Raw genomic sequence first — 121,896 nt, 5'->3', positions numbered from 1 at the left:
CCAAGTCATGAATTTAGATTTATATCTCATTGTATTTAAAATATTGTACATTTTTACTCGCTGTTTCTTTTCTATCTCTGTACCCTAATAAAAATATAGTAAAAGTGTGTTTATTTTTGTTTGTTTGTAATTCAGAAAATATATTCAGAATGTAATGGAACTGTTTCCATAATAAATACAAGTGGTAGTGCTAATGATAGGTTTTGTAAAAAGGCATCACAAATGTTTTAGTTTAGTTTCTATTAGTTACAAAATAAAGCTGACGCTCGTACTCCATGGTTTCACTCTATAAATGAAGGTATATAATATGTAGGCATAGAATTTTTATTCATTAGTTCGAAAAATAATCAAAAGAGATTCAATTATAAGTTTTAATAAAAAGGATGGTATTTTAATTTATATTTGCAAAATGTACAATATTATTTTTACAAAGAAAGTAACTGAATTACATTTTATGTCGCTCTAAAAGCGCTTTGCATTTCGTGTCGTCAAAGGACTATTATTTACAATAATCCAGCTCGCACTTCACTCCACCGTGCTGAATACATCCGGTCACGTAATCATGGTATTTATTTCGTAAATTAAACGCGATATATTACATGCACGCCGCAATTGTATTGTTATATTATTTTAAGTTTACTATTGACTTGGTAAAGAATTCATTATGCAACATTCTTGTAAGAAGACTTCGCGTCAAAGATTTTTTGTCAAATCACAGAAACACACATTTAAACTTTATTTCTATGATCTACAAACTGATAATGATAAAGAACTTGTAACATAAAATATTACGCAGTATATATTTTGCAATAAAAATAGTTTTTGCTCATTTCGGATCCTCCTGATCCACAGCCCACTGAGTTTCTCTCTGGATCTTCTCAGTGAGTCGCGATTCCGATCCGGTGGTAGATTCAGCAAAGCACTGCTCTTACTAGTGTTAGCAAAGTCACCAGGCTGAGTCCCGTGAGCTCAACTACACGTCCGGTAAAGTTAGCATAGCCCCTCGAGATTTGCTAGCAATAGGTAGACAAGAAAAGCAATGGTTTTCCTGAGAATCTCCGAGCATAGTCCTGTCCATTGCTCTTTGGGTGACCTTGAGTATCCTGATAAGGCCCATTATGAGCTACCATATCGCAGTGTCATACGTCATCACTGGCAATATACACTGGTCAAAGGCTTTTGACACTGCGGTGTTTGTGATGAGAAGATTCTACGTAGCTTTCCGAACGCTGCCCATCTGAGTTTGATTCGACGATTCACCTCTTTATCGAAGTTGGACCTACCTAGCTGGACACTTTGCCCCGTGTTTATTTATTTAATGATATTTATCGTCACGGATTACATTTTTCCAAAGATATTAAATGCAAACATTAAACATAATGCTATTTTATAAAAAGATATGTGTTGTAATTTGTAAAATTTTGTAATTTCATTGAACAAAAATAGGAATAAAATATCTAGTTTTCATTTAACCCAGTGTACAGTAGGCTTCAGTTGGCGCGTATCGTTCATTCAATCATTTCAAAGCGGAATGTAATCGGGGTGCACGGGAAAACCAGGATTTACGAGCATTGCTGACAACTTCCGCTCTATGCGCCCTTTGCAAGGGCTAATCCTGTCTTGAGGGTCGATTTTAGTTTAGGGCCTTAACATAATAAGCAGAAAGTATTGATTATTACTCTTCGGCTCATACATTTCACTTGTAAGCATTCACCGATGCTCGTGGATAGCGTTAATACAAGAAATATAGCTGAACTACCACTTGGTACTGTTGTTAAACCTAGCTTGAAGAAGAAGAAGAGCTAGTAAAAAAGAATGAACTGCTTGAATTTTTTTGAAATTTAACTCGTTCGATTTTCAGCAATTTTTGGCTGAGGAACCATAAACTACTATCTATATTTAAAAAGAAAACACTGACAAATGAAAACCGTTGAATGATGAAAATTTTCATGAAATTCATCTGTCCCCAACTTTTTAAGCTGAAATGACAAAAATAATTTGTTTCGATTATCAGTTTCTAAAATGACATATTTTCAATTTGTTGTTCTAAATTCAAACATTTTTTTTTTTATGATTGAATGATTACTTGTGGCCCGAAGGCCTTTCCAGTTTCACCAGGACAGGTGGGCGAGCAAAGGCTCAGCCAGGAGGGGACTAAACATATAATGATCCAGCTCTCTATACCAAACATCGTTTTGTTGCTATCGATGCCAAAGAAAAGTTAGCCGAAGAAGTTTACAGTCCAATTTATGCAAACGGCTAAGAGCAAAACAGAAGTCAACAAAAAATTATTCGCCGCAGTGAGCTGAGCGGCACTCTTTGTTCTTCTAATCCCGACTTTCCTTTCAGATAGCGTTCAGTCAGCTCTTAAATTAAGAATTTATTTCTGAACTCCATACTTTCTTGTTCTCCTTTGTGCTGCATCACAATGGGAATTATTATCAATTGGAAAACTTTCCGTTTCCGCAACTTTCATAAAGGCTCACGTTTTATTTCCCACTTTTGGCTTTCTTTTGTTTTGCAAGACGATCTCCGGAAAGGAAATCTCTACGCCCCCTTGATTATCTTCAGTTAATTACCAAATTTAATTTAGTTTACATTTAACAAGGTTGAAAACGAGAACGATCGTCGGCTATCTGCTGTGATAACGAATAACATAATTTTTTTTTGGTGTATTATTAAATATTTACAAAATATTATTAAAAGCGGTTCGCAGAACGTTATCTCTTAAAAGGGTTTTGCAATGGAATATTCATGATTACCCTGAGTAACATTAATGGTTGTTTTGAATTCCCTCGTGTGAAAAGAAACATAGCACTCGTGATATGTTTTCCACGGGTTTATATCTCAAATAACGGGTTCGAATGTTCCTCGATGATTTGCATTTTATACACGTTATAAATAAAACATAAATTTTAATAACACTAACAGACATGTTTTATGTAAGGTTTTTGACGGCCGCTTATATGAAATGTATAGTTTTTATTTATTGAATAGCTGGGTAAACGAGTTGTCGGCTCACCCGATGTTGAATGGTTACCGAAGCCAATTGATATCACATCGTGAATGCCACTACCCGCCTTAAAATATGAGATTGAATTCTCAATTATATTGTATTATGCCTCGCTCACACTTTAAGCCAAAACGCATGACTACCTCGCATCAGAAATAGGATAGTAGCCTATATAGTAGATAGCACGATGGGAGGCTACTATATTGTTAAATATGTTTTATTTGAAATCATCCTATTACTGCATAAATTTTGATCCAATTGGACGAAAACAACCCATCCGTCTTTTTCTTTTCTTTTTGGAGCTAAAAAAATTAGGAATGGTTGTGAAGGAAGATTTATAACAAAGATCACTGAATTGCTCGGTTCTAAGACTTTTGTATTTATCTCGCAGAATCAAAGCACATTAGGTCTCTCAGTTTACGACGACGAAAGCCTACGAGCCACTTCGGTTGAATTTAATCCACAGCGGTTAAAGTTCCCTTCACAAACAATAACAATTCGTTCAGCGATATATTGTGACCGCAGTTTTACCCCGGAGAAAGTTTTAAGTGCAAAAGGCCTCGCAAGTTTATGTGTTGAATGAATCTAGGAACCGACATAATGTAAAAGTTGTAATTTGATTTGCAACGCAACCACTAGCAGCTATTGTTTTCATTTAGCAGCGCTATAGCGGCATTTGTTTCCTTGTGTAAAACGAGTTATGACTTAAGAGTTCTGTATAACTTTTTATTACGTGAATACCCAGCTCTGTCTACCCGACGTTTCAAGTAAATGCTTGTATTGCAATTATGAAAATTGAAAACAAACTTGGTTCTCCTTGCTCTTGTTTCTCTACTTAATATTTGCATGTTAATATTTTCTTTGTGGATTTTATACAATGGAATACTCCATTCCTCAACAAAGTGCTTATGTCTAATTTACTTGTTCAATGTTTATAAATCTTTGCTTTAAGGATTCAAAAGGAAAAAAAGCTAACAAGATATGTTTCGTACTTATCAAATGTTAATTACTTTATCACAAAAACGATTTTGTAAATAGTTTACATTATTCATTCGGTCGAATTTCAATTTATCAACATAATAAAATATTATTCTTATTTCATTTGCTGTCGACCTTGTAGTATGAATTGTTGTATGATTTGAAATATTAACCCAATGATTTTATACAATATTTTTTTTGTCTTGCGAAGCACAATCTTTATTTGGAACAGAAGAAACCTCCAAGTTCCGAGAAGTCATCGTGGCCTAAAGGATAAGATGTCCGGTGCATTCGTGTTGAACGATGCAATAGTGTTCGAATCTTAGGCGGGTACCAATTTTTGTAATGAAATACGTACTCTACAAATGTTCACGATTGACTTCCACGGTGAAGGAATAACATCGTGTAATAAAAATCAAACCCGTAAAAATTATAATTTGCGTCATTACTGGTGGTAGGACCTCTTGCGAGTCCGCGCGGGTAGGTACCACCACCCTGCCTATTTCTACCGTGAAGCAGTAATGCGTTTCGGTTTGAAGGGTGGGGCAGCCGTTGTAATTATACTTGAGACCTTAGAACTTATATCTCAAGTTGGGTGGCGCATTTACGTTGTAAATGTCTATGGGCTCCAGTAACCACTTAACACCAGGTGGGCTGTGAGCTCGTCCACCCAACTGAGCAATAAAAAAAAAAGTTTCTTTGTCGATTCTTTGGTGGTGAAAGTTCATCGCGAATCGGTGGTAAGTCTGATAGATAGGTCCTACTTATATGTATTGTATAATATTACGACGATAATTACTAAATTTGTGATTAGTTTGTAGTAAGCTTAAGATTGTTAATAAAAAAAAAGAATCGAATGAGTCGTACCTACAACTAATAATTTATTTTCGTATCTTTCTGACGAGTTCGCCGTAAACAACAAACGGATTTTGTAACTTGTGTTTTTTTTAAATATAGGTCGCACGAAATTCATCAACGTCGGAGTTTCATCATAATCTAACATATTTAATACGAAATTTTGGTGTTTTCACTATAGTCACATACATTTTTATAGACGAAATCGAATGTCTGGTACATTGTGACTCAGAATAAAATAAATTCAGAACAGATTTTCCACAAAATACTGAATAACCGCTCGATTGCCCATATTTGATGTTACATACAAAAAAAAAAAAAGTAGAAATAGGTATATCGGGGTCTAAAAATTACAGAAGTGTCGATGTTTTATGAAACTCGTATTTTTCTATGTAGAGGTTTCGTCGGTCCTATCAAAATAGGAGTAAGGGAGAAACGCTTCAAATAAACACTTGTTATAATTGGCAAGTAGGAAGTGTCTATTATTATTTTCCACGATACGAGTATAGGTCGACGTCCGCGTTGTCATGGGTTCTCCGGTGTGACCAGTGCTCCATCACCGATTCTATAATATCAATATCATAATAGACTAAAATTATCAATGTAATGCGAGCAACTGGATTTATTTTGAACATTCTATTAAATTAATAATCGGAGCGACAGATTATGATTTTTTTTTATTGCTTAGATTGGTGGACGAGCTCACAGCCCACCTGGTGTTAAGTGGTTACTGGAGCCCATCGACATTTGCAACGTAAATGCGCTACCCACCCTGAGATATAAGCTGTAAAGACTCAGTATAGTTGCAACGGCTGCCCCACCCTGCAAACCGAAACGCATTACTGCTTCACGGCAGAAATAGGCAGGGTGGTGGTACCTACCCATGCGGACTCACAAGAGGTCCTACCGCCAGTGTTTTTTTCTTACGTATAGCGTTTTTTATTCGATCAATAGTCTGTCCGGTTTTTTATTACTTAAGAGTATGCAGCAGTCCTTAACGAGCTACTTTTAAGACATCGACCACCGTAATAGCATTGGCATCTTATTTTCCTTTTTAACTTCCCATAGTACTTATCGTAAATACATACGACGAAGTATTAACGCAGTTTCGGTTTGAAAGATGGGATATGCATCATTCCAATGTAAGTCATCGATCTGATGTTTTTAAGAGGCAGGACTCCACTGTGTGCTTGACTGTTTATACATAGTTTTTTAATGTACGTATTAATAAGTTTCAAGCCTCTATCCCTACCCAGTTTAACTGATACCATATGTCATGGACAACAAAGATATAGACATCGAGAATTTCCTAAAAATCGGTATATGTATACTGTTTCATAGTTAATTTAACGTACTCACTTGATGTAGACAAACATCCTGAGATTCTATTTTTGCGTTCATCGACACTGTTGCAGTCACGACTCTCTTAAGATCACACGTTATAAATGTTAGCCGCATAATATGCATTTACGTTATAGATGGAATTAAAAAAAGAACATTATATTTCAGTAACAAAAAAATATTGGCAAACTTTGAAAAGTTGAGATTGTGCTGTGATTTTTTATTTATTAGTTCTTGTATCTGGAAAAAGTTGCAGAGCAAGTACATATTTTACAGTAAGTATGAAAAGTTTGGGAGTGCTACTAAATAATAAAATATAAGATAAATATAGAAGGTGTTAAAACGCGTATTAGAGAAAATGTATCGGAAAAATAATGGTTTATCAGTCCAATTGTTTATGTATAGTAAAAAAAAAACAATGAAAAAATACGCTTTTTGAAATTGTAAGCCTCATTGAGTCTTTTTTGCGAGTATTTCAGGTTATCTTATCTGTTTTTAATAACTGTTCTGCTTTGGCTCGAAGTCAATTTAGCTCTTTTGAGGACTCGCCTGATTTAAAATTAAAATCAAAACTTTGAGGTTATGCCGTACTACTCAATTTCCAACTTTTAAACAGGGTTAATATATTTTCGGTCAACGATTTTTCAAGCTTCCCACATTATTAGCCATGTCGTGTTCCAGAAACCGTCACAACTCCATCAACAGCTTATTCATTTTACGAACTTGCTCTGTGTTCTGTGTTGTGTAAATTCAACTGTAGACATTATCTTTGCCAGGGAAGAGTTGTCCCGAAATTCTTGGAGTAAAGCTGGTCGAAGCGATAGCGTAATAGAAAAATTGAAACTAGCTTTTGCCCGCGATTTCGTTCGCATGGAATAGTTACTTTGTGATAACCCTAAATTTTACCCGCGACTCCATTTACGTAGAAGGTGAAAATATTTTTGAATAATAGAATGCTAAGGAGCTGTTTAAGGTACCATAATCACGCTTTTTTACGGACTTCAAAAAAGGAGGCTATCAATTCGACTACTATTTTTTATTTACATTTGTTCACCGGTTTTTCTGGTAATTCTTTTTTCTTTTTTTTATTCGAAAAGGTAGGATTCCCGAATGGTCCTGTAATCATCAGGATCAGGATTTGATGATAGGATCCTGGAGAAATCGAGAAAAATCTACAACTTTCAAAGCTTATCTTGAAGTGATTTGGGTGTTTCTTGTTATTTATTATTCATATACTGTGCCGCCGCGTGCCACCCGGCCGACGGCTTGTACATCATTATTACACGCTTGATCATTATTTTGCTGCGATGTTATTTTCAAACTGCGATATCTTCAAAGATACTCATTGAAATCAAATGATGTAAAGGGCAAATTCTTTTCAATTAAATACCTGTAATAAAATATTTTAGCGTATTCTATAATATTACCGTCGAATAATTTATTATAAATTTAATAATAATAAAAAAAAAAGGATTTTATTTTATTTTATATAATATTTGATGATATATCGATTTTGAAACATTATTTATTAGTGCTCCACTCGTATTGGTCTTAGCGTAATGTTATATGCTCTATAGGCTTCCTCACTAAATGAGCTATCTAGCATTGAAAGATTTTTTTGAATTGGGCCAGTAGTTCCTGAGATTAGCGCATCCAACCAAACAAACGAACAAACTCTTTAGCTTTATAATATTAAGTATAGATTTACAAGAAATTTGTCATACAAAATTTGTAAAGTTTCAAACAACAAGATTAGGAAGGGGATTTGGAGCAATTGGATTATTTTAAAATTATGCATTTAAATAAAAAAAAGTAAGTTTACTTTATAAACGCTCTAAAAATAGCAAATAGTATCTCATAATGATCTGAAAAATAATTTAATATATTATAAATATATCGCGTGACCTTGTTGTTGTTGACCTTTATGTAATCATAATACATATCATCTTTTCATCAGTACATCGAGGATCACTTAAAAAGTGCTTATTTGGTTGTGGTCTTTTGTTTGTTTGACAGTCAGCAGACATTAATTGCGTGAATACTAACTAATAGCCGTTGGAGCTCCGTGGTTCGTGAGGAACGTTGATCTACACGACGACCTGGGCCTCGAATCTATCCAGAAATACATGAAGTCAGCGTCGGAACGGTACTTCGATAAGGCTATGCGTCATGATAATCGCCTTATCGTTGCCGCCGCTGACTACTCCCCGAATCCTGATCACGCAGGAGCCAGTCACCGTCGACGCTCTAGACACGTCCTTACGGATCCATCAGATCCAATAACCTTTGCATTAGACGCCTTCAGCTCTAACACTAGGAGCAGGCCTAGGGACCTCGGTAACCGTACTCGTCGAACTCGACAAAGAGTTCACCGTGCAACCTAACCCATGAATCAGCTCGCTGAGTTTCTCGCCAGATCTTCTCAGTGGGTCGCCATTCCGATCCGGTAGTAGATTCATTCGCGAAGCAGCTACTCTTGAGCTGTTAGGTCTCCTTCGGAGGCGCTCGGGTAGCTGTTAGCAAATCCCACCCATCCTGGCTGAGCCTTTGCTCGCCCACCTGTCCTGGTGAAACTGGAAAGGCCTCCGGGCCACCAGTAATCCTTTAATCATTAAAAAAAAAAACTACAAATTCGTTCCAAATGCGGAAACCAAAAAGAGATAATAATAAACCTATATGAATTTACAAAGAATAACAAATTTAAGGTGACCTCTCATTTAAAGTACACTGACCTATTTCTTCAAACTAACTATAATATGTTTATTTAAATATACGTGTATCGACGAAGTGTTAAAAATACATCGCCACGTGGCCAGTTCGGTTACGAGCTTCGCACGGAATAGATTATACCTTTTAAACCCATAAACAACAACAGTAAACACGATGTCTGAAAGCAGAGAATAAAAATGTTTTCAGATCACACGTGAATGCTCTTTATCCGGCCAGAGCATCTGGGTGCAAATGTCAGTGTTACGTTTAGCTCGCAATCGGAGTAATAGCAGTCCGTGCTAATGGATTGTACCTCACTACTTAACCACGTACTTCGCATTGAATTATCTATAAGTAACCATTTGATTTTTAAATGGAAATAGACGTAAATTATGATCAGTGCAAAAGTCAGATTTTGTTAGTCTTAACAGTCTGAACAGCTTTCCACTCACAATTTTGTCTATCGTTTAATTAATTTGTTTAGTGCAGTAGATATTATCACAAGTAATCGGTAAGTAATATTCGCAATTTATGTAATTACAAGCGGCCCGCTCCGGCTCCGCTCGGGTCTTTAACAAAAATTTCAACGATATTTGACGTTTTTTAATTTTTTTAAAATAAAATAACACTTATTGCGGCATAACTATAATAGTTAGACAAATGCTGTCGCGACACTTTTTGTAACTAATAATGTGTTCTACAAAGTCGTAGTACATTATTTTATTCTATCATCAATAGTTTTCGCAGGGCACGCGATGTAAGGAATATTTTATGTAATTTTTTTACACCTTGGGTTACATTATTGGAATTTGAGTAAGGATTCCAAATTTTTTACAAAAAAGATTGTAGCCTATGTCACTCGGGAATAGTGAAATCTTTCCTCTTTATAATATTAGTATAGATTAGTAAAGAAAACGTGTCCGATTATTTAAATACTAGCGACCCGCCCTCGCTTCGCTTCGGAAACATTAAAACACACATGAAACCAAAAAAATAAAATATTTTTTTTTTTTAAAAGTATCCTATGTTCATCAGGGAAAATGTCGGCTTCTAATGGAACAATAATTTTTCAAATCGATCCAGTAGTTTCGGAGCCTATTCGAAACAAACAAACAAACAAATGTTTCCTCTTTATAATATTAGTATAGATATGCTTAATTCTTATTAATTCCTTCTTTCATTTAAGACTCACATCTAAGATTTATTTAACTAGAGATTATAAATGTATTTTATGAATTGAATCTTATGATTCTGGATTGCATTTCCATAAGCTCTCTCTTTTCATAGGGTGTACTTTTGTTACCCTTGTTCCTTTCTTCGTACGGGTGGTTGAGGTCTACATTAAATTAAGTAGCATTATTAATGAAATTGTGTTTTTCCAAAGATTTATGTATTTCTTTACTTTATATGTCATTTGATTTTAACATATTCGTTATTATAAATAAAATAAATTAGTTTTATCAAATGTGATTGTCACGTCAGTTCAGCCGTCTGTCTTGGGTTGTACATTATTTATTGACTTCGATATCGATTTAATATGATTGCTTATATAAAATTTCTTATTTTATCATGCTACCTCGCTTAAAACATACAAAATTAAAACATATTTTATAGGATCCCAAAACAAGTCGATGCCCCAAAACTATTATCTATATATATTTAAATTCATTATGGAGCACTATTCTGAAAAATCGGACACCATTTTTCGGTCGGAATCTATTGATCATGACACTAATCTTAAATACCTCTTAATAAAATGTGTCATCAAAACCTAATTAGACATTCTGTTTAGATATTTCGGGAAAAAGGTTACCGACAAAATCTCTCTTCGGAACTATTTAAATAAAATAGTTTTATTCCGTAGCAAGTAAAAAACTGTTGTAAACTCGTTAAATTTGTAATAATTAAGTGATTTTAGAGAGGAAGTCATAAGGAATGACGTTTGTATTTGAATAAATATTCTGAAGGTGTTTTTTTTTATCACGCGGTCCCTTGATAAGTTTAAAATTTGAAGAGTGATTCAAATGGTGCGGCGCACCTACCTTGAGGTGCGTTGCGGTAGTGTGTTACGGACTTTAGAGTCAGCAACACAATTAAAATAGATTGTAATAGAGAGGTTAGTAGTCTAAGAAAAACACGTACTCTTATTTTGATATCCAAAACAGCATAGCTATAGCATGCTAACGTTTTATCGCCGACATAAAGCTTTCATCCCTTTCCGGCATATAAGCAAGTGCGAGGAAGACGGCAACATACGAAACGATGGTAAAATTTAGCATGCTAGAAATGGACAGATGGCACTGTATTAGGTACGCCATATGTAAAAAATCGGTGTAGCAACTTTTAAAAATATCGTTTACTTGGCAAATTTGAAGCACGACCTGTCTTAGATTTCACACATCTAAATCACATCATCTTTGCACATAACAATATACTTACTTCCTATTAAAGTATTAAATTCTACCAATGATTAATACTCAAGTATATTTATAATAAAACTAGCTGACCCGGCAGACTTCGTAGTACCTCAATCGATAAATAAAAGACCTAAACTTTTGTATAAAATAAACATCAAAGGAAAAACAAAATTGTTATTTTTATTTAATTCCGAGCATTTTCATATTTTTTCACCTTTTAAACCTTTTTTGGACTTCCACGAATAATTTAATACTAAAATTAGCGAAATCGGTCCAGCCGTTCTCGAGTTTTAGCGAGACTAACGAACAGCAATTCATTTTTATATATAGAGATGAGCCAAGAACGTTTATCGATAAAACCTAATAACATTAAAATCTTCTGGGCAACACTAGAACCGCCATGTTTAGCGGCCAGATGACGTCACAGTGGCACGCATTTTTTGTTGACGTTTCATTTCCATAGGTTTCATACTTCAGTGATTCGAACACGAAATTCCATCAAATTGACGATGCCAAATTATGACAACTTTCTTTTCGATTTTTTGTGCATTATGAAATTCGCAATATTGACTAGATATGATATAATTAAAAACAACACTGTATTTAATAGTGCCATTCTCGCTTATTCCCCAAATCATCCATTCCTGATACTTTTCTACTGAATGTAAATACATATAATATTGGTTTCAGAACTGAGATGTAGCAGCTCCTTATATTTATTATGTCATAATGACGACACCTTAAATGTCAATCGTGCCAATTAATTATACATATATGTACATATATTCGCTCGGAAATAGATACCCTCCTTCGGCAGTCGGGTAAAAATAACTGGAATGCTGTCAACCAGTCTTGGGCATGGCGTAGATACTTAATACGTAATAGCGGATTCTCCTTTCAACTAGAGTACACGAATGCTTCGCAGTACAAATGACCAGGATTTTGTATATACTCATAATACCTAGTGTCACGGACTATTACCAAAATGTTACAATATCTCGAGTTTGATTTCATTTTATGGTATATTTTTATAGTTCTGTTTTCGCTTAAGTAACTTTTCATATGCAACGTTTCCAACCAATTCTGTCATGGTTATATTAAGCAGATATACGAGATAAGGACATAAGCTATTAACTTCAAGGGTACAGAATTTAAGTATCGGACTTTGATTTCGTAGTAGAAAAAATAATTAGCATTTTAGCACCTTGGCACCATTTTCGGCTTCTAAGATAGTATAGTCCTTATTACATTGGAAACGTGATTTGGACTTCAGGTAGCAGAGTCTGAGCCCGTTACGAGATCACTACATGGGTTATGTATTTATCTGCCCATCGAAAAAAAAAAAACCAACAATCTCAAGTAGTTAACCAATATGATAATGCGCTTTATTTTTATTGGAGTAATGGATATGCTACCTTGAATATTAGGAGTATAATTCAAATTTCTGCGTTCAAAATGCGTTGAGGAAACCAAATATGGTGCGTGGTACTAACAGTGGGAGATGCTACAATGCTCCACAATACTATCAGTTACCCTTTAGTCACTTTTTGCCCCTCGGCAATGAATCCACGTTATTTCAAACAAGATTTGCTAGCGGCATATAATTGTATATGTAGCATTTAAAACATTCCGCCTAAGTTTCAAGACGATCTCACTAAATTATGAAAATCACACACAAAGTAAATACACAGTTTGAACTATATTCAAATTAAACGCTCTAAGTAAACATACCAAAAATTCATTTGTTAACATTAAAATTAGAATTCCCGTCGATTCGAGTACCGAATACGCTTTACTTATTTCACAAATTCACAATGAATTAGGTTTATTAATAAAACAGTTCAGTTCTTGAGTACCTGACTCACGACGCAATACAACAGTGACAAAGAACCCCTAACGAGGCCGAATTTATCGTGAACTTTCCACTAATACCGTCATTAAACAACCCTTTGTTTTCTTCTTTGATAAAAACGCCTCGAACCACCTCCGACTTGGTAATTTTTATCTTTCGCTGCTTGAATAGACACCTCAAGAACAAAAGGGGATAGTCGTCTTGTCGCCGTCAAGGAATGTCTTTGTCGCATGCCGAATTTTCTTACTAAAATTTAGACGTTTACGTGGGTTTTTAACGATTTTTCATTACTGCTTCTAAAGATAAAAGGCGTTTAATTAAGTTATTGAGAAAGTTACTGATAGTGAAGTATCAAACATATACATATGTTTGCTTCATCACTTTGCTTTTTATATACACATTGATAGTAATAATAAGTTCATTTAATATTTATTAGCGTTAATGGGCTGAAGAGCTAGCGATTTACCTAATATTAAACGGTCACTGGAGCCACAAATACTGCGACATTAATGCCGCCTTCTGAATCATACCATCTTATCTATCTATCTATCCTATCTTACGGTGGTACATACTCGCGTGAGCTTACCTAAAAACCTGTAATACTTAGCTAAAGACCAAGAAAAGTTTTGTATTAATGACTTAGGATCATTTCAATGAGTCGCGATTCCGGTCCGGTGGGCTATCACAATTGTTTCAACGAATCTTTCCTCCCATCCACGTGTAGTTGGAATAACCCGTTAGGCCACTAACAATTAGGTAGCGGAAAAAATAGTAATGAAAAATCAAACAAAACTTAAAGTAGTGATTACGTCTTATGAATCTGTGCTATGTTTAGGGAACTTATCATCAAAGTTTGACAGTAAATTTTGGAACAGCGACATAAAACATACTACAACAAACAATGTTAAAATTAAAACACTAAAAGCTTTGCAATTTACGAATATGGAGCTCCAAATTATGTTATGTTCAGTGCGAAATCCGTCCGCTTTTGTTCCCGGCGGAGTGCATACAATTGAATTATTTAAGGGATCATACTATTAAATTGCCTAGTAAGAGTCAGTCTGTTGAAACAACGCTTGAATTTAGGTATAGTATTTTATCATTCAAATAATGTGAAAGTAAAAGGATTGTAATCTGGAACATTTCTGGCGAATATAAAATTGGTTGCAGTTTGATTTTCGTATTTCTCTGTCACCGTCACAGAGTCACATATAATATTATTACATTTAAAAATCGAATACCTACTGAATACATTGATTGCGCTATGAAATAACTTAGACAAGTTTTCCTACGTTACTCTCACCTTTTAAATGTAAATTAAGGCATTTAATGAGAATGTATGAATAATTGGTATGAATATTACTTTAAGATAAGTCTTGTTTTTAACACTCGACCATCTCAGAGCAGTATTAGCTTACTTGAATATGCTTAATAATTATTAACATTGAACTTTATCGGACAATTTCGATCTTTGAACATTGCGTGTCAAAAAACCATTTTATTGGAAGTTTTCATTAATGTGATGCTGTAAAATATTTAAGGATTCAATAAATAACCGTAACGAGTAAAGAAACCCTATATTTGTTTTATATATATATTACTGGCCTCTGGGGATACGACGGTCAATAAGTTATTAGGGGTAACTTTACAAAACACTTTCGTATGAAAATATCGTGCATAGGTAAACATGGGTAGGTAAAGTTTACAGAACGTATATTTCTCGGGAGAATGTGTCAGACATTATGTCAAGGGTTTTCCCGACGGCCAAAACTTTTAGTTTAACTGTTCGAACTCATTGATAGGCACTTGCCTGATCTATCAACCAGCCTTACTGTCAAACACAATGGTTGTGTGTTTCGCTCGTGCTAACTTTGTACAGATTATAAACGTCAAATTTTCAAAGTTGTACCTAAAATTTAATATGTTATGAAACTTATAGTACATATTTCATTTCGTTTATTTTATTGTTATCATCTATCATCTATCTATCCTATATGCGTTCGTACGTGTGCGCGCACATAATTTGTGCTTATTATGTTTTCGATGGTAATAAAAAACAAAGAAGTAACAAATATTTCAAGACATTTCCAAATTAAACAGAATTAAAAAAAAAACAAAAAAAATCTTTACTTTTTAACCTAAAGGTCACTAAGCAAATATCCACTTTAATAAAGCACGCGACCCGTTGAAAAAGTTTAGCTAAGGAGTTTAAGAAGACTGGTATTTGTAACATCTCAATAAAGCTGCATTTCCGAATCGTAGTAGTTGCATCTCGGTAGTCGAGACACGTTTTGCAGACAGTTTCTTCCAGACCGGGCGCTGAGTTGGCAAACATGAATACGTAAGGGATGTAACAGCGATTTTGTCTTCGGAAACTGTAGCATTCATAATTAAGTGAACATTTTATCTATCTCAAGCTGAAATTCATTGAATTAAATTCGCAACGTACAACGTATTACCGAATGTTTTCGATTTAGTTTTTTGTATTTGTATTCATTTTCACACGTTCCTAAGATAACAAATGGCAGACATAAACAAAAACAGTATTGATGCTAATCTCTTCTTCTTCTTTTTCTCCACCTTATCCCACTAGGTGGGGTCGGCACAGCTAATTTTTCTCTTCCATTCTCTTCTATCAGCCGTCATCTCAACACTCACTCCTCTCTCTCTCATATCGTCATTCACACACTCCATCCATGTCTTCTTCGGTCGACCTCTTCCCCTCTACCTTGCACTACCATTTCCATACATCTCCTAGTCACATGCATTGATGCTAATCTAATTTCAATAAAATTTAATCACTTTCTTTACCTTAAACTTAATACAATTTTTTGTTCTTAGGTGGGTGGACGAGCTCACAGCCCACCTGGTGTTAAGTGGTTACTGGAGCCAATAGACTTCTACAACGTAAATGCGCCACCCACCTTGAGATATAAGTTGTAAGGTCTCAGGTATAGTTACAACGGCTGCCCCACCCTTCAAACCGAAACGCATTACTGCTTCACGGCAGAAATAGGCAGGGTGGTGGTACCTACCCGCGCGGACTCACTATAGGGTCCTGCCACCAGTAATAAATTTGTCAATTCAGAGCAGCAGGATGAAGTTTTTTATGATCAATCAATAACAAATAAAAATTTCGTCTCCTAATAATGTGGTTCAACGAAGTTTAGTCGAGTATAAATGAGTACAAGAATATTTTTGCAATGAAAACCGAAAAAGTTAGAGAAAAAAGGGGGAACATTTTTAAAATTATTTTTATCTAATTTATTTATTATTTGCGAACTGAGGCGTAAATAGTAATTGTTGAGTGTAACGGATGCTCACGGTGCAGGCTTGCCTAGTGTAAGCTCCATAGTTGTTCAAATTGTAATTTGTTTTGGTAATAAATTATTTTGTATTGTATATGTCATCCGACCTCATGTCTCAAGGTTGGTGGCAGCGGTTTCGCAATGCTGTTAATGAGCTTCAGTCTACTATCGGGATGTTAACATCGTTTCCACCTAGTGATATAGAATCGGGTCGGTTTAAAATAGTGAAATGAAAACCAAAGTTTAGTAAACTAAATTGCCTTGAAAGTTTTGTTTTTTGCTTTTGTAGGCAGACGAGCATACGGCCCACCTGAAGGTAAGTGGTTACCGTTGCTCATGGACGTCAGCAATGCCAGGGGCAGAGCCACGCCTACCTTTTTATTTAGTTTTTACAGATTATTTCTGTAATTTAAAGCTTTCCCTTGGGCTCATTGCTGAAAGGTAGACTACCTGTTTAGCGGCGAAAATCTCACCGGCCTGTATTTTCTAAACCTTCTTAGCATTTACCTTCGTAATTACATCTCTTCAGTGTCGGTAGTCTGCGAGAACTGTTTTGAGCATTAAGGGTCCCATTCTCTTCCTTATGAATTAGAAACTCCTTTTTTGTTATTTTAATAAATTTATTAAAACTCAACAGGGTTTTTTGTTTGAAATAAAATCGGATTCTAATTTTTTATTTATTTTACATTTACTTTCGCGCTCTAACGCAATTTTTACCTTTACGAAGGCAACGTTTTTTTAATCACAGGAAGATTGATTCACGAAATACGTTTCCTCGGAACAATTACAACCATTTCAAAAATGCTTCTAAAGCTACTTAGGCGTACATAAGCAGAACTTATTTTATTGAATATTTATGATTTAATAAGCCGCACTTATCCGAGTTAAACTTGCTTGTAATTAACCGTCTTTCAAAACTTGAACTCTGAGGCCTGGCTCTGGCCTAAACGATAAGTCGTCCGTTGTACTGATATCGGGCGATACGACTATACCGGTGAACAAATTCCATAGACACTTTAAAATTTTACTAATGAAATATATAAAACACAAAAGAAGAAACATAATTAGGAGTTTCTATCTAACAGTATTTTTGTCTCGAATCACTAACTCAAGCCTTTGCATTGAACTGTTTTTACTGCTGCAATTAGCGATGGATTGTTTACAACGTGTCTGCTTGTGGCAAGTTGTAAGCTCATTAAATATGTCTAAACAAAAAGTTTTCCCATAAATCAATCTAACAAACTTAAAATAAATATTGTACAAGTAAGGGGTTCCTGAATTTCACAAATAATTTTATCCACATGAAAAGTTCAATGAACCGATCCTTTAATTTTTTTTACATTGATTGCATAACATTTAAATTGGGTTGCGGAAACATAACGGTACTTGAGAGACAGGCAGTCTCTCATACGGAAAATATTAGCTTTGTTAACTGCTTAACTTTCGTCTAATTAACTCTCTAACTTGCTATCAAGTGCTATCTACGTGTCTGTGATTCGTAAGAGATTTGTCTTTCTACAATTGCTTTGTCTTCCAACAGCGACTAATTAATTATGCACTTTCAAATAATTATATATTTTTTTTATATTTGGATTGGCATACGGGAAGTTTTGGGGATGGGCACATGGATGTATCCCACATTGGCGACTGGAGAGGTACCGTCTCCGAATCTCGTTACGCAATCTCGTCGTCTTTATGTGTCCAAAGGGGGCATTTTGGGCAAATGGGTTTTCGAATCGACATTGAGAGAGCACAAACAGGGTACAAAATCTCTGTTCCTGTCCCCCTACAATCGCAGCGGATCAGCGCTAAGATGAGTTGTCTCTTTCTGGACACGCTACCTTATACCTACCAGCTTCAAACATTGCGAGTTCCTATTCGAAGATAGGCAGCCGGCAATGTATGGTATAATCGATCGTTGTGCTTACTTAAATTGTGGGTTACTTACAATGAAAATTAATGAAAACTGTATTTTTTACTGTCCTTGTTATCATCCTTACTTGACGAGCATACAGCCCACCTTATGGTGAGTGGATACGGTCGCCCCTGGACGTCAGCAATGTAGGGGCACAGTCAAGCCGCTGCCTACCTAACATTACTAACGATGCGTGCTTTATGAACGATGAAGTTATAAATATGGTAATAGAAAAATTATCCAGCAATCTTTTTGCGTTAGCACATAAGTTACATTGTTTTATTAAGAATTGTATAAAAATACTACAAAAAGTATAAAACTGACGTTCTAACAATTTATAACCTACAATTTATTTACAGTCTAAGTTAAATCTACACGGATGTTTAATGTATTGGGCTGAGTTCGTGGAATAAAAAAAAAGCAAAGCCTGCAGAGTTTCTACCGCGGTTGCACAGTGCTGTGGCATTTTATTTCCGATCCGGTAATAACTTTGATTTTCAGAAAACTTTATATTTATATCATAAGAATTTAAAGGAATTGTTACAGAGTGATGAGATCTTAAACAAAAGTGAATAGTATTTTTTTTATTACTATTATATATGTTCTTTGATACGAACCAGTTGTATATTTAAATTTTCTGAAATCAAGTATGTATATGCAGCATCCAGTTACTGTGTAACGGCATAAAAATTTATGGGCCCCCGTACTTATTTGCCTTTTTATACTCACATGAACGATGGCTAAGTCTTGCTTGTATTATATAATAGCTATTTCTCCCTACAAATTGAAATACATGACTGATTCGTTGTAGAAATAGGTAGGACAGTTACCCGTACATGCTTACTAGCAGTATTCAGATTGAATTGATTAATTTTGTAGGTTTGACAGATAGAGGCTGGTTCCATGGTGTTTTTAAAATGATGACGTCAGCGTCGCTGACGCCATTCTCTTCATCATTATCATTGTTTTCCATAGTGACAGTAATTAAGAGTCACTTTTCCAATGAATTCCATTTATTACATTTCAGGTGTACAATGATAACAATAAGGAGCTCCGCCTCGTTCGGCTGTTCGAGTCGGAATGTTTTGTGCGACAATAGCTACTCGTGTTGATAGTAAAGTAGTGGGGGTAGCTTAGTCATGAATTCCGTCTTAAGCAGTTATTTACATGCGTAGCATTAATGAAACAGTTAATTTTAACTAATTTTAGTTAACCAAATAGTGACGATACACCGACTTATACGTGCGTATATCCGGCGAAAACTTAATGTGAAAATAAAAAAATCAGTAATAAGTAAGTAAATAAATAAATAAGTTCGTCCGTAGATCACTGATAATGAAACGTATGCAATTTGAGAAGAACCAGGCAGCGTAGTTTAATTAAAAGAAGATTCGTAGAACAGCCAGCAATGTAATTGGTTTATGTTAGGTGTTCTCAGAAATGAGAAATATCTGCTCCAATTAGAAATGTTTGCGATTGATTATAATCTATTTTGAAACTGAGTACTACAGAATTGTGTGTAATAAAATTGAAAAACTAATTAATCTACGTTGATATCTTGACAAGCTATAAATTTAGTGCCGAAGTTTGTGGATACAGCAAAAGAATACTTCAATTCTTGGCCAAGCAAGAATATTCCCTCTAGATATGATCTAGTTAATTAAAATGTCGATCGTGTTTTCACAATTACTGACATATACATACTAAACAACAGTTTTATTTATTCATTTATTTATTTATTCTTTATTTGTACACACAGTTAATATAATACAGTTATTGCGATAAGATATAAAAAAATGGCGAGCTTAACTCAACAATTGAGTTATCTACCAGCTAACCGTTCTTAAGGAAGGAAAGCTTTACATGAGTAGGTAGATGAGTACAATCTAAACAATTTACTTATTTATACAATACACAATAACAATAATAAAAAGAAACACTAATACATAATATATCAGACTATATACATACACAATTACACACATAAATAACATAAACATATAGATACACGTACATATATAATGAAATACATAAAATAAATACATATAAGTAATAATAATTTTTTTATTTTTTTTATTTTAGTTTAGAAGTTTCATAATTAATATATTTATTATAAAAAAAAGAACACAATATTCCTAACCTAAAAGTACATGTTATTATCCGCAACATGCTTCGTCAGATTACAGAAATAAAGTTATCAGCAACATGCTTCGTCAAAAAGTACACTTACTTTCAGCTGCAAGCGTCGTCATACTAAATTGATAGATAGTGCTCCTTTAATAGTTTATTTGATATTAAACGAATGTATTACCAAATTACATCGTTTGTGGCAAACGGGTAGCACAGCGCAACACAAATTCGTTACTGCAATCACGGACTTGGACGTTCGAAATCTGATTTACGTTTGATTTGTGGTCGAGTCTGGTCTACGTGTAGTGACACACGTCCCACCTATGAATACGATAAAACTTCGAACGTTTGCTATGTTTTACTACTTTGTAATTGAACTAGTAAAAACTGTGTGTTTTGTTTTTAAGTAAACCGTTTATTCTAATATTGAATTCTAGCTAGATTACAATAATCAAGTTTGCAAACATTTAAGACGATTTATTTATTTGAAAGACACGAAAAGATACGGAAATGTATCTGTTGTTTTATTGTCTTTTTCTATTTGTGGAAGGAGAGGGTGCTCACTACCCTCCTTGGTTAATGGAAGGCATATAGATAAGTTGTCGTGGCCAAAAGGATAAGACGTCCGGTGCATTCGTATCTAGCGATGCAACGGTGTTCGCATCTCGCAGGCAAGTACTAATTTTTGTAATGAAATACGTACTTAATAAATGTTCACGATTGACTTCCACGTTAAAGGAATAACATCGTGTAATAAAAATCAAACCCGCAAAATTATAATTTACGTGATTACTAGTGGTAGGACCTCTTGTCAGTCCGCACGGGAAGGTACCACCACCCTGCCTATTTCTGCCGTGATGCAATAGCGCGTTTCGGTTTGAAGGGTGGGGCAGCCGTTATAACTATACTGAGACAAACATTTACGTTGTAGATGTCTATGGGCTCCGGTAACCACTTAATACCAGGTGGGCTTTGAGCTCGTCCACCCATACATACAAAAAAATTTTTTTATATAGACAAAGCCAATAACGTCTCTCGCCTTCAGACATAAAGTCGAAGTTTTAATTATATTATTAAACGGCTGTTCCAACTTTCAAACCGAAACGCATGCTTGCTTTACAGCAGTAAGAGGTAGGATGGTGGTACTTACCCTAATTCTTGTTTTATCTGTAGAATGAAGAATTGCAATTACGTCATTAATTGTTATATTGTGTTATTAAATACAAAAATACGCAGCAAAAATATGCACGCATTAAAAAGTTGTCAAAACCTTGCGAGTGTATAATAAACAAAATCTTTTCTTAGATTATAACGAAATTGAGAACATTTATAACGGAAATAATTTATTTTTAAGCATCGAATGTACCAATCCAAATAATGATCTAACTTTAAGAAATCATTTGCTGGAGAGATATTCGGCAATCATTATCGGGGGAAACTTTGTTTGTATCAAAACAACATCTGAAGAACTATGAATATATATATTACTCGTACATATTTCAGCGAAAAAAAATGTTTGTTTTATAGTCTTGGAGATTCCTTTTAAGTGCGACACGTGTAGTGCCACGGGAATATCTTTAGGAATTTAAAATTCCCGTCAAAACTTTCCTGGTACATAACAAAGCCATTAGGAGTAGACGCAAGTCCCGATGTTATTTTCTAAGTTTAGGAATCGAAAAGCTCTACTTTATCAAGTATCAGTGTCGAACTTTTGGGTGCTTAAGTCCTCAAATCGCATGTGATTTATGTTTTTTACTTTTATATAGTTTATTGCAGTTTTATTATTGTTAGAGTTAGTTTTTAATTATTTTACTTGACTATTTTTGTTACTTCATATTAATTTAATCAGTAATTAAGTAGCAGTTCTGTTTATGGTATTTCTGCGCAGAAGTTTATAGTTGACCTTATAAAAAATAGGTAAATATCTATATCTATATCTATACTAATAATATAAAGAGGAAAGATTTGTTTGTTTGTTTGTTTCGAATAGGCTCCGAAACTACTGGACCGATTTGAAAAATTCTTTTTCCATTAGAAGCCGACATTGTCCCTAATGAACATAGGCTACTTTTTTCATTTTTTTTTATTTATTAATTTTTTTTGTTTCATGTGTATTTTAATGTTTCCGAAGCGAAGCGAGGGCGGGTCGCTAGTATTATATATATATAATATATTAAATTTCATGTATTAAGTTGTTTTCGAGATTATTTTAGGTTAAAATAATTTGTTTCGAAATAAGAAGCCTCCATGACACATATTAAATTTACTGATATAAAGCAATTACATATATATATATTCACATCGCAGAGTCACAAGCGGCATTTTGATTGCGATCACAAATGTATTATTAATGGATGCCCAAATCTGATTTACCACTGATTTGCGGTTGTCGGGCGGTTCGCAAACATTCACGTCACCAGCGCTTTACTTCGCATTCGTGCCTGTCCGATAATGCACTTATTTCTGAATTCGTTACAGCCATTCAGGCTAAAGAGAATGTGTGTGCAACGCTTATTTACTAGAATTTTAATTATGATTGATGAGTCGTTTTATGTTGACATTTTCTTGTACGGGTAAAACATATGTTTATTAGAATTAGTGGTCCACCGGTAGTCGAAATTCGTCTATAATTAATTGAAATTATAAATACACTATTACGATTCAATTGTCAAAGACTATTTATACTTCTATAAATCAGAGACATTTATGCAAAAAGAAAAGTTTGACAATAAACAAATAGTATGCATGCGTGTGTGTGTTAAACACATGGTAGTGTGTGTAATGTTTTTTATTATTGATTTAATGTATTTTTTATGCATAATTTAAAAAAAATATTAACATTCTGTAGTCCCTCTCTATATTCTCTATAAGTTTGGGAAATTTCATACTCCTCCGTCCGGGTAATTTTCGTAAAAAGCGATACAAAGTTTTTCCTTCACGTATTAATATATAGATATTGACGAAGTTATTTTTAGGTTTATCTATAAAGTAATTAATTTAAAGTTCATTTTGATGTAGCCTTGATCTATACTCTATACTAATATTATAAAGAGGAAAGATTTGTTTGTTTGTTTGTTTCGAATAGGCTCCGAAACTACTGGACCGATTTGAAAAATTCTTTTTCCATTAGAAGCCGACATTGTCCCTGATGAACATAGGCTACTTTTTTTAATTTTTTTTTAATTTTTTTTTTTTGGTTTCATGTGTGTTTTAATGTTTCCGAAGCGAAGCGAGGGCGGGTCGCTAGTAATTAATAATACGATTTTCGTTGTAAAGAGAGAATTGATGCAGTTAGAACATCATACCTAGTCAGGTCATAAATTCTGCCACATGTTTAATGTAAAATAATTGAAACAAGTTTATTCATTATGTAACCATTCATACACCAAAATGAACTTAACAAAACATAGATTCTTATGACACTAAAGTTTATTCAAAATGACCTCCGTGATTTTGAATACAGGCCTTCAATCTGCGCGGCCAGTCGTCTATCGCAGCACGAACGAGGTCCATGTCAATATCTTCGGCTGCCTTAATCAAGGATGTCTTGAGTGACTCCAAATTGGGATGAGGCTTTGAGCACGCCTTTTCCTCCAAGTGTTGCCATATCTTGTAATCTAACGGATTCAAATCTGGACTGGAGGAGGGCCAGTCTTCGTGCCGGATGAAGTCGATTTCACGCGCCGCCAGCCAGTCTTGTGTGCTCTTCGCTCTATGAGCTGGCGCCGAATCTTGTTGGAACACCCAGTGCCTGTTATTGTACATGGTATGAGAAACAGGTTCCACAAGGTTCGTCAGGACTGTATTTTGATACAAAATTGCATTCGTTTTTACACCTTTCTCACAAAAATGTACCTCTGTTAAGCCCCAATAAGAAACTCCCAACCATACCATGAGCAAGGATGGAAAATGACCTCGTTGGACACGTGGAATACGGTTGCTCGCTTCTTCACTACTGTGTGCGTACACCTTATCATTTTGTTTGTTGTAGCTCTCTTCTACGGTAAAAATTTTTTCATCCGAAAAAAGAATTTCCCGATATTTTTTTCCCGCGTACCGCTTCAACAAAGCGCGGTATCTCTTCAGTCTCAGGTCCATTAGACGAGCATTCAAACGATGTCCTGTTTTTCTTCGATATGCCCGAAGCCCTAAGTCTTCATTTAACACCCTTTTCACCGTGGTTCTGCTTAACCCCATCTGAAGGGCCAACAATTTCTGCTTACGTTTGGGATTTCTTTGAATTCGCGCCTTCACAGCTTTTATCACTGCTGGAGTCCTAACAGACCGAGGGCGACCACTTCTTGACCTGTCATCTACACTAGAGTCTTCATTGTATCGTTTGATGGTACGATAAACGAATCTTTTGGTTATATTCAAATTTTTCAGTATGTTAAAAATTTGAATTGGCGCGTAACCGCAACGATGCAACGCAATAACTGCAACACGGTCTTCTTTAAGCGTCCACTCCATATTTAAAAATGAGTAAAATTCTTAAAGTATACATTTTTATTTTCATAAACAATTCGAAATTCGAATTCAATAAACTTTTTTGTGGCCAGCATTCTAAAAGAAAAGTTTTTACTGTGTGACAATACTTATGACCTGACTAGTTATATTAATATATTCCATAATCGGTTGGCATGATATGTGTTGTAGTGTTGTTGTAGAGAATTTAACCAGAAATTGAGCGTAAGATTAAAAGAGCGCTTTCTGGATTGATTGCTGAAAAAAAATTAGCAGTGGGGTAGTTATAGCTTAGTTGAGACACTATCAACGAACATCGTCGACTATCGCCTCGACGACCCGTCGCGTCGGTCGGGCGTCCTCGGGGTGGCGCCGCGTGTTTGGTTGTAGTGTTGACCGCGGGAACCCCCCTACTCTGACCGGGTTTTGGCCCCGGACGGAGATCGGACGTCGGGTGTAAGAGTGCAGGGAAGTCGTTTAGTGGGTGGGCCCTAAAATTCCTTGGGCCTGCGGTCTGCTCTCAACACCTGCAGATCGTTGAGTCCCACATACCCCGCGCGCCCCCCTAGGCGCGGGGACCTCGTAAGAGGTTAGGCCCCCGGCCCGAAAAAAAAACTATCAACGACCATGATGTCTGAAGTGTGATTATAACAAAGTACATATTTTAATTTCCTGATTGTACGTGCGTATTTAGATTAATTTGTGATTTTTTTTTCTAAACACGTTCTCGTATTGTTGCTTTTGTATAAGGCACTTTTTTTTTTCTAAATTGTTTACATTCCACTTCTCTGGTATTAAAAATTCAAAATGAAATGGAATTCATTCAATCAGAGCTTCTTTTGTGCGAGGACGTATGTTTACAAATGTAACATAACGCGGGTAGTCAAAGTAACTTCGTCGATTTGTCTTTGAAACGTTCACGAGGCATCTCCCTGGGCCTAAGGGATTATGGTTCGTAATACCACCTAAGGACCGCTGTTGCTTGTTAAATTTAATTTCTGACAAGGAACGGGTATCGCTCCGAAGCGAGGGCGGCTGGTCAAACGAACCGTGGAAAGTAATGATCACACGAAATCCCAGATCAGGAATTAAGAGTACTTTTGTTTTAGTAAACCGACCGGAATAACGGTTGAAGTTTCGCGTTGTCATGCCGACAAATGATTTGATAGGCTTCATCAACCGAAGAGGGCTCGGATAATGTTTCTTTCGCGACCCGCCGACTTAAGAACGAATGCCGAGATAAAATCGTCAAAACAATATCGTCGTGAATTCTTACTTTCTATACATTGATTCGAAAATAGTATTGCCAACTTCATATATGAGTTTACTCTTTATGAGTTACGTTTTGTCGTCTGAGCCCTGAATAGCCGGCCGGTCGCTTTGATGGTATTGAAAGAGAAAATGCTTATCGCACCATCGGCCGTAAATAGCGGAGTGGGTGTCGAATTTCTCAACACATGCTACGAAAACACACTTATCCTTTCTACTTAAACTGTTTTTACATCCCTCTTCAATACATTGAAACTATTCGTTTCGACTTTGGCTAGTACTACGAGTTCTATGTGTATCGAGATGACAGTAAATAAACGTATAGAGAAAATAAAGTAGTTTTAATGTTAATTCGTAATTAATGGAAACATGTAGACAAATTTCAATAAATTATTAACTATGAAAAAACTATGCAAATGTTCTAATTCATAAGGCATGTATGTATGTATAGAGTTGTTCATATCTAAGGAAACGTTTTTAAAGTGGGGTAATAGAGTTCTTATGTTATCACAACCATTTAACACTCATCTTTGGAATGAAAAAGCTAATGGCGCGGAACAAGCCGAAGTGGTTAAAATAAATCGACGACGTCCCATTTCCTGCAGTGAGTAACGCGACCTCATGGATCCGTTCTAAAAATTGAATTCGCGTTATCTAAGTCCTAGATAATGATGTACAGGGACTTCATATTAAATTTCAAGGGTCTGATCTCGTTTCAAAGTGAAGATTCGGTGGTTCGTTTCATTAAGTTCATATCGAAGCCAGCTGATGTTTATCTTAGAGCTGTTTCACTGTCTATCCATTTTTTTTAATTAAAAATTTACTCTTTTTCCTTTGGGGAACAGTGGCATAACACACTTTAATTATTTTTCACCATTTCATCTTAGTTTTTTATTATCAATATTCATGAATTTTCACTGTTACTACTAGTTTGTATATATTTATACTCATAATATGTATATATGTGTATTCAGTTTATTATTATTTTATATAAACTCATTTATTAAAGAGATATACTTTTAACATCTTTGAAGTACAGTCAAATATTTATCATAAGTTTTTATCTGTGTATTGATATTGCCTGTAAGTCTCTGTATGAACCGTGTTTAGATTTTTAGATATTTCACATCTCATGGAGGTTGCGCCAGATCCTACAAATCAAATCAAATCAAATCAAATCAAATTTTATTAGCTAAAACACGGTTTACAAAGTTGTTGATACTTGTTAGTTATTTTATAGAACAGCGTGTTTCTACCAGGTCGGCGTGCAAATATTATTCAAAATTATTTACATTATTAATTAATTAAAATAACAAACAACAAATTAATTAATTGAATAAGAATTAGTTATTTCAGTGATAAAACGAAAACAAAGAACAGTAAGAAGCGAACATAAAATTAACATAATGATTTATCATTTAAGAAATCGTTAACTGTATAATAGATCTTAAGGTTAATAATTTTTTCAAATTCTTTTTAAACAAAAATAATTTGTCTTTTTTCATAGCATCAGGTAGCTTATTATATATTTTCGGTGCCATACACAGTATACAGTACATAAATGACAAAATGTTGTTCTCTATCTTGAACTGAATATTTAAAATGACGTTAATTTTGTCTACATTGCTTTGCCAAATAATGTTCTTCGTTGAAAAGTCATTCATGAAAAGTATTAATTAATCAGTATTAATATATTCCTTTTGATAACAATTAACATTTAACAAGCGAAGTTTGAAGGCAACTTTAAATAAATCTCGTGTTCAGACATTATTTGGCAAATTAATTCAGAAAGTTTATTTCAAAACACGCGAGGAAAAGATGTTTGTGCAGAACGATAAAATCTTCTTATTTTGTTCAGTTTATTTTACACATCAAATAAGCCATGTTCTGATGTGTTTTATCCGAATTTTTTTTTGTAGTGCTTTAGAGGTCAATAATTACTTGTTTAGTCTATATCTATACTAATATTATAATGAGGAAAGATTTGTTTGTTTGTTTGTTTCGAATAGGCTCCGAAACTACTGGACCGATTTGAAAAATTCTTTTTCCATTAGAAGCCGACATTGTCCCTGATGAACATAGGCTACTTTTTTTTATTTATTTTTTTGGTTTCATGTGTGTTTTAATGTTTCCGAAGCGAAGCGAGGGCGGGTCGCTAGTACATTATAATTGTAGAATCGACTTCATAGATTATTTATTACATGTGTGCCTTTATGTTCGTTATTTGTTTTAAATCAGTTGTAGATTTTTTTTTTAATTGTCCGAAAACAAAATTGAAATTTACACGGTCTAGTGAGCATGACATAATATGCAGGAACTTGTAAAAGAGGAATTTTAATAAGAACATTCCAGAACATTCTAGGTGTTTGGCACCATCTAACTTCAGTGTTTTGAGCAATCGCTATGGACTGAGTTTGATTGGATTAAGCTTTTTTATTTAATTTGCAGATCATTCGGTTTATTTGTTGGTTAATAACATTTTTCTTTTGTTTGCCAATATTATAAATTTATTTTGAACACATTTATGATGACCATGCTTCAAACAATGTGCAATAGAGTATATTTACTTAACCTAGCTTCTGTGTTATTTTATTTAATGCATACAGAAATTTTGCATAAAAAGGAGCAAATTAAATGGCAAGTACATAAAACGAGCTCAATAGAGACTGAGTTTTCTTTCAGCAAACCAAAATCAGAGGAAAATAAGTGGAAATATATAAAGCAAATAAGAACATTTGAAGTGATCATGGCTTGTTTTTGTTTCTCCCTTACGCTTAATAGTTAGTGGGCGTTACCTTTTATGGATATGAGTAATATCGAAAGCACAGTTACGCTGTTACCTAACGTTAAGGATCATCTTTAAGCTACGACTGAAGAAGGACTGTATATCATAGCGCTTGGGAAATACGAGGGTTAATTGTAGAACCGGTATATAAAAAATGACTCCTTAAATTGCACTGTGATTTTAAATTCACGAAATTCATCTTACTAAATTACTCATCTACTACACACACTACACGTTCTATCCAAACTAGCGAGCTCTCCATTTCAAACGCAAGTTTCTGGTTTCAGTTGTCAGTTTATCGCGTATGACGTAGTAGGTATGACATAGTATCATTCATGTCAATGCTGCTTCAATTCTTAGATATCTGTCATGGTGAATGTTTTGTTATGTGCTACCTTCGTCGCCTAGAGTCGAGTTCGAGGCGAAAACCTTTAACAAAAGTCAGCCTTCTCTTTCGCAATAGGTATAGCCCAGAGTATCATCAGACTTTACTAGTTTACAAGTCACCCACTGTAGCCTTAGCCAAACTACCTTAACTACCATTTACTTATAATTTTCAATCATCATTCGTAATGGTTGTATATCTGTTGTTTTTTCCTTCACTATCCCTTAAATAGTACTGGTTCTGCCTATTTTTGCCACCAACCAATCTTTAATTCCCGTTGGAAGAATAGGACAATTGTTGTTTAATTTAGCTGATACTAATATTCGGCGTGTCCTTAAATAGGACAGTTCATTTAAACGAAACAGTAAATGTGAGTCATTGTCTTTGAATAATTTTACAGAAATGCTTATTTTTAATTATTAACTAGCTGACTCGGCAGACTTCGTAGTGCCTCAATCGATAAATAAAATACCTAAACTTTTGTATAAAATAAACTTAAAACAAACAAAAGGAATCCGTCCGACGGGGGACACATCAAAGGAAAAACAAATTTGTTATTTTTATTTAAACCCGAGCATTTTTATATTTATCCACATTTTAAGCCTTCTCTGGACTTCCACAAGTAATTCAAGACCAAAATTAGCCAAATCGATCCAGCCGTTCTCGAGTTTTAGCGAGACTAACGAACAGCAATTCATTTTTATATACATATATAGATAAGGGGCCACCGGTTTTATATGTTGTAAGGTTTTTTGTAAATTATTTTTTATTTATAATGTACTTATTTGTATGGATAAACCATATTTATGGAATTTAATCGCATCTGTTCTAATTGCAAAATACAACGTGTAAACTGTTGTCCTATATTTTTGGTATATAAATATAGGACAAAAGCTTACAGACACATTCGACACTTCATGAACAATTATATTGGAATAGCACGTCGTTATACGGTAAGTTTATTCTTTCCATAAATCCTCAGATATTAAGTTCACGTCGTAACCCGTATCTATTAATGCACTAATTGTTCTATTACTAATTTTCACCGATTTTACTGCGTTATTTTGATTGTATTGCCGGTCACGTTGTATGTCCGCAATCTTCATCTTGTACATGTCTTCATGGCGGCATGCTCCACTCTGAATTTTCGCTGAAGTCGCTTCGAACGTAGCCGATAGTTTTTTCGATCCTATACCGGACTGTTTTATTGACGGACGCATTTGAACCCGTTGATTTGGTGATCCGACTGTTATCAGCATCTCTTTGCTGGTCACTGCTGGTCTTTGCTGGAAGGAATTGTAATTTTTTTTTAAAGTTATAATAATAAATTACGGCATTATGAAGAAAAAAAACAATACTAAATTACTATTGTTGAAACGCTATCTCGAGAAACTGTACTCATTACGCGGACCAATCGGATACGAGCAATGTCACGCGATAAGCGCCTACACGTTGATTGGTCAGAATGACGGATCTAAAAAGTGTCGTGACAACTTTTCGTAAGAATTTTTTCCGTCTAGCCCCCTTTCACAACGCGCGATAAGGAACTTCGTTCCAAAATCCTTGGTTTTCCGATATCTTGAAGTATTTGTCGTCGTTTTTGTACAATATGATCGTGAGTTTTCACAAGTGTTTTTATAAGCGTATACAAGTAGCTGAATAATTGCTTTAATATCGGGCACTCACTGAAACAAAAACAAAAAAACGCGGCAAAAGAACCCGTTGAACTAAATTAAAGTTTTTATTTTTTATTCCTTAGGTGAACGAACGAGCTCACGACCCACCTGGTGTTAAGCGGCTACAGGAGTTCTTAGACATTAACGCCGTAAATGCCGCTACACACCCAGAGTCATCAGTTTTTAGGGTTCAGTATAGTTACAACGGCTGCCCCGCCCTTCAAACCGAAACGCGTTACTGCTTCGCGGCAGAATTAGGCACGGTGGGGGTACCTACCCGTGCGGACTCACAAGACGACCTATCACCAGTAAAAAGTAAAATATTTATAAATTAACTAAAAAACAATCATCATATTATATTTACATTTAATTAATGTAAAAATTTACATTGTACTTAAAAATAATGGATTGCCTCAAAAAATTATCTTCTTCTTTTTCTCTCTATCTATCTCTCTCCCTCCCTCTCTCTGTCTCTCTCTCACTATGTTTTTTTTAGATAACCACATAATATTGCCTATCCCGTGTTTAAAATAAAATTTCTTGGATTAGTCTCCCGGCTCAGTCGCAATACTCCACGCGTGTCGCAATACTGACACAGCGGGCAACCTAGCTATTAGGCTACGGATTCTTCAAGGTTTTTTTATCATAATCTATCAAATCAAATCAAATCAAAAAAAATTTATACATCTATACATATAAATAAAATTTGAGTGTCTGTTTGTAATATTGAAATAACCGCTTTTTACTACATGCATATGAATATATGTACATATATACTGTACATACACCAAAATAATATTTTTTACAACTTTTGTCCGTCTGTCTGTCTGTTTGTTCCGGCTAATCTCTGGAACGGCTGGACCGATTTTGACGAGACTTTCATTGATAGGTAGCTGATGATATAAGGAGTAACTTAGGCTACTTTTTTACTTTTAGACTAAATTCGCCTCGCAGCGTCACCCACGGCACGACAAGGGTAAGATCGGGGGACTCAGCTATCAATAATAACATTTAATATTTCCGAAGCGAAGCAAGGGCAGGTCGCTATCAATAATAAAATTTAATGCTTCCGAAGCGAAGCGAGGGCGGGTCGCTAGTTGAAAATAAGACTGGTGTCGTGTAAATTAGATAACTTAAATATTGTACCAAAAGTTACACTATCCTTTGTGTATTAATTGATCGGTTGGTAACGAAAGCATTAAAAACAATTCTCTTTGCCAGTAGTCGTGTCAGTAATTTTATAAATAAAAATGCATTTACAATGTTTCACTTTACCACCAACACGCCACGACAATGTGTTGAGAGTTCAAAGTAGCTTTTAGTCTATACTAAATTCTCACGACCGTGCTCGTTTGTTTCTTCTGTGATTAATTTTATAATCATATTGACCACGTGATTTCATAATCTGTGCTATACGTTTCAGGATTACATTATCATGGATACGTATGATTCGATTGAGAATACTGTTGGTGGTGAAAAGGAAAAAAGTAACTGGACATCGTTCCGGAGACAAGTATGTGCCAACGCAAAGTTTATTTATTTATTTTTTATTGCTTAGATGGGTGGACGAGCTCACAGCCCACCTGGTGTTTAGTGGTTACAGGAGCCCATAGACATTTACATCGTAAATGCGCCACCCACCTTGAGATAAGTTCTAAGGCCTCAGTATAGTTACAACGTCTGCCCGACCCTTCAAACCGAAACGCATTACTGCTTCACGACAGCAACAGGCAGGGTAGTGGTACCTACTGCTGCTGACTCACAAGAGGTCCTACCACCACCGTTTTTTGTTTATCATTTAAGACCATCTGCTGTTTTCTTTAAATCACATAATACTTTTCATCATCATCATCAGCCTATAGCAGTCCAATGCTGGACATAGGCATCTCCAATTGTTCGCCATTGAGCACGATCCTCGGCTTCTCTCATCCGGCTCTTCATACCTTTTTGCTTAAATTTAATCTTAGTATTAGTTATATATTACTATCGTTAAGCTTATTAGATTTATTCGATCCATATGAAATATTCTGAATTTTAACTGGATTGAATTTCTAACAGGGTACATACTTTTTTTATTTAAATAAATCAAAAAATCACAAATTCATCAAATTGCGGTCGATAACACGGCTCTTGACGAGTTAAACGAAAAAAAATATGCTTTAATACTAACATACAAATAGGATTCAGTGAAAAAATATTATGCTTTAATCGCCACCACAAATCTGAGATGTGATTTTCTATTTTACATCTGGAACACCTGTATCGACAGAAGCAGGCTTAGTGAGGTCATTTGACCTTCAAATTTTACGATCGGTACCTTTATGAATAAGATGTTTACAACTAAACAAACAGTGGAAACACTTAAATAAGTTACATCTGGAACACTTGTATCGACAATAGCAGGCTTAGTGAAGTCAGTTCATCTTCAAATATTACGATAGGTACATACATACCTTTACGATTAAAATGTTCACAATTAAACAAACAGTGGAAAAAGACTAATAATGTTGGGAGCGGTTATCTATCTGCCGTCCGATCACTTTGAGAAAAGACGAGGTCATCGTAGGTGAAGTCGTTATGAAGACGTGGCCTAAAGGATTAAGACGTCCAGTGCATTCGTGTCTTGCGATGCACCGGTGTTCGAATCCTGCTGACAGGTACCAATTTTCACGATTGACTTCCATGATGAAGGAATAACATTGTGTAGTCGTAATTATTGGTGGTAAGACGTCTTGTGAGTCCCCAGGGGTAGCTACCACCAACCTACTTATTTCTGCCATGACGCAGTAATGCGTTTCGGTTTGAAGAGTGGGGCAGCCGTTTTAACTATACTGAGACCTAAAACTCATGTCTCAAGGTAGGTGACGGTAATTACGTTGTAAATGTTTATGGGCTCCGGACCACTTAATATCAGGTAGGCCGTGAGCTCGTCCACCTACCTATGTATTAATCGCTCGTTGCATGGAGCATTTGGAGCGATGCGCTTATACCAGAGAACAAATCCCGGAGTCAGGTACCAAATCATTCTAATGAGATACATACTTTATACATGTTCACCGAATGACTTACACGTTGAGGGAGCATCATGTTAAAGTAATCAAACCCGCAAAAATTATTTTAGTATGCATTCCGGTTTGAAGGGTTGGGACAGTTATTTTAAGGGGGTGGCCGCATTCACGATGTGAAGTCTATGGACTCTGGTAACTGGTGGTCAGGTGAGCCATGAGATCTTTCACTCATCTACGAAATAGAATAAAACAAAACTTTTATATTCAGATTAATGGCCTTATTAATGTTGCGGTAGGCAGCGGCTCGGCTCTGCCCCTGGCATTGCTGAAGTCTATGGGCGACGGTAACCACTCACCATCAGGTGAGCCGTGTGCTCGTCTGCCTACAAGGGCAATTAAAAAAATTTATACAATTCACCGACAATTTTTTTTTTATTGCTTAGATGGTTGGACGATCTCACAGCCCACCTGGTGTTAAGTGGTTACTGGAGCCCGTAGACATCTATGACGTAAATGCCACACCTACCTTGAGATATAAGTTCTCAAGTATAGGTCTCAAGTAGTTAAGGTCTCAAGTATAGTTACAACGGTTGCCCTAGCCTTCAAACCGAAACGCATTACTGCTTCACGGCAGAAATAGGTTGGGTGGTGGTACCTACCCGCGCGGACTCACAAGAGGTCCTACCACCAGTAAGACAAGAATTACAATTGTTCGTTGATCCTCAAGTAATAATACATTATTGTTCTATTATTTGCTAATGTCAATACCAATCTGTACAGCGCCGATCATAAGTTTTAAAGCGTTTTCGTTTTAAATTTAGTTCGTAACCCGGATTTTTTAGCAAAACTAAGTAGGCGACGTTTTAACTTAAGCATAACGAGCAAGTCAATAACTAAATTTGTTAATGAGTAAATAGGAATTTTATCATTCGAATGCTAATGAGTATTTAGAAATATTATGTAGTCAGCTAATGAGTATTTAGAAATCTTATCGTTAGGTTACTCTCAAGTTTAAAAACCAAAAGACAATTAACATGAATTACAATGTATTGAAATACATTGTAAAATTACTTTATTATTCAGACGATTGTTCGACGACTTGTTCTTTGCTGATAGCTAAGGTCTACAAGGTTCGATGAAGTGCAATAATTATGTCATTGGAGGGTCACGCTGATAAAGATGTAGCTGTTTTTTAAAACTAGTTCTTTGGACGCGGCATCGCTTATGTAGACTTTATTTCGAGTGGGCGGAGAATCGTGTTCAGTGAGATGAAACAGTTAAATAATGAAGTTTGTATTGCTTTCCAAAGTTAAAACTATTTTCATAAATAATTTCGTTAATATTGGTTACGTGGCTTGGGCACGAAAACCCAACAGATAATTACTTCTATATTATCAGTGTGTAGTTGTACTTACTATGTAACAATTAACAGTGTACAAAAATATATTCCTACTAAATTTTAAATAGAGCTTATGTTCTGTTCAAAATTAATCTCCATCCATAGTTCCGGAGATGTAGGGGAACAAACAAAAAGATACACAGAAAATAATCTTAAATCGCTAGCTCATACTATATTACTCTTTAGCTATTTTAAAATTAAAATATACAGACGCACAAGATTCCATTGCTTTATTTTATGTATATTGATAAATAGATATATAGCATTTTAAAATGATTGTTTCAGCTTTTTATAACAAGTGGTGTTTGTTCAATATATTTCGTTCTTGGATTATGCTACGGAATACCCAATGTCGTCATACCGCAGTTGAGAAAGGAGGCTAATTCAACTGAAGCAGTGTCCGAAGAAATGGCATCATGGATCAGTTAGTTTTTTTTATTGTAATTGCTCACGGCTCCCTTAGTGAAAACCCGAGCCCAAAGCCCATGAGGTCCAAATCTCAATTGCATTGCACAGTGGCTATTCCACAACGCATGTCAGCTTAGAGGCAGAAATGGTTAGCAATGAGTTATGTTTCGGAATTTCCACCTGCAGCTTAAAAATATTTAACACTGCTATGAACGTTTGATGGCAGATAGACGGCTGCTCGTAAAAATATAAGCTGAGTCGAATTAGAATATAATTACGTCTTATTAAAACTCCATCTAGCTTAGAAATGTGAAGGAAGTATAAAACATGCATTTTCGGGTTTTTTTCAACTATGAAATTCCTGATAGTAGCACAAAATTATCTTCATTTTGTCTAATAACTTTTTTATTTTATTTGTTACAGCATCAGTACACGGATATAGTGCGTTACCATGGATATTAATTTTACCTGTTATGACCAGATTGCTTGGAAGGAAAATACCTTTTATTTTAGTTTGTATGAATACACTTATAGGATACACGATGTTCTATTGCAGCAATAATGCAACATTCGTTTTAATTAGTGAAATAATGCAAGGTTCATTGGCCGCTAGCAATATGACTGTATTAATTTTGATTGTTACCGAATATACAACCCCGAAGTATAGAGGTATTTTTATGACAGTGAAATCGACGATATTTTTCTGGGGTGTTTGGATCGCCAATGCTACAGGCACATTTTTTCATTGGAAGAAAATTGCTATTTATGCCTTAGTTTTCTCGATATATCCCTTTACTGTATTTTTCTGGCCGGAATCACCATCATGGCTCGCTATGAAGGGGAAATTCACAGAATGCGCTGCAGCTCATCATTGGTTAAAAGGATATGGTAATGATTCGGAGAAAGAACTTGACAATTTGATAAAGGCCCAAAAAGAATACTTAAAACAACGCATGGGACGTAATAGAACAATTCGGAGCAAAATTAAAGGTTTTTTTGAAAAAATGACCACGAAAGGGTTTTATGCGCCTTTATTGCTTTCTATGTGTGTAATGTCTCTCTACAATTTTTCTGGAAAATTTGTATGTACGATGTATTCGATTGAATTAATAAAAAAGATCACAAACAGCGAGAGCACGGCTTATTTAGGAATGCTAATATTGGAAGCAGTTACAATACTAAGTATGCATTTTGGGTCTGTTCTATCCAGGTTCTTGAGAAGAAGAACTCTTTTGTTAGGATCATCTTTTTTAGGAATAATATTTTTGTTGATATTATCAATGTATTTGTATTTAATATCATTAAAGATTATAGACGAGAATAAAGTTGTCTCCATTTCTTTATTAACTATATTTTCTATGACCATCAGTTGTGGACCAATGATTTTAGCTTGTTCTGTTTATGGCGAATTGACTCCTATTAGGTTTAGGAGTTCTTCACTACCTCTCCTAGCGTTATATTCAGAGTTTTTGATGGCTTCAGTTTTAAAAATCTCTCCATATATATTCAAAGCTTTGAAATTGCACGGAGCATTTTTATTTTACGGTCTATCTGCTTCAGTGTTTGCGTTCATTCTGTATAAATTTTTGCCGGAAACAAAAGACAAAACTTTGCAGGAAATTGAAAAGTATTTTCAAGAGACAAGCACAACCAAAGATTTATCTAAACAGCTAATTGTTAAATGAATAAATGTGCACGAATTTTAAAACACATTAAAGATTTTATAGTTTGTAATTAAAAAATGAATTCTTTGTTAAGTTAAGATTTATTTTTGTAAGAAAGATATTAAATTAGTAGAAGTAAATTGAGTTTGTTTATGTACTAAAAATATATTTGTAGTTTTTAACATTCTAGAGGTTTTATTTGGTAACATAAGGTCATTATTATCGCGCATTTTTTCACACAAATTGTTTTTCATTCATTTACGTTAATGAGCAAACAAACAAACAATCATATGAGGTTTTTACTAGAAAGGCGTATTGTAAGCCCACATGGGTCACTGCCACCGGCTTGCCTATTTCCACCGCGAACCGGTAATTCGTTCCGATTTAAAGAGGGGGTATCCTTTGTATAATATCTTTTTAAATAGTATCGTTTATTATTTAAACTTTGAATTCAAGTTTTCAAGTGGGTATGCGGCAGCTCTATGGGCTTCCGTAATTTCTTAACACCACGTAGGCCGTGAGATAAACGACTCATATACGTAATAAAAGATTGAAGCCTATCAATACCACAAAGTCAATGCCACTGTCCGCCTTGAGACAAATTTAACTCTCGATTTTATTGGAAGAATGACTCTCCTTCGAAGTCTATTAAAGCTGTTCCCTAACCTGTGTCTGGGAAGACTTTTTAGTGAACTCGTAATCTTTTTCGAAACTCATGCTTTGGCTCGGTGCTGAGTGTTTTTTAATATGAATAACAACAACCTAGAAGCTCAAGCTTGATTTCTTCTTTCTGATCTATGATTTCGTTTTAATTATTCCTTTGATATTATTTCGTAACAATTATTAAAGTGTACATAAATAAAACATGAGGATACTTTCTTTTTTTTCTTTTTATTGGCCGTGTAGGCAGACGAGCATACGGCCCACCTGATGGTAAGTGGTTACCGTCGCTAATGGACGTCAGCAATGCTGGGGGGAGAGCCAAGCCGTTGCCTATTACTTAATACTCTCCACAAGCCTCGTTTGAAGAAGAACATGTCATAGCACTCGGAAAACACACTGGAGGGGAGCTCATTCCAAAGCCGGGTGAACGTAGTAAAAAATATTATTTAGCTTTGTTGATACTAATAACTGAATTTTATCATTTACCTCCTTTTACTGTTTTAAGCATTAACGACTTTTATTCTAGAATACTCTTCTTAAATTCTTATTTTTGCTCTTGACACATCCCTGCGGTAAACTATAAAAAAGTACGTCTTGTGTTTACATGAATAGTCTGTATTTTGCAATACTTGCACTCAAAGTTTATTGCGCTACTTATAATTAGTCCCTACAAAGAAACTGTAATTTTAGTTAATTCATCAATATTGAAAATATTTATTGCTTAATAAATATTGTTGAATAAGGTTCGGAGTGATATCTTGTTTCTGTCAAGTTTATGATTTATAATGCAAAGTGTAATACATACACATAACACATACAAGCATAATACAAAGCACAGGTCACTGTTCTTGTCGAACCCGTCGAATGCGACGCAGGGTTTGTCGTGAATCCCGGGCCTACGCGTTGTGTGGCTCGGGGGAAAGACTCCCATGAGTCTGTCCGTCTCGCCTGCGCAGGGGTGGCATTCGTCGTCGGTAAGATTCGGAGGTTGGGCCTCGAGGTGGCGCGCGAGAAATCCCAGGCCCTGTTGTTTCACAGGGCTGGAAGAGGGCCGCCACCCGGGACCCACCTGGTGATTGGAGGCGTCCGCGTCGAGGTTGGGGTAACCGGGTTGCGGTACCTCGGCCTCGAATTCGACGGTCGTTGGAACTTCCGCGCTCACTTCGAGAAGTTAGGCCCTCGGCTGTAGGCGACGGCTGGCTCGTTGAGCCGGCTCTTGCCAAACGTCGGGGGGCCCGACGCAGTACTACGTCGTCTCTACGTGGGGGTGGTGCGGTCCATGGCACTATATGGGGCCCGTGTGGTGCCGCGCCTTGACTCGCAGGAACATCGCGGCCCTGCGACGCCCGCAGCGTGCAATCGCGGTCAGGGCGATCCGTGGATACCGCACCGTCTTCTTCGAGGCGGCGTGCGTTCTCTCCGGGACGCCTCCCTGGGACCTAGAGGCGGAGGCGCTCGCCGCCGATTATGCGTGGCGATGTGACCTTCGCGACAGGGCGGAACTACGTCCCGGAGAAGGAGCGATTAGAGCGCGGAGGCTCCAATCTCGGCGGTCTGTGCTGGAGGCGTGGTCTCGCCGCTTGGCGAACCCGTCGGCCAGTCTCCGGACCGTCGAGGCGGTGCGCCCGGTCCTCGCGGAATGGGCGAACCGTGACCAAGGGCGTCTCACCTTCCGGTTGACGCAGATGCGTACCGGCCATGGGTGTTTTGGCCAGTACCAGGATCGCATCGCCCGGAGGGAACCGACGATGGAGTGTCACCACTGTGACTGCGACGAGGACACGGTCGAGCATACGTTCGCACATTGCCCCGAACGGCTGGAGCAACGCCGTGTCCTTGTCTCGCAAATAGGACCGGACTTGTCGCTGCCGGCCGTGGACACGATGCTCGGCAGCGATGAGTCCTGGAAGGCGATGCTCAACTTCTGCGAGTACACCATCTCGCAGAAAGAGGCGGCGGAACGAAAGAGGGAGAGCTCATCCCTCTCCGCACCTATCCGTCGCCGCCGAGCCGGGGGCCGGAGAAGGGCTTTTGCCCGACTCCGGCCCCTGTAGATAGCGGCTTTCCCCCGGTGAAGGTCAAGGAGCGACCTGAGGGGGTAGAGGCTGCGCGGCGCGCTACCAGCACTCTAGCGCGCTGCCACGGAGCTACGAAGGAGCGACCGGTTGGCGGTGTATCGCGCCCCGACCCGGCAGGCTGGTTCTGGTCCAGCGGGGTATTCCGGGACACCAGCGGCACCGTCTGGGCGGCCTGACGGGCTGCCGTACCGAGACGGCCGACGTTTCAGAGCCTTCGATTCGCCTCGAAGGCTCCGTCGGCTGGGCGTCCTTGGGGTGAGCCGCGCTGTCTGGTTGTAGTGTTGACCGCGGTAACCCCTTTACCTCATCCGGGTTCTAACCTCGGAGGGGATCGGACGTCTAGTGTAAGAGTGCAGGGGAGTCGTTTAGTGGGTGGGCCCTAAAATCCTTGGGCCCGCGAACTGCTCTCAACACCTGCAGATCGTTGAGTCTCACATACCCCGCACGCCCATTTTATGCGCGGGGACCTCATAGGAGGTTCGGCCCCCAGCCCGAAAAAAAAAAAGAAAAGGGTTCGTCGTGAAAATTAACTCACAGACACATCCCACTGTGTTTCTCGTCGGATCTTCTCCGTGGGTCTCCGAACTGGTGGTAGATTCAGCGAAGCACTGCTCTTGCTAACATTAGGCCAGCAAAGTCGGACGGCTGAGCCCCATGAGCTCGCCTACATGTCTGATGAAGCTAGGATAGCCCCTCGAGGACAAATATTGAAATAATTGTGTAACGTTTCTATATTCTTCAATAGTTAGCAAAGCATTTGGAATTCGAAGTTCATCTCACGTTCGACTTTTGAAAATCCTTTTCTGTACTAATTTATAAATATGTCCTAAAGTCTCCTAGTGCCTTGAACTGATTAGTAACAAAATGGAAATATATCACTTATTTCAATGGAAATATATCACTTATTATCACGTTTTGTTTCGGCGTGATGAGATCCCAATTTCGGCGCTTGTATTTTTTATTGTTTAGATGTGTGGACGAGCTCACGGCCCGCCTGGTGTTAAGTGATTATCGGAGCCCATAGAATATCTACAACGTAAATGCGGCCACCCGCCTTGGCACAATATTCTAAAGTTTTTTACAGTACAACGGCTGCCCCACTCTTCAAACCGAAACACATTACTATTTCACTGCAGAAATAGTCAGGACGGTGGTATTTACTCGTATGGACTCACAAAATGTCTTACTACTACTAATTGCGCAAGTTATAATTTTGCGGGTTGATTTCAATTTAAGTGCATAATTCACTAGAAAATGTCGGGCTCTGCTTTTGAGTTCCCGAAATACTTATAGGCCCTATTTTACGATCTTAAAGTCCTTTTGCGTGAAGCGTTGCTTAATTTCTTATTATTCTAATTTTCAGTTCCAATTTCACCAAATTATCTTTGTTGTATTATACTAAGCTTTAGTATTGTATGTATCACTGAATACAATAAAACCATACCAACCTTTGAGATGATCTGATGCATGGAAGATCAGTTATAAAAATACTAGAAAAAAATTTTTTTGCTCATTCCATTATCTCCTACTTTTTAAGTACTTTTTATATGCATTATTAAAAGTGTACAATTTCCAAAAATATTCGAAATTGAGTTAATATGCGGAGTTATTTGGTATCACCAGTATTTTTCTTATAAATACTGTCAAAAGAGCGTAGTTTAGTTTTAGTTTTGTTTTTTAGTTTACCTATATTTTGAGTACTATTAACAAAATTAATACATAATTTTATCTTACTTTAAAAGACAGATAATGTAACTGGCAAAAAAAAAAAAATGTTTCAAAGATGATTAATGTAAAAAATATCACACGTTAAACCTTTAAAACGCTCTCCTGTAAAATTAGTAAGTTTTGAGATTATATAGTTTTAACGCGAGAAGATATGTCAATAGGTACATATGTGAAGTTTTTCCTGCATAGATACTGTTTGGTTGTATTGTATTATTCAATGAATTTGGTATCTTTAATTAATTACCTATAAAATACACATTCTCCGGTATTCAATACCGGTTATTATTTGCAATTAAGTACTTTAATTAACGATAACATGACGAACCTAAGGAAACGCTAATAAACAGCAAATAATTCAATAAATTTGCATTGAATTGACATTGTAAGGCATTGATAAGTTTCTAATGATGGCGTTATAAAAATGACTAACCCGTTGAGTTTGTTTCCTCAGTTCTTTTCAGGACTGTAAATTATTTTGGGACTGACAGTTGTTCAATGAGATAGATCCAACCGCGCTCGATCGAGACGGATTTCATATTTTGTGGCAGGAAGCCATAGGTTTGAGTGCAACATCACATTGTGGATTCCATTACTTGTCTATAGACATGAGGTCGCAGTCTCAACTGTATTGTATAGAAGCTGTTCCACTCTTCAAAATGGAACACATCTTGTCTTAGTGGTAGAAATAGGCAAAATTCTAGTATTTATGTAAGCGAGCTCACAATAGCACTAGGGTGCTATGAAAGTTCTTAAGAGCTAATTAAAACGTGTTTATAATGTATTTACTCAACTACTGAAATAATCTAATATTTAAGTATTGAAATTGACATTAAATGAACGCGTATATATTATGTACATGTATAAAATGTAACTAAATTAAATATGATTATGTAAAACATTGATGTAATTTATTGAAAAAAAAAATTAACTAGGTGTTTTCTCAATATCAGATCATTAAACTTTAGCATAAGATTTTTTAACTCATGAAATTGTTGCGGAATTCGATTGGTTTTATTTAATCATTTGTAGTAAAACAACAACGGAGTTTTTGTTGGACTAATATTGTCCAATAATGTCCAATAAAATTGGATTGTGTTATTTTGCTGTAATTACAAGAAGTAGTATTCGGGTTATGTTGTTATTGGCATTGAACAAACACACAGTAGTAGCTCGTATGTTAATGGTGGTCATAATGTTTGTGTAATCGAGTTTTATAAATCAATATTAATACGTGAAGCAAAAACTTTGTATCCCTTTTTACGAAAATTGGGTGGACGGAGGAGTATAAACTTTCCCACACTTATACAGAATATAGAGAAGAAGTGCACAATGCTAACATTTGTTTTAAATAATGCTAATAGATACATCAAATTAATAAAGAAAACATTACACACACTACATACCATGTATTTGACGCATACCCGCATGCATACTGTTTATTGTCAAACTTTTGTTCTTGACGTCTGTTGTCAAATTGAGATAAAATATTGTTTGTCTTTGTTAAAAAAATTTATAGTGTAGTCTTGGCGAAATTTGTGATTATAGCAGTATAAAACACAATCATAATAGTGTACAAACTTACAATTCCAATTAATTATAGTCGAATTTCGACTACTGCGGGACCTCTAGTCATCATAAATAATCAATACTCATTTGTTTATTTTCACTTGTAAATTTATTTGTCATAGCCCGAGCCCACAAGATTTGAAACCATCATTAAATAAAGCTCTGAGGGTTTTCCGATTTGAAGGGTAGAAGAGCTGTTATTAGAATACCATTGAGACTTTAAACTAATGTTCAAAGTTTCCAGCATCCAATTTGATATATCTACACCAATAAATAAATAAATACCGGGAACAAGTCACGCACAGCTATCGGGCTCCAAGTTATGGGAACCAGAGACTGACATACAAACTTATTACGTTTAAATGTATAGATATATAGATATTGAACACCCAGAAATAAAGCCAACAAACCTGTTCATCACACGAACGTTTGCCCGATGTGGGAATCGAAGTCTCGACCCTGGGCGCAATAGTCAGGGGCGATAATACCACCGAGTCAGTCATAATAACGGGGAGTCGTGATTTTGTCGAGCGATAGCCATAGCTATTATTTTATTTTTCTAGGGATCATATTATCTTCATAATGCAACTTTAGATGATTTTGGTCTACTTAATTACCAGTAACCTCAAGGGGCAATTCTGGCTTCAGCGGGTGCGTAGGCGAGCACACGCAGCTCCAAATGAGAGGCTTTGTTAAAATCTGCCTTAGCAGCTACGCTGAATCTACTATCGGATCGGGATTGTGACTCGTGATCGGGAACTTTTGCTGAGCAATTCGTCTTTAGCAATAACAAGTCAGAGGTGTAAATAACATTTAAAATTACTGTTATTTCTCAGTTAGTGATTGTTAAGAGAATAACCGTATACACTTTATGCTACATAGATTAGACTTTTGCGAAAATGTAGTGCCTGCCTGTTTTGTTGCCGCCATGGATTGCGCAAGAGGAATGTATGTATTAAATCGTCATAGAATTAAGCAGCATTTTGTGTTACTTAGTCCATAATGTTTACGCTAATAAACCAGGAATGATTTACTTATGTGGACCTAAAATTTTATTATACTACAAAATGTTGTGAATTGTGTTGTGAGATTTCTCAACGATAGCAACCCTCCACACTACACGTTATTTATTTGTTATTATTATTATATATTTTTATATTTAAATTGCGAGTGCCTCACGTTTCATAAAGAAAGAGAATAGACTTGGTGCTTTTTAGTCTGTTTTATTTTATTTTTCTATTGTTTGTATTACTTTTTCTATTTCTTTATTTTCTTTCATTCTTGGATGTGTGAAAGGGTTAGTTAATAATACAATTATATTGTCTTATCTATTATCCAGATCTATGTTTAATATTTTCTTTCAGTCTTTAGCTTATCGGAAGTTGATTTGTATTACATTGCCAAGTTTATTTCTAATATTTAGGAATACAAAAAAAAGTGAGGAAAGCCCACGTGAAAACCAGTAGATTTATTAAATAGGAAGATCTGATGTCTTTATCACCCTTTGAATAACGTTAGCTGCGCATCGTAAATTATTTACAGTCGATGCATAAAGATATTTTAAGCATATCATTCCAGCTATATGAATAAGTCAGTAGTTATTGAACAGGCATCGCAATTGGGTGTGCACGATATATTTTGCATTGATTCTATGTAGCTTTTATGTATGGAACGTGTTGTTGTGAAAAAGTTATTGAGTTGAGGAATTCCCATCCATAAATAAAAGCAAGGCAGATATTGTGTTATATACAGGTAATACTTTATAATTGGTATTATTAGTGTCACGGAAACGGTATGAGATTCGATTTACCTTTGAATTTAAGCGATCTTAAAGTATTAAATATGTATTTACAGTGCTTGCGCATGAGGGTATGTTTGCCTTATTTAATTAACCTTGTGGGTTGGAGGTTGGCTCGACAAATAGCAAGAGATATTATACTTTGACGGTTCAACGTGTTAGTATAGATAAAAATATATCACTTAAAGCTTAGTATAATGTTTAATGTATATTAGCAGTTATTGTTTTGAAGCGAATGTATATTATGTAAATTTATTTTTGTTTGATTTAAAAAATATTTGTTTTGAGAGTAATTTTTTTTTTTATCATTCACTACTTTAAATTGGTTTTTAAATTATTAATATGTTTTGTGTCAACAATAAATCACAGTTGATGATATCATAAAGATATTTATTAATATATTAGAAGAACAATGCAAAAATTCGGATTGATGGGTGTCGTTTTATGGATGCTTTCATTGCTTAGATACCTAACCTATGATAGGTTCGAAATGGTTATTTTGAAATTTCACTTTTACAAGTAGTTAAAGTAAACAGATTTTTTCTGTATCAGACTTTCGGTAAAGCGTTTATGGTCTAATCTATTTGACGTCGAAGTTATTTTATGAAAGTAAATTCCGAAGTCACTAAATTTCCAAAATTACAGGTAGTGGCATTTATTAATTTATTTATTTTTTCCTACCTATGCTGAGAGCCTTGAGAGGCTATATCAGCGTAGCCTTAACTAGTAGGTGAGCTCATGGGGCTCAAGCCTGACGACATTGCTAACACGAACCCTAGCAAGAGCCGTGCTTCGCAGAATCTACCACCGGATCGGAAACGCGACCCACTGAGAAGATCCGGCGAGAAACTCAGTGGGCTGTGTTTGAGGGCATTTATTCAGCTCGCATGCCTTATATATTGTGGAGTCCTGTACTGCCTTTTTTACTGCCCTTGTTAGCAGACGAGCATACGGCGATGGTGAATGGTTACCGTCGCCTATAGACTTCAGTAACACCAGGGGCAGAGCCAAGCAGCTGCCTACCGTTAAAACTGGTCAAAAACGAAGCCACTGCCTATTTCTGATATGAAGTAATCACGCGTACTAAATTGAAAAATTGGACAGCTTCTAATCAATACTATAGATATTTCGTCATGTGTCTTGAAGCGGCTAGTGGAATCCACATTGTGTTGTCTTTGAAATCCGGTAAGCGATTAATACCAAATACGGCTTCCGCTGCTATCAAATTTTCATACAGATTTCGGGTCAGGCAATTTGTAAAAGATATGAGCGGTCTGCTTTATTTACCTACATATATGAGTTACAGGATAGATAAAAGCATGATTAGAACATCATTCCACAAAAATATCTACGTCCCGATTTCATTCAGGAAAATTGTGCGACAATTTAGTTTATACATGATGCGTGATTGCATCGTGCGATCGTCGTGTTTAAAGAGCAAAATGTTTGTGTAGTATTGGACGTGACAAAAATTAAGAAAAGAGGTGATTAAAAATAGATTTGTTGTTAAAATGCACTGTATTTCTGATATATTTAGTTTATTTATCTATGACATAATTTTTTTTTTATTTTTTTTATTGCTTAGATGGATGGACGAGCTCACAGCCCACCTGGTGTTAAGTGGTTACTGGAGCCCATAGACATCTACAACGTAAATGCGCCACCCACCTCGAGATATAAGTTCTAAGGTCTCAGTATAGTCACAACGGCTGCCCCACCCTTCAAACCGAAACGCATTACTGCTTCACGGCAGAAATAGGCGGGGCGGTGGTACCTACCCGTGCGGACTCACAAGAGGTCCTACCACCAGTAAGTAATTAAAAGTTTTGGATATTGACATTGAAATATTATGGAATACATTGACACTTCAAATATTTTATTTTTATATTTATTAGGGTCACAGTACTGGAGAAAATCTAGACACATTAGCATTTCACTTAAATAGAAAAAAATAATACATTAATAAATTCATCCTTTTGGGTTGTGAACACAACTTGCATAAGGTCGGTTGTGAAGTCGTCAGAGGCCGACTTTTTATTTATTAAATATGTACTAAAATATCAATATAAACAGATATTAAAAGTAATAAAAAACATTGAACATTTAAATAAAGAGGGAACATAATGTTCAATAAAATTCAAACGAAGTCTATAGCTCAGTGTGGATCGCGGATCTTAAATGTATTTTAAGTGAGGCTAGAGAAGCATGGCAAACAAATATGTCAGTTTTATCATGTGTACTATTAGTCAGGGTAGTCATACGATAGACAGGACAGTGCTGGCCAAGATTACTTTAATTTTAATTTTTGGTAGGTTAAAGTAAAGGTAAAGTTTTGCGATCACATAGACGGCTGCCCGAGCGCGGTATACTTAAGTAAATGCGTTCAAGTGAATCTGGCGAATCTATCATGTTATGTACAAGCTTGTATAGGAACACAATGTCGGCTACTTTACGTCGTGTGCTTAATAACTGCATCCCATAGAATGAAAGTCGTTCTTTATATAATTTTAGTTGCTGATATTAATTATTATTAAAAGCGAGATGATAAAGGAACCGTTTTTGGACTTTTTCTAATTTTCTTGCCTTAAACCTATTATTGCGTATCCGTTAGTTTCTACGAGTCGTACACTAAATCATAGCTGTTTTTCGATTTAATCATGTGTTTATACGCGATGACAGTCGTCAGCGCCACGGGAACTCTAAAGTATCCGAAACACCGGAAATTGTTAATAGAATGATATCACCCGATTAAACTGTAAAAGTAATTTTAATTAAATTTGTAACATAAATAAACTCAGGTAACTAACTACACGTGTAGGGGCAACCCTTGCTACTTGTACACACACGCTTTTATCATTCACGTGTTTGTGTTCGTACGCCACTGAATCAGCATTCTTTTAGATTGTCATAACAATGTCAATCACTTCTGTTAGTGATGTACTGAAGTATTATTTCCAAATTACGTTTAGTGTTATCGAGTCGTGTTTACAAAAAAATAGTTTTAACTCGGAACGAGTTTGAAATATTTGTTTCATCTTATGACTGGAAGGGCTTGTTAGATTTGGTTGCTAAATAGTGAATTTAAAACTTAAAATACTAGTTCAGCGTCTCGTTGTAAGCTTACACATATCACGGTAATCAGAAGTATTTGTGGAATTTATTGAAAAATCGCTGGGGAATATATTTAAATTAAGAAATCCTTATGCGTAACAGAGCCAATCAACGCAGTAGTGTCAAGGTTTTCTGACCGTTTTAAATCTAGAGGTTATCAATCAAACAAACACTGCTTTATTCTGATATCATAAGAATTAATTTAGCGTAATCAGTGGTCGAATGTATTATAATTCATTTCTGATATCTGAAATCTCATAATTTTGAGTATCTTATTGTAAATAATAAACGTTAACCTGTTTTTTTTTTAATAATCTTGTTTTAAGATTATTAATGTAATTTGTCGTTGATTCGTTTTCAAACTGCACTAGTCTGCACGTACGGTTCCAGATAACATAAAAAGGTGAACAGACAATGATCGACATAGCGAGTCAGTTACGTTCAAATCACCAAGATGAGTTGAAGGGTGAATTGAAATGTAAATTCACATGATTTGTTACATACGTATTTTTGTATTAAAATTAAATATTCCTGAATTAGTTTATTTTGAAATTGTTCGAGTTGTAGAACGTGATACGTTTAGTTATTGTATTAGTCAGATTATGTTTTTACAATAAATGAGTGAGTGCCATCGTATGATTGTGAAATAAGCCTCTGATTGAAAATAAATACGAGCTAGTAAATGTTTAATTGTAGTGATCAATCTGTTCCGGCTTATTAAAATAAAAATCGGTTTCAAGCTGCATTTACAATTGCTGCAGGTATCTTATTACATTTATTAATCTTAGTAAAATAAAAATAAAAGTGTGTTAGATTAGTGGTTGTTTTTGGATATTATGTTTTTAATTATATTGGTTTTTTTGTTACGTTTACGAAGTGATCACATTTCGATTTTCAAATTATTATGTTATAAATATATTACTTGAAAGAATACTTTGTTAGGATCTTGTAATTGAACGAATATTTGAGAATTCTGCGTCTACATATTTTCCTCTCTATATTGCACCGTATGTACCATCAGAAATGTTCTGAATAATTGTTTGTCGTGTCATTACCTCGATTCCCGCCATCGAAGCGTAGTTTATAATTACTGAAGTAGTAGCTGCGTTTATATACAGTGACGTTACGGTTATAATTTTTCTTCTCTTCTGATTTGAACATCACCTTGGTTATAACAGCACAGACTAACGACATGTTTATCTTTAAATAGGGCTTAAAAAGAGCTGCTTAGCCATAGAAAGTGTCTTCGAAGGTGCCACCTTAAAGTTGAATAAAAAATCATTAATACTCTGTTTATTCTTCAAAAATTTTCTCATTTGTTTCAGTTAAAGCGTGTAAAGTAAACATAACTCGGAATCGATCATGGATTCTTGTGCTGACGAAGCAGTTGATTTGAATGAAAGTGGTGAAGCAGACGATAAAAATAGTGTTACAACAAAGAGATATCTATGGCGACAAGTACGTATTATTGATGCTAGAATAGGGATTTTTCCTATTCTTAGATTTGTACATAATTTTATCTTTAACAGTAAATATTGATAAAAGAAATACTTTCAACATATTAGTGAAAATATATTTAAAACTAGCTGACCCGGCAGATTTCGCAGTGCCTCAATCGATAAATAAAAGACCTAAACTTTATTTGATTCCTACAATTTTCATATTTATCTACTTTTTAAACCTTCTCTGGACTTCGACAAATAATTCAAGATCAAAATTAGCCAAATCGGTTCAGCCGTTCTCGAGTTTTAGCGAGACTAACGAACAGCAATTCATTTTTATATATATAGATGAAGATGATGAAATTGTTTTAAGCATAGATGTGTAGTGGGAGCATCCAACCATTTTTTTAGGCACGCGCGCACTAATGTCGTTATTTCTATTTCAAACATTAAATCCATGTTTCCTTCCGTCAATTAACAGTAGATTTAGTTTATTTGAGCTCACACATTTTGGAAGAGTTTTTTTATACAACTTATTAAAAAAACATGTAACATTCTCATTCCGAACCCTGTATTAATTAGTGAGGTAAATTTTAATTGACAGACGAGTTTCTGGCCCACACGGTGTTCAGTGGTGACCGGAGCATGTACCTACCCTTCAAAACGTGAATACCGCCGCCTCAGTCGAAGTCCCTATAACATTAGAATAATGACTATCCCGTCCTTAACCCAGAACGAATAAAGGTTTTTGGTAAAAACGTATCGATAACGGACCATAAACGCTGTAGTTAAACGAACACACCGGGCGTCTTACCTGTAGGCTACCGACGCAATTGTCAAATTTACATTATGAGAGGCTCATTTTGAAAAAAAAACTTGTTAAATTTTAATTAATATTGGAATTGGATTTGTCGCAGAAATTGATAAGATAATAGTACTACTACACAATGATTTAATTTTCTAATTTGAATGTATTGTATGATTAGTAGATTATGTATAACAGAGTCTATTGTGAGTATCGGAATTCATTTATTACACTGAACCTAAATTGGAAACTTGTTATTTATTCACAATTTATCAAACCAAACATAAATTAGTCTTCTGAGTATGCATTTTAAAACGAAGATATAACTTTTATTCAGTATTTTTATCAAAATGAATAGTGTTCTTTATTTACCATAACGTATTCCTGTAGTACGACTGCAGAAAAAAGTAGGCCGTCGGTTTATTTTTAATGTAAAATAATATTTATAGAAAACATATCCTTTCAGATTTTTGTTTCAAGTGGAGTTTGGTCGATTTACTTTGTTCTTGGTTTGGGCTTCGGAGCGCCAACTGTAATGATCCCACAGATCAGAAGAGAAGCTAACTCAACAGATGCAGTTACCGAGAGCATGGCTTCATGGCTAAGTGAGTTTGCTATTTTCTTGTCTCTTCTCAAGTATCAAGTTAGGAAAAAAAATATTACGAAGGACAGATGACGTAAAAGTAGTTTAACTATTCTGCTTGATGCATCAATAATGCATTCCACGGATAGGCAAAATACTCGCTGTTACAAATTAATTTGTTAATTATATACTTTGCCAAGATGAGTAACTGTGTTCACATTATACATAGTATCTATAGACTCTTGTTATCTACTAAAATCGAGTGAGCTCTGTGCTTGTTTTCTTAATCTTTCGCTAAAAAATACTTTAAATGTCTTTTTTTTATTTATTGGCACAGGATGGATTGGTAAGGATATTTTTTATTTTCAGCTTCCGTGCACGGCTACTCTGCACTTCCATGGGTATTCGTGATACCTGTTTTGACAAGATACATCGGAAGAAAAATACCTTTCATCATAATATGTATAGTTACTTTAGTTTCATTCCTGTTATTTTATTTCAGTACAAATACAACGCATTTATTGATCAGTGCGATAATGCAAGGGATGCTGCTAGCAAGCAACATGACTTTGTTGGTTGTTATTGTAACGGAATACTCCTCCCCGAAATATCGAGGGGTATTCATGATATTCGAATCTACAGTTTTCTTTTGGGGAGTATGGGTCGCTAATGCGACGGGAGCCTTTTCCCACTGGAAAAACATCGGGTACATCGCCTTTGTTTGTTCTCTGTACCCTTTGACCGTCGTATTTTGGCCCGAATCGCCTTACTGGTTGGCGATGAAGGGCCGGTTCGAAGAATGTGCCGCTTCACACCACTGGCTGAAAGGGTACGATAAAGATTCCCAATGTGAACTCGAGACGTTGATTGATTCTCAGAAACAGTATATTAAGATGTGTGCGGAGAATAAACGAAATGTTGCAGGGAATAGGGTGAAGTTTATTTATGAAACTATAAGCACAAAATCGTTTTACATGCCAATGTTTATATCTGTAGTAGTAATGTCAATGTATCATTTCTCTGGAAAATTAGTATGCACGATGTATGCGATGGATTTAATTAATCAAATAACTGGCAGCAACATGACCTCAAGTTATGGCATGCTGATTATGGACATCATTACAATAGTAGGTATGCAGCTCGGATGTATTTTATCAAAGTTTTTGAAAAGGCGTACATTGTTGTTGACTTCGGCCACTTCGGGGATTTTCTTTCTCTATGTCATATCTGTATATTTGTATCTAATTAAGTATTCGGTTATTGCCGAGAATAGATATCTGTCAATATTGTTTCTGACATTGTTTTCCGTGTCAATAAGTCTCGGTCCCATGATAATGCCGTCCACTATATTTGGAGAGTTAATATGTTTAAGGTACCAAACGCCTTGTTTACTTTTATTAACATTGTTTTCTGAATTTTTAATGGCAACTATTTTGAAAATATCTCCGTATATATTTCGTACCCTAACATTACCCGGTGCTTTTCTGTTTTACGGGCTATCAGCATCTTTTTTCGCATTGCTTGTTTACAAATATTTACCGGAAACTAAAGATAAGACGTTATTTGAGATTGAGAATTATTTCAAAGATCCCAATCAGAGACAAAACGATGTTGAAAGGGTTTTGATAAAGCATAGGTAATGTTTTTTGTTGTTAATTTAACATGACTGATTATTTTTTTAGCTTTTAAACCAAACAACGTAAGCATTTCGCTTATAAATAATAAATACATGACAATAATTCAAGGTCATTTTTATCTAATTTTCGTGTGTGTGTGTTTTAAATGTAAAATATCTTCAAGTGGTGAATGAATTCTCTTTCATCTGGAGACATTAGTTCAAAGTCTATTGCGTTGAAATAAGCGCTATGCTATCGCTCAAACTGAAATCGGTTATAGCTTCGTGCCAAAGGTAAACAACAGCTCTAAGTTAAAATTATGTAGTTAAAAGCTTAAAAGCTAAGTAAAAATTATCTAAGGTAAAATTATGAGTGTAATTGTAAATAAAAATAATAAAGGGTTAAACACTAGTAATACAAAAATATAGTTATTATAATGAATCATAATGATATAAAAAAAAAAACATTTATTCAATAATTTTTGTGTAATATTGACGATTTATATTTTAACTTTATTTAGTTTAACGTTATTTTTAGCTAATCGTTGTGTAATTAGGTCCTTACATATGAAATTGGCATTTTGTACGGGAGGAATAAAAAGTCAATTTTTTTTGTAAAATATGTATAACTAGCTTTTGCTTGCGACTTCATCCTTGTGGAATAGTTAGTTTGGCATAACGATAAATTTTACCCGCCTCTTAATTGACGTAGAAATTGAAAATATTTTTGAATAATAGAATGTTAAGGAGCTATTTAAGGTACCAAAATCACGCTTTTTAACTGACTTCAAAAGAGGAAGTTATCAATTCAACCATAATTTTTTTATCTATGTATGTTCACCGATTTCTCGAAAATGCTTGAACCGATTCTGATAATTCTTTTTTCTTTTTTTTTGTTCGAAAGGGTAGACTTTCCGAATGGTCCTGTAATAATTAAGATCTGATGATGGGATCCTGGAGAAATTCAGAAAAGTCTATTATTGTCAAAGCCTATCTTGAAGTGATTTGGGTGTTTTAGTGTTGTAATGAATAACATATTTATTTGGATAAGGATTCATATATCATCTTTATAAATATACCTTCACAAATAATGCTTTATTTTAGAACAAATTTGTTTCGTATAAAAAACGTTATAGTGAGCAACCCTAACATGACAGCGTGATGTTATATGATGACATATATAAATGGGCATATAAATGGGACAAATAATTTTTCAAATCGGACCAATAGTTTTTGATATTAGCGCGTTCAAACAAACAAACAAACTCTTCAGCTTTATAATATTATAATAGTATAGACTAGGTAAAGTATGCTCTGTTGTTATCTATGCACTTTTGCCATCTCATAGGTAGTTCATTGATCCCTTTACTAAAAAAACAATAAATTCTTTGAAGGCGGTTTGGATTGCCTTTTGGATTTTTCCTTTCCAGATTTGCTTCAAGTGGATTGATACAGTTTTATCACTTACCCCGAAGCCTGCAGCTATCTCTGAAGTGCTTTGTGATGGATCCGCTTCCACAATAGCCTGTAATTCTTCATTTTCCACTTTGATCTCCGGCCGTCCACGGGGTTGGTTCTGAAGGTCGAGATTTCAAGAACGAAAACGTTGAAACCAAAAACGTATCGTGCTTTCTTTTGCGACATCAGTGCCGTACACATCATTAATCCTTCGAGATGTTTCTGCAGCACTGGTGCCACGGTAGAACTCGTACTGGTAAATATACCGATATTTCATGTTTTCCGTAGTGCGGTAATAAGCGACGCCAAAGAAAAAAATAATGAGGAAAAAACAAATAAATGACTGTTTTCGAAACTCAAATGTACCAGCTTAATGAAATTATACATTTGAATTTGGAATTCTTAACCAAAGAGGAGATATTTCAGATAAAAAGTGGTCAGTACGACAAAACGCCAATTTCATATGTAAGGACTTAATATTAGTTTATGGTGTATGGTTAGCTCGTCTTTTATTTTGCGTATGTTATGTAATGAATTTTCGCTTAATCGATTTTGTAAGCTTTGCTTGGCTATTATGAAAAATAAGAGCTGTCTTTTCCACAATGTAACCAATATTCGCGATACTTCTTGCCTATGTTTAGAAAATGTCTTCATTAATAAAGGTTTTATACCTATGTATTTTAATTAATTGAATTATAATTAATTGAATCGGTTTCGTGAAATTTAAGAACTTGTACTATAAATTATATCGACCCCAATATCAAATAGATGATTGATCTTTAGTTCTCAACAGTTTATTCTCATCCTAATTTTTTTTTTTTTTTTTCCCTACCTATGCTGATAGCCTTGAGAGGCTATTTCAGCTTCGCCCTAACGTTAGTAGGTGAGCTCGCGGGGCTCAACCGGAGAGTTGCTAACACTGACCCTAGCAAGAGCAGTGCTTCGCAGAATCTACCACCGGATCGGAAACGCGACCCACTGAGAAGATCCGGCGAGAAACTCAGTGGGCTGTGTCTATGGGTTAGTTCGCTCGTCGAACCCTTCGTCGCAAGCGACGGGTTCGACGAGGACGGTGACCGGTGCTTGTGGTGCCTAAAAGCACCGTTAATGGATCAGGAGGATCCGTAATGACGTGCTTTGGGCGACGTCGACGGTTTACCATTCGGTCTACTGGGTCGGGTATGTAATTTCCAGCGGCTACGATGAGAGGGTTCTCATGTCGTGCCGCCTTCTCAAAATGGCGCAGCGATGCCGACTGTAGATACTTACTAAGGGAGTCGAGCTCCAGGTCGTCGTGGAGATCCACATTCCTAAGGAACCAAGGCGCTCCGACGGCTATCCTGCAGAATCGTGATTGAATAACCTGAAGGGATTTCAAGTTGGTGCGGGCTGCGTGAGCGAACACTACGCTTGCATACGTCATGACGGGGCGTATACAAGTTTTGTAGAGAGTTACCTTATTGCGGAGGGACAGTTTGCTTCGACTACAAAGCATTGGATAGAGTCGTCCTAGAATAAACGCGGCGCGGTCGCGTACCGTTTTTATATGGGGACGGAATGTCATCCCTCTGTCGAGGGTGACGCCTAGATATTTGACCTTCGAGACCCACGGAATGGGCTGGCCAAAGAGAGTGATGGGACTAACGGCGGAGGTGTTTGCGCGCCTACTACGGAGTGGGATGCTCGAAGTGATGTTCGGAGGGCGACCCCTTTTGAAGAGCACCGCTGCGCTTTTCGTGGGGTTGATGTCTATTCGCCACTTCCGGAACCACTGTCCCAGGGTGGCTACTGCGATCTGGAGTCGCCGATGAAGCAGCGACATCTTCCTACACGAGTAGTAGATAGCCGTGTCGTCGGCGAAGAGCGCTAGATAGGTCTCCGGAGACCGGGGTATATCATTGATATACAAACTAAATAATAACGGGGAGAGCGCGGAGCCTTGCGGGACTCCGGCGGTCAGTTGACGGGGACGAGAACGAGTTCCCTCTACTCGATATCGAAACGAACGGTTCGACAAGAAGTCTCGTATGATGAGCACGAGTCTGTCTGGCACTCCCATGTTGTACAGTTTATAAATTAAACCGTTGTGCCAGACTTTGTCGAACGCCTTCGCGATGTCGAAGAAGAGGGCGCCGGTCGGGATTTGTTTACGCCTATTTAGTCCTATCAGAATGTGCTCCGTGAGGCGGTGCACTTGTTGTACGCACGAGTGTTTAGAGCGGAATCCGAACTGTTCGTCAATGAGAATTTTGTTCGCGGTAACAAAATCCCAGAGGCGTTTCCTAAGGAGCCGTTCGTAAATTTTTCCTATCGTCGAGAGGAGACTAATCGGACGGTAACTAGAAGTTTCGTTTGTCGGTTTGCCCGGCTTATGTATACCGATAACGTCCGCTTCTTTCCACACCGCGGGAAAGATGCAGTGCGTCATAGCGGCATTTAAAATTGTAGCCAACATTGCTATCAGTTGGACTGGCAAAAATTTTAGCGCGCGGTTGTGGATGCCGTCGGAGCCGGGTGCCTTCCTAGGTTGGAGGTTGTGGATCGCGTCTCTAACTTCGTCAGTGGTAATGGGGGGTAACGCGTCCGAGGGCGGCAGGGAAGCTCTGCGCTCGACCTCCCTGTCGACTAACTCGGTGTGTTCGGGGTCCGCGTGTTGAGTGCTGGTGGTGCACTGCTCTTGCAGTGCATCGGCCAGCAGCTCAGCCTTGTCATCGTCATCGAATGCCGGTGGTTGGCCTGAAGGGCGTATGAGGGGAGGCATAGTAGCGGTAGTTTCGGATTTGAGAGTCCTAGCTAGTCGCCAGTATGCTTGGTGGGAGGGCGCGAGTTGTTCTAGATAACTATGCCAATTATCGTTACGCGCGTCGCTTAAGCGGGAGTGGACTTCGCGTTGTAGACGACGCATCCGAATCCGGTTTGAATGCGTGGGAAGACGATCGTAGGCCCGGATTGCCGCGTTCCTAACTCTTAAGAGATTCCTAAGATCGGGGGACAGTCTGATGCGGTGGAAGCTGTCCTCCACATCGACTTCTTTAGAAGATCTAATGATCGCGGAAGATATGTGATCGGTAATGATGTTTATGGATTCGACGGTGTCCTCGGGGGATAGATTCGAATCCGGGCCGTAAGGGAGGATTGGCGGAGCGGTGTCGGCTAGGCACGTGCCCAGCTTATTCCAATCCACCATGGTCCTCGTAACAGTGACTGGGTTGTGGGGGCGACCGAGCTGCATAACGACAGGTCGGTGGTCTGAGTCGAGCTCTGACATTGCTTCGATGGAACGCAAGCGCAGAGTTACGTTCCTAAGCAATGCCAGGTCTATAGTGCTCGGACGGAGCGCGATGTTATACGGATAACATGTTGGAGTTGGGGGACCGACTATTTCAAAGGTGAGGTCGTCTATAAACGCGTCGAGACGCCTACCGTTAACGTTAGTACGATGGCAGTTCCACCTAGTGTGGTGGCAATTTAAATCGCCTGCCAGGATGACGGAGTCTCCCATGCCGAACAGTGACTCGATGTCACTGCTCAGAAGGGGCTTGTCCGGGGGGAGATAAACGGATGCGATGACGATCGGCTGGTGTCCCGTCAGCGAGATACGGCACACTGACGCCTCGATATGTGAGAGCGAGGGAGTATCGAGAGGGACAACGTGCAGGGCCCGCCTATAGTAAATGGCAGTCCCGCCTTTGGAGGCGGTGAGTCTGTCATTCCTAACCATGACGTAATTCGCGACTTTCGGGTCGCGACGCGAGGGCTTCAGACAGGTTTCCTGCACTAATAGAATATCTACAAGATTATCGCGGAGGAATTCGAAAATTTGATCGCGTTGCCGCGCGAGTCCGTTAGCATTGTAGAATGCTAACGTAAGGGAATACGGTTTTTCTCTACCTTTTTGCGCCATTGGTTACCGGTAAAGATTTTATAACGTACGCGACACGGACTCGTAAACGTCCATGTGATCGAAAGCGGCCGCGAGCCGCTGTTCGGGGGTTACCGACCTACGGATAGCGTCAGCGAACGATCGCAGACGGTCGAAGTTGACCGCGGTGACGAAGTCACGCACGAGCGCGAAGTCGTTGGCGGCAGAGGGTTGCGGGGGACGGAACGCGGGCGCGGGGCGAGGTGCGAGCAGGGGCTGGGGCGCGGGGCGTGTCACGAGCGGGGGCGGGGGTGCGGTTTCCGTTCCCGCCTTCGTATACGGCAGCGGTTTTTTCCACGCCGACACCGTGGGAACTGCAGCCGGCACGAAGGCGGGTTTCGGCACTGAAGGCGCCGAAGTCTTTGGGCCGACGGTTCGGGGGGCTGGGTGGGTCGGACGTTTTCGCGGAGCCCTAGGACATCCACGGTAGTTCGCGGGGTGCCCTTGCTTAAGGCATAGGACACAGCTGGGAGGTTCGGTCGCGGTTCCCCTATCTCTAACGCAATCTAACGTAGCGTGATCGCCGAGGCATTTCACGCAGCGGGGGCGCGCGTGGCAATTACGCGCCGAGTGGCCATAGAGTTGGCACCTGTAGCACTGCCCGGGAGTGCCACGCTTGTGGGGGGCTTCGATCGAGATCCCGGATAGGCCGCAAATTGTCGTGAGACATGCGATCTTCTTTTTGGCCTCCGGGGTGGGTTCTAACGCCACGAGTATCATATTATAGGGCTGTTTGCCCCGCCCGCTGTGCATCCGGTGCACACTAACTATCGGGAGGGCCTGAGCGGTCAGATCCTCCTTAATGTAGTCTATTTCTAGCTCCTTAGGGACTCCGCGTATTACTACGCGGAGCTCGCGGTCCTCCTGAAGAGCATAGGTGTGGAAACCTATGTTCTCCTTTCGGAGGTATGCTGAGAGGGCCCTATGGTCGCCCGGCGTTGCGACCTTGATCTGAATCCCATGCGCGACGTTACGCGCATGGGTGTAGTTAATTTTATTTGCCTGAAGGGCCTGGGACACGCGATTCCACGCTGTCTTCTCTTGAAGTATCAGCGGGGGCGGGGCAGCTACTTTGGGAGCGGGCGCGGGCTTGGGACGCGGCGGTGGGGTTACGCGGCGCGCGGAGTCCGACTCCGGTGTAACTACTACTTTCGGTCGAGAGGCGGACGCGGATTTCGTCTGTTTTGTCGTGGAGTTCCGGGACTCCACGGCGCGAGTACGCTTCTTTCCACGTGTCACTGTTTGGAAACCATCCGAGGTTCCGGGCTGAGGGCTGGACGCGGATTCAAAGTCCATCTCCGATTCCGTATCGGAGCCTGAACTTGAGACTACGGAGGTCGCGACGGACGATACGAGCGATGACGTAATCGACGCGGGCGCGGGGGTGGGGGTAGCGTTAGGCGCTACGTGAGCCGCATCGTGGGAACGTGCGCTCGAACTTGACGCGGCGGCGGGGGGCGCGCGGCGTGCCTCCGAGGCACGGTTGAGAAACGCGGCGACGGACGCGGGGGGAGAGGGATTGCCACGAGAGGCCCTATACCTAACATACTCGGCCCTAATTGTCGGATACCTTTCCCGGAGGAACCCGACAAAATCCCTGTCACTGATAACACTCTCACTGAGTTCTTCCATGCTTCGGTCTTCTTGCCCGGGGGGGGGCGGCCCCGGGACTTTTGTTGAACTCGCCGAAAGGCGAGGCCCCGGATAGGATTTGTAACCCCCCTGTGCTGCAGGACAGCAAGGAGCAGGGGGGGGGGGAATGCCTATGCCGTGAAAACGGCAATCGGCGGGGAAAAGGAAAGGAACCCGCTCGGGCTGTATAGTGCTACAGCAGGCAGAATCGCGAGCGGGGGTCTAGTCTTGAAAAAGACTGTTGTTTTTGGGAAGGGTTAGGAAATCGCTAGCCTGTGAGTGCCACAGGAAGCTGAACGTAGCGATTGGTTTTGCCTTGAAAAAGGCAGTTGGTAAGGGTGGGTTCGCGGTTACAAAACTTTAGCGCACAAAAATGGACCTCGATACGCAGATCGCAAGCGACCAACGGATCGGCACGTCCGCACTACTGAATTGTACGCACGATGTATTCACGGTCACTACACTGTCGAGCACAACTGTGAGTTCAGAGACGCAGCTCGCAAGCGGGCCACGGATCGGAAAGCACGTCCGCGCACGACCGAGTCGTGAGCGAGAATGTCTCATCCTAAATTTATTATTTTATAATTTATCAGTTTTTTTAAAAACCAGTGACACCCGGAGACACCGAGACTGACTTGAAATATAATGAATAAAAAAATATATATTATATTTGTTGAAACGTTTTATTGGACTATTTATTTTTTATATTGAATTTATTTTCAAATCAATCGAAACGCGAAAGAATATGTTTCTTATATTAATATTATTTATTATTGTATAGAAGTGTTAAAGAGCTCTCCGTTCACTTAGTGTAAAGGGGTTAGACTCGCGTGAATGTCATGAATGCCGCCACCCATCTTCAAACCTAAGTTCGAACTCTACATTGACTTGAACCGATACGCATGACTGCTTCTCGGTGACATAAAGAGAATAGTGGTTAAAATTTGTGAGAACCAAGAATACTCTTTACTAGTGTTCAACCCCGATTAGCGACCGTAGAATACAAGTAGAATACTCTGGGAACGCTGCTGCCGTTCTTCAATTATTATTAAGTCCTCTTTGACGAAAGAATGAAAAGAAAAAACAAAAGAAAACGGATAGAGCTATTCTAGACCACACACAATAAGTTACAAAATATAATATTATAATTATAACAAAATACCCTACATCTTTAAATATCTTACTAACATGTAATAAGTTAGAGAGCAAGAATAAAACACAAAACCCGTCTACGCGGGTCGTTAGACCATCCTGCGGAAATTTCTGCTAATTCTCTATTTATTGAATTCTGTGATAAGAAGAGCGGCGCGGTACGTACGGTATAATTTACAAAATAGTGTTAGAAAAAGTTGAAGAAAAATAAATGTCACATATTTAATGGTTGTAAATCGGGTTTTAAATGTAAATTATTTTTCTTTTTATTCATAGATAAAATTTAACTCACTAAAATTAACTCGTTATGTAAAGTTTGTTAGTTATTTGTAAATAAATTTATTTATGTTCTAAAGTATTTTCTTTATTATACTCTTTTTTTTTGTAGAATCCTTATAATGTAGATACTTAAATGATATTTTTTTTTGCATTAATATTATTTTAGAGACCGTTTTCATGCAAATTGACGTGGTTTATACATGTAAACGTAAGACGAAATTTCTTCAATATTTAGTATTTTTACAAGGAGAAATAACTAGCAATTTTCCCTACGAAAAGCCTTCATCATTAATTCTGTACAAATCTTCTGTGAAAAGTTGGAGATAAATCAGATTGCTTATGTTGATTTATTGATACAATACTCTTGCCTCCACTTATTTGAGTTGTTTTTTGACCACCGCCTTTGCATTTTATTTTTATCGCTCAGATGGGAGAAAGAGATCTCGGCCCACGTGGCCTTAAATGGACACCAAAGCCCTCCGATATCACACTGTGAAAATCGCCACCAACCTTGGAACATTATATCGAAATTTCAAGTTATATGTATAATCGTTGTCCAGTCTCTAAATCAGATAATATGCGGTAGAAATAGGCAGAGTGATTGGCTCACCACATACTGCAGAAGTGGCGATTGCTCGTGAGGTGTATAAAATCTACCCACAGCAATAATACTGAATGACGACCACGACCGCGATGACACGAGTGATAGGACAAAGAAAGAAAGAAAGAAATAGTGTCTTTAACAGTCTTGTTTCTTTTGCTAATACACAGTTTCTTAGATAAGATACACCAGATTACACTAATACATACCACGACGTATTAATCACCATACTCGTACTCTTCCTGGTGAATATATTATTGAGGCAGATGCTTTTAATTTTAAATCTGTGGAGAGAACCAGTACATCGTCGATATAACTAGGGCATTAACTCAAGTTCCTTAATACTTCTATTAAAAAAGCATTGAAATCGTTGAGCAGCATTTATAAATGAAAATGTCATTAATAGGAACTTAAAGAGGCTGAATGGGGCTATGAAAGCTCTTTATATAGTTGATAGGCTGTTTTAGCTACATTAGATAGAAATAAAGTATTTGGTTGTAAACTTTACGAAATCAATAGTAGATCAAATTTCGCGAATTAAAGGAATAAATGGAGGAAATTTTCAACGAAAAATTTTCGATTTGCGAAACACACCAGATTGGAATCTAAATTTCAGTGCTAGTCAAATGACTGCCTCTTTCACTACGGCGAACAATCTTGGCTAGTAACGGGATTCAACTGTGTGTATTTATCCTTTCCAATTTAAAACTCTTTGGCGATGTAGGCTGGGGTAAGTGACCTTGAACATGGTTTCAAAGCTATAGTATCTTAACCCAATGAAATTCATGTTTAAATGGCATGCTACTTGTCTTGTAAGAAGGTTTAACAGATTAGGTACACATGTGTACAAACTAGAGCCATATGTCGTGTGTGACCTTCAAAAGCACATCACTGCCTATTGTCTCTCAACGTTTACTAGGGCGGAGTAACGCTGACTACATGGACCGGTGTATAATTGTGTCAAATCTGGAAGACGCATTGAGCTTCAAGAGGCTGATATCCTTCGATTCAATCCCGGTTAATGGTTTACATTTTTTATTTCTATTAGTTTATTGTAATATTTTTTATTTAGACTACAAGTAAATTCAATCTCGTAATCTGGAGCGTCCTTCTAATATACAAGTTAAGTGTAATTAATTAGTGTTGTGTTGGTGAAGAAATAGCCGCTGACATACTGATGAGTTGCGAGGTCCAAGAAAGCAAATTCGTGGAAAAATAGGTCCGTATTTACTAGATCCGTGTACAGGCCGTTAAACCTGCTTCTTTTGTGAAATTGAAAAACGATTAAGAACCACCCACACCAACCAACCATAAAGCCTATTATTCTAATCAAAAAGATAGTAGATGTTCTGAAACTTTCAACATTTCGTAGAAGACATGTAAAGTATAAGATATGAGCGCTCTAATTTATTTACATACATAAACTGAGACATGAACAAAACATGATTAAAATATTACATTACTAAACTAGTATAAAATTATACGTCTAGATTAAATAACGAAAAACGATAATATGAGTTAATATTGTTGATGTGGTTGGTTGTATTGGAATTGTAAAAAGCTATAAGTAATGAAAATAAGTTGAAGAAAAGCAGTTCAAAAACTTAGGACGATTAATTTGTGCGTGATAGTGCTATTTATTTCGTAATTGTCAAGGTTGTATGGTTAGACGTAATACTCGTAAATACTAGGGGATTATCAAACAGATCGATTTCGTTCGTTCGAATATTAATTGTTTTTTATTTCAGAAGTTTTGACCGGCTTAAACCGAATCTCTTGAAAACATTGCATTACAGCATAGCATTCGTTTTAATTTTGGTCCATAAAAGTTTTTCTATTATAAATCGTTATTTAAATCGTTTGGAACCTCTGGAGCTTCGGTTCGTTCTGTGTTTTACACAGTGTGTTTTAAGGTACGCTAAGGTATGGTTCTCATCTGCTTTTTACTATTGCACTATTTGTCACCAGAGCAACGTCTATCTCTAATAACATCAGGGAGAAGTAGGATTCGAATTGTAGTATTCTAAGCATTACCGATAATGACCATTTGCTATGATGTGGGCTACAAACCCGTTTTCCTCTAGTGGCAACATAATTGTACTAAGTAATAAGAATCTGTCATGACCTAAATGAGAAGACGCCCGGTGTACCCGTATAAAGCGATGTGATTAAAATTAATTAGATTTTTATCTATGGATATGTGTACCAAAAAGGTTTTAAAAAAACTACTTTGCGCAATTTGCACGGTAGGTCCTACTAATATGTTCCTACTAATGTTTCCCGAGATGTCGATTCAAAGAGTGGAACTGCAGTTATAGCTTAGACTTGAACCTCTTGTCTCAAGGTGGATGGTGGCATTCGTGGTGATGTCTATGGATTTCGTACCAAAACAAAGTAAGCCGTGTGTTAGTTCACAAATTTAAACAAGAAAATTATCCTACATTTTTTTATTTCTTTGTGTTTATAAATCTTAATTTTACAATTTTTGGGCTTAGGTAATCCATACTTTGTGTAAAGAAAATATAGCTAAGCATTCGATCTATGATGGATTCTTGTGTTTACGACGTGGTAAGCAATGCGGTTAATGAAACAGAGGAAACCGAATTGGACAACGCTGAAACAAAACGGATATATCTTTGGAGACAAGTACGTAATTTTATAGGTTATTTATAGGTATTATTTATTTGTACGTAATTAATAGTAAATTGTGCTGGAAAAATAAATTGTGCTGGAAAAATTAACTTTTTTGTTACAAAAGTTTCCAAATTAAATTCCAAAAGTTTCCAAAAAGTACTTACGGAGTATTCTTTTAATAACGCAAGAACTCTATTGCCATTTCTCTTGCTCAATTCCATCCAATGGATCTGTGAATTTGTAAAACACTATGTCCAAACATTTTGTTATAACGTTACTCCAAAACTATGTTCATTAGGTTTTTAGCATAAAATAACCTAAGTAATTAATACGTACGGGTCTACGAACTTAAAATAAGTCATAACATAAGTAATTATGCAAATTAATTTCGCGACCTCATAAGCAACAAAATATATATTTATTTTTGTAGATGTATAAATCACTAGCGACCCTTTTTTTTGGTCAGGAGGATATCGCTGGACTTCCGCCCTCCACTGGAGACGGAGGGCGGGGTATGTCAGAGTCGAACTGACTAACACCTCCTGTCGCTCCACAACCAACGTCCAAACCTCGCATGAGACAGAACTCATGAAAAGGCAAATGGGAGAAAGTGAAGCGTTTAGTGCGGAGCACATCTCTCCTATCACCCTCCCCCTCGGGACGCCGGATCGGCGGTCGTCGGCGCCACAACCACCAGTCCTCTCGGTCGGCAGGCTATCCGAAGCCCGCCTAGATGGCGCCGGTTAGAGTGAGCTATCCAACGGAATACCCCGCTGGACCAGAACCAGCGTGGGTCGAGGATAGCCGGCCTTCCATCACCCGGATGCTCTTGCGTAAAACGCGTGCAGAGCAGCTTGCACGTCGTCTTCTTAGGTCTCCCTCGCCGGTCCCCAGACCGACATGTGAGGGGGACCCGAAACACTGAGAGGGCCAGGGCTTGGGCGAGATCCGCCTCCCTGGCCCCCGCTCGACGGCGGCGGGCTTGCGCGTCTCTAACGCGCCCCGCCGCCTCCTTCTGCGAGATGGTGCACTCGCAGAAGTCGAGCATCGCCTTCCACGACTCGTCGTCGCCGAGCATCGATGCCAAAACACTCGGCAACGACAAGTCGTTTCCTATTTTTGCGACGAGGACACGGCGCCACCCCTCCCATGCGGGGCAGGCGACGAGCGTGTGCTCTGCCGTGTCCAAGTCGCAACCACAATGGTAGCACTCTGCCGTCGACTCGGCTGTGATCCGGTGCAGGAACTCACCGAAACAACCATGCCCAGTGAGGACCTGCGTGAGCCGGAAAGTGAGACGTCCTCTGTCACGATTCACCCAATCAACAAGGACCGGGCGAATCGCCTCGACGGTCCTACGACCAGCCGAAGGATCAGCCAGCCGTCTGGACGAGCGACCCTATACAGAACGGCTCGTAGATCGCAGATTTTTTCATACTTATTTGACAGTTATCATTATATTTTGGTTAATTCACACTATATGTTTATAATTTATAGCTTAAGTGTTATTCTGATGTGTAAGCTATTATTATATATTATTGTAAAGTTTCAAATACACACAGTAGGTACCTACTTTTTGTGTAAAAGAGTAATAAACATATATCCATACATTCTTACAAACTTTCGCGCTTATAATATTATATTATATATCCATATACCTAGTCTTGCCATAAATACTGAGACAAAGGAAAAAAATATATATTGCAAATAACATTTATTACTTTTACAGTGTGTTAGTTTAATACATAAATATAAAACAATTTAAAGTATAAAAAGCTTATTCGAAGTGGTCTCCATTAGCCATTACTCTCCAAGTATATACACATTAATAGTATAGCCGGTTTTTTCTTTCTTTCAGATGTTTGTATCAAGCGGTGTTTGGTCGATTTATTTTGTTCTTGGTTTGGGCTTCGGAGCGCCAACTGTAATGATCCCACAGATCAGAAGAGAAGCTAACTCAACAGACGCAGTCACGGAGAGCATGGCTTCATGGCTAAGTGAGTCCCTTTTGTCCCTTCTTTGTATTATATCGGTAGCAAGTTGGGCTTATAATTTTCTTGAATGTAAGTGAAAGCGTTGGATTGGCAGAACAATCTACGAGTTAGCGGAAGTATCAAATAAGAAAATAAGAATAAGACATATACGAATTTTATCTCCTTTTTTCGATTGTTGTGCGTGTTCTTTATTGATAAAGAATACCTTAGCATTAAGCTCGTCAACGTTCATTTATTTGAATGGAGTCTAAAAAATTCAAAAATGTTTGTTTTAATCTAATTGTTCGGTAAACAATATTTGTTTCAATTTTTCAGCATCCGTCCACGGGTACGGCGCGCTTCCATGGGTATTCGTGATACCTCTTTTGACAAGATATGTTGGAAGAAAAATACCTTTTCTAATAATCTGTCTCGTTACTTTGGTATCATTTCTGTTATTTTACTTCAGTACCAATACAACACATTTATTGATCAGTGCGATTACGCAAGGCATGCTTCTAGCAAGCAACATGACTTTGTTGGTTGTTATTGTAACGGAATACTCCTCCCCGAAATATCGAGGGATATTCATGATATTCAAATCTACGGTTTTCTTTTGGGGAGTATGGGTCGCTAACGCGACGGGAGTATTCTCTCACTGGAAAAACATCGGGTACATCGCCTTTGTTTGTTCTCTGTACTCTTTGACCGTCGTATTTTGGCCCGAATCGCCTTACTGGTTGGCGATGAAGGGCCGGTTCGAAGAATGTGCCGCTTCACACCACTGGCTGAAAGGGTACGATAAAGATTCCCAATGTGAACTCGAGACGTTGATTGATTCTCAGAAACAGTATATTAAGATGTGTGCGGAGAATAAACGAAATGTTGCAGGGAATAGGGTGAAGTTTATTTATGAAACTATAAGCACAAAAGCGTTTTACATGCCAATGTTTATATCTGTTGTAGTAATGTCAATGTATCATTTTTCTGGAAAATTAGTATGCACGATGTATGTGATGGATTTAATTAATCAAATAACTGGCAGCAACATGACCTCATGTTATGGCATGCTGATTATGGACATCATTACAATAGTAGGTATGCAGCTCGGATGTATCTTATCAAAGTTTTTGAAAAGGCGTACATTGTTGTTGACTTCGGCCACTTCGGGGATTTTCTTTCTCTATGTCATATCTGTATATTTATATCTAATTAAGTATTCGGTTATTGCCGAGAATAGATATCTGTCAATATTGTTTCTGACATTGTTTTCCGTGTCAATAAGTTTCGGTCCCATGATAATGCCGTCCACTATATTTGGAGAGTTAATATGTTTAAGGTATCAAACGCCTTGTTTACTTTTATTGACATTGTTTTCTGAATTTTTGATGGCAACTATTTTGAAAATATCTCCGTATATATTTCGTACTCTAACTTTACCCGGTGCTTTTCTGTTTTACGGGCTATCAGCGTCTTTTTTCGCATTGCTTGTTTACAAATATTTACCGGAAACTAAAGATAAGACGTTATTTGAGATTGAGAATTATTTCAAAGATCCCAATCAGAGACAAAACGATGTTGAGAGGGTTTTGATAAAGCATAGGTAATGTTTTTATATCGAATTAATTTATTAACAAAAAATCAAATCAAAGTAATTTCTTTATTCAAATTAAATAAATCAATTCACACAGTAGAACAGATCTTCCAACGCGCTTGAAGGAGGCACAGTTCCCAAGATACTGGCTACGTTGCCTCGTTGGACAGCCAGACTCACTCTCTGTGCAAAGTACCAGCCAGCCTTAGCATCATGTGTAACCTCCTTCAAGCGTTTGGAGATTTTTGTTAAAAATTTCTTTGCTTCAGGGCCCCAAGGGCCCATCGTCTCAACCGCGAAAGGCAAAAAAGAATAAGAAGACACCAAACCCGAATACTTCCGCTTTTTTAAAATTTCTGCTGAAGCTGCAGCTGAACCGGGGCGGGAGGAAGTACCATCTAAATGACAGGGAGCCATAGTATCCACACAAGTAGCATCCCATATCAGGCACCTACCAACTGACCATGGAATTAGTGTGACTCCATCGGGCCTTTTCCCATCTGACCTCAAAATTCCGATGGGTTCCAAGACAGCCGAAACATTGACTGTAGTGAGCGCCCTTCTTACCATATCACTTAAAGACGCGTGTCTTGGAATGCGCCCAGCACTTTTCTGGCACGAGAGTCCATGATGTCCAAGCTCATTGACGTACTCGCCACAGACACAGAAATGTGGTACGTTAATATGGGCCCCCAACCATAAGCCAATAGCTAGCAAGAGAGCGTTGTTGTCCAACAATGTGCCTGTATTGGACGATGGATAGGCTTGGAGCCAGTAACTTGATTCCTTTTCGGTAACGGCGCGAAAACGAGCAATGTCCACGCTGTTATCATATGACTGTAGCAACCGTTGCTGTATCCATTGACAAAGTGGAGTGTCCCAAAGACGCTGCAAATGCGGTAAAGTAGGAAAATCCGCCTGACACAAAGACTGCCAGGCCGATCCAGCCTCCGACATACCCACAATCTCTACGGAACCCATACAGGGGTTGAGAACATTACCGACTATGAGACGGAGAGAAGCAAGAAAGGCCGGCAATGCAACAGCTGATGCTTTACGTACACCGATATCACCAAAACGTACTAGCAGGACACATTGCTCCCAAGAGAGGTCACCCAAATTACAATTAATTATTTGGCACAGAATATTTTTTATCATTTCGTCTAAAGAATTAAGTTTATTATTATGTTTCCATAAGAAAGAACATCTTAACACATATGTAAATTTAGGTACGAATAGACAGTGTCTTATGATGAATAAAGCCATATGAGAGTTAATTTCAAATAAATTGTTGGAACACTGAGAAAATTTCTCAATCTGCTCATCAATATACGCGTCGATCGATCCATCCAAAATGGGAGCACCTAGCAACATCAGAGAATTCTCATCAACAACTTTGATGTTGGGCGCTGCGGTATTAAACTTTGCAAAAACGTCAGAAACTGGTACGGAACAACAAGAGGCATTGATAAAGAGCTCACACTTATCAAAAAATGAGCTCTAAACCCAAAGTGGCTAAAGCAGATTTTAGATATTCTATATCTCTTATGACCGTGGAAATATCCCCTCCCAATGTTCCATCATCTAGATACCATAAATTTAGGCTGGAATTCAGCTCCCTCAAAACTGGATGTATTCCCAAACTAAAAATCACCTTGTTGACAACCCGTCGCTGATTCCACAAGATTCTCTTTATAAACCAGCTTAGATGGATTACCATAGCATTGATAAAGGTAGGGATAGATAGATGGCATGTGTTCCTTCACTTCTTTGTGAAAGGCATTCCTATTGATACAATTAAATGCATTTTTTAAATCCACCTTTACCAATACTTCGGCACCACCCCCCTTAAGAAAGGTGCGAGCCGCATGTACCGCAGCTTCACAGCCGCCCTTTGTACCGACGCCCAACTGTATCGGCTGGAACATCCCACTGAATATCGGCAGAACCTCTTTGCAGCAAAGCTTGGATACAATGCGGCGCAGTGTACTGCCAACAGCGATAGGCCTAATACCGCCATCTCTCTTTATCAAAGCACACAAATTCGCTCCATACAAAATATCAGCGATACTGTCAGGTGCACTTCCCGCCAGCATTAAATTAACAAGCAAGACTATACTTTGAAGTAAAGACTGTCCGATATCACCAGCAGAAACATTGATGAAATCCTTGAAATGCTGCGGGGAATAGTCCGCCTGCTGAACCGTTTTTAAAAGATGTAATTGTGGTGAGAATCATCAAGAGACACACGAGGCAAAGTTGTGGAAGACTGGGGGCACATTGACAGGTGTTAAAGGTGCAGGATGTTTCGACTTCAACGCCAGAAGAGTGTCGGCATTGTTCGGAGCTAGAGAATCTGATGAATATAACAGTTGTGTGTTGTCGGCACCCTTTAAATCTCCATCACTCACTTTCCCCTCAATTTTTGCAACTTTATTAGATGGACGCTGTTGCTTGTCATAATTTACCCCATCAACCAACAAAGTCTTATTGGAATTATTCTTACAATTCTTATAATGTTTTTTGTTGTTAATTTAACATGACTGATTAATTTTTTAGCTTTTTAACCAAACAACGTAAATATTTCGCTATTAAAAAATAAATACAGGACAATAATTAATTTTATCTAATTTTCGTGTGTACTATGTGTTCTATACTTAAAATTTAATCAAGAAGTGAATGAAACGTCTTCTATCTGAAGACACTAATTCAAAGTCTGTTGCTATGAAATAAACGCTGCAAACTGAAATCGGTTATAGGTTCGCGGCAGAGGTAAAAGCATGTTGTAATAAACTCGAGCGGGTTACAACGCGACCTATAAAATTATGGATGCTGTAAATGAAAATACTTGAATGTGATTATAATTTGCAAAAACCCGCAATATTATAATTTGCGTAATTACTGGTGGTAGGACCACTCGTGAGTCCGCGCGAATAGGTACCACCGCCCTGCCTATTTCTGCCGTGAAGCAGTAATGCGTTTCGGTTTGAAGGGTGGGGCAGCCGTTGTAACTATACTTGAGACTTTGGAACTTGTATCTCAGGGTGGGTGGCGCATTTACGTTGTAGATGTCTATGGGCTCCAGTAACCACTTAACACCAGGTGGGCTGTGAGCTCGTCCACCCATCTAAGCAATAAATAAAAAAAAAGATTGTAGATGAAAAATAATAATAAAGGATTAAACACTATTAATCAAAATATATGGTTATTATAACGAATAACAATTAAATTAAAACAAATATGTATGTATTTATAATTTTTGTGTAATATTAACGATTTTCAGTTTAACATTTTAAACAAAATTATAGATGCAAGATGTTATTTGTCGCTAATCGTTGTGTATGTATCAGTTTATGGTGTATCGTTAGTTCGTCTTTTATTTTTCACCCAAATGTCATTATGTAATGAAGTTTTGCTTAGTCGTGAAGTCGTCGTGACCCAAGACGTCCGGTGCATTCGTATGTAACAATGCACAGGTGTTAGAATCCTGCGGGCAACTACCAATTTTTCTAATAAAATATGTACGATTGACTTCCAAGGTGAAGGAATATTATATGGAGAATATTATATGAAAGAGTTTTATATTTAAATTGAATAGGTTTAGTGAAATTTAAAAACTTGTGTTATAAATTTTATCGACTCCAATTTGTAAGTTAACAAACTCTTAATTGATGATAATTGATTTTTAGTTCTCAACAGTTTAACAGGTTAAGGACCAGAGCGGTCCCTGTGGGTGGATACTATTACTTTGCCGCAACTCACCCGCCTAGAATATCCCTGACCGCAAGTTTACTATTGAATATGTAAGAAACGCGGACCCCCATGGCTCATCGAGAGTAGTAGCAATAACATATTGAGGGGGGACTATTCGACCATATAATCGTATAATGAAAAAACTAACAGTAGGAATAGCTTATTTGAGTAATTCTTTATCCATATGCAATTAATTACTTTTGGAAAAAATCGCAAAAAATCTCGGTCCTTCACCTGTTAATCTCATCCTAAGTTTATTCTTTTATAATTTATTAGCTTTTTAAAAAGCCAGTGAATTCCGGCGACACCTAACTGAAATTGACTTGAAATATTAATGAATATAATAATTTGTTGAAACGTTTGCCGCTTAAACTATTACAGAAACCCACCTGGAAGAACCAATTGGACTATTTATTTTTTATATTTAATTTATTTTCAAATCAATCAAAACACGAACGAATAGGTTCCTTAAATTATTATTATTTATTATTGTATAGATGTGCTAAAGAGCTCTTCGTTCAACGCTCATTCCACACGTTAGATGTGTGGAATGAATAGGCTAGACCCTAGACCCATGAGAATGTCATGAATGCCACCACCCACTTTGAGATCTGAGGTCGAACTCTGCATTAACTTGTACAGCGGTTTTTCCACCATTCAAACCAATACACGACCGCTTCTCGGTGACATAGGCAGAATAGTGGGAAAAATTTGTGAGAGCCAAGAATACTTGTTACTAGTGTCGGTCGCCTATCGGTGATCGTAGAATACAACTATAATACTCTGGGAACGCTGCTGCTGTTTTTCAGTTATTATTAGTCCTCTTTGACGACCCCCACGAAAAGAAAACGGATAGAGCTATTCTAGGCCACACAGTCAAATAAACAAAATACCCTACATCTTTAAATAGCTTACTAACACATAATAAATTAGTAATGCAAGAATAAACCGAAAACCATTCTAGGCGGGTCGTTAGACGATCGCGCGAAAATTTCTGCTAATTCTATATTTATTAAATTCTATGACAACAAGAACCCTACGTACAGTTTAATTTACATATAAAATAGTGTTAGAAAATAAAGATAGAAAAATAAATGTGACATACCAATGGTTATAAAACGGGCTTTAAATGTATTTTTTTTTACATATTCATCGATAAAACTAAACTGACTAAAAATTAACTCGCTATATAAAGTTTGGTAATTATTTGTAAATAAATTATTCTTTTTCTAAAGTTTTTTCTTTATTTTACTCTTTTTATTGTGTATTTTTTATAATGGACGAACTTAAATGATATTTATTTCCAATAATATTATTTTTATGAAACTTCCATGCTAATTGACGTGGTTTAAATTTATACTTATAAACGTAAGATAAAATTTCTTCAGTACATATTATTTTTACAAGGAGGAATATCCAGCTATGCTCCGAAAGAAAAGCCCTCATCATTAATTCCGTACAAATCTTCTGTGACAAGGTGGAGATAGCTCTGATTGCTCAAGCTGATTTATTGATACAATACTCTTGTCCCCACTTATTTGACTTATATTTTGACTATTTATCTATGCATCTTTGTATTGTATTTTTATTGCTCAGATGGGATAAATGGGGTGTTTGGATACCAGAGCCATCTGATATCACACTGTGAATATCGCCACCTAGCCTCTAAATGCCCAGCCTCTAAATCAGATAATTTGCGGTAGAAATAGGCAGAGTAATTGTATGTACACGTGCGGGTTCATTATAAATATAACGCCACCAAGTATTAGCTATGTAAATTTATAAATTTTGTGGGTATGATTTTTATTGAAACATGTTATTCCGTCAATCAGAACCAAATACTCTGTACGTATTTCATTAGAAAAATTTGTACCTACCCGCGAGATTCGAGCCTTGGCACAGTCGCATAGATTAAAACAAGTATACCGGGCTTCTTGTCGTTATGTCACAAAGAAAAATAAAGAATGCAAAAGAGCTGGGTAATTTGTAGTTAGGTATTCGATGACAGTATCTCTATCTCTCCCACTGTATAGTGGGAAAACTTATAACTGTGTCGATTGTCTGATTTTTACCTTTCATATAATTAGGATTAAGCTTCAAAAAAAATCAATTCGTGATTTTAATGTTGTAAAAAGCTTCTCAACCTCAGGCCCAGCTAATTCGTGTCAATATTTGTCATCGATTACATTGAGCTTATACTGTCTTTAACGGCATTAAGCAGCATCTTTCAGCGCTCGTATATGTGCGAATAATATTATTTTTTGGACATGCCTCCCAACGAGAAAATGACTCCACAGAGCGTCTTATCATTCCGGTAAAAGTAGGAGCGTCGCCTAGAAGGAAATTAGCGATGGTCCGACCAAGTCAAATCGGCGGTTGGCGGTTGGATGGTAAATGATGTGAAACTTTCCATATTTCGTAGAAGACACACATGAACTATGAGACATAAGCGCTCTAATTTATTTACATACATAAACTGGAATATTAACAGAACATGAATAAAATATCAAACCACTAATAGTATAAAATTATACGTGTAGATTAAATAACGGAAAAGGGTAACATGAGTTGATCATTACACTTGTTAATATCGTTGGTCGTATTATATTTAAATTGTAAAATACGTTAAGTAATGAAAATTAATTGAACAAAAGCAGTTCAAATTCTGAGGAGGATTAATTTGTGCATAATAGTGCTATTTCGTAAGTGTCAAGATTGTTTGGTTAGACGGAAGAAATCTAGGGGATTATCAAAATATCCATTTCGTCCGTTTAAATATTAAATATTTTTTTATTTCGAAAAGTTCAATAGTTTTGATAAATCGATTCTCTTAAAAATTGTTGAATTCCCTTAAATTTTTTTAAATCTCTAGGATACTGCTAGAAATAGTTCTCTATTGCTTTTTACCATTGCATTAGTTGTTACCAGAACAACGTTTATCTCTAATAGCTTCAGTGAGAAGTAGGAGCGAGTTGTAGTACCCCTGGCATTAACGATGCGTGACCGTGATCATTGCTATTTTTATTTCTTTGTGTTTATAAATCTTAATTTTACAATTTCTGGGCTTAGGTAATCCATACTTTGTGTAAAGAAAATATAGCTAAGCATTCGATCTATGATGGATTCTTGTGTTTACGACGTGGTAAGCAATGCGGTTAATGAAACAAAGGAAATCGAATTCGACAACGTTGAAACAAAACGGATATATCTTTGGAGACAAGTACGTAATTTTATAAGTTTCGTAAGGATATCTCCTGTTCTTGTTTGTTTATTTCTACGCATTAATAATAATAAACGGTGATTGGAAATAATTAACTATTTTATGGAAAAAAAATCCAAATGAAATGAAAAATCACGACTGAGTATTATTTTAATAACGCAAGAATACTACTGCCTTACCTCTTGCTTGATAGAATCCAACGCAGCCGACTTTATATAACATTATGTCCAAACATTTTTGTTATTTGACAGTTACTTCTTAACTATGACATTGATTCAGTTTTTAGCAAAAAATAATAAGTCACTAATACGTACGCCCGTGCGAGTTTAAAATAAGCTCTAATTCACATAAGTAATTATGTAAATGAATTGCGCGACCTGATAAGCAATAAAATTAGTATTTATTTTTGTAGATGTACTCCTGCCCTTCTCCCAGTCACCTGGGGGCAGCGCAACATGTTTTCTCCTTCCATACTTCCTCTATCATATACCATTTCTTCGCTCACTCCCATCTTACACATATCGTTTTTCACGCAATCCATCAATTTTTTCTTAGGTCTACCTCTTCCTCTATATCCTTCCACATTCATAGTTAACACTCTCTTACTAACCTCATTTTCATTTCGTCTCATCACATGTCCATACCATCCCAAACGCGCACTTCTCAACTTCTCTGTCACAGGTGCCACTTTCAGGCTTCCTCTTACACATATTTATTAACATTTTGTAGATGTATCAAACATAAATACACATATACCTATGTATAGATATTATGGTATATACGTATACATATCGTATAGCCGGTTTTGTTTTTCTTTCAGATGTTTGTATCAAGCGGTGTTTGGTCGATTTATTTTGTTCTTGGTTTGGGCTTCGGAGCGCCAACTGTAATGATCCCACAGATCAGAAGAGAAGCTAACTCAACAGACGCAGTCACGGAGAGCATGGCTTCATGGCTAAGTTAGTTCTTCTATTGCCCCTTCTTTGTTTTTAAATTTATATTTTTTGTTGCTTAAAAAGGTGGACGAGCGCACAGCCCACCTGGTGTTATGTGGTTACCGGAGCCCATAGAAATCTACAACGTAAATGCCGCCACCTATCTTGAGATATGAGTTCCAAAGTCTCAGTATAGTTACAACGGTTGCTCGGTAGGCAGCGGCTTGGCTCTGCCCTTGGCATTACTGAAGTCCATGGGCGATGGTAACCACTCACCATCAGGTGGGCCGTAAGCTCGTCTGCCTACAAAGGCAATAAAAAAAAAAAAAAAAATTACACTTCAAAGCAAAACGCGTTACTGCTTCACGGCAGAGATAGGCAGGTATGTATAATATCAACTGCAAGTTGGATCTATAATATTCTTGAATGTAAGTGAAAGCGTTGTATTGGCAGATTAGACTACGAGTTAGAGGAAGTATCAAATGAGAAAAATAAAATAAAACATATTATACGCATTTTATCTCCTTTATTTAATTTTAAATATTTATAAGTCTCATAACAAACAAACTTCAAAAGGCATATCATTTGCATACAGATTACTTTTAGCTCTATGTACAAGTGAGTGTGAAGACTATAACCTCTAATGATAGATAAAATAAGTAACGACTTAGAATATATTATCAGCCATAGACTATCGATAGAAGTGCCATTATTGCCATTTTTGTATGAATCAATCGTAATCAATCAATCAACCATCTGGATGGTTGGCGTTCCACTACAATGCGTTTTAAAAACAGTTTGTTGCCACGCACAGTAAATCTCTGGAATTCGTTGCCATCAGCGGTCTTCCCCAACAACTGCGACATTGGGTTATTCAAGAAAAGAGCATATTCTTACCTGAAGGGTAGGCAACGCACTGGCGTAAACGCTGGTGACCGTGGGCGGCGGTGAATCACTTACCATCAGGCGACCCGTCTGGCTCGTTTGCCTCTTAGTTGTTATAAAAAAAAAAAGTTGTGCAGCGTGGACACTACATACATTCCGTTTATTTTGCAATCGGTTTAAATTTCTATCGAGTAAGGAGTATCAAAGATTATCCAAAGGATATAATAAACATTTACTTATGCTTAAAAAAGTTATTATTCAGCTCTTTTATAGAGACTGTAACATAACCTAACTTTTACTAAATCTTTAATAACTCTGCTCTCAGATTGAGAAAACTTTTATAATTTTCAGCAAGATACTGATAAATCTGAATCTATTAATTCATACTAGTTTCATCACGTTACATTGGGGCCCAAAATGTATGTAATCGTTTCAGTCTCCTTTACAATCCCTTACTTTTTACCAGTCCCCTGCTTTTTACCAAACTTTTACCTACTTTCGGCACTCCTATCAATTATGTTTTCATTGTCTCTCTTGTGTAGTTCTAGTATAGTACGCTTATAGTTTGTCCATTCCTTGTATTTCTCGTACAGACTTTTTTATCTGGAATGCTTTCCCTCTTGAAATCAGAACAATCAGTATTGGACTTGTGTTCAACTTGAGAGTTGGCAAATGATTTTAGGTATGTTTATAGAATCGTCTCAAAATTAATATATAAGTATAGAAAATATTTAGATATAATACATTTAATTTTTTTAATAAATTTTACTAGATTGGAAACAAAGTAATTTAAGCCAAGGTGTTTTTTATTTTTTTTATTGCCCTTGTAGGTAGACGAGCATACGGCCCACCTGATGGTGAGTGGTTACCGTCGCTCATGGACTTCAGCAATGCCAGAAGCAGAGCCAAGCCATTGCCTACCACTTAATACTCTCCACAAGCCTCGTTTGAAGAAGGACATATCATAGCGCTCGGGAAACACCATGGAGGGGAGCTCGTTCCATAGTCGGATGGTACGTGGCAAAAAAGACCTCTGGAAACGCACTGTCGATGAACGCAGCGGTTCCAGTTAATATGATAGAGAATGCCTTAGGCATTAATTTCGTCAATGTTCATGACTGTGAATGAAGTCTGAAAATATAAAAGACAGAGACGTACCGTAATGTTTTAATCGAATTGTTTGGTAAACAATATTTATTTTTATTTTTCAGCATCCGTCCACGGGTACGGCGCGCTGCCATGGGTATTCCTGATACCTCTCTTGACAAGATATGTTGGAAGAAAAATACCTTTTCTAATAATCTGTCTCGTTACTTTGATATCCTTTGTGTTATTTTACTTCAGTACCAATACAACGCATTTATTAATCAGTGCGGTTATGCAAGGCATGCTTCTAGCAAGCAACATGACTTTATTGATTGTCATTATAACGGAATACTCCTCTCCGAAATATCGAGGGATGTTCATGATATTTGAATCTACAATTTTCTTTTGGGGTATATGGGTAGCTAATGCGACGGGAGTTTTTTTGCAGTGGAAAAACATCGGGTACATCGCCTTTATTTGTTCTTTGTACCCTTTGACCGTCGTATTTTGGCCTGAATCGCCTTACTGGTTGGCGATGAAGGGCCGCTTCGAAGAATGTGCCGCTTCACACCACTGGCTGAAAGGGTACGATAAAGATTCCCAATGTGAACTCGAGACATTGATTGATTCCCAGAAACAGTATATTAAGATGTGTGAGGAGAACAAACGAAATGTTGCAGGGAATAAGGTGAAGTTTATTTATGAAACTATAAGCACAAAAGCGTTTTATATGCCAATGCTTATTTCTGTTGTAGTAATGTCAATGTACCATTTTTCTGGAAAATTAGTATGCACTATGTATGCGATGGATTTAATCAATCAAATAACTGGCAGTAACATGACGTCAAGTTATGGCATGCTGATTATGGACATCATTACAATAGTAGGTATGCTGCTCGGTTGTATTTTATCAAAGATTTTGAAAAGGCGTACATTGTTATTAAGTTCGGCCACTTCGGGAATATTATTTCTCTATGTCATATCTGTATATTTATATCTTATTAAGTATTCGGTTATTGCGGAGAATAGATATTTGTCAATATTATTTTTGACATTATTTTCCGTATCAATAAGTCTCGGTCCCATGATAATGCCGTCCACTATATTCGGGGAATTAATATGCGGGAGGTACCAAACGCCTTGCTTACTTTTATTGACATTGTTTTCTGAATTTTTAATGGCGACCGTTTTGAAAATTTCTCCATTTATATTTCGTACACTGAGTTTACCCGGTGCTTTTCTGTTTTACGGGATGTCCGCATCTGCTTTCACATTAATCGTTTACAAATATTTACCGGAAACTAAAGATAAAACTATACTAGAGATTGAGAATTATTTCAAAGATCCCGTCCAGAGACGAGAAGATGTTAAAAAAGTCTTATTAAAGGGTACCTAATTAGTTGTGATTCTTGTTGGTTTTCAATAACTCGTTAATTATTTAGCTATTCGACAAAATTACGTTATTTCCTTAATACTTAAAATTACATAAAAAAAATTAATGATACACTAAGTAAATATTACTTACATTTGTAATTTATCTTGTTTACACAATTATTAATTTGTACATAATATCTTCAGCGGGTTAATTAACTCTCGGCTATGTTAAAATATTTATTAGGTTACAATTTCTTCAAGCCGAAACGCTTTACTGGTTTCGTTGAAGCAAGTCAAGGTAAAAAATCCGAACGGGTTCTCCACAAAGTCGACTCACAAGGAATAAACATGGTAACAATAAATTTAAGGTTGAATCTCGCGTTTTATACAGACGACGGTATTCGAAAGGTTGGAAATAATACATGTAATACTAATTTTACTGGTCGTCATTTTATTGGTGGTAGGACCTCTTGTCAGTCCGCACGGGTAAGTACCACCACCCAGCCTATTTCTGCCGTGAAGCAGTAATGCGTTTCGGTTTGAAGGGTGGGGTAGCCGCTGTGGCTATACTGAGACCTTAGAACTTATATCTCAAGGTGGGTGGCGCATTTACGTTGTAGATGTCTATGGGCCCAGTGACCACTTAACATCAGGTGGGCTGTGAGCTCGTCCAACCCTTTAAGCAATAAAAAAAACAATACATAATGCGATGTTAAGCCGTAAAAGTGGTTCTGGGTATATCTACAACTCGCGAAGAAAATACTATGCGAAGACATTGATGAAGAAAAATGAGAGGAAAATCGGGAGCGCGAAGGAAATTTCAATCATTAAATTCATGTGAAATTGTGTTATAAAATAATTTTAAACTATACGAGTACATGTAAGAATTATTCGCGATACCTGTTGCCTGCGCTTTTGAAATGTCTTCATTGGGCTTTCTTCTTTATCATTATCACACTTGACTGAGGGGTCGTGGTTATCACTTTAGGTCTTGGTGGCAAGCTTCACAATATGCCGCTCTTCTTCTCTGATGGCCACACTTCTGATGCATTTATGTAGTGATGAGCATTTACTGCCCCTTTTACCTGGTCAGTTCACCTCATAGGCAATTTCCCTAGTAGCCTGGTAATCTCAATCTTGCCCTAGACCACAAGTTGTTCAATAGCCACCTCCACTCGGTGGCATACGTGACCAAAAAAAGTGAGCGTTCTAAAGATGATAAACGCCGCTTGATGCCGAGTTTTCGAAGTATAGATTCGTTGGTACGGAATTCAGTCAACAATACTCCGAGCATTCTCTTCCAACATCACATGTCTAGAGCGTCTTTCTTCTTCATCTCTACTTCTCGCAGGGTTCACGTTTCTGGTGTACAAAAATATTGGGAATGTGAACATGTGTACATGAACTAGCCGGATTCTTGTCGCTCTGTCTTGTGAAGTGGAATCTTGCGATTCTTTCATATTTTCCTCAACTTCATTAGGCAAACTTCCCATTAAGCAAACGTTACGAACGTAGTATGGAATAAACATAAAATAAGTTCTAGGGTAACCCGCTGGTACATAGGGCCCTCACAAGTTGTCTCCACTTGGCCCTGTCTTGCGTTTGCTTCTTGACATCACTCCAGGTCATACTAGCAGTTCTCATCTCGCTCTCTACGGTGCGTCGCCAAGAATGTACAGGGTGATCAGGTCTTATCCTGCTACGCGTTTGCCACTCAAACGCGATTGATGCTGCGTTGACTCCGCTGGGCTGTAGGGTGTGTCCTATCCAACGCCATTTTCAGTGGACAATGTGCGATGGGGATTTGGTAACATTTAGCCCAGAGCTCTTTATTAGAGATAGTGACTGGCCAGAATATGCGGAGTATGGACCTCAAGAACTTATTTTTAAAACTGTTCGGGAGGAGCAAGCCGGTTTCTTACCGGGCCAGTCATTCACAGATCATACAAACATTCTCCGCATCCTCATAGAACAAAGTCTTGAATGGCAGACTGAAATGTATCTTACTTTTGTGGACTTTTAGAAGCCTTTGACACTGTACAATGGAGCAAAATGTGGACCTGCTTAAAACAAAGAGGTATGGGAGGTAAATCATTGGTATAAAGTATTTAAGTAATCTTATTAAATTCTGGAAGCGCCTGAACTTTTTGCAGATTACTTTGATGTGAAATCCCATTTGAGACGTTTCCGATAACAAAGGCAGGCGGTAAACACTGACACAAAAAATAATAAAACAACGAGATCAAAAGCATCAAGATGTTTATTTTATAAATATTTGCTTGCTTGGACGGATTTTAATAAATCAAAATTAAATTTGTCAAATATTATAATATCTGTTTATACTTTTTCAAACTTTTGGGATCACACAGCTTTATGATAGTTACTATTTTAGAGTTGAAAAAATTATAAATTGTATGTTTAATTAATTAATTATGTACGCAACAAAAAATATATTTAAAAAAAATTATGTAATAAATCAATTGCATTTTGTGTGAACTTCCATGCTTATTTTAGTGCCGTATTCGATAAATATGCATATGTATAAATATGTATGTATATGTACATGTCCTTCGACCAGAGCACATATTATTATAGTAAGTATCTTTACATGTACGTGTAAGTCTATTTGTGTGTGATTTTTTATTTCTTTGCTTCTTCCCCTCCCAATATTTTGCAGAACATTGAAGTTTAAAGCCAGTGTCGTAATATTGAATGCAAAATCATTTCATTGTGGTATTGGTATTTTAGAGAAAGTGTGGCAGATATTTTATTCTCGGGCATTGTGTTTTAAATTAAGAGACCATAGAAAGAGCTTCTTTTGAATCTGCACGGGTGGAGATCAGTAAAAATTGCAATTTTTAATTATATGATACCCGATGTAAGATGTTACTGGTACCCATAGTGGTGCCCATTAAGAACGTGTATGCCATTACCAACCTTAAGCTATGAGGTCTAAGTCGAAATTGTACAGTACATATAACGGCTATCTCGCCCTAAGCCGGAACGCATGATCACTTACCGGCAGAAATAGGCAGGGTGTTGGTACCTAAGTCGTCTTGGCCTAAGGGATAAGACATCCGGTGCATTCGTATCTAGCGATGTAACGGTGCTCGAATCCCGCAGGCAAATACCAATTTTTCTAATGAAATAAGTACTTAACAAATGTTCACGATTGACTTCCATGGTGAAGGAATAACGTCGTATAATAAAAAATACAAAAAATCCCACATAATGTTATAGATGCACTAAATTTCTCACAAAAGTTAAAGTGGCGCTGGGCAGGCCATGTAGCCAGGATGAGCGATGACCGCTGGACCTGTAGACTCACGCTATGGCGGGGGCCTGCAAGTATTAGAAGGAAAGGAAGACCGGTAACGCGTTGGGACAACGATATAATAAAAATCGCTGGTAAAAACTGGAAGACAATGGCCAAAAATAAAGACAAATGGAAAAGTCTGGAGGAGGCCTTCACCCTCACATAAGAGGGGTTCTTGCATGCCTGCACGCTATATTAATATAACCTTTTTTATATCTTTTATTATAATTTTATGAACTTAAGCGATCCGACTAATATTATACACATTATATTAAGAATTCTATCATAATTATTATTTTTTTTTTTTTTTTTTATTGCTTAGATGTGTGGACGAGCTCACAGCCCACCTGGTGTTAAGTGGTTACTGGAGCCCATAGACATCTACAACGTTTTTTACATTTACATTTACTGAGACCATAGAACTATATCTCAAGGTGTGCCTTGAGATATAGTTCTATGGTCTCAGTATAGTCACAACGGCTGCCCCACCCTTCAAACCGAAACGCATTACTGCTTCACGGCAGAAATAGGCGGGGCGGTGGTACCTACCCGTGCGGACTCACAAGAGGTCCTACCACCAGTAATTACGCAAATTATAATTTTGCGGGTTTCATTTTTATTGCACGGTGTTATTCCTTCACCGTGGAAGTCAATCGTGAACATTTGTCGAGTACGTATTTCATTAGAAAAATTGGTACCCGCCTGCGGGATTCGAACACCGGTGCATCGCTACATACGAATGCACCAGACGTCTTATCCTTTAGGCCACGACGACTTCGTATTAGTCGACGAATTAGTATCTATTATTATTAATGTATTATCAACAATTTTTATAAGTTTTGTAATGTCACTTTTTTAAAATGCAAGAAATAAAAGGCTTTTTATTTTATTTATTTATTAATAAAAATAAAACCCGCAAAATGATTATTTGTGTAATTAATGGTCTGCATGGGTAGGTACCACCAGCACCATGCCTATTTCTGCCGCGAAGCAGTAATGTGTTTCGGTTTGAAGGGTGGGGCAGCCCATGTAATGTAAAAAATAAGACCTTAGAGCTCATATCTCAGGGTAGGTAGGTATTTACATTGTAGATGTCTATGGGCTACGCTAATCACTTTTAAAACCAGGTGGGCCGTGAGCTCGTCCACACCTATCCGTGCGGACTTATAACTAGTCAGGTCATAAGTATTGTCACACAGTAAAAACTTTTCTTTTAGAATGCTGGCCACAAACAAGTTTATTGAATTCGAATTTCGAATTGTTCATGAAAATAAAAATGTATACTTTTAGAATTTGACTCATTTTTAAATATGGAGTGGACGCTTAAAGAAGACCGTGTTGCAGTTATTGCGTTGTATCGTTGCGGTTACGCGCCAATTCAATTTTTTAACGTACTGAAACATTTGAATATAACCAAAAGATTCGTTTATCGTACCATCAAACGATACAATGAAGACTCTAGTGTAGATGACAGGTCAAGAAGTGGTCGCCCTCGGTCTGTTAGGACTCCAGCAGTGATAAAACCTGTGAAGGCGCGAATTCAAAGAAATCCCAAACGTAAGCAGAAACTGTTGGCCCTTCAGATGGGGTTAAGCAGAACCACGGTGAAAAGGGTGTTAAATGAAGACTTAGGGCTTCGGGCATATCGAAGAAAAACAGGACATCGTTTGAATGCTCGTCTAATGGACCTGAGACTGAAGAGATGCCGCGCTTTGTTGAAGCGGTACGCGGGAAAGAATATCGGGAAATTCTTTTTTCGGATGAAAAAATTTTTACCGTAGAAGAGAGCTACAACAAACAAAATGATAAGGTGTACGCACACAGTAGTGAAGAAGCGAGCAACCGTATTCCGTGTGTCCAACAAGGTCATTTTCCATCCTCGCTCATGGTATGGTTGGGAGTTTCTTATTGGGGCTTAACAGAGGTACATTTTTGTGAGAAAGGTGTAAAAACGAATGCAGTTGTGTATCAAAATACAGTCCTGACGAACCTTGTAGAACCTGTTTCTCATACCATGTTTAATAACAGGCACTGGGTATTCCAACAAGATTCGGCGCCAGCTCATGGAGCGAAGAGCACACAAGACTGGCTGGCGGCGCGTGAAATCGACTTCATCCGGCACGAAGACTGGCCCTCCTCCAGTCCAGATTTGAATTCGTTAGATTACAAGATATGGCAACACTTGGAGGAAAAGGCGTGCTCAAAGCCTCATCCCAATTTGGAGTCACTCAAGACATCCTTGATTAAGGCAGCCGCCGATATTGACATGGACCTCGTTCGTGCTGCGATAGACGACTGGCCGCGCAGATTGAAGGCCTGTATTCAAAATCACGCAGGTAATTTTGAATAAACTTTAGTGTCATAAGAATCTATGTTTTGTTAAGTTCATTTTGGTATATGAATGGTTACATAATGAATAAACTTGTTTCAATTATTTTACATTAAACATGTGACAGAATTTATGACCTGACTAGGTAATATGACAGTTATTTACCGAGACGGGCAGGTCCCTATCACACTAAAAGTCCTTTATCACCGTATATCAGATACAACGGCTGCTGTATTAAAAAAAAGAGGTAGACAACGCAAATAAAATTCAATATTTTCATAAGAAATTGACTGATGAAATCGGCAAAACTCTTAATTCCAGATTTGTTAGAACTCCATGTCTGTAGACACCTACGCTCCGACCCACATAGCATATTATTCTGTGCTAACGTTCTCTTCATTATTGTTCTCTGAAAGATATCGATTTTAACGATGAGTATGTACAAAACGGGTTTTGATTTGACGATGACGTTATTTTATTGCATGCTATGTTCAATATTGTATTTTTTAGTCCTGGCGAGTTGTATACTCTCAAGCTCGCCAACGGCTTTTGTAGTGATACCATTTTTATTTTTTTTGTGGTAGATTGTCACTTTGATCTCTCTAACAACCGTCATTCAATAACGATCATGCTAATAACTGTCAAATCTACTGACCCTCCTGTGTTTGAATGACAGGCATAGGCTAGATACATGTAAAGGTAATCGCCAAGCCATGAGGCCGAAATTTCAATCAAACAGCCGAAATAAATTTATTTGGATATTAAGTAAGTCATTACGATGAAAATTTTATTACAAGTCTAGTTAATAATAACGATTTGTACAAGCATTGATGATTATAGTGTCAACTTATAATTCCCACAGCTGGGCTTAGCTTGTGTCGCAGGAACCGGGATCGATTAATAATTGTAAGGGTTAAAATTAGACGTGCGAATTCATAGTAGTATTTTCGTAATACCTACCAGTATTAAAAGTCTGGTAAAGCAATCTATTGTTCGACTTGATGAGAACAATGTTATCCCAATACTGTTGAGACGTGGCCTCATGTCTCAAGGTGGGTGGATGCATTCATTGTGTGATGTTTATAGTCCTAGTTGCCCACTTAGTGATAGGTATATTAGTAATCTGCGTTTTATAATCAGTACAATTTGTGGAGAGACATACTGGACCAGGTTAAGGCCCACCCTGGGCTGTAAGGCCTAAGATGATGATGATGATAGTTTTAAAAGGTAACAAAGCCTTATTGCTTGTAAGTCGTATAGGAGGCGTGCACATAATTAAACTTACTTTTACTGTTTAAGCTCGCATTTTTTTACTGTCAATATATTATTTCCAACTTTTGTATTCCAAAGTTATTATAGTTTTCGCCATGAGGGACGACTAAGGCATATTTCATCGAAGTTTTAATATTGTACTGATAGCAGAGACGATAAAAAAGAAAGATTAAACCGTAAAAGTAGTTATAATCAAGTATAAGGGAGTATTGAATTTTCAATGTTCGTTGATTTCAAAATTATAGTTAGACTATTGTGAAAATGCATTATATCTCGAGGTGGGTGGCGCATTTACGTTGTAGATGTCTATGGGCTCCAGTAACCACTTAACATCAGGTGGGCTGTGAGCTCGTCCATCCATCTAAGCAATAAAAAAAAATGCATCTAGAATTTGAACTTTTCTAACTTTAATAACTGGCGGTAGGGCCTCTTGTGAGTCAGCATGGATAGGGATCCCCACCAAGGCTATTTCTTCCGTGAAGCAGTAATGCGTTTTGGTTTGAAGGATGGGGCAGTCGTTGTAACTGTACTGAGACCTTAAAACTCATATCTTATGGTGGGTGGCACCATTTACGTAGAAGATGTCTGTGGGCTCCGGTAACCATTTAAGACCAGGTGGCCAATAAGCTCGTCCACCCATCTATGTATTATCATAAAAAAGACTTATAACTTTAATATCATTTTTAGCTAAATAAAAAAATACATTACGTACTTAAATTATGCTAGATAAGATGTCGGTACTTACTACATTAAGCACACAGAATAACCGAGAATAATAATGTTCTCGAACCTGCGAAGGCGCATGTGATCTATTGTTACTATCTTGAATTGATTTATTAAGAATTACTTATAAATAAAAAAAATTAATTGAAAGTCATTTAAATTCAAAGGTTCGATTGAGCAAATCATGTAATTCGTTTCCGATCACGCAACTTGCACGGAATAATCAATGTAGAACCAATTAATCAGGTCGTGGTAAATTTTAATTTTCAATCGTGAATGTAAATATGTATACCGAATACTGCAGTTTTACTGTCGAAGTTAAAAGCAAACAGCCGGCAACGTAAACAAATGAATGCTTAACGGCTTGATTTACGCCAAATTTTCATAATTCACTCTCAATTTAATGAAAAATGATTGTGTCTTTTAGTAGTAAGCAACGGCTCGATAGGCATCTAGCCTTGCTGACCGGTGACCACTCGTCACTAGGTGGGCCTTGGTTGTATGTCTACCACAGCAGTAAAAAAAAAACTGTAAAGTAGAAATAGGCAGGATGGTGTTACCTACGCTTGCGGACTAATACAGTAGTACAGACAGTAATGGTAGACATTCGTTTGCGTTTCAATTCTCAAGTTTAAATATAGCAATTTTTCTTTCCAAGCTTAATAACATCACAAATAATAATTAATTAACGTTCAGAGAAACTTAAGTGTTCCTTTAGTCATAAGGAGGGGGCGTTGTCTCGATGGATACACATCGGTACAATTTGCCTAAAGAAACATGTCGCGTTATAAAATTCACTTTAGCATTTGCCAGTGTTGTAATGAGTTAAAAAAATAACATTTATTTTATTTATTTTTCTATTGGTGGTAGGACCTCTTGTGAGTCCATGCGGGTAAGTACCACCGCCTTACCTATTTCTGCCGTGAAGTAGTAATGCGTTTCGGTCTGAAGGGTAGGGCAGCCGTTGTAACTATACTGAGATCTCAGAACTTATATTTCAAGGTGGGTAGCGCATTTACGTTGTAGATGTCTATAGGCTCCACTAACCACTTAACACCAGGTGGGCTGTGAGTTCGTACACCCATATAAGCCAAAAAAAATAATTATGAATTCCAATAAACGTTAATTTAGAAAGTTAGTACCAACATTGATATAGAACACAATCAAAACGTTCATAATTGTAACGTTATATGGTAACATTTGGATGGTATAAGTACACATTTATGTTTTAGTAGCATTATCGAGTGCGTAATCAGCTTATAACGTCTAAATAAACGTTATAGCACCGGCACAACTGTTATTTACTACTATGCAAATTGCCCCGTAAAATGTACTCGTAAATCTCGGGTCGGCCACTGTTCGGAGAAACCGCCCTATTAGCACCCCGTTCCGTCTATGGGCTGATGTGTGCATACTTCATTAAAACTTGATTAACATCTTAAATTTTGAAAGGAAATATTTTTGTATTGTTTTTAAAATGATATTGTTATTATGTACGTAATTTAGATAGATAATAAGCCGTTCTGTCGTTAATATACATAATGTTCATTGTCATTTTAGACTTAAAATTTAAAGGTAAAGAGCTAGAATCCTATGTTACACATTTTTTGTTACAACGATAATATTTACATAGTGTAGAATAAAATCACGTTTTTTTTAATGAGTGATTGCTGGTGGCCCTGAGGCCTTTCCAATTTCACCAGGAAAGGTAGGCGAGAAAATGCTCAGCCAGGAGGTCGACCTGCCTCTGTCTGTAATTATCCGCTTACTTCTTCTAAAAAAAAAAGATACGCAGCCGATTTTGGCACGGTTTTTACTAATAGAAATAGCGATGAACGAGTGTCTATGTATTTAATAAAAAAAAATATTGCATAGATGGGCGGACGAGCTCACAGCCCACCTGGTCTTAAGTGGTTACCGGAGCTCATAGACATCTACAACGTAAATGCCGGCACCCACCTTGAGATATGAGTTCTAAGGTCTCAGTATAATTACAACGGCTGCCCCATCCTTCAAACCGAAACGCATTGCCGCTTCACGGCAGAAATAGGCAGGGTGGTGGTATCTACCCGTGCGGACCGACAAGGGGTCCTACCACCAGTAAAAAAATTTATTTATTATTATTATTATTATTAAAAAAAGCTTGAAAATATTTTGAATTCGTGATGTTGGTAGTAGTGAAGCTGCAAACGGGAAACTAAGACTAAGTGACATTAACATTAATTAGTAGGAAAAACCCTATAATTTTTTAAAATAATTTATTACCTATGGAACTGACTGATATAAAACCTCACATCTTGAACTAGTCAGTTAGTGTGCACGAAATGAGTGCTATTTTGACAGATCATGAAGTTGTAATTGTTTCAATATTGATTTTACCCTACGAATAAATAATAAGTCAAATAAAAGAAATTGTAGTATAACATTATTTCAAGCATAAATGTAAGTACTGCCTCTTACTATATACATTTTTTCGAGTCAGTTTTAAAACAATGACTATTCAATCTTCGTGTTTAAGTTGGGAATCGATGCTTAACTTAATAATCACAGGCCAATGTCGAGATAAATTGCAATTAACTGTGTTCTAATTGCTATTAAATTAATAAGGCAAATGTTCAATGAGATTGTAATGGGAATAAGGTATTTGTTTTTAATGAAATTATTCTCAGATTTTACGTGGATTTTACTTAATAAGCAACATTCATCTTCATCAAATGGCCGCATGCGTGTAATCGAGTTGCATCTATTGAAAAAACTCTTTTATTTGATTTCATTGCTTTTACTCAATTTAAAAAAAATCTAAAACGTGGGGTTTTTAAGCTATTGCATAGATTTTATCAGAGAGCGGAATCATGAAATTCCGTAACGAAAAAAACCTTCCACCCCTCACTACGCCTACTATGTAGCTCGCGGTCAACACATTCACACATTGCGCTTGTGCAGTGTTTAAAGCTAGAAGTCTAAACACCGTTTTATGTACTATCAAAATATGTGATATAATTTCGTGGGTAATACAACGATAGCGCGATTCAGCTTTTGTGTCAAGCGCCATCTACCGGCGACGAACGCAAATGTAAAATAGAAAATTATATCACATTACAATGTGTTGGGCGTGCCATTTTCTATCGCTTAGTCGAAGAATTTTATTACTACTCCTACTACTCATTCAGTGATTGGAGTGGCATTAAAAATAAACTAGCTAAGCCGTTGATTCTGGGCGAATGAGAGTTAGAACTAGCATCCAAAGGCGTGTCTCTATCTCATGTAACGCCCTCTAGTGAGTGCGCGGTCAAAATGGAATACTCACAATGTAGCGGATTCATTGAAAGTTAGCCCACTGAGTTTCTCGCCGGATCTTACTTTATTGTTGTTTTAATATCAAATTATTATTGTCGATTTATAATTGCATAAGTTGATAAAAAATGATATGCAATAGCTTTACTGCGGCAGTCTCCGAGTGCCACACGTCTTTTTTTAATACCGAATCGATGGGTGAACGAGCTCACGATCCACCTGATTGTAAGGGCTTACTACTGGAAACCATACACATCAGAAGGTGAATGCTGCAATCCTTTAGACATGAGTTTCGTGTTTCAATAGTGATGCAGTATATTTTAATTATAATTTTACAATTTTATAATGTATTTTTAGTATGTCATTTTTATGTAACGAGAAAAGCAAGGTGCAAAACTAATTTACAAAAAGGAATCACGTTTGACCACTGAGATCAGACGTTTATTGTTATGTTGAGCCAATGAGACAGCGTCGGTCATAGCGCAGGTTTTATAAAGAATGCTTTGTGCCAGCAGAAGGATTTGAAATCTGACGTTGAATTCACTGTCTCGCAATTTTTATTCAACATTCTGCCTATTTAATTTCAATATTTTTATATTATTTGTACTAGTAGTTTTGATTCTCAATTTCTACCTATCTATGTATATATTAGTGTTTAAATTGAAATTATATACGTATGACATGGTGAACAGACTTTAATTTATAAAATAGTCTCAACAGTACGATTACATAGTGCAACGGCTGTTCTATTAATTTAAGCTGGAAGGCATAATTGCTTCCCGCTAAAAATAAGCAGTGTCGTGTCATCTGTCGATGCGGATTTACAGTTCGCCTTACCGCCACTAATTACGCAATATCAAACTTTTGCGTTTTTGAATTTAATCAAAACGATGTGTAACGGACGTGACGTCAGCTGTTATGCCCTGCCGCCAGCCAAGCCGCCAAGCCATGTTAACACGCCCCCTTCCGCCACTGCTACCGCCGCCACCGCCACCGCCGCCAGCCAAAGCCACCGAAGGGGGGATAGTGTTAATAAAACAAGCCATGCCAGCCATTTCTACCTGCTTTCTGCATTCTCGCACAAATAAAAGAACTTGTCGTTACGCTGCTGGTTTTTATTGTCACATCATTTGCAACAGATGCTATTATTTCATCGTGACAGTATATCGTGGATACGTATTAAGTGCGTATTTCTTTCAAAAAATGTTACACGCCCGCCGGATTTGCGGTAGGCAGCGACTTGGCTCTGCTCCTGGCATTGCTGAAGTCCATGGGTGACGGTAACCACTCACCATCAGGTGGGCCATGCGCTCGTCTGCCTACAAGGGCAATAAAAAAAAATTTGAGCACTGGCATAGTAGTATCGCCTGATACGAGTACAGCCTCTTATCCCTTAGGCCACATTTACTCGATTTTAAACTGAGCAAGTTAAATATGATTTATTTTCTACAAGCTAATTAATAGCGTGATTAACAATTAGCAGAAACAAATGAGTTGAACACACATTACCGATTCACATTTCGCAGACGAGTGCAATGTTAGTGAAAGCCGATATTCCCTGAGCTGCAGCCAACGGAGTCCACGCGTATCCAAATGAAAGAGAACTTTGATACATGTATTCCTGTAGCTGCACTGCGGCATCGGTCAAAAGCAAAAAAAAAGCCAGCGGCGGGTGTGAGAGCTCACTGTTTTCCATTAACGTAATGGAGTTACTTTTCTCTTACATTTCGGTCGCGATATTTTTAGGTAGCTTTTCATTAGCACAAAATAAATAATAAATTCTACAGCGGTGTCAATAGTTTTAAAACAATTGTGTTCGGCGAGCACCCAATGCTTTGATGTGGGAGTCTCTGAAATTGTTTTGTTAGTAAAATTTATTGTTTATATTGTGAATACATACAAAATTTTATTAACTAACAAATTCGCGTACGTTTCCTATGATTGATGATTTTAAGAGTTATATTCGTTTATTGATTGACTAAAATCTAATATGAATTATACTTAATGTTTATGGGAATGTGTGGAGCGCAGAAGTAAAAGTAATAAATTTAAGCTTAATTACTGCCAGGTGTCAAAGGCAATGCCGCAGTGCCTGAGCAACTTTGCTTCATAAGTCAGCCACGATCTAGATGAACGCACCTTGCGCGTTATAATTTACGAGCAATTAGGACATGTTCGAATCCGTTTTTCATCTTCGTACTTATAATATAAACTCGAAATCGTTGTTAATATCCATATATTGTTTATAAAAATGAATTTCTGTTCGTTAGTCTCGCTAAAACTCGAGAACGGCTGGACCGATTTGGCTAATTTTGGTCTTGAATTATTTGTGGAAGTCCAGAGAAGGTTTAAAAGGTAGATAAATATGAAAATGCTCGGAGTTAAATGAAAATAACAATTTTGTTTTTTCTTTGATGTGTATGATTTAAGTTTATTTTATACAAAAGTTTAGGTCTTTTATTTATCGATTGAGACACTACGTCTGCCGGGTCAGCTAGTTTAAGATAAAAATTCAATTACTGAATTAACTTAAACTTAATTAACTGAAAAGCGTTCCTTCAAGGCTTTTCAGTTAATTTAAAATGTCAGCGTTTTCATTGACGATCTATCGGGCGCGGAAGTTGACGTTAATCACGGTGTCAAAGTTGATTATATCTAAAATACGCACCGCGGCCTCGTCTATTGAGGCAAGTGAATTAATAGCGGGACTCAAAGTTGTCGCAATGAGCTAACGGCTCAAATATATCTTTTACTAGAACCAAAAGCGGCACCACCTTCGAAACAAAAGAAATACAAACGACCGCCCTGGCGTGAAATTAATTCAAAGCAATGGGTCGGCGAAAATGTATACAAAGGTAAGCGAAAAATAAAAGCGAAAGAGCTGAACCAATTTACAAGGACCTCTTTAGATAAAGCCCGCAATTGCTGCCCTCAAATTGTCTGTGCGATACCTTATTCTCGGACTATAAATATACCGCCTCCCTCCTTCACCTGGTCAAAAAGCAGCTGCAAAAAATACACTCTTATTTTTGTTGTTAGCTTTTCTATTCTCGTATTTTCGGTCGCTGTTCGGAATTCAGAAAGTTTCAATGTTCGATATTTGGCTATAATTAGAGATATAAACCGGATTTTAATACCGTGGACATTAGAAGTATTGTATTTTGAATGGCACCTTAAATTCCGGATGCCGTGTACCAGTTTCGATGTCTGTCGCCAACATAAATGTGGAGAGCTGTAGTTAAATCCGGATATTAAAGAAAAGGAAATAAAATGTTATGGATCATTATGTGTATTATCCACTGAAGCATGGTCGCGTGCACCTTGTTTCTTTCTCACGCACTTTCACCCAACTTAACGTATTTGAAGAAGCGTAAAATGCTTTACCTAAAACCCTTTTAGTCCCAAAGAAAAAGTAAATGGATATTAAGGGAGCGAGTTAAATAGAGTTTGGCCGTTACGATGAAGTTATTGAATTAGTAAAAGAAAGTTTCACAAAAACTAATAAATAATATTATTATTGATATAACATTATTGAAACAATTGGTCTAGCTTCTTACGTATTAAATAACTTTGTTCAGTACCAATAATGGTTTTATTTTTATTTATAAACTCATTAGATACGAAACATATTTCAAGGCGATTTAACAAACACACTCGGTTTTTTATATATTTGAGAGATTACTGGTGGTCGCGTTTCCGATCCGGTGGTAGATTCTGCAAAGCACTGCTTTTGCTAGGGCCAGTGCTAGCAACACTCCCGGTTTGAGCCCCGTGAGCTCACCTACACGTCAAGGAGAAGCTGAAATAGCCTCTCAAGGCTATCAGCATAGGTAGGGAAAAAAAGCAACTTTGTTGGACTCGCATTAGAAGTTTCACTTCAAAAAATCCTTCAACCAAAATATGTCAAACTTTGACAGATGAGATATTACATTGTAAAATGTTTCTTTTTAAGCTACTTTTAAAACCACGTATTTGAATCTTAAAATAGCGTCCTTGCTAGGGCCGATATATAAATTCTCTCAGATTGAGCGCGTGAGTTCTCTTATCCGTGCTCGCGAAGCTGGAATAGCTACTTCTTCTATAAAATTTCGCTACTTATGATTATATTGTAATGTTTAATAATAATCGAACTTATCATTATTATATTTAAACAATTGATAGGAAGAAATAACAAATAAGTCGTACAGGGTTGTTTAAGCATAGCGGTCTATTTTAATCATAATACAGTTTATGAAATGAAAATATCTATTGCATTTTTTTATAATATTTAATTAAATTACTAACGATGTAGCAATTACAGTGAGACAAATCAGAAAATGTCGTCTGATGATTCGTCCATTTAGATTATCATTACGCGTTCATTCAGTCAGTCAATACTTTTTGCGTCTTGCGAAAACAAGACGGCATTATCAGGCAATTTGTTTATCGGGGTAGTTGTCAGGCCTTAGCAAATGACGCGGAATGCGGGGCACAACCGCGGGCTTTATCGGTAACCGCATTTAGTGTAGTCGAATGCTAAGCTTGCTTAGTTTTGTTCTGTAGTTAGTGGCCCGGCAAAAAATGATACAGAACAGAGACAAATGTAGCAAAAAGTTAAGGTCGTGAGACCGGAGTCGTCCTAAAAAGCGATCTTGATTGATTGTGGTTTTCCGTAACCGAAAGTTTGATGTTTGTGTAAAGTATTAGTTATATTTTGTACAATAGTGGGACTATTGATATTAGCATGGATTATTTCTCAATATACCTAGACGCAACAAAAGAATGCACCCCATAAAGAAAACATTAAAGGAAAAAGTCAAAATCGCTAAAAGTAAAATTATTACTAAAACAAATCAGTAATAATTCATTTCTGGTTGTTGTCCCATAAATTATTTAAAACTTATAATGGGGATTGGCAAGGAGACCTTCATTTTACATTCACATAAATCAAGTGTTTGTTTGTTTGTTTATGGCAGGTATTGTTAAGTGTTCGTTCGCGGCTTTCTCGTCTACCGATTCTACCTGACGTCTTCTATCTTTAAATACAATATAAACCTCATTTATAGCACGACGTAATATATACTTTAAAATTAAATTTTGCGCCTACGGGGAGTCATTCAACATCCCCTGTTGACACTCTTCTTGACGCTTAATTAACAATTTGATTTATTTTATTTCCTAACAGGCTCTTTGAGATAGCACAGATTGAGAAAATTTAAGATACGATTTTCCTTTTGCTATCGTATTTATATTTTGCACATACCTTCATTATCAGGGAATATTCAATAATTTATAATTAATGAAAAATACGTTAAAACAATTACAACAGATGATTCAACAGCCGTCTGCTGTAGTCGTAAGTGACATGGTCACTACACTAGGGGGTCGCGGGTTCGAATCCCGCCATGGGAAGATATTTGTATGATAAACATAAAATGTATTTTCCAGGGCTATGGATGTATATTAAATATTTATGTATGTGTATAATAAAAATCTTACATTTATTTCCGTTATCACAAGTTTTTTACGAACTAAGCACGGGACCAGTTAACGTGGCGTGATTGTTGGTAAATATTTATTTATTTCTTTATTATTATTATTAATTAATCAAGATTTCATTAATTAATTTAGATATATCTGCTAACATGCAAAAACCAGGCAGCAAATCGTTATTATTAATGATACTTTACAACGATACTTGGAATAATATCAAACGATATATTATGTAGGTAATGTTTACACATATCGGTGTAAAAGTCAATTAATCAAGCTGATGGCGAAATTAAGATATAATCCGAAAAGTTGAATTTGTCCGACGCAGCTGTCGGTCCATAATCCTGAATTACGCAAGTCTCTCGGCAAATTTATTTTTAATGCAAATAAATACAGATTCGTCGCACCTGCCTATCTAGGTGTGGCGAATAATTAAGCAGAACATGAAGCGAAATAATACAAATTGCTTCTTCGAGTCTTAGCTCGACTTTATTTCACGAGAATACATTACTTTAAGCAGATTACTCGACACACTGCTGCTCGCGCGTTAATTAATATTGTGCATCATAACTCTTGAGATATGTGCGAGGTGTGTCGTGAACTTAAACTGAAATTCAGAGCGAACGATAAGTTTTTTTTTTCCTTTATTGATGCACAAAACAAATTACAATAGGACCTCTTGTTTCTGGTGATAGGACCTCTTGTGAGTCCGCGCGGGTAGGTACCACCACTTTCTTTATTTCTGTCGTGAAGCAGTAATGCGTTTCGGTTTGAAGAGTAGGGTAGCCGTAGTAACTATACTGCGATCTTAGAACTTATATCTCAAGGTGGTAGTAGGTAGAAGGTGGTAGGTAGTGCATTTACGTTGTAGATGTACAGCTTTTCAACAAGATCCCACTAAACGTTCAACTACTACCTGTTCATAGATTTAAGAAAACTGTTAAGGAACGTTTGTGCAACAAGGCATATTATAAAGTTAAGGATTATTTACTAGATGGCACTACGTGGGAATGAGGCGCTCGCTCCTGGCCTTTTCATTTTTCATTATTATTATTATTTTTTTAGACTTGTTTTTTCTTTTATTGTGAATATTTCTATTTATTTAAAAAAAAGAAAATATTTGAGAAAAAACAAAAAGAAAAAAAAAGCCCGCTGAGTTTGTTTCGCCGGTTCTTCTCAGGACTGTGGCTTTTTTTGGAACCGGTGGTAGAGTTAACATTGTTATTTGTATTTTGACATTCAACAAGTGTGTCATACTGACATCTAAGTTGAAATAAATGATTTTGAATTTGAATTTTGAATTTGATGTCTATGGGCTCCAGTAAACACTTAACACCAGATGGGCTGTGAGCTTGCCACCCATCTAAGCAATAAGAAAAATAACAGGTGCTTATAAAATAAATATTATAACAATAGCTGAACAAATGCCTAAATAACTTGTGTGTGTATATACACACATACGCTCACCCCCCCCCCACACATACAACCGCACGCACATATACTTCACACATATTATGTAAGTTACTATCTAATTAATTTTAATCTAATGTATCATTAACTGGACAATATGAATTATTTGAGAATATGTTTAAATAATTTACAATATTTATAAAAAAATATTCTCAAATATATCAAGATTAGTGTTACTTGCCAACTCATTATAATGTCGTGCCATTCTAACAATGCGATTGAAATTTTCTATCATGATTTCGTACAAAGTGTATCCTTGGAAGAGGAAAACGACTTTCTGATAGTTCACAGCTTATTCGCTGCTTACTGTCAACGCGAAAGACGTAAGATAAGAATTTCTCTCGTTTTCAAATAAAAGTTATGCAGATAGATATCCAGAGCAATATTATTGTGAAGGAATGTCATTTCGAAATGTTCTGGGAATGGTTGTTTCCTGGGAGACATCTCATCGTGATTGCAAACAGCTGGAGGTAGTAATTGTCTCTTCCGCCACTTGAAATCATTATCTTTGTCATTATGCACCGGGGCTAAGCCGCTTTTGAGTACGACTGCTTTATACAACATAAATGTTTTGGAAAATTAGAATGTTCGAAAATTGGATCTTCAGTAGAATGGAAGTTTCACTTCGCGGTTTTATATTTTTCCACATAATTTTAGTTCAAAAGTACTCCATTTCTAAGCAGGCTGAAATTAAAATTACAAATAAAGTTTTAGTTTGCTTGGTAAAAATCGTAAAACTAACAAAAAATTCACCCCAAGAAATTGCGGAACATAGTGTTTTTGGAGTTTTCCTAGATAATGAAAGTTTGCGTATTAAAGAAATTATCTATCCCAAAAATATTCATGCTTACACGTGAAAGTTTCAATAAAAGCTGTAATTTTGCTTAATAATTTCATAAAACGAGTTAAAATTCACTGTTAGAATAAGTGATATGTTAATGAACAATTAGATTTTATACCGCCTTAGTTAGGAAGTAAGTTGGATAACTCTGTCTAGGTATATGATATTGTTAAATAATTCTATAACGATGAAAGTTTGTGAGAGTTAATTTTAAAATTAGACGTTCTTCAACTATATCAAATAAAAAGGCTACATCTTTTAGTTTCGGCATCACTATATACGCAGTACATTATTTAGACAGACTCGACTTTATTTTTTATTGCCCTTGTTGGCAGACGAGCATACGGCCCACCTGATGGTGAGTGGTTACCGTCGCCCATGGACTTCAGCAATGCCAGGAGCAGAGCCAAGCTGCTACCTACCGCATAATACTCTCCGCAAGCCTCGTTTGAAGAAGGACATGTCATAGCGCTCGGGAAACACCGTGGTATGGACAAGGAACTGGAGCGAGCACTTCAGAATACTACTCCCATCCTCCTACCGTGAAATAGTTATTTCATTACTTGCTACAATTCAACCTGGGCGACCCATGATCGTTTTTCGGCAGAAGCAGAGCAAATCAGTTTGCAGTCGATAGAGATCACGACGCGACGGTAGAAATCGAGAGGTGAAAGAATATTTGGTTCAAGTGACATTTCGTTTATTACGCGACATTTATCTTTGTAATTAAAGGTCCGTTTTATTTAGTACTAGCGACCCGCCCTCACTTCGCTTCAGATACTGTAATTTATTATTGATTTCTCCACTATTTAATTGATGTTATTATACATATAAACCTTCCTCTTCAATCACTCTATCTATTAAAAAAAACCGCATCAAAATCTGTTGCGTAGTTTTAAAGATTTAAGCATACATAGGGACAGATATAGGGACAGAGAAAGCGACTTTGTTTTATGCTATGTAGTGATTAGCACTAACAACTCAATAATAAGCTTACCCCATTCAAATATCTGAGGAACATTTTTTTGTTATGATATTTTTTCCATATTTTAAATTTAAAATGACTCTCCTGTAAAATTGCGAAATGTCGCTTAAACATCTCACCCTTTCTCTTTCCTCCGCCTTGCACCCCTCGATATAGTTTTATATTTGCTGTTGTTCCATCATCGTGGAAGTCTCGTCAGTGCTTAAATATTTAATTTATTTATTGCGTAGATAGATGAACGAACTCACGATCCATTGATGTAAGATAGTTACCGTAGACATCACGACCTGTATACTGCCACCTTAAGACACGAGCTCGAAGTCTTAATTTCATTGTATGAATTGAATGAATTGTGACTGTACCAGTCTACCAGCCGAAACGAATCTCCATTTCGCGGCAGAAATAAATGAACTACCCGTGTGCTCTAAAATACGCCTAACTATCAAAATATTGCAGTACGCTGGTATAGATAATTGGAGAATGTTCTTGTTCTTCTTCTATTCTCCGGTGAATCCCTTAGTAGCCTTTTCACGATACTCTCTCTGAAAGAAACGGAGTGGTACTAGACACAAACACACACGCACACGCACACGAACACGCCCACGCCTACGCACACGAACACGCAAACGCACACACACACAGCGATATACTTAGTAATACCTGATAAGAACCAATCCACGGCATAATCGTACAATACCAGGCGTCTCTTCTATTAGACTACGCACACTCCAATTGCTACATTTCATAGTTTTATTTCTGAAATCGTTGGCAATGACCTTCAATGTATCGATACAATAAAAGTACAAAGCGGTACCTGACACTAAACGGTATTTAACAAGAATTAATACCGATACTATAATCTATAAACAGTTACTTCATTTGAAATCAAATAAATTCTTTGTTATTTTTTATATCTTTGTTTTTGTATAATTCACTGAAGGAATACATACAATAGGACAGTTAATTTGTAAGGTTTTTTCACAAATAGAGATGAATAGTGCCTGAAAAATAAAGGCAGAAATGTCAGGTTTTATTTATTTATCGTATGGCATTCGTTTACACTGCGTGGTTATAATTTAAATTTACAGTTTGTGAAATAATCGATAGCTTCTTCTGTTACATTTTTGAGATCTTCCACTTGGCCTGCGAATTTCAGGTGATATTCATTTTATTGAATGATCTAAATTTATGAAAAAAATATTTATACGTTATTTTCTGGCAAACTGTTACCAATATTTTTTTTGTATTATGTTCTTAGAACTTTTAAAAAATCTTATAAATAATAAATAGAATTGAAAAGTAAATCTGTTTTTAGGAAAATAATACAACAACGAATTGGTTACCGTACCTCATCGGGTAGCTTCCAAACCTTTGTTGCCCGAAGTAAATAAATACGAATCTGTCTAAAACAAAAAGATCCCGCCTTTGTTCGATGAAACGAAAGTAATAGTAGATGTTTTTGTAACTTCATTTTCTTTAACTCATATTCATTTAAACGCGCAATAAAATGTTTGCTCTGAGCTTGTGAACCTGTGTTACCTCTGACATTATGACATACTTGAATGGCATTATGACTTTTTTTTCTGGCCTAACCTCCTACGAGATCCCCGTGCCTAGGGAGCGCGTGGGGTATGTCGCACTTGACGATTTGCAGATGTTGGGATCAGACCGCAGGCCTAAGGATGTTTTTAGGGCCCTATCGCACTAAGCGAGTCCTCTGCACCCGATGTCTGATCCCCTTCCGGGGTCAGAACCCGGTCAGAGTAAGGGGGTTCGCGCGGACAACACTACAACCAGACTCGCGGCGCCACCCCGAGGACTCCTGACCGATGCCGCGACGGGTCGTTGAGGCGGTAGCCGACGACAAGCAACCCCGGCTTCCGCAGTACGGTGACCCTACCAGGCCGCCGGGACGATTCTGCTGGTGTTCCGGGATACCTAAGAACTAAGCTGTGTTAATGATTTCAGAAAATCAATCATTTAGATTTAAATCCTAAAAATGTCCAAAATAAAACGGAAACAGTTAAGTTGTAAAGCTTACAAGTATTCATCGTTTTTGTATTGAGGTATCGGTAATTTACAGCCTCCATGTTGACCTCGTGCGTACCGTTAAAAGCTTTATATTATAAAATTTTCAGCAAATTTGCTTTACTAAAAGTCAATCTATTTTTAGGTGAAGTTAAGCCGATAAAGAACATTGCTGCCTAAAGTTTTAACAGACTTAATTTCGTATATTATTTTTTCGAAATATTTTTGCTGGCTACTGATCTTTTTCTTAAACGTAATTTGCATGATTATTATTAAAATATATCTTTTTTAATGTCCAAGGCCGTGTACTAATGCTACTAGCCATCCTCTATTCTACTTCAGTAGTATTTTAACCTTATTAGTGACTTTAACTATGCTGAGTTACCAATATAAATCCTTAATAATTCAAGAAGAGAGATATCGTGCAGGCTAGGTTGAATCTATAAACAAAATATTACGTTTGTATTAGTATAAATAATTTCCGTTATCTGTTTTTATCATCAGATCGCTGGCCCTGGATCATCTCTGGGATTAATTCTCGTCAGTTTTTCCCAAGCGTTTAATAATATGTTCTATTTTAAAGGAGATTTGAATCGAGTAAATGACGCAAGCAGATACATTTGTGAGTCTGTGTTACTGCCCATATCGATGACCGATATAGTGATCACTTACGTGCAAATGAGCCGTAAGCTCGCCTGTTTTAAAAATATGCTTTTTTATATTGTTGTACATGAACTGAAACTGCCCATTTATTATTGCTTTTTATTGTAAGAATAGATTAGTAAATCGCGTCCTTGTGAAAAAATAGCTTGATGAGTTTAATCAATGCTTTCTAGCTTTTCGAAAATCATGTTTCTAACGTGGAATATTGTCGGGAGGGCACGAGTGGTAGACTCTTAACAAAATAATTACATTAATAGCGTATATGATGTGGGTGATGGAGCTATTAAAGACCGATCGTTTATATGTATGCAACGCCAATCAAAATATTCCTTACAGTAGTAACTATTCACCTCCTAAACCGTAATAGTTGACCAGTAGCACACCTGAAAAAAACAACTAAGACACTTATTGTTGAATTTATAATTGCGTGTTACAATAATACCCTCTTACATTTAGTTTGATTGGAAAAGCTTTCCGAAATCTATGAGTCTGGATAATACATACATTTACATACATACATTTGAGATGCACACGCAGAAACATAGTTGCTGAGCTGACGAATACACGCACTTCGTAATAATTTAGGATGCAAAGATATTTTTTTTTTTTTTTTTTGGTCAGGAGGAAATCGCCGGACTTCCGCCCTTTTCTGGGGATACTGGGCGGGGTATGTCAGAGTCGAACTGACTAAAACCTCCTGTCGCTCAACAACCAACGTCCAAACCTCGCATGAGACAGAACTCATGACAAGGCAAAGGGGGGAAAGTGAAGCGTTTAGTGCGGAGCACATCTCTCCCATCACCCTCCCCCTCGGGACGCCGGACTGGCGGTCGTCGGCGCCACGACCACCAGCCCTCTCGGTCGGCAGACTGTCCGAAGCCCGCCTAGATGGCGCCGGTTAGAGTGGGTTACCCTACGGAATACCCCGCTGGGCCAGAACCAGCGTGGGTCGAGGATAGCCGGCCTTCCATCACCCGGATGCTCTTGCGTAAAACGCGTGCAGAGCAGCTTGCACGTCGTCTTCTTAGGCCCCCCTCGCCGGTCCCCAGACCGACATGTGAGGGGGACCCGAAACACTTAGAGGGCCAGGGCTTGGGCGAAATCCGCCTCCCTGGCCCCCGCTCGACGGCGGCGGGATTGTGCGTCTCTCACGCGCCCCGCCGCCTCCTTCTGCGAGATGGTGCACTCGCAGAAGTCGAGCATCGCCTTCCACGACTCGTCGTCGCCGAGCATCGATGCCACAACACTCGGCAACGACAAGTCGGTTCCTATTTTTGCGACGAGGACACGGCGCCACCCCTCCCATGCGGGGCAGGCGACGAGCGTATGCTCTGCCGTGTCCAAGTCGCAACCACAATGGTGGCACTCTGCCGTCGGCTCGGCTGTGATCCGGTGCAGGAACTCACCGAAACAACCATGCCCAGTGAGCACCTGCGTAAGCCGGAAAGTGAGGCGTCCTCTGTCACGATTCACCCAATCCACAAGGACCGGGCGAATCGCCTCGACGGTCCTACGACCAGCCGAAGGATCAGCCAGCCGTCTGGACCACGACTCCAGTACGGACCGCCGAGATTGGGCCCTCCGTGCTCTGACCACACTGGGGCTGGGACGCGCCACGCCCCGGGCACGAAGTTCAGCCCGCCACCTATAGTCAGCGGCGAGCGCCTCCGCTTCCAGAACCCAAGGCGGCGTCCCAGCCAGTACACACGCCGCCTCATGTAATTTTTGACGTGACAGCGTCTTATAATTCGATGGAGCCGACTGTATGCACGAAAAAACATGACTCATGCGGCGCTACCTCGCTCTTTGGCGTTCCATTTAAGGCTTGAAGTGCAAGCGAGAGCGCGCAATGAGCGACAAAGAGGCACAATCGGCCTCCCGCCGCGTTCGGCAGCGTTCGACATCTGTCTCTCTCCTACTTGAGTGAGCGATGCATCCGCGTGGACAGCTGCTATACAATAATACATTTACATGTTTTCGTCAAATATGAAGTTCAGTGAAAAGTGAATGTGGTGTCAATTGTTTATAGTTAAAGTTTATAGTTTAAAAGTTGTAAAACAATTGCTCAAAGCACATTCATACTTGTAAAAAAACTATGTACATTGTAAAAAAAATATATTGACATCATTGTATTTATGCGTACAAATAAATGTCACTTGATCAATTCAATAGTGATTTCCATTTACCTCCTTCTCTATATCCATACAAAATATCTATCAAACAAATAAAACTAAAATTTTCTTTTGAAAAATTAAACCATTCCATCAGTATTTTCTTATGACGTTGTCACGTTCAACTATCGTCAGTAAACCGACTTTACAGACAACCGATTTTTTTTTGGAGTGGATTCCGACAACTTGTTAAACGTTTTAGCGATAGACAGCGGCTTGGCTCTGCCCTTGGTATTGCTGACGTCCATGGGCGACGGTAACCACTCACCATCAGGTGGGCCGTATTCTCGTATGCCTACAAGGGCAATAAAATAATAAAAAACTGTACTCAATTCTATATATAATTCCCTCTATAGTTATATGTTTCGGTATCCATGATTTCAATTTTTACGAATAGAACTATTCAAAAATATGTAAATTGGTCCTATGTGGTATACTTGTAGATAACAACCAAAAAGCCAACTAAATCACCCTAAAACGTTCTATTACTGTAAGCCCACAGTAGTTCCTTTCAACAATATTTTATAACAGACTTTTGGAATAAATAGAAGCGGCGAAGTGCGTATGTCCGTATAAACCCAATTATGGCCCATCAAACGCTTGTGTCATGAGTAAAGGTGATTTATTGAAACGAAGGCTTGAACTTTCGTCAAATGACAACCCGTACCTGAAGCATTGATTTACAACGACACGGTTCAACAAGGACCCTTTTATACAGCCTTTAAAAGTTCAACAGTCGACATTTACGACGAAGACACTATTATGGCGGTAATAGCTTATTATTGAGCCATCAACTGGAGATAGCAGATGATTGATAGTGTTCATTAATATGGTTCGCGGCTCACGGGCCCGTACAAACAAATCGATGTGCGTTATCTCTTAGTACCGGCGGGTTTTATGCTAATTTTACCTTTATTGCTTCGGGATGTATTGATCATGTTTATATTGAATAAAATAGTACCGGAGTACATAGGATTAAGGCATTCGAAGCAAGGGTAAATCTGTTATTTGTGTGTCGAATCTACATTTTAAGTCGTATGCGTATTTTTTTATCTTTGAACTTGATTTCTGGATTGTAATTTCATGGGCCGATTATTTTGATTAATAAACTTACATTTCTATAGATCTCTATGATTCATAGATTATTACTTGTTTTGTTGTACCATTAAGGTTTTGAAATTAAACACCTTTAAAATGCCCATTCATCGTTTACAAATTTAAATGTTATATTAAGTACCTTAAAAAATACATAAAAATTTATATTATATTTATATTCTAATAGGTATATCAGGCGTTTATTTAGCTGAATATTGTAGAACCTACGGGCCCTCATATAAAAAAAATAGATTTATGTCAATGTCAAAAGATGACACTATTTTTTCTTTTTTGTTTTTTTAAAACCAACAACTTTTTTTGTGACCCCCATTAATTTTTTCCAGAAACTAATGAGAGAATATTATTGGAAAACACGAATTAAATACACCTAGACAGTATCTAGAAATTGTACAAATAATAACTTCATTAATTTGTTAATGTTAAACAACACGAAAGTTTTGTATTTTGTTCGAAATTATTTTCGTAGTTAATAGGTTATAAGTTCTAAGGTCTCAGTATAGTTACAACGGCTGCACCACCCTTCAAACCGAAATGCATTACTGCTTCACGGTAGAAATAAGCAGGGTGGTGGTACCTACCCGCGCCGACTCTCAAGAGGTCCTACCACCAGTATAAAGATATTAGATTCTAACTTTAACTTGGAAGAACGCTGTCAAGGTTACGTTTAATACATTATACCAGGATATATGTACACATAAGTAATTGAGCGGGTTGGTACATAATCTACCTCATAATATGAAAATACCAGTTTGGACTTTTTATATTTATTTTGTAAGAAATAATTTGTAATCGAAGGTTGAAAACAAATTATTTTGTAGGCAATTTTCGTTAAATAAGTTAATGTGTAGTGCGATGTAAAAAGATAGCTGACTAAAGTGGATAGCAGACGCGGCGCCTTCGTGATTGCTGACATTTATCTTGTGGATAGCTAATTAGCCACTGCGCGGTACTGAGCGCCGGACAATGGGTTACTTCATAAAAAATACCAAAAATATTCTAACATAACACTAATATAAGCAACCAATAATTGTGGAGCACGTTCTTATCTACAGTAAGTTCAGAAGTAATTTACATCTTAGCGCAGTACCAATAGGTTTGATAAAGCTGTTACAAATTTCAAATTACTTTTGCTATTATACTTTTAGAATATCTCATATTTGACTGATCGTTTCAATTGAATTGGATATTTGAATTGAAATAAAAACATAAAATAGTAGCTGCATTAATTGTTAATTTTTCGTTTTTTACTGGTGGTAGGACCTCTTGTGAGTCCGCGCGGGTAGGTACCACCACCCTGCCTATTTCTGCCGTGAAGCAGTAATGCGTTTCGGTTTGAAGGGTGGGGCAGCCGTTGTAACTATAATGAGATCTTAGAACTTATATCTCAAGGTGAGTGGCGCATTTACGTTGTAGATGTCCATGGGCTCCAGTAACCACTTTACACCAGGTGGGCTGTGAGCTCGTCCACCGACCTAAGCAATAAAAAAAAGGCTTAATTAAGGCTAGAAAGAAATACATATTTACATCTTTGAGAGTTTGTCTTCATGTTTTCGATGTTATGACGTCATCAGCGTCGCTTTTGCATTTGTCAGGTTAAAGCAGAAGAAAATTTTCAAACAACGAGTCCTCACGGTTATTAAATATTCCTAAATCTTGCGTTGTATTCTTAAACTCAAACCAAAAGTAATCACTTGACTTGAAAGTGTCAGAATTTTATTATTTACAGTTTCTTAATTAACAAGTCTATTAAAACTATCCGACGTTTACAAATCATCAAAGATTCGTGTCAAAAACACTTATTTAGTCCAACTTAGCAATGACACAAAACCTTGTTTATTTTTAATACAAATTATAATAAGACAGATACATGGCAATCACCTTGAATAATAAAAATAAATTAAGGTGGACGAAGGTCTCTCTCTTCCCAGCTATTTATCCCACATGGTGGTGGGGTCAGCTTTCCTGACTTTACTCCTCCACTTCGCTCTGTCTTCGACATCCTCGTCAGCAACATTGCATTCTCTCTTGTCCTTCAGCACTACGTCCCTCCACCTTGTCTTGGGTCTGCCTCTAGGTCTCCGACCGGGGAGGTCGAGCAGTAGCGCCAAATTTCCGACGTAGTCAGGTGGCTTCCTTTTCACGTGACCATACCATCTCAGCCTACTCTCCTGCATCTTGTCGGCGATGTCCCGTACACCTAGACTTCCACGCACGTACTCGTTGCGGATGTTATCGAGCCTAGTCACGCCGCACATCCACCTCAGCATTTTCATTTCATAAGGTGGACGAAGGTATTTTTATAAAAGTATGTTTTGAAGAAAAATATATCTTCTATGTATTTTTCGTCCTAATTTTTTAATTTTTTTATTCCAGTATTAAAAAATTTTTGGCTTTTAATTTTCATGAACGCATATTAAAGAATTGAACCAAGTTGTGCGTGTATTCAGCTCACTGTGCGGATGTTCTGCTCGTAAATACTAGCCCGTTTCGTTTTTCCGCTTCCGCCCTAGTGTTGCCATTACTTAACTGTTTCACGTCTTATTCAAACTACATGTATATTCATTTAATTGGAAGTTATGCACGTGTGATTCAGACTTTATTTATAGCCTATAAAAAGGCCTGAACGTTGTTTAGCTTATCGCCTTATCAATTTGAAATACGACCGTCTGCGGAATAAGTCTAGTAAGTTATAATTTTAATTATTTCATGTCACGTCTTGATCATATAGTATTTAAAATCGTAGTTTATTTGTTATGTTTCTATAGTCATATATCTGCATTTATATTGAATAAAACACATACTACTTCTGAATTCTAATTAAAGTTGAAACATTTGTTTTCGTGTTATAGTGATATTCATCACAACATCTCTTAGAAATTTTCTTTCTTAGAAAATACTTAATAATGCAACACTTATATTATTTTAGTTTTAGTTACATTATTTTATAAATTTAACAGCTATATCTGCTTTGCATACATTTGCTGACAGCCACAAAGGAGATTGTAAACTTAATTTAATTCAATAAGATGCTTTATAATGAACCACTTGTGGTCGTATCTTATTTATTTTCACTGTTATTTTATTTTTAAAAACAAGTTACAGCGGCTGAGCGGACGTGAAATATTAATCAAAAAGCTGGAGACCTACTTTGCATATCATGATTATACAATTTGGGAAAATCTATTTTTTTTAGCTTTCGTCAAGCCCGCTGTGCTGCTTTTCTCATCCACTTTCGACTCCTTTCGTAAGTTGTAAGTCCATTGGTACAGGGATGCCTCATGGTGCGTTTGCCAGTTCACAATCTTCACTCAAGTGTCTGTCAGTTCTAGCCAATCTTCTTGGAAATACATCCTCTCTGCTGCTTAAGTTTTGAGTGATACTAGTAATTCAATGTTTCCTTCGGTAAATACCGAATTATTGAATGCGCAAATGCGCGTCGTTGATATATAATAAATACTTAAATAACCTTTTATGCCTCAATATCGCGTTTATATATACTGAAATGTTGGAAATAATAAAATGAAAATAATTAATAAATTAAGCCGTATGTGTTTTTAGTCTGATTTTTTTTTTGTGTCAAAAGTTGCATTCTTTCGGGCTTTATTTCTAAAAAAATTAAGCAATGCTCTTTCCACTAAACTACTTTGAACTAGCCGAATATAGTTTTGTGAAAGTCGTACTCGTAATCAAAGTGTCACACATTATAAAATTGATGACGACATAATAATATATCGTTTGAAATATCTGGGTCTACGGAGGGACTTCGATTCTCTCTGAGTTATCTATCATATGCTCTTATGTATCGTATCGTAGGCTCCAAGGGGAGTACTGAGGAATTGTTTGAGATGATCGTTACTGTTGTAGAGTTTCTCCATATTACCTAGAACCACTGTATTCATTCAACGCGCGATTCTAGAGACTATTTTGGCACGTACCGTCCGACTCCTCCATGTTGTGTCTCGAGCGTTATAATTTTTTTTTATTCAAACGATTTTTGAGGGGATTGCTCAGCCACATGCTCCTGGTATTACTGATTCACCTACACCTATGAGTCACGATGACCACTCCCCATCGCGTGGGCTGTAATTTTATACATATAAGAGCAATAAAAAAACACAAGACTCGGTATATATACATGTATAACATAGCTTGCAGGTTGTAGTTCATATTCTTAACCAGTCTTCTTTCTTGAGTATGTCTTGCGTTCCTTAATGGTAGGCTTTAGCCTGGGTATGCGTCTACTCGTACCGTTGCCGTATTAGGTGAGCGATAGTAAGTAACTTTTTACTAGTAGTAGGACCTCTTGTGAGTCCGCGCGGGTGGGTACCACCACCCTGCCTATTTCTGCCGTGAAGCAGTAATGCGTTTCGGCTTGAAGGGTGGGGCAGCCGTTGTAACTATACTTGAGACCTTAGAACTTATATCTCAAGGTGGATGGCGTATTTACGTTGTGGATGTCTATGGGCTCTAGTAACTACTTAACACCAGGTGGGCTGTGAGCTCGTCCACCCATCTAAGCGTTAAAAAAAAGTAATTAAAATCACGTTGGTAAAATTATCTTTGATCAAAAATTAAAAGTCTTCGGTAAGAATTTCTCTAAGTTAAACGGTTGTCTGGAAAAGATCGCTTTTAGCGATAAGGCCGCCTTGTACAAATGTATCTATCTGCATTTTGACTGTGTTTTGAATGTAAATTGTGTTTTGGTGTGCAATAAAGTGTATTATCTCTCTCTCTCTCTAAAATTCCTCTTATATCTCAAAAATTGTATAAAAATAAATGACTTCCATCTAATGCTACTGTAGTCTATCTCATTGTAGCCGTTACGTAAACTACCTCGTAAAATATGTTTTTTGAAAAGAGAGCTTATTTTTCTTTCAGTAAGATCAAAATGCATTAAGAGTATTATATATTTCGGTTGTAGTAAATTTTTTCTTGCCTCAAGGACATTTAAATGTACGTGTTGTACGTTGTATAATGTGTTGTACGTGTTTCTATTGGTTTTATAACCTTTATATTAACAATGACTACATTTTTTCAGTTCCTTATACATAAAAGTGTTAGAAATCGGTAACAAGGTACTCACTCAATTCTGTCTCGTTTAGTACCGTTTAGATTTCTGGTTTAAATAATTATTTTTATTGATGTACAGTTTAAAATTTTATTATTAATATTACAAATACTTTAAGTCAGTCTTTCTCAAAGTGGGCGATACCGCCCCCTTGGGGGCGTTTGAAACCTAGAGGGGGGCGTTAAGGGGCCCAAGAAAAAATGGGGGGCGTTGATGTGGGTTAGGGGGCGCTGTAAAATTTGTAATTTCATTTACTTTATAGTATTTTAAATTTCACTAAAATTAAAACTCACCTACTGCACAATAACGAATAATTAGTTTATATTTCTACCCTGTATGATGTTATAAAAACTTAAAATAATTAACATAGATTTCGTAGGATAGCCCACACACCCATCGTGTTGCTGGATGAGGTGGGCAAGCTGCTGGAACGTATTCTGGCAGCCCGCATCATCCAGCATCTGGTCATGGTGGGACCCGATCTGTCGGCGGAGCAGTATGGCTTCCGAGAGGGCCGCTCAACGGTAGACGCGATCCTTCGCGTGCGGTCCCTCTCGGATGAGGCCGTCTCCGGGGGTGGGGTGGCTTTGGCGGTGTCACTCGATATCGCCAATGCGTTCAACACCCTGCCCTGGTCCGTGATAGGGGGGGCGCTGGAACGACACGGAGTGCCCCCCTACCTTCGCCGGCTGGTGGGTTCCTACTTGGAAGACAGATCGGTCACGTGTACCGGACACGGTGGGATCGTGCACCGGTTCCCGGTCGTGCGCGGTGTTCCACAGGGGTCGGTGCTCGGCCCTCTTTTGTGGAATATCGGGTATGACTGGGTGCTGAGGGGTGCCCTCCTCCCGGGCCTGAGTGTAATCTGTTACGCAGACGACACGTTGGTCGTGGCCCGGGGGGGGAGTTTTGCTGAGTCTGCCCGTCTTGCTACGGCTGGGGTGGCGCATGTCGTCGGCAAAATCAGAAGATTGGGCCTCGACGTGGCGCTCAGTAAATCCGAGGCCATGTGGTTCCACAGGCCCCGGAGAGTGCCACCTGTCGATGCCCATATCGTGGTTGGAGGCGTCCGTATCGGGGTCGGGGTGCAGTTGAAGTACCTCGGCCTCATTCTGGACAGTCGTTGGACCTTCCGTGCTCACTTTCAGAATCTGGTCCCTCGTTTGTTGGGGGTGGCCGGCGCGTTAAGCCGGCTCCTTCCCAATGTCGGGGGGCCTGACCAGGTGACGCGCCGTCTCTATACAGGGGTGGTGCGATCAATGGCCCTATACGGGGCGCCCGTGTGGGGCCAGTCCCTGGCCGTGGGGGTAGCGAAGCTGCTGCAACGGCCGCAACGCACCATCGCGGTCAGGGTCATCCGTGGTTATCGCACCATCTCTTTCGAGGCGGCGTGTGTACTGGCTGGGACGCCGCCTTGGGTCCTGGAGGCGGAGGCGCTCGCTGCTGACTATCAGTGGCGGGCTGACCTTCGTATCCGGGGCGTGGCACGTCCCAGCCCCAGTGTGGTCAGAGCGCGGAGGGCCCAATCTCGGCGGTCCGTGCTGGAGGCATGGTCCAGACGGCTGGCCGATCCTTCGGCTGGTCGTAGGACCGTCGAGGCGATTCGCCCGGTTCTTGTGAATTGGGTGAATCGTGACAGAGGACGCCTCACTTTCCGGCTCACGCAGGTGCTCACTGGGCATGGTTGCTTCGGTGAGTTCCTGCACCGGATCGGAGCCGAGCCGACGGCAGAGTGCCACCATTGTGGTTGCGGCTTGGACACGGCAGAGCACACGCTCGTCGCCTGCCCCACATGGGAGGGGTGGCGCCGTGTCCTCGTCGCAAAAATAGGAAACGACTTGTCGTTGCCGAGTGTTGTGGCATCGATGCTCGGCGACGACGAGTCGTGGAAGGCGATGCTCGACTTCTGCGAGTGCACCATCTCGCAGAAGGAGGCGGCGGGGCGCGTGAGAGACACGCAAGCCCGCCGCCGTCGAGCGGGGGCCAGGGAGGCGGATCTCGCCCAAGCCCTGGCCCTCTAAGTGTTTCGGGTCCCCTTCATATGTCGGTCTGGGGACAGGCGAAGGGGGCCTAAGAAGACGACGTGCAAGCTGCTCTGCACGCGTTTTACGCAAGAGCATCCGGGTGATGGAAGGCCGGCTATCCTCGACCCACGCTGGTTCTGACCCAGCGGGGTATTCCGTAGGATAGACCATTCTAACCGGCGCCATCTAGGCGGGCTCCGGATAGCCTGCCGACCGAGAGGGCTGGTGGTCGTGGCGCCGACGATCGCCGGTCCGGCGTCCCGAGGGGGAGGGTGATGGGAGAGATGTGCTCTGCACTAAACGCTTCACTTTCCCCCCTTTGCCTTTTCATGGGTTCTGTCTCATGCGAGGTTCGGACGCGGGTTGTTGAGCGACAGGAGGTTTTAGTCAGTTCGACTCCGACATGCCCCGCCTTCCATCCCCAGGGGAGGGCGGAAGTCCGGCGATTTCCTCCTGACCAAAAAAAAAAAAAAAAGCCCACACACCGTACGCAATCAAGTTGTAACAAGTTTCTGCGGAACATGATCGATAATAGTTAAAAAATTAGAGCAATTTTACCTTAATTACATTGCACCAGAAATTATTTTAAACATTAGAAAAAAGACTACCATGCAGAGTTTTAAAATATTACACATACGTAAACTAACACAAATTGAGGTTTTCTTTACTTTCTTTCTTGTTTTTAACATAAGGGCATTTTACAGCATTTTCCTAGCATTTTATAAGAAATTACTGATATAAGAATCATAATTTTTATGTAAAATGGAAATGCGTATATAATTATTGTTCAAAAACTTGTCTTAGATTATTATTTTTTACAATTTACCCATTATCGTCCAATGTCAAATAGTATGGTAAGCCTAAACAGCTCACTTATTGTAAACATTGTTTACTATTTTATTTCTATATAATAATAGGTTGAGGAAAAGTTTCTTCGCATTTTTTAAGAAAATTCACAACATTTTTTAATATAGTTTATTCATATTTAACTAAAGTATGTCGGTATCATTTTGTTCGATAATTTTTTGCCATCTTGTAGGTAGGGACATGATCCCATTGCTATAGAAATTTTGGGGCTTCTGATCAAAATACCGCGACAATTGGTTTTGGCAGTCCTCTCGTGATGTTAACCTGACACTGCCTAAAGAATTCTGAAGAGACCGAAACAGGTAGAAATCTGAAGGTGCAAGGTCAGGACTATACGGCGGATGCATTAACATCTCCCAGCCAAGCTCTCTTCATTTTTGCTGAGTGGCTAAAGATGTGTGAGGTCTAGCGTTATCGTTATGAAAAACCGCACCCCTTCTGTTGATTAATTCCGGCCGCTTTCTCTCAACTTCTTGCTTTCATCTCATCAGTTGTTCGCAGTAGAGTTCAGAATCGATGGTCCTGCCTGGTGGTTACAGCTCATAATATATAATCTTCCAATCCCACCACACACACAGCATCACCTTGTTGCGAGTTAACCCGGGTTTTGCCAGAGTCTGTGAAGCCTGACCGGCCTTTGACCACAACCTTTCTCATACGTTCTTGTCGTACGTGATCCACTTTGATCACCAGTTATCAGCTTCTTCAAAAGTGGTTCGGTTTCATTACGTCGTAATAAAGAATCACAAATGAGTACACGGTTCATCAGGTTTCTTTCAGTGAGCTTTTCTGTGTACTCAGTTTTTTTCAAATGCGCCATAACTATTTTGTGGTCAATTCCCAGTTCTTCACTTACGTCGTAACTACTGATATGCCGATCTTGCCCCACTTTTTTTCAAAAATGGCATCGATTTTATCCGTAATAGCGCGACCAGAGCGACGTGCATTTTTTGCATCAAAATTTCCGGATTGAAAACGCTTAAACCAAATTTGTGCTACTGTCACAGACACTGCACTAGGTCCATAAACATCGCAATTTTTTTCACGGCTTGCGTTGCTTTTTTACCTTTTTTGTAGTAAAATTTTAAAATGTATCGAATATCTTTATTAGATTCACTCATCTTGACAGTACGAAAAATAAATAAAAATCACACATCTTCCTAATTTTAATTTGGAATTATCTTCTTTCGAATTTAAGCTTTTAATGATACCAAAACCAGCCAGATACAAATAGTATAGCCAAAGAGATTTTATTACAAGTTTATACATTTTTAAGCTATTGGATAGCTTTTATCGCGGCGCGGCGACTGAATAATGAAATTCCGTAACGAAAAAACCTGACATCCCTCACTCCGCCTACCATGTAGCTCGCGTGCAACACATTCATTCACACGTTGCGCTTGTGTAGTGTTTGTGAATAAGCGCGTAGCGTGACGTCACACTGCATGCGCATCATGTAAAGTCTGCCCATCTCTCTCTCGCGCGGTTTAGCTTATGAGTGTGAAGGGGACAGTTAAGGTTTTGCCTTTATTAAGGTTTAATATAGCGTGGTCTTGTTTTATTATTGTTTTAATATTAAATTATCATTGTCTAATTATAATGTCATAAGTTGATAAAAAATGCTATGCAATAGCTTTACCACCGCAGTTCCCGAGTGCCACACGCTTTTTTTTTGTCAGGAGGAAATCGCCGGACTTCCGCTCTTCGCTGGGGATGGAGGGCGGGGCATGTCGGAATCGAACCGACTAAAACCTCCTGTCGCTCAACAACCAGCATGAGACAGAGCTCATGAAAAGGCAAAGGGGGAAAGCGAAGCGTATAGTGCGGAGCACATCTCTTCCATCACCCTCCGCCTCGGGACGCCGGACTGGCGGTCGTCGGCGCCACGACCACCAGCCCTCTCGGTCGGCAGGCTGTCTGAAGCCCGCCTAAATGGCGCCGGTTAGAATGGTCTATCATACGGAATACCCCGCTGGGTCAGAAGCAGCGTGGATTGAGGATAGCCGGCCTTCCATCACCCGGATGCTCATGCGTAAAACGTGTGCAGAGCAGTCGTCGTCTTCTTAGGCCCCCTTCGCCGGTCCCCAGGACGACATGTGAGGAAGACCCGAAACACTTAGAGGGCCAGGGCTTGGGCGAGATCCACCTCCCTGGACCCCGCTCGACGGCGGCGGGCCTGTGCATCTCTCACGCGCCCCGCCGCCTCCTTTTGCGAGATGGTGCACTCGCAGAAGTCGAGCATCGCCTTCCACGACTCGTTGTCACCGAGCATCGATGCCAGAACACTCGGCAACGACAAGTCGTTTCCTATTTTTGCGACGAGGACACGCCGCCACCCCTCCCATGCGGGGCAGGCGACGAGCGTATGCTCTGCCGTGTCCAAGTGGCAACCACAATGGCGGCTCCGACCCGGTGCAGGAACTCACCGAAGCAACCATGCCCAGTGAGTACCTGCGTGAGCCGTAAAGTGAGGCGTCCTCTGTCACGATTCATCCAATTCACAAGAACCGGGCGAATCGCCTCGACGGTCCTACGACCAGCCGAAGGATCGGCCAGCCGCCTGGACCATGACTCCAGCACGGACCGCCGAGATTGGGCCCTCCGCGCTCTGACCACACTGGGGCTGGGACGCGCCACGCCCCGGGCACGAAGGTTAGCCCACCACTGATGGTCAGCGGCGAGCGCCTCCGCCTCCAGGACCCAAGGCGGCGTCCCAGCCGGTACACACGCCGCCTTGAAAGAGATGGTGCGATAACCACGGATGATCTTGACCGCGACGGTGCGTTGCGGCCGTTGCAGCAACTTCGCTACCCCCACGGCCAGTGACTGGCCCCACACGGGCGCCTCCTATAAGACCATTGACCGCACCGCCTCTGCAAGCCCCCCGATGTTTGGAAGAAGCTGGCTTAACGCGCCGGCCACCCCCAACAAACGAGGGACCAGGTTCTGAAAGTGAACACGGAAGGTCCAACGACTGTCCAGAATGAGGCCGAGGTTCTTCAACTGCACCCCGACTCGATACGGACGCCTCCATCCACGATATGGGCATCGACAGGTGGCACTCTCCGGGGCCTGTGGAACCACATGGCCTCGGATTTACTGAGTGTCACATCGAGGCCCAATCTCCTGATTTTGCCGATGACATGCGCCACCCCAGCGGTGGCAAGACGAGCAAACTCAGCAAAACTCACCCCGGGGACACGACCAGCATGTCGTCTGCGTAACAGATTACACCACCAGTCTACGAAGGTAGGGGGACACTCCGTGTCTTACCAGGGGCATTTTTTTAAATAAAAGAACGCTTATTGCGGCATAACTATAATAGTTAGACATATGTTGTCGCGACACTTTTTGTAAGTAATAATGTTTTTTACAAAGTCGTAGTACATTATTTTATTTTATCATCAATAGTTTTCGTAGGGCACGTGACGTAAAGAATATTTTAGGTATTTTTTTTACACCTTGGGTTAAATTATTGGAGTTTTAGTAAGAATACCTAATTTTTTTCAAAAAAGATTTTAGTCTATGTCACTCGGGAATAGTGAAGCTTCCAAACAGTGAAAGAATTTTCCAAATCGGTTTAGTAGTTTCGGAGCCTATTGAATACAAACAAACAAACAAATCTTTCCTCTTTATAATATTAGTATAGATATTAATTATTACAAATAATAAAAACGCTGACTTAGGCGGCGGTTTTTATTTGAATCAGTTCTAAATTATAAACTAAAATTCTATGAAAAATTACCCATATTGTTCTATAATACGAAATGATATTAATTTATTTTTCGTAGTTTCCTTCCTTCTTGCGTCGATAATTCTCAGTGCTGAGGGTCGTGGTCTCCTCTAATAACTTTCTCCTGCATCATCTTGCGCCATTCCTGCCTGTCCTCGGCTGTGTGGATAGCAACGTGGACTGAGGTATTGAGAGTGCAGCGTATTTGGTCCAACCAGCGCATTGGATTTCTGCCTCTGTGCCTTCTCCCGCATACCTTGCCTGTTACCAGCAGGTTTTCCAGATTGTCACCTCTCTTTCTGGCGATATGTCCAAAGATCTCGAAACTCCTCCGCGCGCATGTAGTGCTGAGGCGCATTGGAATCTTGAGCTCGGTAAGAATGGATTCATTGGTTTTGTGTTCTGTCCAACGAATCCCGAGCATTTTCCTCCAGCACCACATCTCAAACGCGTCGATGCGTTGGCGGTCGGCTTTCTTGAGGGTCCAAGTCTCTGCACCATGGTGAAAAATGGTATACATATGTACTACGTGGTACTATATTTACTAAAATTAATACAACATTTATTAATTAAATTAATGAAATTGTAAAGTTTTAGGGGTGTATAAAAAATGGGGGGCGCTGAAAATTAATTTATTTTCAAAGGGGGCGGTAAAACAAATAAGTTTGATAATCACTGCTTTAAGTGATAGTTCGCTGTGTACTATCCTATGATGCAATTTACGTATTGATATAGGATTAACTTAAACAACTGAAATAAAATTGTAATAGTTTATTGTATTGCAATTCAAGTAGTCTTTGTATGAAAAGCGTTCGTTGATCCCGGAATGATCTGAAAATCAATTTGATCGTTTCAATTAATATACAATATTGTTAGCAATTAGCGATATTGAACACGTTGAATAATTAGCGGGTATTGAAAACTGATCCATTGCTTCGTCTATTTGACTTTGATCTAAACTGACTTAAAGAGCTACGCTGTCATAATTTGATGTTAAAGGCCGGCTATTTAATGTGAGTTAGACAGCGTATCTAAAATAAAAGCAGTGCTATGCATGTTACGTTAACTATACATTAATATGTACACAAAGTCAAAACATTTCTGTAGCATTTATCCTCTGTTTGTCAATCGATTTTATTTGTTCGTTGTATTTGACGAGCTTTATCTTTATCGATATTAAATATCAATAAAATCAGAGAGGATGGTTAATACACAAAATTAATATAAGCCTTAAGGTCAGTGATCAAGGTCGAATTTAGACTACAAGACGAACACAGACCGATGTAACAAAGAAAATTCCTATGATTGTTATGTAATGTATTGCAGTTGTCGTGGGTACTTCAGGGACTGTTCTTTTTAGAGTACCATTAACGTACAATACCATCAATGGAAGAAGGGAAGACCTGCAGCAGAAGCCACACAGCCAGCCAGCACATATTGGCAATCCAGCAAAACCGTCACTCCTGCTTTGTTAGGGAGCCTCTGCCCGGGCAGAGGGGGTTGCCTCGAGGCCTGATCCACGCTCCTGCCAAGGTATGTGAGGACCCGACGACAACGACGTACAATATTTTTAGAATGAAATCAAATCAAATTCAATCAAATGAAAAAAAATATATAATTCAACATAAATGAAAGTACTTGTTGAACGTTAAAAAGAACTACCGCAATTCACAAAAACTAGTCTCCGTCCTGAGAAGAACTGGCAAGAAATTCAGCGGGAATGTAGTTTTTTTTTATTTTATTTTTTAATATTCATTTTTACAATGAGTATTATAACATAACAATTATTGCAATATTGAAATGCTCGCGAGCGAGCAGCTCATTCCCACTTTGTGCAATCTTCTAATCTAAAGTCCCAAGTGTCGAAGTTTGGTTGACATTTATATAAAATGTTGACATTTATATATGACATTTATATAAACCTTCTGTCAATTATCTCGTCAATTATCTTGTCACGACGCTTGCAGCTGAAAGTAAGTATTGTACTTTTTGACGAAGCATGTTGCTGATAACTTTATTTCTGTAATCTGACGAAGCATGTTGCGGATAATAACATGTACTTTTAGGTTAGGAATATTGTGTTCTTTTTTTATAATAAATAAAACTGTTGGTATATTATCTCGTGTTATAATGAATGAGTGGCTCGCTACAGAAATATGCGGGAAGTACCAAATTGCGCATACTCACAATACAGTCTAATATCAGTAATAATGTTAAAAAAAACATGAAGTAAATCAGTTATTCAACCAATTTACACGTTACTTATTATCGAAATAAGATATTAATAGTGTATCCAAACGTAAATGCATCAGAGTTTGAAGACCTCATAAAATGTATTATTTTTGTTATAGAGGTAATAATAGATGAAGCGGTTAAAATAATGGAGAGTTATTTATCTATTACAAAACTATTGCGTAGAAAAACAAATGAGTTTACCATAATATATGTGATTGATGAATGTGTGAAATAGCTTACTTGATAGCCTATCGAAACTAATGTGAGCAGATTTTATTACGAGGTTACCAAAATAGAATAGCAATAATAATAATAATAGCAAACGAGAGCAGTAATCAAAAGTAGCAATAAGTATATTTAGAAGAACAAAAATTGCCGATAAAGATAAAAATAATACATTTAAACACATAATAATTAAAATACATAATACATTTTCGTTATGTCATTTTATATACAATAAATAATAAAGCGGTTCAATTTAAAAACCACTTATTTAATTAAATATTAGTTAAGTCCTTGAAAATGTATAGTTTAAAATTGTTCGTCCTACTTTCAACCCTCAAACAAACACATGAAAATTCTCATCCGTTTTTTCGCTTTCGAAATAAATTTAATTGTGTAAGTTCCATTTTCTTTGTGTTAATAACACAGTGCTCAGTTAAAATTACAGGGCCTTACATGAAGCTGAGGGTGACGCGTCGGAAAAATGATACACGAAAAACTTCTCGTGTGTGAATTATATCCACAGTAAATTTATATCAGCTGTGTTTTGTAAGTGCAAAGTTGGATGTTTACTGTTTTCACATTTTATCCTACCAGCCAAATCGGGATCTTACTAAAGGAACTCGTTTTGAGTCAAGGATTAAACCGAGGATAAGTTAACGTTTGTGTAATAAATCTAAATTCGTCCATCAGTGAGTGCATGCAACCGTACAGTGCGCTAGATGGACTATGGCTTTACTGGGTTGTCACTGAAGAGACACGTACAGACGTGATGCCCAGTTTATTGCTTCCCCGGCTCGAACTGATTGGCTACTACAGAAATGAAACTCACTTGTTGTTAAACATCTGAAATATGTTGCACGATTTGTGTAAACTTATTGCGCATTGGTAATGAAATGATTTTGTCTATCGTAGTAGTAAGTTTTTGTGTGATCCATTAGTTAGTACCTTAGGTAATTCAGCTGAATGATTTTCCATAAAATATCCATGAAACTCCTTTCACGAGCATCAAGCCTCTTAAAGAGCCGCCTTTAGTCGATAAATCTACTTACGGAATGAAAAACGGTTCAATAGGCACACATGGTTCCGCGATTTTCTTAAGATACGAATTGCAAATAATGTGAGTCAGGAGCAATATTTTAAGACTTCTCCAACGGAGGTCTTACTCGTACATTTCGTAAGTAAGTAACGTAACACGGAACATTTGAGAGAATGGAAATAAATCTCGAGAGGAATGCGATAGAGTAAAATTTCTTATAGTTTTTCAACATTCCAGTTTGCTCGGGTGCTGAGCGTCATCTAAGAGCAGGGAATTTGCACGTACTCCTCGCCTCATCTTGGCACGTAATCCACTTGATGCCTATTTTACTGTCGGCCAGGGTCTGAATACCGAGCTGCATCACGCCAATGCACACTGCGTTCAGTATTTTAATTGAAGCACTCCAACAAAATGTCCCAACATAGTCAAATCGACATTGTAGGTTTGCTGAATATTTGATCGATTTTTAAAAACGCTGATTTTCGAATTCTACTTTAATATTGCTAAAATTTAAATTTGATACGGAATATATTTTATTCTAATTTTTGTTTTGTAAAATAGTATGCTTAAAAATTTTAAACTATTATCTATTATCAAACTATTATCAAATGCCACTGACCGACATAAGTGTCTACAAATTACAAAAAAGGTCACAACCGGGCGCATCACGATGCTCAACTATGAGCGATCGACTAAAGGAGGGAGGAGGACTATTATTAATTAATTAATTTATCTTTTTTTTTTTTATTACACGTCATGTAAAATTTACATTGGCGGACTTAATGCCTAAGGCATTGTCAACCAATCAACAAAGGTAGTGCAGAAAAAATAGTAAATAAATCAAACTGCCAATATACCAAGATCTCAGGAACTAACTAAACTACAGTTATTTCTAGAATTTCTGCTTATTATGTAATAATGAAAGATAATTTCATAAGCCTCGTAGCGCTTGCTCGGTTTTAATATTAATTGAAGGCTTTTAGTCCTAATTGAAACTAAAGTTTTAAGTCCGTCCACAAGTGCGCGCGCGTTCGAGGGCTCATGACAATTAAGTGGTTGCATGTTCGAGATTGGATCCGTTCCACTACGTTTTTATAGTTTATTTTCAAGACTTACCTTGAAATTGGTTCTTGGGCGCTTATCGTCTTTAGTATATTGGTAGTATGCTTCATATTAAGATTGTTCAAGTTACAAGCAATCGATGCGTTAAAGCCGCTGAACTTGCTCGTATTTTATCGAATCGAAGTAAATTCACGGCCCATTTGGTTTTGAACACTTAAAAAGCCGATAAATATAAACAACGTAAAACCAACACTTTTTTTTATTGCTTAGATGGGTGGTCGAGCTTACAGTCCACCAGGTGTTAAGTGGTTACTGGAGCTCATAGACATCTAAAACGTAAATGCGCCACCCACCTTGAGATATAAGTTTTAAGGTCTCAGTATAATTACAACGGCTGCCCCACCCTTCAAACCGGAACGCAGTACTGCTTCACGGCAGAAATAGGCAGGGTGGTGGCACCTACCCGTGCGGACGCACAAGAGGTCCTACCACCAGTAATTACG

General features: G+C 37.9%; 4 protein-coding genes and 1 pseudogene across 7 annotated transcripts; 4 read left to right on the top strand and 1 right to left on the bottom strand.

Moving 5' to 3' along the window:
- The first annotated feature begins 6,443 nt into the window (after positions 1 to 6,443).
- Positions 6,444 to 55,097, top strand: LOC114241381 (facilitated trehalose transporter Tret1-2 homolog). 4 transcript variants are annotated; one of them, XM_089728351.1, is made up of 4 exons: positions 6,444 to 6,462; positions 49,846 to 49,978; positions 51,234 to 51,372; positions 51,720 to 55,097. In XM_089728351.1, exons 2-4 carry the CDS (start codon positions 49,883 to 49,885, stop codon positions 52,988 to 52,990), a joined length of 1,506 nt encoding a protein of 501 aa, XP_089584477.1. In that variant the 5' UTR covers positions 6,444 to 6,462; positions 49,846 to 49,882; the 3' UTR covers positions 52,991 to 55,097. The 4 variants fall into 4 exon arrangements, with proteins under 4 accessions (XP_089584477.1, XP_089584476.1, XP_028028002.2 ...); XM_089728350.1 differs by lacking the exon at positions 6,444 to 6,462 and adding an exon at positions 45,206 to 45,363; XM_028172201.2 differs by lacking the exon at positions 6,444 to 6,462 and adding an exon at positions 48,946 to 49,281.
- Positions 32,405 to 37,655, top strand: LOC114241376 (facilitated trehalose transporter Tret1-2 homolog). The gene is made up of 3 exons (XM_028172192.2): positions 32,405 to 32,610; positions 35,790 to 35,928; positions 36,336 to 37,655. Exons 1-3 carry the CDS (start codon positions 32,533 to 32,535, stop codon positions 37,595 to 37,597), a joined length of 1,479 nt encoding a protein of 492 aa, XP_028027993.2. The 5' UTR covers positions 32,405 to 32,532; the 3' UTR covers positions 37,598 to 37,655.
- Positions 55,098 to 64,550: 9,453 nt separating the features above from the next.
- On the top strand, positions 64,551 to 68,224 carry LOC114241384 (facilitated trehalose transporter Tret1-2 homolog). Its single transcript, XM_028172207.2, has 3 exons — positions 64,551 to 64,655; positions 66,502 to 66,640; positions 66,953 to 68,224. Exons 1-3 carry the CDS (start codon positions 64,551 to 64,553, stop codon positions 68,221 to 68,223), a joined length of 1,515 nt encoding a protein of 504 aa, XP_028028008.2. The 3' UTR covers position 68,224.
- Positions 68,225 to 68,294: 70 nt separating this feature from the next.
- On the bottom strand, positions 68,295 to 70,306 carry LOC149502820 (uncharacterized; annotated as a pseudogene).
- Positions 70,307 to 75,078: 4,772 nt separating this feature from the next.
- On the top strand, positions 75,079 to 79,485 carry LOC114241302 (facilitated trehalose transporter Tret1-2 homolog). The gene is made up of 3 exons (XM_028172088.2): positions 75,079 to 75,183; positions 76,004 to 76,142; positions 78,215 to 79,485. Exons 1-3 carry the CDS (start codon positions 75,079 to 75,081, stop codon positions 79,483 to 79,485), a joined length of 1,515 nt encoding a protein of 504 aa, XP_028027889.2.
- The last annotated feature ends 42,411 nt before the right edge of the window (positions 79,486 to 121,896 follow it).

Source organism: Bombyx mandarina, chromosome 06 (genome assembly GCF_030267445.1).
Source record: "Bombyx mandarina strain Sakado chromosome 06, ASM3026744v2".
Lineage (NCBI taxonomy): Eukaryota > Metazoa > Arthropoda > Insecta > Lepidoptera > Bombycidae > Bombyx > Bombyx mandarina.
Note: the sequence above shows the minus strand (reverse complement) of the source record. Positions and strands in the feature narration are given on the sequence as shown.

Coding starts and splice junctions, on each gene's coding strand:
- LOC114241376 (XM_028172192.2), top strand. CDS start 32,533: ATGGATACGTATGATTCGATTGAGAATACTGTTGGTGGTGAAAAGGAA. Junction 32,611..35,789: donor GGACATCGTTCCGGAGACAA/GTATGTGCCAAC, acceptor TGATTGTTTCAG/CTTTTTATAACAAGTGGTGT. Junction 35,929..36,335: donor AGAAATGGCATCATGGATCA/GTTAGTTTTTTT, acceptor TATTTGTTACAG/CATCAGTACACGGATATAGT.
- LOC114241381 (XM_089728351.1), top strand. CDS start 49,883: ATGGATTCTTGTGCTGACGAAGCAGTTGATTTGAATGAAAGTGGTGAA. Junction 49,979..51,233: donor AGAGATATCTATGGCGACAA/GTACGTATTATT, acceptor ATATCCTTTCAG/ATTTTTGTTTCAAGTGGAGT. Junction 51,373..51,719: donor GAGCATGGCTTCATGGCTAA/GTGAGTTTGCTA, acceptor TTTTATTTTCAG/CTTCCGTGCACGGCTACTCT.
- LOC114241384 (XM_028172207.2), top strand. CDS start 64,551: ATGATGGATTCTTGTGTTTACGACGTGGTAAGCAATGCGGTTAATGAA. Junction 64,656..66,501: donor GGATATATCTTTGGAGACAA/GTACGTAATTTT, acceptor TCTTTCTTTCAG/ATGTTTGTATCAAGCGGTGT. Junction 66,641..66,952: donor GAGCATGGCTTCATGGCTAA/GTGAGTCCCTTT, acceptor TCAATTTTTCAG/CATCCGTCCACGGGTACGGC.
- LOC114241302 (XM_028172088.2), top strand. CDS start 75,079: ATGATGGATTCTTGTGTTTACGACGTGGTAAGCAATGCGGTTAATGAA. Junction 75,184..76,003: donor GGATATATCTTTGGAGACAA/GTACGTAATTTT, acceptor TTTTTCTTTCAG/ATGTTTGTATCAAGCGGTGT. Junction 76,143..78,214: donor GAGCATGGCTTCATGGCTAA/GTTAGTTCTTCT, acceptor TTTATTTTTCAG/CATCCGTCCACGGGTACGGC.